Source organism: Amia ocellicauda, chromosome 12, assembly GCF_036373705.1.
Source record: "Amia ocellicauda isolate fAmiCal2 chromosome 12, fAmiCal2.hap1, whole genome shotgun sequence".
Lineage (NCBI taxonomy): Eukaryota > Metazoa > Chordata > Actinopteri > Amiiformes > Amiidae > Amia > Amia ocellicauda.
Genome location: NC_089861.1, coordinates 7371706 through 7515884, shown reverse-complemented (window position 1 = coordinate 7515884; position 144179 = coordinate 7371706). Strand labels below are relative to the sequence as shown.

The following is a 144179-nucleotide window of genomic DNA, read 5'->3' as shown; positions in this document are numbered from 1 at the left end:
TCAGTTGACCTCAGATTAGCATAAACAGGAAGTGGAAGGGTCCTCTTTGAGTGATGGGCACAAGGGCCAATGGCATCTTTGATAGATAAATGTCTTTGATACTGTTATGTCTCCGTTTACAAGTGATTATTATTTAAAATAAATTACCCAGTCAAAACATGGTGTAACTTTTCCTTAACTTTTTATTATACTCCTTCCTTCCCCACTTCTGATCCATACCATCACATTCCTCACCCGCAGGATCGCGACATAGAATACAATATCTTTAACTCTCCATGTTAGTGGAACAACAATCACTACAGATATGTTCCAGCGATGCGCGCTGAAAACCCCTCCCACTTGGGCGGTGCTTTTTTTCCCAGATAATGATAGTTTGTGAATGCAACCCCAGTTATCTGAAAAAGGAAGCACTGTCCAAGGGGGAGGGGTTTCTGCGCACCTCCATAGGAACCCGATCGAAACATGTCTATATCAAAGCTGCCATTGGCCCCTGAGCTCGTCACACCCTTCCCACTTCCTGTTCTATAAAACGTGACATCAGCGCAGGTTCGTCCTCTTTTGCCAGGAGCAGAACTCCCGTGCAACCTTGCAACCCTTGGGCAGTGCTTCCTTTTTCAGATAACCGGGGTTTCATTTGCAACCTATTGTTATCTTTCAAGTCGGAAACACTGCCCAAGGGGGAGGGGTTACTGTATAACAAAACCTTCGCAAGGGAGGAGGCAGCGAGCTGATACGGGAGCCTGCCCCGAGGTTTAGGGGCCTCGGTAACCCAACTTTTATCCTCTCCCAGAGCAGGGTGATTAAGTGAGGACGTGTGCGTGGTGATGGAATACAGGTGGACCCAGGTGAGTTGTGTGGTGGTGATTCGCTCAAAGGAAATAAATTATAATAAGGCACACATGCAAACAATCATAATAATAATAATAATAGTGAATAAAGAATTAAACAATAAGGTGAAGGATTAATATTAACAAAATAAAGGGCAATATAATTACCAAAACAAATTCAATGTATTAGTAATAAAGGGAAGCATGTCTCTTTATATGTATATCTGTAGCTGCTGCAGTGTCAATGCACCATAATAGCATGATTCATTGAGATGAGTAGAGGAGATTATTAATAAATAAGTGGTTTTATTAAGCAAACTATATGACCACTTAGCACTTGGAGGAATGAAGTGAAGATTTAGAAAGCAGGTGGCATAAAACACAGGGCCCTACTTATAAGATCATAAATCACTGCTGTGCAATCGTCTAACTACATACTGTTCTTTTCAGGTTTATCTGAGGCAATGCCATAGCCAACGATCAAAAATCCTCTTATTAGGCAAGCAGACAATTACTTCAAAATTTAGAACAGTGACATCAAACAAGATATAATGGCAGGCAGACTAAGGCCTAAACTACATTAAAATATTGACCTTCAGTCAAATGCAAAGCATAAACTTGTACCCATTTTCAAACATAATTTGACAGAAGCCAGTTTCTATTACTTACATTAAAACACAATACAGTGCAGGCTTGTAATCCGACTAGCAGGAAGGTCAAAGTTTGAATGTGCTTCAGGTCTAAACCATCATTGTAACAGAATAATGATATTCCAATGCAATGAAGAGTCAATTCAGAAATTCAGGACAAGTTGACTGTGTTGAAGATTGATTCTTTTATTCAAGCATGCAGGGGAGACGTGCTTTGAGGAAATCTCTCAGAAGTTCTCAATGAGTTCAGATCTTGCATGGGGTTATATATCCAATAAGACATCATGCAACAAAGGCTGGACAGTCAATTCTGCCCATCAATACAGTTTTAGCTTTCTAGAAGGTATATAACATATACATATAAGGCAGATTTTTAAGGTTTTTTACTTCCTGAAAACATGAACCGTTGCCTTTGTTCTGAAATCTTGAGCTGAAAGCAGGAAACATGGTCGAAACCAGCTAGGCAGATAAGCTGACACTCAATACTTGCTGGACATCAGATATACATAGTTGGATAAGCTTTACATGCTAAATGTCATGTACACATACATTGCAAGTCTTATTAAGTCTTCATGGGGATCTTCAGCACGTTCTGAATATTCTTATGAAATAATAATAATAAAAAAATACTCCATGTAGTTCCTGGTCCATACTCTGTTTCATTGTAACATGTCTTAATGTAGCTCTCTCCTATCTTCTTCGTGTGTCTCCAATTAATCAAAAACACTACTGCTTGTACCTTCCAGAAATGCTTTTTTCCATGTAACCCCTGCACATTTACAAACCCCTACCTAAATGCAATGCAATACCAGTTGTATCAGTATTATCAGCATTTTCTGTTGATGGTGTCTGCAAATCTTTGACACTTCAGTAAATTCCTGTTAAGTTTGTTTAAATTATTTTCTGTACACTGGAGAGGCAAGAAAAGGAGATTTAAATTTGGGAAAACTGAAACAAATTAAAGGGTAAAATTGCTCTTGATGTGTTTCAAATTCCTGTTTATTATAATTATTTAAGACTTGTGAAAATAACAGCTCGTGCTCTGTCATTGCACTTAAAAGAACATACATATTACAATTTTGCTTTAAGGCTTTTTGTAAGGTGTTCAGGAGAGCTGTAACCTTTGGTAAATGTGGAAAATCAAAACCATTATTTTCTTCTGCTTTACACATTTAAATTAATGTGGCATGAAATATCCCCCAGGATCCCTTGCTAAAACACAAGAGAACTTTGCTTTTTGTAAGTAGAAGATTAAACACAAATACTAGTGACATAAGCTTACATAAATACTGTTCAGTTACAATTCATTTTTTCTATTTAGCATATGATTTATACAATACCAGAAACATACTATCACCCTTCTCTATTTCTCCTATAAAAATAATGAGTGTGAGCTTGGGATATTTGTTTTGGCAAACTGCACATTTTGTGTGCTGTACATTTAAATTCAATTATCTTCACAGTACACAACCAGAAAAAATCTCCAAATACCCACTGGCGAAGACAGAGGGGTGTCCGGGGTGGCACTGGACACCCCTGACATCTGATTGGCCATCCCGGGTGGCACCCCAAAATGTAATTCGCTACTGGCAGTTTGATGCTGATTGACATCTCATTTCACCTCTTGTTGAAAGAAGCGTTTATTTAGAAGTTCAGTGGCGCAATTTTCAAATCGAGGACGAGGAAGAGAGAATATTAACGTCGGTTGCGAGATACAGAAAAAGAAGAAGAAGAAGAAGAAGAAGAGCATACAGAAGAAGAAGTGAGAATATCTCCACAGCTCCAAGAGCTCTTTTCGTGTTTGGTGAAAACATCATATTTGAAGTAAGTTTTAAGGTTTAGCATCGGGTTTAGGTTCCTGAACAACTTTTATGAAAGTTGAGTCGCTGTGTAAGTTAATGTTAGACCTTTGGCTCCAGACAGTTAATCAGATAAGAGAGATCGCTTCCCAGTTTAGCCCAGGGGTATCAATAGGTGCCTGTGGGCCAAATCCGGACCGCCAGACGCTTCTGACTGGACCACGAGAATAATTTTAATTAACTTTTTATCTTTTTTTAAATGTAATGTTACTGAGGTTTGTTGCAGTCAGTGCTTGTTATTGTGTGGAACCTAGTCGCAGTAATTCCTGGTTATTAGCCAATAGGATGTGTGGTATTAATATGGATGTCCTATATAGAGCTCGTGTTAGTCAGTCAGTCAGTGAGTTGATTGCGCGCAGATTCACTGTCTGGCGTCTCTGCTCACTCTGGACTGGGCAAGAGCAGCACTTTGTACTGTCAAAAACACAACACAAACACAGGGATTCGCTTTTCCTGATTTCTGACAAAATGCTTGAAAGTTTATATTATGTTAATCATATGACTACAATAATCTTTAACACATTTTAATTTAAGTGGTCTGAAACCGTTTTAAAACTAATACATACATTTATTTAAACATTTTATTTTTGTACTTTGTCGAATGAATGTACTAAATATAAGCAATGGGGGATATTACTAATTCACAGAATTATGTGTGTGTTGGAAAGGGGCATTTGAAGGTGTGAGTTGAGCTGCAGGTCCGAGGTAGAGACACTGACTGTTCATAGTGTGTTAAAGAGTTCTAGTGAAGTGACCCGTTTGGACCACACTATCTGCCACATTGAAGAACTCCGGGTTAAGTGAATTATCACTTCTACCTCTAATCAGCAATCATAGGATTAATTTATGCTCCTTAATTGCCAGGTTGGGTTACACACTAATTTTCTGTCATGATCTTTGGACCCCCTGAAGTAGTCTTGGCCACCCCCTGGCCACCCCATTAATAAAACTGTAGTTCCACCGCTGCAAATACCCCCTTGTTTTAACTAAGGAATGACTCAAATGATTTAAAAATCATTTGCACCTATATTCCTAAGGGCAGCTACTGTTTGTTACTTACTGGCTTAGCGCAGTTTGGACTATATACTGTATTGACGCAGTTTCTTTAACCAGAAATGGCTGCAATGCATACACTGGTGTAGAGAGAGATTGTACAGTGTTGCAGTGCGCTTAGCTTCTCCTTTTCTGCAATCAGAACAGGCAGTTCCAGACATTCCAAGCACTTAGTTCGGCCTACGCTGTACTAGGGCGTGACTTGCGGGCTCTGGACAAAGCAGTGTAATTCAACGCAATCCAGATGTGCTCTCTCCTAATTAGTTATAGATGGGATATTTAACAGCACCACAGGACCTCCATGCCAGCCTCAGTGCCCCCCTTCCGAAGGGCCACACTTACAAAGGGCAGGGACTCTAGCTGTGGGACTTCACCAAGGAGAAGACTGCGAGGAGACACCACTCATCTCACCAGGCAGTCATGACTATCGCTCCGATTCCTGTTCTGCTCTCTCCTTCCTCTCAGCGTGTACCTGAATGCCATTGCCTCCCTAATCCCTCTAACCTCATCTCCCTGCCTCTACCCTCCTCCTCCCTCCCCTCTATTCCCCTCTCTGGAGGTCTGTGGAACTGCCACTCAGCTTCCAACAAGGCTGACTTCATCTCCGCTTTTGCCTCCCACCACTCTCTGGATTTCCTCACTCTCACCGAGACATGGATCTCCTCTGAGAACTTAACCACCCCTGCCACAATATCCTCCCTGTTTGTCCTGTCCCACTCCACTTGTCTTACTGGGTGGGGAGGAGGAACAGGGCTCCTGTTCTCCCCTTCTCTCCTCTTCTCTGTCCCTGCCTTTCTCTCCTCTATCATGACTAACAGCTTTGAATTCCATGCAGTAGAACTCACCTCTCCCTCTCACCTCTTCCATCTAGTTCTCTACCACCCTCCTGGTCCATTTGCCTCCTTCCTGGATGAACTCGACTTTCTTCTCTGCTCCCTCCCCTCACTTTCCTCAACTACCATCCTCCTGGGAGACTTCAACATCCACCTCTCCAACCCCTCCCAATCTGCCGGATTTCTTCCCCTTCTCAATTTTTTTTACTTCTCTCTCTACCCGTCTCCCCCCACTCACACTCTCACTCTCATCCCCTCTTGCATCTCTTCCTGCTTGTCTGCTATCTCTGCCTGGATGCACTCACATCCCCTAAGCTCAACCTCTCGAAATTTGATTTCCTCTTTCCCCCCCTCTTCCTCTCCTTCTGCTGATCTCTCCATCTCAATCCCCTTGGAATCTACGACACTCTCTCCCTCTTTTTCCACTAAGAACCTAGAAGTCACCCTCGATCCTGCGCTCTCCTACACTCAGCACATCACCATGCTGACACGCACCTGCAGATTCGTCCTGAGCAACATACGCCGAATCTGACCCTTCTTCACCAAACACCTCAACTCAGCTACTCGTCCAATCACTGGTCCTCTCCCGCCTGGACTACGGCAACTCCCTCCTGGCCGGCCTGCCTGCAACTACTACCCGCCTGCTCCAGCTCATCCAGAACTCTGTGGCTCGTCTGGTATTCTCTCTGCCCCGATTCGCACACGCTACTCCACTGCTCCGCTCCCTCCACTGGCTCCCGATGCCAGCACGCATTCAGTTCAAGACTTTGACCCTCACCTACCGCTGTCTCTACCACACTGCACCAAGCTACCTTCAGACACTCGTCTCTTCATACATCCCTTCCAGACCACTGCGGTGTTCCGGTGCCAGAAGGCTAACTCTACCTCCTCTCCACTCCCCTTCCTCCAGAGCTGCTCCTTTTCATCCTTGGCCTATGATTGGTGGAATGACCTTCCCACTGAAGTCAAAACAGGAGAGTCCCTGACCCTGGCGATTACTCAAGACTGTACTTGTAGATGTTTATTTTAAACCTGTTAATATATGAACAGTTTATTTCATAGCTGATAAATAAATGGTGTGTGTATTTTAAAGCCTCATCAAATCTGCATTGGAGAAACTGGCACTGGACAAGGGTGTACTATATTTAATGTTTTACTTATTTTTTTAAAGCATGTTTTTCTTTACCTTTTTATTACTATTTCAGTAAACATTCTCTCTCAATTTCTCTCTCAGACAATGTTTACTTGGTGCTGGAGATGCAAAATGCATTGATGCATTGCATTCACTAGAATGCAAAATGCATTGATATTTAATTTAATTCAAAGAGACGTGGGAAAATAAAATGGCACATAGTGTACTATGTTAGTAGACCACTTAGATTTTGCTGTTTTCTCAGGTTCGCTTTTAAATGCTGTGTGTGCATCATGCAGAACTCATCGCACAACACATGATAACTTGATTCTACATCCTGGCCCAAGTTACACCATTTCAAAAGCAGCACGGCAGGAGGTAGCTATTTGCACATTTCTAAATCATTAAATATTGAGCTGGAGAATGTAAAAAAGTACAAAACAAATTGCACGCCCCCATACTGGTAAGTCAGTCATTTCCATCTCCTCTACAAGTACACCTGAATGTCATGGGAACTTATTGTATTTTGAAATTAAGTATCTACAACTGATGTGTCAAGCCTACACGCTGCCACACACATCAAATGCTGTGTAACATCTCTAGTGCAATCTAGCTGAGGATCTTCTATCAGAGGCATTCCCACATACTGTATACATTCAAGGTCAGTTTTCTGTATGGTAAGCTGAACAAACAAAAAATCTTTAGGAAAAACTGATTGTAAGAGAAAGTTCTTATCTTTACTCATCTTTTATGATATACCAGTTTGGAAAACATTTTATGCCCTGTGCCTCAGTGATTTATGTGCTGGCCCCAGACCCTCCACCTATTTTCTGACATTGTCTTCTTCTCCACTATTGGCTCTTTCACCTCTGTCTGCCCAGGCATAACAGCCTGTTTGGGGCAATAAACAGAAAAATCTTAGTTTTTTTGTGATGATTCTGTGATTTTTTCTCCCATTTTTAAAATACTTTTATAGCAAACAAATCTCTAATACAAGAGGAATATACACCGATCAGCCATAAAATTATGACCACTGACAGGTGAAGTGAATAACACTGATAATCTCGTTATCATGGCACCTGTCAGTGGGTGGGATATATTAGGCAGCAAGTGAACATTTTGTCCTCTAAATTGATGTATTAGAAGCAGGAAAAATGGGCAAGTGTAAGGATCTGAGCGACTTTGACAAGGGCCAAGTTGTGATGGCTAGACAACTGGGTCAGAGCATCTCCAAAACTGCAGCTCTTGTGAGGTGTTCCCGGTCTGCAGTGGTCAGTACCTATCAAAAGTGGTCCAAGGAAAGAAAAGCAGTGAACCGGCGACAGGGTGAAGGGTGGCCAAGGCTCATTGATGCACGTGGGTAGCAAAGGCTGTGTGGTCCGATCCAACAGACGAGCTACTGTAGCTCAAATTGCTGAAAAAGTTAATGCTGGTTCTGATAGAAAGGTGTCAGACAGTGCATCGCAGTTTGTTGCGTATGGGGCTGCGTAGCCACAGACCAGTCTGGGTGCCCATGCTGACCCCTGTCCACTGCCGAAAGCGCCTACAATGGGCACGTGAGCATCAGAACTGGACCACGGAACAATGGAAGAAAGTGGCCTGGTCTGATGAATCACGAGTTCAGGGTGTTGACTTGGCCTCCAAATTCCCCAGATCTCAATCCAATTGAGCATCTGTGGGATGTGCTGGACAAACAAGTCCGATCCATGGAGATCCCACCTCGCAACTTACAGGACTTAAAAGATGTACTGCTAACGTCTTAGTGCCAGATACCACAGCACACCTTCAGAGGTCTAGTGGAGTCCATGCCTTGACGGGTCAGGGCTGTTTTGGCGGCAAAAGGGGGACCTACACAATATTAGGCAGGTGGTCAGAATGTTATGGCTGATCGGTGTATATACATATATACAGTTAGGTCCATAAATATTTGGATAGTGGCACAATTGTAATCATTTTGTCTGTGTACGCCATCACAATGGATTTGAAAGGAAACAATCAAGATGTGCTTTAAGTGTAGACTCTCATCTTTAATTTGAGGGTAGTTACATCCAAACTGGGTGAATGGGGTAGGAATTACACCCATTGTTATATGTGGTCCCCCCAGTTTCAGGGGCTCAAAAGTATTTGGACAAACTAACATAATCATGAATTAAATTTTGAGTTTCAATACTTGGTTGCAAATTGGAATCCAGTATTTACATTGGCATCTTCAGCAATACTTTGAGCCATGACCAGTTCCTCCAGTTGTGGTCACACTTGTACCTAGTCAAGAACCTGGATAGGCCGGCTGGAAACAATGATGTTTTCTTCAAAGTGCGCCCACTGTATGACTGTATGCTACTACACTACAGTCCTACTTCTCTAAGTTTTTCCTGAGAGGGAAATCCATATTTATTTCCCAGACTCCGCTCCTACATCTGAGAGGAGTCAAATGCTGCTGTGCTTAGTGAGGAACCAGCGCAGCTTCTGTCCCTGCTCACTTTTTAACAAATTATAACTTTAAGTCATGTAGTTATAAGATGAAATATACACACCATCAAAACAGCTGTTGGTTGTTGAGAAATCCCCTCCTGTCTGGCTCGCCAATTGAAAGAAATGTGATAAATGGTGAATCAATAAGATGATTATTTATAATGGTAACAAAGTAATATGGAGAAACAGGTGACAGAGATACAGAGGATCCCCAGACTCAGAGGATGTTCTAAACCCAGAGAAAAAATAGGTGAGGCTATTTATAGGATGAGATTTCAAAAGCGAACAAAGAAAAGTATATATATGGGAATAATAAGGAAGAATCAATTAATATGTATTAACTACTAATATGCAAAACTAACATATTATATTGGCTACTGAATAATCAACAGTATAGCAATATGAGTAGATATGTCAAACCCTCTGGTACATTTCCTTCTGTAAACTTGTGGACGACTCAGAATCATCAAGGTTTGCTATCAATATAGCCATGTTTACCTCATCCCCTGAAGGTGTCAAGTCAAGGCAAAACAAATATTTTGAGAACTGATGTGCTATCAAACAGGAATAATTAACTTGATCACTGTACAAACCCAATTCATTACATTTAATTCTTGAAAAAACTAATTAAAACAAATACTACCACAAGAAAGTATACCTGCAGGACCCCACTTCCTGCATGCCTGGCTATAATCTAAATATGTGCTTAAGGAGGTGTTGAAAAGTGGAAAGACACAGATGTTCATTCCTCCACTGTGTAGAGCATTCTTTGGCAGTCACCTTGAGGGACTTATCAACCTGTAAAAGAGGAAAAAAAATGGCAAGAGATACCAAGGTAGGAAAGAGAAGCGTGGTGAAGAGAGAGAGCAGAACGTAAGAACATGAGTCTTGAATTTCATACCAGCAGGAATAGGAAGCCACTTAAGATGAAATTAAAAAGAACTGATACAAAAAATCTAAATCAACATTTTTAACTTTCCATGGGTGCCATGCAAACAATAGAGCAGGGGTTTTCAAACCGGTCCTGGAGTACACCCTGCTGGTTTTTGTTCCAACCTAGGTCATAATTACTTAATTGAATGGTATATTGCTTTGTTAGGTCAATTCAGGATTCAATTAAGAAATTAAGACCTTGGTTGGAACAAAACACAGCAGGGCAGGGGGTACTCCAGGACCGGTTTGAAAACCCCTGCAATAGAGGTATGTCTGGATGTTTTCAATATTCACCCCCCAGGACAATATAAAGAGAAACGGTATAATCAAGACTAAGTTTACTCAATGCCAAGCCACTAGCAAAAGTTCAGAACTTTTGGAGCAGAATACTTAGCATGACAAATAGCTTTTTTTTTTCTCCTAAACAGAACCTTAAATAAATAAGGCGTGAAATAAAACATAAAAAAAGTGACAACTATTTATTTCAGGGAGAAGAGCAAGATTTACAAAAACCTCACTTTGCTACAATTTTTTTAAGAGAAGCATTCTGATTAAGACAAAGTCTGGTATTAAATAAATAAACCTTTGACCCACCCACCCTTTATAGAAAATGACAGAACTGTAGTGTACGGTACTCCTTTTTAGTAAGATGATAGTATCTTCTGATGTCACAGCTTTGATGTACAGTTTGTAGTTTGCTATTAGAGGGTGTGTTAAGGTTTAGATTTGATTGCACCCAAAGTTTAGTAAATTAATATTTTTTATATTGTGTGTTTCTAAAGAATGCTCATATTTATTACTCTATTGTAAATACATGTTTCTAGGCTGAAAGAAGTGTCATCAGACAATAAAACTGATAAACACAAAATAAAAGCTTCAGTAATGTCATTCAATTTAGGAAGATGTACTAATATACAGCAATACCTCCTGACAGCTATGTGATGTATAGCACAAGTTTACATATATATCTACAACCTTATAATTTTCTAGTATTACAATGTAGAAGTAACAGCTGCCTTGTTGGAACCCAAACCCCTATAGCTTTATGTAATTTTCATTTGAACTGTGAAACATAACATACACTCACCTAAATGATTATTAGGAACACCATACTAATACTGTGTTTGACCCTCTTTTGCCTTCAGAACTGCCTTAATTCTACGTGGCGTTGATTCAACAAGGTGCTGAAAGCATTCTTTAGAAATGTTGGCCCATATTGATAGGATAGCATCTTGCAGTTGATGGAGATTTGTGGGATGCACATCCAGGGCACGAAGCTCCCGTTCCACCACATCCCAAAGATGCTCTATTGGGTTGCGATCTGGTGACTGTGGGGGCCAGTTTAGTACAGTGAACTCATTGTCATGTTCAAGAAACCAATTTGAAATGATTCGACCTTTGTGACATGGTGCATTATCCTGCTGGAAGTAGCCATCAGAGGATGGGTACATGGTGGTCATAAAGGGATGGACATGGTCAGAAACAATGCTCAGGTAGGCTGTGGCATTTAAACGATGCCCAATTGGCACTAAGGGGCCTAAAGTGTGCCAAGAAAACATCCCCCACACCATTACACCACCACCACCAGCCTGCACAGTGGTAACAAGGCATGATGGATCCATGTTCTCATTCTGTTTATGCCAAATTCGGACTCTACCATCTGAATGTCTCAACAGAAATCGAGACTCATCAGACCAGGCAACATTTTTCCAGTCTTCAACTGTCCAATTTTGGTGAGCTTGTGCAAATTGTAGCCTCTTTTTCCTATTTGTAGTGGAAATGAGTGGTACCCGGTGGGGTCTTCTGCTGTTGTAGCCCATCCGCCTCAAGGTTGTACGTGTTGTGGCTTCACAAATGCTTTGCTGCATACCTCGGTTGTAACGAGTGGTTATTTCAGTCAAAGTTGCTCTTCTATCAGCTTGAATCAGTCGGCCCATTCTCCTCTGACCTCTAGCATCAACAAGGCATTTTCGCCCACAGGACTGCCGCATACTGGATGTTTTTCCCTTTTCACACCATTCTTTGTAAACCCTAGAAATGGTTGTGCGTGAAAATCCCAGTAACTGAGCAGATTGTGAAATACTCAGACCGGCCCGTCTGGCACCAACAACCATGCCACGCTCAAAATTGCTTAAATCACCTTTCTTTCCCATTCAGACATTCAGTTTGGAGATTGTCTTGACCAGGACCACACCCCTAAATGCATTGAAGCAACTGCCATGTGATTGGTTGGTTAGATAATTGCATTAATGAGAAATTGAACAGGTGTTCCTAATAATCCTTTAGGTGAGTGTACATCTACAATGATAAATACTCATTGTAAGGGAGTGATATCAAAATCTATTAAATCAATACAATTATTCCATGAGAATATAAATTATGTTCATTTTGTGCTTTGAGCAGACAGGATAAAAATAAAAATGGACAAATTCAAGTAATTGTTTGTGACCCAACTGTGACAAATCAGTCTCCCAACAGATACAATAAAGGATTTCTTTAATAACATGAAGCCTTTAATGGTGTTATAGCTATTGTGGTAGGCAGAATGATGTTTTTAAATTGTCCAGACAGCCATACACATGTTGATTAAGGGGCTTTATGATTTGTGAATCAAGATTTGCAGAGGGTCACAAAACATGGGTTAAGCCAAAGGTATATATGGTTGTTCTGAAATTCTGTGCAGTTATGAATACCTAAAGTGGTAGAAGGGACAGTAAAGAAGACACAACGACCTGTCTGATGACCTGGAAGGAAATTCTCAGGCTGTATTGTATTTTTTGTATAGGCCTCTCTCAAAAACCTTGATTGCAAACAGTACAAGGCAATGCTAAATTGTTAGAGATGAAGATGTTAGACTGAAGAGAAGGGCAAAAACATATAAACATGCCCAACCTCCTAGTTTAAAGTTATCAAAGAACAGTCCTTGATTGTTGATTGTAAATCAACATATTCAGCAATGTTCTGATTTCTGAAACAAAAACTATATTGATGACAAACCTCTCAGGTAAGCACACTTGCCTACTATCTTTATATGTGTATGGATACTTTTTTCAGTATAGTTTGGGTATACCATTCAGATGTAGTACCAGTATTGACACTAGAAGCGCCACAGATTCACATATAGTATTGCATTGGTTCAAATGATTATATAAAACATTATTAATGTATCATAATGAAACACAAATAAGAATTGTATTTTTTTATATTTTATTGCAATATATATTATTGAAGATCTCTGTAAATTAAAAGGAAATAAGTATGCATTTGAACCATGTCTAACATTAGAATAGAAATAGAATAAGGGTGTAAATATGCAAGACATTCATACAAAAAATAAGCTTTTTTTTTATAACGTTCAAAATGTGTAATGCACAACTAATTACATTTATTTATATATATTTATCTATGTACAAAATCAACTTAACAATATTCTTACATCATAAAATGTTTGTTTTGCAGCTCACACAGTCTTGTTGCTTCTCTGTTGCATGTGTGGCACAGATGGGTCGGGTAGATACAACTCCTCTTCAGATTGGGATTCCTTGGGTTTTGTGTCCAAATTTTCTGATCAATTGTGCAGCAATTCTATAAGCTTCTCATGTATAAAACATTCTCAGAAAGCAATTACGTTGTTTACTGTAGCATAATACTCAATTATCAGAAACTATATTTATAGTCACCTGGGAACATAATGATAAAGCGATTGCACCTCTTCTGTATCAAGGTTGCAGACAAAAATGTTTTCAGCAAATGCTTCTCTTACTCAGATGAAAGCTTATGCAGTGAATAATATAACCAAAGCACACTTCTTTGAGAAACCTCTGAAAGGTAGATATGAGGAAGTATATGTAAGCACAAAATAAATAATTATAAAATGCTGATCCAATCATATATGGAGCAGCAATAAAAGTAACTAGGAAACAAATGCTGGTGTGATGTTTAAGAACAAAAGGAAAGCAATTAAACCGATTTTGGGGGTTCAAAGTAATAATATATCTGTGCTATACTATTTTCAAATTTCACAATCCTATGTTTGCACATTTCTAACAGAAGTCATCTTCCTGGAACTGTCAGAACTACGTCGAAAGCAAATTAAAATGGTTCAATTGACCGGTTTAAAAACCAAAATATCTCTGCCAAGGAACATTACCTTAGATCGCCTTGTTCTACACTAGATGCTTAAAAACTCAAGCATCGTGCTGCCATTGAATCATTACACCAGGAAAATGTAATTATGCATTTATTTAGGTCCTTTGAGTGTAGCAGTATAATGTCATCAATTTTATCATTTGATGAAAGGATTGCATCTTTTTTATTTTGTAACATCCAAAATTTTCAGCCAGAAAACGACAAAGCATGAATATGCAACCAAGCAAACTTTCGGTGGATACAGAAGTGTTTCCATCAGTTTTAGGCTCAGATATTTTTTAACCACCCGTGTGTATAAAAATTCAGTAAATGTCTGTAGGACTATATTTGTTTTAAATAATAACCAATAGACAAGATTATTGATATCTTTCCCAAAAAATGAACTGCCATTTATTGACATTTTAAACAAATGTAAAGAGCACAACATAATTGATGAGTTCTTTCCATATCTTCCATGATATGTCTAACCTTTCTAACCTTTTTCGATTTTTTTAACAAACAAATATGGGCAGCTGGTCTATGTTCATGACACTGGAATTGTCAGTAGTTTAATAGTTTAATAGTCCTCACTTAACCGTGATTTGATATTGTTAAATTAGGATCTGGCTGGTCTGATATGTTATACATTTCACAGAAATTAATTCAACTCCAGTTAATTAAAAAAGAGTGCAGAAAGGTGAACTTTACATATATCTATTATATTTCATAATTAAATGTGGCAAGTGACATATTTACACATATATAATTTCTACAATTAAAATATTGTTTTAACTGATACAGAGGATGCAAGGCAAAAGTGATACGCATAGGTAATATATTTTTGTACAGTTTGAGGCATGAGAAGGTGCATACACTGTAGCACCTCGAGGCTTTCTTGCATCAGGTTTGGTTGTTACGTTGGAAGAAGCCATCGCAATTGGTAAATGATCAGAGCACTGCTGTTGTATTTACATATTTTTGGTCATCAAAAAAAAAAAAACATTTAAGACAATCCCTGGCATATTTGTGAGTATGGATAGTAAAATGCATGGCTCGTTGTGAAATACATTGGTATGAACATCTAAACAATAATGCCAAATTAAATTTAGTATAGAAACGTAAATTATTATATTTTACGGACACACTGGAATATCAACAACACGCCAAATTTTGATGAAATGTAAAATGGAGATTACTGCTTAGATTTTGCCAGTGCACTATCCTCCCCTCTCTTGAAATCTCTTGAGATATGTGCACCTGAATCAACTGACTTTCACTGGTTCATCCCTCTAGCATTCATCAATAAGGAACGTAGGCCTAGAGTACTACAGAACCAGATCAAGGTGAATCTGTTTGTTGTTCATCCAACCTCACTCATGGGAGAAACAAAACCCAATACATCTTCTATTTTCTTTTTTTTATGCCCTCTGAAGACCTGTAGAATACATGTTAAAATGTGACGGACAGAAAAAAACCTTCCCTACTAACCCGGCACATTACTTTTTATATAATAACTATCCTTAACTGGCAATAAATACATATTTTTCTGGACTGTTAACAGAAGAATGGTGACAGAAGCAGGGTTTTTTGTGATCTGCTTGGATTGTGTTTATGCATGAGAGGGCACGCAGCAGCTTAATATGCAAATGAGCATTGTGCATCAGTCACAATTGGGTCCATGAAGGAAGTTTTTCTTCATCTTAGATCTGCCCTCTCTCAAATGATGTATATATGTTTGCTATATTTTGTTTGTTTTTGCTTGTTTGTTTGAGTATTTCATTAATTGTGGCTTTTTTATTTTATTTTTGTGAAGCAAAAAATATATGTATCCAAAATATAATAGTCTTATGCAAGACAGATGTCTAATGTTGAATCAATCAAAAAGTTGCAGGAACTCTGTTTGAAAAAAGTTGCCCCTGTACTGAACACAGTTTTTACAATGATTTAAACAGATATTTAGGGAAATGAGTGAAAAAAAACAAGTTGCTAAATGATGCCTTATAACATTCATGATCTTGTACACATATCCATTACACTTGATTACATTAATTCTGAGAGGGTGTATTCATAAAATATATCCACAACAAAGGTTTGTTGATGGTATCACTGTAAACAGTAAACATAGATACAAAAGGGTTAGAAGTGTATTATATACTTTCAAAATAATAAAAGCGCCCTGTCTTTTAAATTGTATATATTCAAGAGGCTATTGAAAATAGTTTGTACACTTTTCTCAGACTGAAAGCTGTTGTGCATTTGTATTTGTATTTTTTGGTATTTCTCTTCACAGTGATGACTTCAATTGTTTGTTCAAACAGAGTCTACTTTCACTTGATTGTTGTTGGTCATTAAAGGGGATGGCTTGCTTTTGATTCTTTCAGCTGCATCGTTGGAGCTGTCTGGAAAGAAAATCCTTGCAGTGCAAACGGAGACGATTATTCTTTTGTATTCTCTTCTGAAGTTCTGGTTTAGCAGTCCATAGATTATGGCGTTAAGGCAGCTGTTGAAGTAGGCCATAAAATAACTTGATACAAAAAGCCACTCCGGAATGATGGGTACAACTGTGCTAGGATTTACAGCAACTGCAAGGCCAATGAAATTTAGAGGAGCCCAGCACACGGCAAAGAGAACAAACACCACGAACATGGTGACAAAATTCCTAACGTCATGTGGAGTTAGTTTAGGTCGGGTGTCAGGCTTCACTCTCCTTCTCACTTGGATGACCAAAATCCATATTCTCAAATAGCAGTAGGTAACAATCATGATAGGAAGGATAAAGTGGAAGAATACCACAGCAATAGTGTAAGCTGAGCTGGCGGACTGCACAAATGTGCAAGAGTAGACCCTCGGGTCATATTGCAACGATCCCACAAACAAGTTTGGCACGATGGCAATAACTGTCAGCGCCCAGATAAGGAAAACATAGCAGAGGGAGTTTTTGTCACTGTATAACTTATCATACTTGAGACTGTGACAGATGTAACAATAGCGGTTGATCGCAATGCCTGTGATGTTAAATATAGATCCAATGACACTGAGTCCCATTAGAAATCCACTGATCTGGCAGTGAACATACCCCAAGTTCCATCCATTGTGGAAGATTGATGTCAGAACCAAGGGATATGGATAAATTGCTACCACAAGGTCTGCTACTGCGAGGCTTACCACAAATATGTTTCCTGCAAAAGAGAAACAAAACAATTATATTAAAAGGGGGGTAGCTTTACAGATCGCACCATACATTTTAGCTAAACTGATTTGACAGGCCTGGACCAAATCAAAAGTTTAAGCCCACACCTGAATTGCAAATAAAAAAAACACAAAAAAAGTACACAATGACAGGTTTACATTAATTATGCAGAATGAAAATTCATATACATGACAAATAGGAGAATACACAATCTGGAACTTGCTTTTTTCTCTGTGCATATGTTAGCACAAAACATAAGAAAATCAGAAATCTAGTTTTAGTTTCTAGTTTTTTTTGTGTGTTTTTTCATATCAAATAAAAAAAACGGTTTATATTTTTCACATTTGATTTTGATTTTATTGTTTTATTGTTAAGATTTTTAAGCCTTGACAACAATTTTGTAAACCACTGAGCACCAATTATTAATAATCATGGTTTATAATTTGTGTATGTAGTTTAATAAAGTATGATTTTCAGAAGTGTGTGCATGAATTAGTAAACTCTGTGAATTAATGAATCTCTATTATTATTATTATTATTATTATTAGTAGTAGTAGTAGTAGTAGTAGTAGTAGTAGTAGTAGTAGTAGTGGTGGTATTCAACTTTGTCATCTCTTTTTAACATTTTTAACATCTGTTAAGTAATAATAATAATGTATTATTAGTAAGGTAGCTGCTGTTATGTTAGAGATCATATTTAAAGTTTCTAGGAAAGTATTCATAATACATTTGCAGTGACTGGTGACAATTAGTTAGAATCATAAATGTCTGTTTACATGCATTAGCATTTGAATGCCCTATTGCCTATTTGAGGAGTTACGGAGATGAGAATGAGAACATTGTTTAACTGCATTTCTTTCCCTGTGTATCTGTGTGAACAAGGTCACTGTCTCACTGTCTCACTGTGCTACGGTACTGTGCTATAGTTCAACCCTGATACCTAGAAGAACAGAGTCTGATAAGAACAAGTTTTCTCCAGTAATTTGGGCTTGATACATCATACAAACCCCCCTTATATTAAACATTACATATGCCTTACATTTTCCTCGGTTTAAATATATATGGGTTTTCCTAACGAGTTGTCAGGCAGAAACCGAACTTGCACTCATCACGGGACAGACATGTGGGCCTGTTATCTTTCTCTCCAGTCTGGTCTGTATAAATGTGCCTGTTTGAAATTGTATCTTTGGAGAGAAACCTCATGGAGACCGCCTCCATGTGTCTTTCTTCCCCAAGCTGCTTGTATGAATAAACTTTCTGATCAACGCTCAACACTCTCTCAGGAAAATATACACAAATAAGTTTGATTCAACAAACATTATGCTGTAAATGTAATATGAAGAAAATGTGAGTGTGCAAAAAACAATATGGGATATCGAAAGGTTTCCTTGCGTTTCAAACGTAATACATTTTTTTTAATGTGTGAATTCTGTGTGTGACACATTTTCCCATTAACAGCATTTAATATTAGAAGGTATTACTACTCAGTCATCAATATTTTGTAATTATCACATAACATCACATTTTTTAAATATGTTTTATAGATTCATTAATGGATTAACAACACTACTGTAATAATTTCAACTTCCAAAATGGTTACTGGGTGACATAAATGGACCACAATTTGGCATACATATACTAATCATATATGTAATACAGAAAACATTTTGAGTACATAAAAAAAAAAAAATATGTAGGCAGCGAACAAAACTAATTTCCTATTTAAAGTATAGTAAAGACATATATTGGTATTGTATTGTCTATGACCACCTTTCTTTTCCTTAACACTGCCCACTGCAGAAGATCAGGTCACAAGCAGTTTTTGTAATGTTATTATACATGCCCAATCTTCAATCTACAGACCTTTGATGAAACTAAGAAGCAGTGATATTGAATGGTAAAAGCAAAGTATATTATGAATTACAAAAGTTATGAAGAACATTTAAATAATAACCCAATGACCTAGTAACTGTCAATTGAGTTGAGAACTGCCGTCTATACAAATGAAAGAGAATACAATCCTGTTTATCTGCACATAGTTTAGTTTCCCAGTTCCATAGCTGTACTGTCATTCACCTTGATGAGAACACATGTAATTTGAGGCTGCCTTTCAGAGTGATGCCTCCAGCCATGTAAAGTATATGTTTGTTGGGTGTTTTAATTGTCTTGTCAAAGATGTCACATGGAGTTCTGGGGAATGACCTTGACTGATCTTAATTAGACACTGCCCTCCTAAATCTGTCACTAATTCGCCCTTGTGAAAGGATTATGCACACCTGTTATTTTCACAACGTACTTTACTTTGAGGTCATCTGAGAGCATAGGAAACTGAATTTAAATATGGGGAATGAAATACCTAAAAAGATAATGCTGTTCAAATATGATTCTCTTCCCCAGGCATCCTCTCCTAATCTCTTACAACTTTTCATTTGTATTTCTTTGTGGTGACTCATCGGACCAAGGCAAAATTTTGCCCCCTGCCTCCTGATCAAAAAGTTTTTATTCTCTTGCCTCTGTGGTTTCATTTCACTCTGTTTAGGAAACTTTGCCAGATCCTTCCCCAAGGGCTGTAATGACGAAATCAAAACTTTGACCCACCTGTGAATCGCAAAATACAAAGTTGTACCCTTTCACTAAATTCATATTTAAAGTATTTCCACTTTCCATTGAAGAGGGACAAAATACTTTCCTAAAGACAGAGAACTCTGCATTAAACACAGCATCTGGTTGTAGCCCCCTTTACAGGCAGGTTGGGGACCAAGTCTGCATAGAAACAATAGCTAGGTGCGGTCAGACACACATTAAAATAATTTTGAAACGGAAAGCTCAGAATCCACTAGAAGTTCCACTTTGTTGGCCTGCGTTCTCCAGACACATTTTGCTGGGTGGAGGTTTTACTGATGGAGAAACTCCAGGACCCAGCTGATATATAGTGCAATTATGCTGCAAATTCCACTACATTATGTCAGAAATGAAGTCCTGAGTTGTATTCCGTAAGGAAATCTTGTTGAGAACCCTTCTAATCTATTTGTCTGTTAAATTATAGCACAATTCAGGATGTGCTCACAAAGACACTGGAAAATAAACCCTGAAGGGCACATCTGAAGGTAATCAAAAGATAACATGATTAACGAGTATTATTTTACTTTAAGAAGTTATTTAGAATGGGATTAAATCAAAACTGTGATGTACTTGGAAATTACAATCTCAGAAACTGGTGGTAGCTGTTATTTGACACAGGGTTCCTTGTACCATAAGGAAAAATGCCATCAAATACTGGTTTCATAATTTGAAAATCCCACGTCTAACTTTTGCTTAATTAAGACTCTTAATCACATATACATCATTTAACGAAAATGTTAATATTATTGTGCAGAAAATGGTTAATTGATTAAATCAAATGGTAACCATGTTCTATTTGCCAATGTAATAATAATAACAATAATAATCATAATAATAATATAATAATAATAATAATAATAATAATAATAATAATAATAATAATAATAATAATAATAAATTATTAAATGGCTCACGTAACATCTGTCTACATAAGTAATCGTTTATTACATTTGTATTAACATTGTATTTAAAAACAGACAATTTTCATAATAACTTAATAAAATGGTTAATAACAAGTGGAAAATAATATTGCTGATATACATTTTTTGTAATTTTGGTCAATGTTGAATTTATTTTATATTTGTAAGGTTTTAAATGTTTTGGGTGTTTGTTTCATACAGGATTTTAGGATGTATTCTCTGTCTTTCTATCTCTTGAGAGAATATTACTTTCTGGGTAATTACATGAGTACTTCATTGAGCACCTATAGAAAAGCCACAATTGGTTAACAATGTGTGCCCAGTGCAGGGGTAAGACAAGAGACCAGGCACTCTGTATTGAGAAGTGATTAGTACAATGTATCATCTTTAAAGAGCTAATAATGATTCTGAAACAAATACTTATCTCCAGTGATTATGTTGAGTTCCCTTGCAACTGGGTGGAGGTACAGTTTCTGTTTGTGTCTTTGTCTTATATAGCAACCTGTGTGCACAATACTGAAATAACTAACAGTTTGCAAACTCTATCATTGGAAGTTGTACATAGGCACTTCAGACTGCAAAAGACACATTTTTGCATTATATATTTCTGTGCATGAGTTAAAATAGGAGTGGGACATTGTATAAGAAATTGTTGCATCATATACTTTTTGTACTGTATTGCCATTTTAAGTACCTGTATTTGGGATAACTTAAGATGACCTTGAAACGACTGCTCAAGTTATCCTTTTGTATACAGTTGCAGTTGAAATTATCCACAATATTAAATATTATTCATTACACTACACTTATTTGCCAATTATATAATTTCAGAGTTTATTAAACATTGTTTCAGTCTGAAGAAAAATGTACAGATTTATTTCTATGGTGTAGCAGTCAAAAAGATAACATGCCCCCCAGTCTTAACTCATATCAATCAGCTGCAATCTTTACATAATCTAGTTAAATTAATGCTGCCCAATATCTATATTTCACATCTTTCTTTTTACAGTCATACATCATTATTATAGTAAGGTTCATAAGGTTACTTTTCCATTTTGCATTTCATTCCAAGAAACAGCAACATCAATAAAAAAATAAGTGAGAAATTAATGTCAGATCTCAGTTAAGAATTAGTTTACATATTTTGCTACCTACGAATAATATTAAAAGGTAACAGATCAAAAGAAAAGTTATGTACAAAATCTGTCACAACTTTGAAATATTTACCATTTGAGCAGCAAATTAAACATAGGTTTGAGAATTTACAGAACATGTTTGAGGGCTGAAGTTACACAATCAAGAAAACAGTTCACTGTTGCATAGGTGAGATGTATAGAACACAAAACTGTTCAACAAAGCAGTCTTATTTCAGTTTGAAACAATCATCAGTATGGGAAATGCAGCAAACGTGGAAGGCTCTATGTTGACTGTAACTTGTTAATTCTAATAAGCATAAAAAACCGAATTGCAGTACTGAGTAATATCTACCATTATAGTTGCAGAGGGAACTGTCTTTCTCCCATTCCTATGGTTCTGGCACTAGCTCGATTGCATTTATTACTGTTTGTGTTGAACTTGCCCAAGGGTTCTGGCTGATGTGTTCTTCAACATTTGGTAAAACTCCTGGAAGGGTTGTTTATTCGTTTTCAGCTGAAAGAATACCATTAGACATGGTTGATTGAATGGTCTTGTATTTAACTACTATTCTGCTTACAAAAAATGTAATTGTTTTCTAGTTAATACAGTATTGTATTGCTCACATACTTGATATTTAAGTCTTTGTTCCCTATCTTCTAAAGCAAGTAGATCATGCTACTTTTTGATGCATCTGCTCTCACTATTTCTTTTAGATTGAGCTAGAACACTGGGCCAGGCCTTGTCTAAACAGCCTCTGTACCACTGGATTGTCGACATCATGGCTTGTGAGTCTACAGGTGGTGTCATGGCCCACTCTTCCAGAGTACTGACAATGCCCGGAACTCTCCTCAGAGATGCACCACTGTCTGACATCATCTTCCTTGTCCATCGACATACTGGTGTTGGCTATCTCGTGGTGTTCAGACCCTAATGTTTAGAACAGTGATCCCCTAAGGTAACTTCCTGTTACTGCGCTGAGACTCTGTACTTTTCTCATGCCTCTGTGTATATAGGCATGGTTGTGGGTTCAAATCCTGGGTGGGGCAGTGCTGTTGTACCCTTGAGCAAGGTACTTCACTTAGATTGCTCCAGTAAAATGCCCAGCTGTATAAATGGGTACAAATGTAAGTTGCCCTGGATAAGAGCATCAGCTAAATGACAAAAATAATAATAAAAAAAATACACGGCAATGCCACGGCATTGTTGTCTACTTCCCTGAATAGTTGCAGCCCTTCATCTCCCATACTTTCTCACAGCTACAGTGTACACAGTTCCAATATTGATGATTAATTTTCTAATTGAAATAGAAAATTGGAATTCTAATTGCAAGCATCACACACAGAGATTGCATTGGTTAGGCTTAACACTAGAAGCACCGTAGTTTCACTCATACCTAGTAGTGCCATAGTGGTTTAAATAACATCATTTAGGCTATATCATTATTAATGGGTCATACTGAAAGACAAATAATAGTTTTGATTGCAATATATATCTGTGTAATTTAAATAGAAACAAATAACCATTTCCACAATGACCAATATTAAAAATAGCCAATTTTATAAAAAATAAGTAGAATATAGCATGCAAATATTTTAAATATCAAACCATCCAAAAGTAAATGCTACAATCAAAATATGTAAGCGATTAAGATTTTTTTTGTTTTGTTTTATATAAATATATTTATACTCTGTTTGGGCAGTGCACTTGCCACAGGCTGATATTGTGTATAAAACATATGCCACTCGTCACAGTGGGATTTATTGAAGGGTCTCATCTCCATTATTTATTTTCAGGTAAATTGCAGTGCTTCTCTCTCTTGTAAAACATTTTCAGTCCACAATTATGTTGTTCACTGTAGTATAATTCTCATTTGTGAAGAATACAATTTATATTCACCTTAGAGAATGGGATAATGGCCTGCACCTGCATTCTCGCAGTCGCAGACAAACATAGGACAGCTAATGCCTCTTTTACAATAGACTGATAATCTTACAGTGTACAGCTATGATGAATGCTGCTTTCATGAGGGCTGCACTCAATAATCAAATCACAGCTCAAAATATCAGAAGCTAGTGTGCTGATTAATATTATAAATAACATAACCATAAAGAAATTAACATATCGGTCAATTTGACAGGTTGGTAAACAGTAATATATCAGCGCTGTCAGCGCTGAAATTACACATCTCAAATTTCATAAGCATATGTACAGCATATTTCTAAGAAAAGTCACCCTTGGACTGTTTTCACGGAAACCTGTGGACTCCAAACACAGACGACATTAAAGTTGTTTCATTCTTTGTCTTAGTGTTGGCAAATGTCCTAGTAGAGAAACATGATGATAACAATAACAATGTTACAGATTTGTTATCTCAGGTATTTCAGATCAATGTGTCAGAGAACCATCAGAAACATATTGGGTACAGCGGATGTTATAATGCTGCTTCATGACATTGAACCTATAAGCATTTTCTTACAGCACATCCTTATACCATGGCCTCTGAGTCCACTGCAATGTGTGTACACACTACAGTAACATATAGTTAACTTTTCCATTGTGTTATTTTAATGAATTATTACTAATGGAAACTACAGTTCTAATGTGAAACTGTGGTTATCTTTCAAGTGAAGGGGATGGGGCATTGCATGTTACGATGGGGATCGCATGAAAGACTGTCACTCAGGCAGACCCTCCCTCTCCCTGCTTTAACTAGTACAGTGGACAGACATTCTGCAACCCTAGTTATCTGAAAAAAATAATACTACCCAAAGGCACATGAGCCTATTTTACATGGTAAAAAGATGCAGGGTGTCTGTGTGCTGTACTAGTTAAAGTAGCCAGGAGGAGGGTCTGCCTGAGTGACAGCACACAGCAGCCTATAGGCAGCTTTGGTGGACAAATCGTTAATGAGTTCCCCATGGTTACATGCAATGTCCCACCCCCTTATCTTCAATAAGATTAACTGAACTGTTTTACCACAAACAGGATTTCCATAACTTTTATGATTTCACTTGAAAATAACAACTTGCCAAATGTTGTGATCACACTCAATCTACATGTATTTGTGCATTCATGTTCAGTTCAGAATTTTGTGTTCATTTAAAATCTTGAGTTATTTAATCTTTTTCACCTTACCAGATGATTTCTTTGCAATGTTGATTCTTTATCTCAAAACCTGTTGCTCGCTCTTGAAATGTTATGTTAAGTTTAATAACATTAATATTCTGTACAGAAACACAAAGATGGAAAATCTTCATTACTGCTTTCCCTAGGAAAGTACAGTTTGCAAATTTGCCTGGCTCAGTCATATGACATCCTTCAATGAGTTTCAGCATTAGAGAACGTGGGACACAGATGAAAACGGAATGTTTGATCATTGGATTCCGGTCCATTGAATAATATCTAGGAAGGAATTACTCTTACTTGTCCGAGTATAAAGCAAAGGCATTTTTTTATTCTCATCAGTGCCCCGATTCATTGAAGCATCCGATTTATTATTTGGGACAAAAACAAGAATGTTTTGTATGCAAATGGAGTGACTGGGAACTGTTCCTCACATCTGTCTTATCTTATAATTGCAAAACGCTTCAAGATGATGGTGACTGTCTGGACAGAGGCTGTGACTAAAGGGTACAGTAAGAAAAACAGGCTTTTTCAAAGTATAGAACATCAGATTACACCTCGAAACATGTCTACTGATAACAAAAAACATAATGAAATGTTGTTTTCTGTTACTATGTTTCAGTTTTGGGAGCTTTGGGAGTATGTTTGTTTATTTATCTTGGTGTATGCATTTTTGGCAATTTACTGTATACTTAGGCGAGATCTGAGCTAAAGGCAGGGGTTCATACGTAAACTAGCCATGCATGCAGTTAGTGCTATTTCAGCAGAAAAGTCACACAAATATGGTTTCCATGTATTGAGAGCATTTACACAAAATGATCTCACCAGGATGCTCATGGGGGACAGATAACAAAAACTGCTTTAAGCACTTCATATAAAGGTTGTTTCTTTCGTTTTCCTTTTACTGTTCCCTCCTGAATTGTTTTTCACATGTCACCTCAGAATCTGATTGGCCGATTCACCATGCAATTGCAGTGAGGACTGCCATTGCCACGTTTTCCATTTTGCCTGTCTCTGCCTGTTGAAAGGATACACACAGTTTAGGAGAGACAGGCAAAATCTAAGAGATGGTGGGGTAGCTTTAAATGTCAAAAATGTCACAGAGGCAGAAGAACTCAAATTAGATCCTAGTAACGAAACAGAATCTTTGTGGGTTAAGCTTTTGAATAAAAGATCTGGAGGATCAGTGGTAGGAGAGTGTTACAGACCACCCAACTCAGATATTCAGAAAGATGTTGCATTGTAAAATGTAATCAGGACTGCATGTAGCAAGGATGTAGCTGTTATAATGGGGGATTTCAATTTCCCAAACATAGACTGAGAAAGCCCATTTGGGACTACAGAAGTAGAAATTGAAATGGATGAGATGGTAAATGACTACTTTCTAATTCAATTTGTCAGGGAACCAACCAGAGAGAGAGCGCATGCATTGACTTGATCTTTTCAAATGACCAAGATAGAGTCAAATGGACACTAGTTAGAGAACCAATGGCAAACTGTGATCACAATATGGTTAGCTTTGAGACATTCTTTAAAAAAACAAGTTCCAAGTCTAAAACAATGATTGTTAGAATTTTAACAATAACAATTTTAGAAAAGCAAAACTTGAAGGTATGCGGCGGCACTTAGAAGAGGTAGACTGGAGCACACTGGATACAGATTCAGTAGAAAATGGATGGTTATATTTTAAGAATATACTACTTGAGGCTCAGGAGCAATTTGTACCAAAACTTAGCAAATTGAGGACCAAAAAACATTGGCCAAAATGTTTTAATAGAATTATGCAAAAAAATATCAAGAGAAAGAAAATGTTGTATAGCGTATACAAAAGAGAGACGTGTAGGTGGAATCGATCGCTCAGATTATCGCGTGTCTCATTCATAGGTTAGACATTACAATAATAACAAACGTAAACATCTTATTTACGGTTATTATGTTTTTCACCTTCCATTCTCGTGCTCGCTCTGCACAGTGTCAAGGTTCCCACGCTGATGATGTGTGATTGTCTGTGCGAACAAGTTGCGTGGCGGTATGCAAATATAGATTGACAGAGAGGAAGGACATCCTATCATTAAATTTGGACCGAATGCAATGATTGGTCGATCCTTTCTTAGTCCTGTCTCTTCCACAGAAGATATATATATATATATTTTTTACATTTAGACCACTTAAATTATTGATTGCTATCAGGATGTGAAGAGACTTTCAACCAGTATAACAAAAAATGTTTCAGGAAAAGATTGCACACCCTAGCTTTAAGAAAGGGATCAGGAAAGCAAAGAGGGAATAGAAAGAAACATAGCTCTTGGAGCTAAAACTAATGCAAAGAGTTTTTTTCAATACTACAACAGCAAGAGGTCAATAAAGAAGGAAATGAAACAGATAAAGGGCAACAAGGGCAACAAAAGTATCTTGGAAAACGAACAAGATGTGGCAAATGTTCTAAATGAGTATTGTACAGAAGCAAAAAACAGATAATATGCCACAGGTTAACAACCAGTCCAGTCAAACCCTAAGAGAGATCAGGATAAATGAGGTGGAAGTACTAAAGGGACTAGCAGAATTAAAAACCAACAAATCACCTGTGCCAGATGGTATATTTCCAACAGTACTTAAAGAAACTAGGGAAATTATTTATAGGCCGCTAACTCAAATATTCCAAAACATACTTAGAACAGGGGATGTGCCAACTGACTGGAAGATGGCAAATGTCATACCAATCCACAAGAAAGGGGACAAAACTGAGCCAGTCTCACCTGGGTCACCTGTAAAATGTTGGAAAAAATGATTACACAGAAAATAGAGGAGCATCTTAATGAAAACCATATTCTTGGAGATAGTCAACATGGGTTTAGACGAGGCAGATCATGTCTTACTAATTTATTAGAATTTTTTTAACATGCAACTGCAGCTGTGGATCATGTGAAAGCATATGATATGATATACTTAGATTTCCAGAAAGCTTTTGATAAGGTTCCACACCAAAGACTGATCCTCAAATTGGAAGCTGTAGGCATTCAGGGTAATGTAAGTAGATGGATTATGAAGTGGTTGATGTCTAGGAAATGGACGGTGTCGATTAGGGGAGTTGCTTCTAACTGGAGTGAGGTTGTTAGTGGAGTTCCACAGGGATCAGTATTAGGGCCTTTGCTTTTTCTAATCTATATTAATGATCTGGACTCTGGGATAGTTAGCAAACTTGTCAAATTTGCAGATGATACTAAAATAGGTGGCTCAGCAGATACAATCTCGGCGGCACAGGCTATTCAAAGGGACTTAGATAATATTCAGTTGTGGGCCGACACCTGGCAGATGAAATTCAATGTGGACAAGTGCAAGGTATTACATGCAGGTAACAAAAATGTCCACTATAATTACACTATGGGAGGAATAGAACTAGATGAAGTAACGCATAAGAAAGACCTAGGAGTCTATGTGGACTCCTCACTCTCCCCATCCAAACAATGTGGGGAAGCAATAAAAAGGTAAACAGAATGCTAGGGTATATTGTCAAAAGTGTAGAATTGAGAACAAGGGCAGTGATGTTCAGACTGTACAATGCGCTAGTTAGAGCTCATCTGGATACTGTGTGCAGTTCTGGGCTCCACACTTCAAGAAAGATATCGCTGCTCTAGAGGCAGTTCAGAGGAGAGCAACCAGACTTATTCCAGGTCTGAAGGGAATGTCCTACTGAGAGACTGAGGAACTGAACCTTTTCACCCTGGAACAGAGGAGACTACGTGGGGACTTGATTCAAGTCTTCAAAATCATGAAAGGCATCGACCACATCAAACCAGAGGAGCTTTTCCAGATCAGCAGGGACACACGCACCCGGGGACACAAATGGAAATTGGGCTTCAAGGCATTCGAGACAGAAAACAGGAGACACTTCTTCACACAGAGAGTTGTCACAATCTGGAACAAACTCCCCAGCGATGTGGCTGAAGCTGAAAATTTGGGAACATTTAAAAATAGACTGGATAGGATCCTTGGATCACTTAGTTATTAAAGGACACCAATCGAGCACAATGAGTCAAATGGCCTCCTCTCGTTTGTAAACTTTCTTCTTCTTATGTTTTTAACTGATTTTTTATGCAGCCAATCAACCACTTCCTGGGAGGCAACTCTTTGGCCCCTCAACAATTAAAGGCAACCTGCCGATCAATAAACACACATTCGTGCTGTAATTTTGATTTTTATAAGTCGACTGCCTTTGCACCATATTAAAGTCATCAAGAAAGAAATACCTACTCTGAATGATTTTCAGGATTCACAGTGGTTTGGTTTGACATGCACACAAAATACAAAACAGATATATTCCATTGCTCTACGAAATTAACACGTTTCCAGCCAAATTATATATTATTGTAACCACTGACATACTTTATTAAAACTGTTTAAAAAATATAACCATTATATAGCACTCTTACCACAATGGAATTTATAAGAATATGCATTTATAAACAAATAGCATAGTAATCTGATTGTAATACAATACATAGGGTTTGCTTCATTATTCTTAAAATATAGTTTTAAGCATGATATAGCCTAGAAATAATTACATAATAATATGTTATATATATATATATATATATATATATATATATATATATATATATATATATATATATATATTTTATATATTATATATATTATATATATGGGAGGCTTCTTTTTATTAAGTAGATTAATTAAGTAGTTTAAAGATTCTGAAGATTGCTTCTGTCTGTTACCAGTACATTGAAAAATGAATCAAAAGCTACAATTAATTCAAGCAATTAGAAAGAAAAGGGCTACAGATAACACATATATATCCTGCATTTATGTGTCAATCAATCTGCAAACATGAATTTAATAATGTTCCAATTACAATAATCAGAATTATTTTACTACACTAACTTATTTTATTACACTAAACTATGAAGCTTCATTTTCAGTTTGAGTCAGGTGATTTCCTCATGTTAGGATTTCACATGGTGTAAATACCTGTCTAATCCACTCCTCATCTCTCGTGATAAAGCCCAGTTGACAAAATACCAGTGTCAAGCTAGATGTCAACTGGTCAAATTCTCAGTAGCAGGAGTCAAATTGACTGCAGCTATAATGTTGGTGTTAATGAATGCCTTTCAAACTTTTAAATAGACTGAGAGAAAGTGTGGTCAAACATTGTAATTTCAGCTAATCAGGAATAAGCTAAATACTGCGCACCCAGAAGAGCCCTGGAAGATAGTTAATGAGGCTTTCTATGTTTAAACAAGGTAATAGATTCCTATTGCTTTTGACAAGCTGTATCCAAGCCTTCTGGATTACACAATGAAATGTGTTTCATTCATCCTCAAAACTGAAAAAAGTCTGTCATCTATATTTTATGCCTCTATAACTTTTTCACTAAGTGGGCTATAATTAATTTAACATGAAGTAATAATAATAAGGTGGAGGAGTAGAAGAAGAAGTGTATTTAAATGTTTAGTTGAAATAACTGAGTTAAGTATACTACCCAAGTCAAACGTGCTTATAGCAAATATATGACTAATTAACCAATTAATTCTGATAAAAACAAGCAGTATAAGCAAATCCATCTTAAATACATACAACAGTATGTTAGGTCGCACTCACAGCAGTTTAGTCCAGCAGTCCTAATAAATATTATTACGTAGCCCATTCTCCTGGAAGCAGATGTCACCATCGTGCCAACTGCAAATTACTGAAAATCTCCTGTCAGATGTGTTTATGGTCCCTTCTAACTTGATATGATGGTATGCTAAACTGCTAAAGTAGTTAATACCACTATATATATATATATATATATATATATATATATATATATATATATATATATATATATATATATATATATATATATGTGAGAGAGAGAGAGAGAGGAAAAGGAAAACTGCTAACTAAACTTTGCTATTGGACTTGCTTTGCTTTGTGTTTGTTTTTTATTAGCATTTGTGTTTTAGAGAGGGATATGTGAATAAGCATTAGTTAGGCTCCAAAGAAGATCTAGGCTTTTGTTTGTTTTTTGTATGTGTAGCTGATGTGGGTTGAAGCTCCCCCTCTCAGGACTTGATCTGCTCCACCCAGTAGAGCGATACAACTGCCTGATACGTACAGTGAGGGAAAAAGTATTTGATCCCCTGCTGATTTTGTACGTTTGCCCACTGACAAAGAAATGATCAGTCTATAATTTTAATGGTAGGTGTATTTTAACAGTGAGAGACAGAATAACAACAAAAAAATCCAGAAAAACGCATTTCAAAAAAGTTATAAATTGATTGGCATGTTAATGAGGGAAATAAGTATTTGACCCCTTCGACTTAGTACTTGGTGGCAAAACCCTTGTTGGCAATCACAGAGGTCAGACGTTTCTTGTAGTTGGCCACCAGGTTTGCACACATCTCAGGAGGGATTTTGTCCCACTCCTCTTTGCAGATCCTCTCCAAGTCATTAAGGTTTTGAGGCTGACGTTTGGCAACCCGAACCTTCAGCTCCCTCCACAGATATTCTACGGGATTAAGGTCTGGAGACTGGCTAGGCCACTCCTGGACCTTAATGTGCTTCTTCTTGAGCCACTCCTTTGTTGCCTTGGCTGTGTGTTTTGGGTCATTGTCATGCTGGAATACCCATCCACGACCCATTTTCAATGCCCTTGCTGAGGGAAGGAGGTTCTCACCCAAGATTTGACGTTACATGGCCCTGTCCATCGTCTCTTTGATGCGGTGCAGTTGTCCTGTCCCCTTAGCAGAAAAACATCCCCACAGCATAATGTTTCCACCTCCATGTTTGACGGTGGGGATGGTGTTCTTGGGGTCATTCCTCCTCCTCCAAAGAGTTGATGCCAAAGAGCTCGATTTTGGTCTCATCTGACCACAACACTTTCACCCAGTTCTCCTCTGAATCATTCAGATGTTCATTGGCAAACTTCAGATGGGCCAGTACATGTGCTTTCTTGAGCAGGGGGACCTTGTGGGCGCTGCAGGATTTCAGTCCTCCACGGCGTAGTGTGTTACCAATTGTTTTCTTGGTGACTATGGTCCCAGCTGCCTTTGAAACTCCACGAGGTGAGATCTTGCATGGAGCCCCAGACCGAGGGAGACTGACAGTTATTTTGTGTTTCTTCCATTTGCGAATAAATCGCACCAACTGTTGTCACCTTCTCACCAAGCTGCTTGGCGATGGTCTTGTAGCCCATTCCAGCCTTGTGTAGGTCTACAATCTTGTCCCTGACATCCTAGGACAGCTCTTTGGACTTGGCCATGGTGGAGAGTTTGGAATCTGATTGATTGATTCCTTCTGTGGACAGGTGTCTTTTATACAGGTAACGAGCTGAGATTAGGAGCACTCCCTTTAAGAGAGTGCTCCTAATCTCAGATCGTTACCTGTATAAAAGACACCTGGGAGCCAGAAATCTTGCTGATTGATAGGGGATCAAATACTTATTTCCCTCATTAACATGCAAATCAATGTATTGAAATGCGTTTTTCTGGATTTTTTTGTTGTTATTCTGTCTCTCACTGTTAAAATACAGCTACCATTAAAATTATAAGACTGATAATTTCTTTGTCAGTGGGCAAACGTACAAAATCAGCAGGGGATCAAATACTTTTTTCCCTCTGTGTAGAAGAACAGGGTCTGATAAGAACCAGTTTTCACCAGCAATTTGGGCTTGATACATCGTACAAAGCCACCTTATATTAAACATTACGTATGCTTTAATTTTACCCTGGTTTCCACTCATCACGGGACAGACAAGTTGGCCTGTTATCTTTCTCTCCTGTCTGATCTGCATAAAAGTGCCTGTACATCATAACTTTTCTAAAACTGTTCTTGAGATTGCTTCTTGGATGCCTTCTGCGCAGCTGCTTGTAATAAATTAATTTTGATTGACCATGCATCTCTCTCTCTTATTTGGACTCTTTACTTGTAACGTGCTCATATATCGAAACATGTCCGTTTCTTTTTGCTGCACCAGCCCTATATAATAAGCCTATATAACAAGCACAGCACAGTGTCCATCCACACATAGTGCCACAATATATACACTGTATATGATGTGTCCGTCAAGCATATAGTGCGTGTATGTGTTTGTTGAATGGTATGCACTTTCAAGTCAATAATATATTAAATAAAATATGTTATTGTGTGTTATATATTGTACAGATATTACTTTTTTTTAACAGTAGATTAGTTTAAGCTAGTATTGCACACAACGATTAGTTGACCTGCATTATTCTAGTAGTGTTTTATGGGAGAGCTATACAATGCAATGACACCCACTTAGAACAGAAGACAAGCTGCAAGAATTTGTATTGATTCATCAGTATAGTGAAGAAGAAATAATGGAAACTGATTCACCTGACAAGAGATGAGAAGAATTCTACCACAGTTGCAGGGTTTATCTGGCCCTCTTACCAGGTGAATCCATGTCCTGATTTTTAACTGCTCCTCTGATTAATCAAAACAAACCCCTGCTGCAGTTCTTCATTTGCAAGTGTCAATGTCATCAGCCATGTCTTTCCATACCCCTCCCACAAAACACCCTCTTAATAGTCAATACATAATTACACGAGGCACTAGATTTTAGCATTAATTATCCCCTATACTTCACATTTTGATAATTGTGATAAATGAGTCCCAGTATTGTTGCAGAATTAGCAGCCTTTGTAGAGCAGTATTCCTTACTAGCCTCTGATGAATCACACAGTTGCCTTGTGTACTGTATGCAGTACATATTAACATTAAAATCACTAAATCGGAAGCCTACAACGTTAAGGGATAATTCAACCACTTTAGTTTTAATAGATCATCAAGTGCTGGACTGTCTATATATATCATATCTAAAAGGACAAGAAGGACACATTTCTCAATGGTGGCAAAGAGGTTACCTATGGATTACAGCTCAATTTGATCAGGTACTGAACATTTCATATGATTGCTGTAGAAGACAAGAACCACCATTACACAAGAGAAACACCTAAAACACAAGCCACCCTAAAGGAGAATGACATTGCAATGGTCTGGCTGGTGTGACAAAACTGAGCAAATAAGAGGTGGGATATTTGTACAGTTGACATAAATTAAAAGCTGTTTAAATTCCACTAGCGCTCCTTTCTATTGCATCCTGTATGTTAATCCTGTGACTGCACCATCAAATGTAGAAATTACAGATTACCCCGGACTGGCACTTGCAAATGTGTTTGAGAGTATAATGAACCAAGATAGTAACTAACACAATTATGTTAAAATAACAGTAAACCATTTAAAATGTATTGACTGACATTTGCACAAGAAAATCTTATTATTATTTAGCTTTATTTCAGATTTATATATGATTTTCTATGGCCATCATTCAGAAAATGATGTTGACCATAACTAACCCCTCCTTATAGACATAATCCTGCAGTTTAATTTTAGTAATAATGGAATTGTATCTTAGATTACAACCTAACCTACATTTGTACTGCACCCTTTCATTAGCAACTCATTGATTTTAAAACAGGGAATCAATGTCCTTGATCCAGTGTTGAATGGTCCATTTTAGAACCGTGTATAATGACAAATTTTAATGAACTTCCTGACTGTTGAGTAACGATTCATTATAACCTGCTGAAGAGGTATGTCATCATTTGAAATGGTGTATTAAAGGTACTAGATCAAAGGATGACAAGTTCCAAGACAGACACACTGTCTATATATAGTTAAACATTTTTGATAGACATGGTGATATTATACTCAGTTTCTTATAAGGTGGGACATCTGTTCTTCATTTTTGTCTACAATTAAATAATTGGTTGGTGATATAGGTGCTAGAGAAACAGTTTCAGCTTCTAAATTTACATTACAATGGCATGGCTTTGACAAACAAAATGCATGATTTGGACTTAACATTTAAAGATTGTAATGTTTATCTATCCATTATTTATCTTAGTGTTCCTTTAAGACAATGTAACTTTCTTAATGAAATCTCAACACTATGGTTAGTGTCTGTCACATTGCCTGTATACAGTTTAATAATAAGGACTGTTCAAAGCAAACTCCCCAAAAACTTCTTAACAAGTTGCCAGCAGCATGAGGTGTGATAATTGAGAACCTTTATCTGCGACTCATTTTTGCAAGTTTATGATGAAAACCCTGTAATTTAATATTTAAAGGTAGGCTAAACTGCTTCAGCAAAGTATTCCCAAAAATCATAGTGATTCATCTTAGACTTCAAGCTCATTTGGGATGGATTGGCCACTGTTGCAACAGTTGCAACATGTAGTCATAAGATAAAACACCCTGGAGAACATCCTAACAGATATAGCAATGTTAAAAATATTGTCATTGCTACTACTCTGATATATCCCAAAAAAAAACATTTTAAGAGATTTTATTTTAAGTGTTGTCTAAATCGCATTGATCAATTATTCTCCAAAGCACAGCTGATACTTTTTCAGATGGCATGTGCTTGTTGAAATAATGTTAATTGTTCCACATTTACAAAATGTTAAGGGTGCTGTTTTTTCCCTCAGCAGTTAAAAAGCAATAGCACAGATCTGGATTTTTATTAGAAAACTACCCTATTACATATATTACTGCATTCATCGAGCAGGATACATTTTGTAAATGATTCTCTGACTATACCTTTTGTAAGGGAGAGGGATTTTATCATTGGGATTAAAACAATAGATTACACTGAACAAAAAATAGCAATCCAATCCGCAAAATGAAAGAACAGAACAAGTACTGAACATTTTGTTTTATAAACTTAGTCTATGTTATAGCAAGATGTTAAATGCTATGGATAGATTAAGTTTTTCATATACATTCAAATTGTATAGCATACATTCTAAATGGTAAATATTATTAAATGAAAGAACATATTTTATTTCTGAACTGTTATCAAGGCAACATATTCCTGAACAAATCACAGTGAAAAACACTGTTGACACAGAGAAACGGCAAGAAAGTCAAATTTTGTAGTCTCAGAGACTTTGAATGAATTCCAAACGACGTATTTGGAGCACATTAAAAAGCTAGATGAGCAATATGAAATAGCCCAGCAGGACAACCTTCAGATACGAATATTTAGTTTAAAAAAAAGAGGTTTAATCTTATTGCTTATGCAGAACCTCAAACCACCTCAAGGAAAGGAAAAAAGTGCTCCTTGACAGGTCACATTCCTATGCCTTCTCAGAGAATTCAAAAATACATTGAGTTCAGAGAAAAAAAAAGAAAACTTAACTGCCCCAGTGAACACTAAGCCACTTGTCAGGGTACACAAATCTATTTATCCCGTGGCCTTTGCATTGAGTGCAATTCACCTCAAACAGTTTTCCATTCATATTTATGTGTGTTTGTGTTTGGTTCAGTGATTTACAAATCAATGTAGATTTCCTTCTTAAACACAATTTTTTCTGAAATTGTTGGAAAAACAGACCTCACCTGTGTTTACACAAGCTGATGGTTAACAGATAAGCAACATTTGCACATAAGGTTTTTATTGCTTATTCTCAGATTGCAGTAACAGAGCATTACAACTTGGGCTTCAGAGCAAAGGTGTGGATAGCTAATTAAATTATTGCCATAACAGAATTAGTACAACACTTATGTCTTGTTGCTATATGTATTAATACAGGAGGTGAAACAGGAGGCAGCAAATTGGCCAGACACAGCAATGAAAAATCTAATTAGATTTTGGGGAAATAACGTGGATAAAACAAAAAATCTGAGGCACAATAAATATGTAATTTATGGATTATGTAAAAATATTATATTGAAGCATTCAAATGTCTAATTGATTTGGTTTTGGGGCCTTGTTTTTAAAATGTACACAGTGCTGACTTTACTTGACTGTAAATTTTGAAGATCCATCCATCGGTTTCCAATAACCACTACATCCAGTACAGGATAATAAAACTCAAACAGACATTTAGAGTATAAACCAAAATACGAAATCAATCGAAACCAAATTTAACATTGGTTGAATCAAATGGTAAATACTATAGTATATAATCCAACACTTTAGTTGTATTTGTTGGCTTAAATAATTGTGCTAACATTCCTGCTGCTTTAATTATTGTATCATGTGTTCCAGAACATTGTGATCTCAGATTCTGAATCCAACTGAAAACGACTGTGAATCTGAGATACATAATATGTTCCAGAATTTTGCGTTCCTATAGACCAGTGGAGGAATAAGCCAGTACTGTCCATTACCCCATACTGAAATACACTGTTACCGGTTTGCTGTACCAGTAAGACACTTTTACAGGTTAAAAACGTGTTGCTAGGTTTGCCTAACTTTTTTTTACAGGCATACATATTTAAAGATCAAATCAATTATTTACAATGAGAAAGACAGCCTGTGTCATCTGTATGAATACTGAAAGGTTGTGACATGCAAATGCTTAGTAAGTATTTTACTGCTTGATGTGTATTGTCCATGACACAGTGTAATATTGAGGCTAAATGCGTGAATTTAAATGCTTAAAGCTTATGTAACAGCATGAAAACACACTGAACAATTTACTTTTAATTTAAAATATTACAACTAAACTAAACTGTATTATCAGGCTTTACAAGGTATGAATAATAAGCCTCTTTTATAAACAGTGTATAACAATGGTTTGTTTTTTCAATTTAAATGCCAAAAATAATAATACAAAAAATTGTTAAATACTGATGCACATTAACATGAGCAGTATCATGTTGGCTGTAATCATATAGCATTGATCAATTATGATTAGCATTGCTAATACACATTTGCTTTGACAACTTGCATTAAGCATTAAAATATGCCCTGAGCATGAGTATGTCACAACAAGCAGTCAGTAGTAGAATCCCAATTGTCATGGGAACGTCTCTATGTTGTTGGATGGCGTGAAGGTTAGAAAACTGCAGTGTGAAATTGAAGGCGGTTGAATTGAAATCAAATATAGCTAGTGTTTAACAGGGGTCAATGACAATGTCGGTCGCAACAAACCATACCGTGTTCCAAGCGCAGAACATAATTGTTCAGGAAGTGGAACTAAAAAAAAAGGGATGAAAGATGAGCCATGGTTTAAACCACAAAGCCACAGAAAGGATGATTCTGCAGCCTGAGGAGATGGGTGAAAGTTTTGCTGAATCATTTTTGTCTGTGGGGGCAAGGATCTGCAAGCTGCCAAACCAGCAAAAATTCAAATCTACTTGCTCCACTGGTATAGGCTCTGCAAAATGGCATTTGTATAATGAAAAGAAAATGACCATAAACAAAAACGAACCCCTAGGCTATGCATCATCAGGTTTGATCTTCTTCAAAAGCCACATAGTCTACTGAAAAGCTATAAAATGCATTATTACTATTATTAAATATTGGTATGTTTTTATTATCTTTGAAACTCCAGCAGGTGTAACCTACTCCATCTGAAATCATACAGTGGCAGTTGGTTGCCATTTGAACATAGATTGTGTAAATCAAAAGGAAAATAAAAACAATTAAAATTAATCCAAATGTAAGATATTGTAACACAATAAAATGTGAAAAAGTTCGGGGGGGGGGGGGGGGGGGGTGAATAGGCACTGTATATTCAGCTACTTAATTATATAATTCAATTAGTTATGTTTAACAGTCATCCCCCAAATGTCATAATTGATTCCGAGACCAGCAACGAAAGTCGAGAAGACGTGCTGACTGCAGAATTAAGTCAACGTTGCCGACGGAAGGATGTAAGACGAGGCGAAATAGGTCCAGGGATGAAAATCAAACAATAAGAATACTTTTTCTGAATATGTTGTATTGCTTCTTTAAATCAGCACAACAGTTTTTAGCTGTGCTAATATAATTGCAAAAGGGTTTTCTATTGATCAATTAGCCTTTTGCTGATAATGGGCCTCTGTACGTCTATCTAGATATTCCATTACAAATCAGCCGTTTCCAGCTACAATAGTCATTTACAACATTAACAATGTCTACACTGTACAAGGTAAGGATTGCTATGGCCAAGGGGCAACTTCCTGCAGACTGAGTTGACATCAGTTCCAGATTCAATCAGGTCAGTGCTAGGTTTTGAGATAAATTCATATGACACAAATCCAAATGAACTCAGCTGTATAGTGAGAGGAGCCAATGGAAACACATTGATTTAAGGCAAGTACAGAAGCAGACAAGATATAGACTACTCATTTTCCCACTATGTACAGTATACTGGGTGTCTATAATGAGCTGGTAAACTGGGAAAATCTCCTGAGAAACATCTATAATAACCCATTTCCAGTCAAGACTTAAACTCGAGTCAACCTGCAGCTGCTGGACCACTTAAGCCAATCTGAGACCACTCCATGGTGGACGGTCCTATCTCAGAAGACCTATAAAACCAAGGGGATTTATTTCTCTATGTCTAAGTATTTAATTAAGGAATGAAAAAGATTTTGTTTTGTTTGTTTTTTTTGTTTAAGCAGCTGCACAAAGTACTGCTTAGGGATCTGAATTTATAATTGAAATGGCATGGGTCCAAATCCTGTGTGAGACACTACTGCTGTATTTTGAAGTACAGTACTATAATCAGATGTATCCATTAAAACTAGCAACTGATTAAATGTGGGGCCCATTTAAGGATAAAATTATCAACCACAATAAATTAATCATTATAAATAATGTATGCACATTGCAAAGTAAAACAAACTTGCATTATTACTGTAATTTAAAAACAAGTGTTTTAATCCTTATTATTATATAGTGATTGAACGATTCATATTCCTTTTTATTATTATACTGACATGGCTGTCACTTTTAATATGCCAGCATCCTGCTTTACATTTCTGTCTATCCTGTCTGGAACCTGAGGTTACTGGAAAAGGCATATCAAATATTTTAATATTTTAAAAGCAATTATAAGAAGAATATTCTTTCCTGCCACAATGGACATCATAAATTCACTCTCATAAATGAATGTTTATGTGAACCACAGTTCAAAAAGTAAGATTAATTTCGCTTTCATGAATATTGCACTTGAAGAAAAGCACAATATTTATCAAAAGAAGGTTGATAGGGATAGCATTAGTTTATTATTGAATCACCTATATGATCAAATCGGTCACTTTTGTCCTCCCTCCTATACTGCTAAAACACAACCATGTTCCAGTCTACGTCCGACACACTTTGGGCAAGTTAACTATTGTTCTCAGCACTGGTTACAGAATCCCATTCTCCACATTCACTTGACTTTATTGAGAGCTCTCTTCCTGATTTTGTTTTGTAATTTCAATGCAAGTTGTTCTATAAAAATGTGGAAGCTAGTCAAGCTCACTTGCATAGTTGCAGGCTTATTTTAATTAATCAAGTGCATATGCAAGAGTCATTGTGGCCTGCCAAGGGCAGTGCTCCCTTCAGAGATGACCTATTCCTCAAATACATAAACTGATCATCATTTGTACTATATTGCTGCTTTCTCTCTCGCATTGTGAAGTGCTCTTCCCTATCCTATGTGTACAAAGCTTATACAGTCTTATTTCCTGCCATTATGTATAAAAAAAAATGCATTTTAAACATTTATAAGCACAGCCTGTGTATACATTATAATATTTCTTATACTGAAACCTTGTACCGGCAAATTAAGCCACTGTGTTTTACAAATAGGAGAGTATATCTATAATATTTGAAACCTATAAATATACTGTTGGAAAAGGACATTTCTAAATGTGTAATTATCCATTTTTATTTTTGTTCTTCGAAATGGTGCACAATGATGCCTAATGGTACATAATAGTTACTTAAATATAAATAAAACCTTTGATGTCTTTCACAGTAAAAGGTTCCACACATTTTAGCATGTCAAAACAAAACATCACTTAACTGTTATTATTGTACATTATTCTACATGTTGGAATTCTATGTGTTATTTTCAGGAGGGCACTCTATTACATTACAATGGATAGCAACATATAAACCATATAGAGAAATTACCTAGTCACAAATTGCCAATTCAGGCAGACATATTTGGAATAGTGGCACTTCATCTGTCAATTGTGACAACACTATCAGTCTTGCTTACTTATTATACTTCCAATGTTTTTCTGATTTAACAATTACTTCAACTACAAAGTCCATTTTAGGATGGAACTGGGTTGAAAAAATTCCAATGCGAGTCCATTATTAACACAGATTATACCGAGTGGTATACAGTGATGTTCATTGCTATTTAACTCTGCTCCTAGTCTCTGCTTCATAAAGTGACAACTGGTAAGAAACTGCTGACTTTTCACTTCAAATTGAAAACTCATTTTGAAAATGCTCACCTCAGCGTTTTCTTCTTATCCATTTTCACCTGATGAAGGAACATGTGATTTTGAAAGGTTGTTACACACTATGTGGTAGTAGGAAGAAATTCCTGCTGAATTCATAACCAAGTCCACTGCAAATAATTTTAATTATATATTTATGAATTGAGTTTTGGTATGCAGTTGTGAAAAAAGCATCAACATATTAAGCATGTATGTGTGTATGTTTAGTGGATTTCAAAAATATATTAATACCCTTGATAAATTGTAACAAGAAATATTTAACAGTAGATAGTGTGCAATCATTAGATTTGATCAAATATCTGGAAATATGTAAAATGTTAATACTAGCAACATTGCACAAAGCAACATAATATATTTTACAAATAATTACATAAACAAAAAACATACATTAATTCACATCTTTAAATATTTCAAACCCTGCCAAAATAATCCTGCATCAACTTTCTGTTATGTGGAAGGTAAAAGGAAGCGTCTGGAACTTTATAGAAGCGTCCAAAGGTCACCTGTTTTCCATGGCATATAAAAGGAGGTTGCACACAGGAGTAATGAATTAACAGTATTCATTTTCATGGTAAAAGTCAGAGAGGTGTGCGATAATTGCAGGAAAAAGCACATTGACCTCCGTAAGTTGCGCGATGGCTCTACCACTTTCCACTACGGCTTCCATTATCAAGAATTTCATGACTACTACCTTGCCAGGAAGAGGATGTTAAAGAAAATGTTACCACTACATACTGTGGGAAAAGTGGTTTGGGTGACAAACTCAAACCCAACTCTAACCCAAATCAAATTTTTAAAAGATTCTAGCATCATCAGGATACATTATCCAAAAAAATACAATTTGACTTTCGATATATGAATCTCGTGTTATTATTTTATTTGTATTATTTAATTCTCAGCAGATGTCCTTATCCAGGGCGACTTACAGAATATAAGAGCAATACAAAAGTGCACTAATACTTTATAAAATTACATATAAAAAAATACTACAATTACAGGTTCAAAATTACACAAGTGCATAGGTAAAATATACAGTTAATATAAAATGTGTAAGTCCTACATTTTAGATAAATCACAGTAAACACGAGTACTAGCAATGTAAAAGCAAGCAATATGATGAAAACACCAATTTACAGGAGATCTGAGCCACTCAGGATTAAACTAATAAATCACAGGTACTGTACAGTCTGAACAGATATAGTAATCACATCTTGAGTAATCACTGGAAGGAGGTCAGGGACTCTGCTGTCTTGACTTCAGTGGGAAGCTCGTTCCACCACTTAGGGGCCAGGGATGAAAAGGAGCAGCTCTGGATACTTTGCATGTAGGCCAAATATTTACATTTTTGTTTCATCTGACCACAGAATCATTTGCCACATCTTTTCAATCTTTCACATGCCTTGTTGCAAATTTCAAATTTGCATACGTTTTTTTTTTATAGAAATGGCTTCTTTATAGTCACTCTTCCATACAGGCCAGATTTGTGGTGTATTGAGCTATTGTGGTGCTGTTTACCTTCCAGTTCATAGCGATCAACTTGACTGTGTTTCAAGGGATATTCATTGCCTCCCCTAATCTCTGCCTTTTTCTACAACCTTATCCGAGAGTTGTTTTAAAATCTCTTGGTCTTCATGGTAGGATCTTTCAAAATGTAAGATGTAACACAACAAATCAATGGGCGTGAATATTCCTATAGTGACTGTATTGACTCGAGTTTAAATACTAACTTTGTTCATGAAAATATAATTCCATAACATCTAAATGGAGTGACCAGGAAATTTGTACAATACACTCTTTCTTGTAGATATGCTTTCCTTTCACTCAAAGACTTACAGCAGTGACTGATTATGTGATTACTCTGCATCATCTGATTGCAGTTTAATGTCTAATTTAATGGAGATTAATTATTAATAAAAATGTAATTGCTCATCAGACCTCTGTGACTTCATTGAATTAAATGCATGGATTAATAATGCTATATAATGACTGAAAGGCAGGAAGAGACAGCAGAAATGAATGCCAGGCAGCCCTAAGTACAATACATCGGCTATATTTTCAGATAGTAAATTTCAGCATAAGACAATACTTTATACAGTTTTCATGACTGACGCATGGTGCACTATCAAGATTTCTTTGTCTTGATGAATTGAGGCTAAAAGCAAAATTAAAAAAATATACAGAAGAGTTTACTCCTTTTTTATGGTTGTTTCCTGTGTCAACTATGTTACTGTGAATTGCTATTGTGAAACATTTAATCTCCTTTGCCCAATTCTCACTGGTTGGTGTCGGGGATTGCAGTTTGGGAGACAATTCCTAACTTCACCGATAGCTCTTTTGTCTGTCTGTCTTCATGTTATACTGATGATTTTGGTATTTTTTTGTTTTATTTATGATTTGTTTTTGTATTTTTTTGGTGTACCTCTATCCAGTTAAAGTCAGGCTCTCATCTAGTGTAATGTTATAGTACTGCTAGATGTGTGGCTAAGGAGAATTGTACTGATAAATGTATCTGTATGTTAGTGACTTTGAACAGTTGGGTCCTGGTGGCGGTTATTTTTGGAATATACTATACTTGGTAGGCCTAAATATACCGGGGTCCCAAACTGGTCTGTAAACTTCACAATGATTTGCCAGAGATTATTGAGATTTATCAAGAGGGAGTAAAGTGGGACACTATTCTTGTAGTTGGAAATGGAGACAACATCAAGGGAAAAATGTTGATCCTGAAACCATGCAATCCTGTCAGATAAGAATAGAGCTGACTTGGGGGGTGCTGAGGAAAAAAATATCTACAACAGCAAGAGTGTTTGATGCATCCTGTACATGACAATTGAAGTGTTTTGAAAGGTCACTGGGTCATGTTCTGTTAAGGCTTAAACAAAGCATTTGATGAGGGGGTTATGTTTTTTTAGCCCATATTATCCACAGCTTAATTCATTGGGTTCTGGGTATGAGTTCTTTATGTTAACAGAAAAGCTTAATCTGTGAGTGATTTGTAAGCTATTTATTTATTTATTGAGATGTGTGGAAACAGATTGATTTTCAGAGATATCTTTGTTTGCTGAATACATCAAAAAGATAGCCTCTGAACTTAGGGTATCATTTAACCCCAAACCATCCCACCCGCTTAGGGAACAGGGGAAAAATGTCCAGTACTGCATCAGTGAGCATACAGTCTTATTATGACAGCATCATTTAGTGTAAATCTTGGCAAAGAATGTCAACCTTCCGAATTAAAAAAATAAAAAAGCTTAATGTATTCATATATGCATGAAGAACCTAATTAAAATAATATATTTTTCATACGCTGGAATATTAACACAAAACATATTTATGCACATCGGAATAACCTAGATAATATATTGTATGGATGTACATTGAGGGAAAAAAGTATTTGATCCCCTGCTGATTTTGTACGTTTGCCCACTGACAAAGAAATGATCAGTCTATAATTTTAATGGTAGGTGTATTTTAACAGTGAGAGACAGAATAACAACAAAAAAATCCAGAAAAACGCATTTCAAAAAAGTTATACATTGATTTGCATGTTAATGAGGGAAACAAGTATTTGATTCCCTATCAATCAGCAAGATTTCTGGCTCCCAGGTGTCTTTTATACAGGTAACAAACTGAGATTAGGAGCACTCTCTTAAAGGGAGTGCTCCTAATCTCAGCTCGTTACCTGTATAAAAGACACCAGTCCACAGAAGCAATCAATCAATCAAATTCCAAACTCTCCACCATGGCCAAGACCAAAGAGCTGTCCAAGGATGTCAGGGACAAGATTGTAGACCTACACAAGGCTGGAATGGGCTACAAGACCATGGCCAAGCAGCTTGGTGAGAAGGTGACAACAGTTGGTGCGATTATTCGCAAATGGAAGAAACACAAAATAACTGTCAGTCTCCCTCGGTCTGGGGCTCCATGCAAGATCTCACCTTGTGGAGTTTCAATGATCATGAGAACGGTGAGGAATCAGCCAAGAACTACACGGGAGGATCTTGTTAATGATCTCAAGGCAGCTGGGACCATAGTCACCAAGAAAACAATTGGTAACACTACGCCGTGAAGGACTGAAATCCTGCAGCGCCCGCAAGGCCCCCCTGCTCAAGAAAGCACAGGCCCATCTGAAGTTTGCCAATGAACATCTGAATGATTCAGAGGAGAACTGGGTGAAAGTGTTGTGGTCAGATGACACCAAAATCGAGCTCTTTGGCATCAACTCAACTCGCCGTGTTTGGAGGAGGAGGAATGACCCCAGGAACACCATCCCCACCATCAAACATGGAGGTGGAAACATTATGCTTTGGGGGTGTTTTTCTGCTAAGGGGACAGGACAACTGCACCGCATCAAAGGGACGATGGACGGGGCCATGTACCGTCAAATCTTGGGTGAGAACCTCCTTCCCTCAGCCAGGGCATTGAAAATGGGTCATGGATGGGTATTCCAGCATGACAATGACCCAAAACACACAGCCAAGGCAACAAAGGAGTGGCTCAAGAAGAAGCACATTAAGGTCCTGGAGTGGCCTAGCCAGTCTCCAGACCTTAATCCCATAGAAAATCTGTGGAGGGAGCTGAAGGTTCGGGTTGCCAAACGTCAGCCTCAAAACCTTAATGACTTGGAGAGGATCTGCAAAGAGGAGTGGGACAAAATCCCTCCTGAGATGTGTGCAAACCTGGTGGCCAACTACAAGAAACGTCTGACCTCTGTGATTGCCAACAAGGGTTTTGCCACCAAGTACTAAGTCGAAGAGGTCAAATACTTATTTCCCTCATTAACATGACAATCAATTTATAACTTTTTTGAAATGCGTTTTTCTGGATTTTTTTGTTGTTATTCTGTCTCTCACTGTTAAAATACACCTACCATTAAAATTATAGACTGATCATTTCTTTGTCAGTGGGCAAACGTACAAAATCAGCAGGGGATCAAATACTTTTTTCCCTCACTGTATGTATGTATGTATCTATGTATGTATAAATAATAAGGTATTTAATCTACAGGCAGCACACACAAGCACAACATGCGTGTTTGTGAGGCATAATAAGGTAATATATATTTTTCCCTTGCATACTAAAATGATATATAAACAGGTGTAAAATCAGAAGTTATCATTAGATACTTTTCAGTAATGAGGGGGGTTGTAATACTTCTTTTTGTATTGTTATGTGGATGTTTCAAGTTAATTCGAGATTAGAATATAACATACAGATGAAATGGGTAGATAAATAATGCAAAATAATAACCTGCAAACTATAAATATTAGCTGATGCAATATTCAATGTCTCCACTAGCCCATGTATTACTGTTGCTTCTGTCAACAGCTGCCCTCACAATTCCTAAATTCCTTCATACAATGCAGTTCTACTAGCTTTCAATTCCATTCACTTCAACTGCCGAACAGCAACTCTGCACAGGGATGAATATCTACTTATATTGTTTATTGAGTTAGTTTGAGAACAGTCGCCTCAACCAAGCCCTGCCTATATGTCCATAGAAGAGAATTGTAGCTCAATGGAGTTAAAGTCCCACCCACTTTCTGCATATGTATGTGTGTGTGTGTATGTGTTTGTATAATTGTGGTATACCCAGAGATCCACCTGAATGAACATTAGGCTTTGCTGCATACGAGAGCCTGAAGCACTCTAGCATCTACGTCAGTCCTGATCAAGTCAAGACAGACACATTTTATTGTAAATATTGTAAAAACATTTGAGATTAGGCTTGGTTATCATTTTCCATTAGACGCTGCAATATATTTTACTTTACTGCACTTAGTGTATGTTTTTTTCACAATTTTACGTGTCCATATTTTACAATACTAGTGTGCTCCTAAATAAGATGTCATTAGCAGAACTTTCTTGTTGGTGCAGTATGCAGACCGTGTTGAAATTATGCTTACCTAACAGCAGGAATGTATGAGTTGAGTTATTCGAACAGACAGCAGTGTCACAGTGCATGAAGTCTACACACTTGATTTTTTTTTTTTAACAGCAGCATCAACAAAAAACAAATGTATAGTTGTATGCTGTTGAAGACCCCCCCATATCCAGTTTAAACCATATCAGTGACGTATGATTAATCTTAGTAATTGATCATTAATTGGCTGAAAGTATTGCATGTGGACATGAATAACAGAGCACTGATAGCAGGAATTAAAGTAGTATGGTCATTACTTTGTAAATAATCTTAGTGTACATGGTTTATAATAAGAACAGAGCTATATGCATCAAACCATGTGATGAAAAGGTGTTTTACATTTTTATTATGATGATTTAAATTTTAACAACTCAGGCAAACCTGAAATCAAAACATTAATCAACCTGCTAATAACTAATTACCAAAAAATTGCAGTTTAAATTTTGGTCTGATGCCACTCTGTACTACTTAAAAATAAAAACAGTAGTGTACGAGCTTGTAATTTGGGATTTACCTGCAGGTCAAAGTTTTAATATGACTTAGTGACAAGAAAATTTGACTACATGGCTACTAATTATTTCATTTTAATCTTACAAAGTATATGGGTTTGATAAAGGGGCCACTTTCACTAAACAAACAGGTCACATCAGCAACAGCAATCGCCCTGTCTATGTAAAACAATAAGAAAGTAATAATCTTCCAATTTGACACCTTTTTATTGCTGTTAATAAACTGATACAAGAAGAAAAGCAGCAAAAATGGCATGCACTGGTTTACATTTTGAAGTATTATCAGTCCAGGGTTGAAAATCATTAGGCCCTCAGGAACCAGTGTGACCTTTATGTTACATACAGAGGCAAGTCAAGCCTGTTAGGGGAAGTGACTGAATTAAGCCCACGTACCATATAAGCCCACTTGCTTTTTTATTTTGAAATACAAAAAAGACGACATTTTAGAAGGATGATCGGTTACAGAGCAAATACACAAAGTTGTTGCTGTCATGTTACTTTTTATTTGGAGCCAATCACATTTCTTATTCTTGAGTTACGTATGACTTTGTGCTGCCACTGTGCAGCAGCATTTTTAGAAGACTTTGCTTTATGAGGGGCCCTCCCAAGAAGCCATTTTTCTGGAATTTGGTGACCAACTTGGTGAATATTGATAAGAATTATAAAATTAAGAGATAAAAAAATCAAATGAAACCTTATATGATGAATTTGCTTTGTATTTAAAAGCACTATTTTGTATTTGAAAATATAGACTTCATGAGTTTCCGGAGTGAGCACGGGACACTGTCAGGATGATGGTGACACAGATAGATGCAGTAGAACATCAAAAATTGAGAAAGTGTTGATGATCATAGTAAATCAAAACATTTTAGAAGCTTCTTCAGATAAAACAATATTTAATGTTCTATCAATTTTTATAATCTTAAAATGTAACTTTTTGTGATATGGGCTTAAAAGAAACAGCGCCCTTGAAAAGCCTATTAGCACATGGCTTTAAAGCAGAATAATTATTGAATGTGTTCTACCAACAATTAAAAAACATGGTGTAAGTTGTAAAAAATTATGTATTTTATTTATTATAAAAATATTACATTTACTTTCACTCAATATAAAATGATTGAGGTAAATTTCCCATGGACCATTGTTGTTCTTAATAAGCCCACTTATTCATTAACTTAACCATTTACCTTTTTTTCATTATGGGGACAAAATGGGTAGGCAGAGAAAAAATTATAGGAACTGCAATAACATGATGGAAAATTGCTGTGAATTTCGTGCGGATCACGGATGGACAGAGAATAAACATTTTCAAGAGTATTTTGAGAAGCTGTTTTTGTTAAAGATCTTTGACATGGGACTGCCAAGAGTTTAAAATTTTGACAGTCATGCCTCAGATATTTTCCTGGCACTTGCGACCAAGGCCAGAGAAAATGGGGTTGTGCTTCTCCGGCTCCCATCTCACCTCACCTCACCCACATCCTCCAGCCAGTGGACAAGACAGTGTTCGGTGAAGTCAAGCAAGATGCACCAATATTAAAATTCTGGGCTGATACCAATATCCAATATTTTCCTATTATTTATTGACCTATAGAATGAACATACATCACTTCAAGCCAGAGAACATCATCGGTGGCTTTGAGAGCACTGGGATACTCCCTGTGAGCCAGAGCTGGGTGGACAGACAAGTGTCCACAAATCATGCTCCTCTTTCTCGAGCACCTGTGCAGACTTCCACACCCCCAACAGCCCCGGTCCCAACCCCAACAACCAGCAGAGCAAACTGCCTCTACAAGTGCAACAATTCCATGTGATGGAAATTAGTCTCAGATAATATAAAAATACAATTATAATTGGTTATTTGGCTGGTTATTTGAGGTCTGAATTGGATAATCTATAAAATATTATGTGCTTAATCAATACAATTTGAAGTATTTACAGTTAAAATTATTGTGGGCTTATTTGGGTCACATGTGGGCTTAAAGGGTACATATGTAAGCCCACTCCAGACTTTTCATTTTTGCAATTAAATAAATTAATTTAATTTAGGGCCGGACGGCTAGGATTAAATCAAGACTAGGATTAAATCAAGACTTTGACCCACCCGCTAATAGAAAACTACAGAAAAAACTACAGAATTGTACTCAGTTGTGGCTTCATTTTCAGTAAGATGACACTTTCTTCTAATCATAAATGTACAGGTTTGTAGTTTGCTATTAGCAGGAGGGTCAACCTAAGGCATTACCACGGATTTGCACACAACTTTTGATTATGAATTGATCAAGTAAGACAAAGGCAAGGTGTACATTCATGCACCATGAAGAGCACAGTGTTCCACCAATACAAACTTCCCTGATAGTTTCAGGCAGAAGTCTGCACAATCTTTTGCTTTTGATAAAGCCAAAAAAACACAACAAAATTCTCAAATCATTATCAAACTTTACACAAAATATCTGATAAAGGGATGCATAAAGGGAAAGAGGTAGCTGTTCATTTTACAAGGCTGTAGTATTTTCAGAATTTGGAAGCAGGCACATTGTTACTAAACAAGCTTTGGGACCTCTCTTTTTGGTTTTATACTGTCAGTGGTAATATTTAGCAGATGCCAAGCCAAACTATTCACAAACCTTAAAGAAAAGACACAAAACTATGTAAATGCTGCAGACCACATTATGCTCATGGAAGAAGGTTATTACCAAAAATACTGTATTTACATACAAACAAACACACACACACATACACACACATCTATATGGAAAACATATTCAGTTATTAAATGTACTGTATTGCTTGACAGAATGCTTATCTGTAAATTGTTACATCATGGCTTCTACGTCTATGTCTGTTACCAACTGATAAGGAATGCATCTTGTAAATTACCCATCACGGAAGCAGTTTATATGATAATCACCAATACACCATGCCAAATAATACATCCATTGAAAATGTGAAACCGTTAATAAAGAACAGTAATTACACTTAGCAATATTCAGCCTTATTTCATTTTGAATAGTGAATTAAGTAATGGATTTGTTCATTTAATACGACAAAGTATTGCTGAATTTCCACTATAGTTGAATATCTTGCAGTGTGATGATCAAAAACAAAGTTTTTGGCACACAGCCAGAAAACTTAAATCATGGAAATATCAAGGAATTCAACCATTGCCATGGGTTAGGCTAAGCACAGAAGGTCAAATGAAGAACATTTTTGAAGATATAGATATAGATACAAACATCACACTTCTTCAGGGGAGCTAAAACCTTTACTGTGAGATTTTCAAAAGGGGAAAAAGAATTGGAAATTTGTTTCCAAACCCTCATTCACATCACTTTATAATCTTCTTTCAAAGGGTTTATATTATAATGTATCAATTTTCTCAACCTTTAACATATAAATGAGGTGATTTAGTTACATACATCAGCTTTTCAAAAATACTTTGCAATCCCAGTTTTATTGCTAGTTTGGAAAATCATGCTGTTAATGTTTAATCTACACATAAACATGCTCATAAAAGTTTGGGTCCCACTTCAGCCCATAATGACATGCAACTATGACAACAATAATCAATATAAGCATTTGATTTGTACATGAATGTATTATGTATCTAAACAGAAAATGCACCAATACATATGTTTGGGCAGTGTTTTTTTCTTGAAATGCCCTATGAGCAATCAAAGCTGTAATATCCTTTTCACTTAATATAAGCTTGTAAATTACATCCATTTACCTCAAATAAGTCTAAATCATTGCAATCGTATTTCGCCATTGTCTTGTTAATTCCAAGACATCTCAATGGGGTTAAGGTCAAGGGATTGAGGAAGCCAGCATATCAATTTCTAACCCTATTTTTCTTTCTGATCAAAGTCATTAAGCTGGAGTCTAGCTGTGTTTAGGGTGATAATCATGTTTTCAAACAAACCCTCCACCCACAAGTTAACCGAGTTAATTCTGTAATGTTGAATGATATACTTGTATTGCTCTTTGTGTAAGGCAATGGATAGTTTTGATTTTGATACATTTAAACTTTCAACTCCAACAGGAAACGGTATTTGAGAAGACAAAGGGAGAGGGTACCTATCCTACCTACCATGAGTAAATGGAGGGGATTTTACACTGTAAAATCTGTACAATATACATTAACTTGGTGGCAGCAGAATTGGCAGTAAATAACTATCAGAGTATTAAACCTTGTAAGATTTACTGCATTGTAACTGTTGAAAAAGATACATTGGCCAGTTTGGGTGATTTTTGAATCATATTTGTACACGCGTTGTTGACTCCTTCAACCCTTGGCAGAAAGAGCTGTGCGCTATCACTTATTTATCTCATTGTAGTCACTGCAACATTTAGTGTTGGTACAATGTGGGTTGGCCAGGATTCAAACCCACAAAAACCCACAATAGTTTCATACCCTGAGCCATTATACCACCCTGTGGCAGCAAGGAAGTTATCAACACGTATCTCAGTCCCAAAACTACACACAAGCTGAAACTTTATGAAACTTAAACCAGTACACAAGTCTGAACAATTCCAACAGTGGCCACCAAGCTGTCAACAGCAGATCAACGGTAGACATTTTCAAACTCGACATGGGCAAATATACCAAAATCATGCTACAATTACTACAATGCCTGTCACCAAACCTAGTAATTATTTGATTATGCTGAATTATGAAACTACCCACCAGCTACAATAAGTAAAAAAAAAAAAAAAAAAAAAAAAATGTCTTTCACTGATAAACATGTTTAACATTGCTGGTAAATGCTTTCTCCCTTACCAGACAATGGGTGTCCTAGAAATCCAGGGAATTTACATATAGTAATATATAGGCACATTTTGTGTACTTTTTGGTGGTCTGCTAAAAAGCATTTCTGTGTATAAAAAAATATGTATGCTACATTTATCATGTAAGCATTAAATATATAATAAAGAATCATATAAATAAACATGACTAAAAATAACTAAAGCTGTTCAAATTAATATTGAACCAATCACGAGACTTCTTCTTACTAAATTGTTAAGATGTCACAGCCTGCTTGCAACGGCTATATACATTTCTGATAAACCTTTGTAATTCATATATATGCAGTGGCAGCTTCCTTCTTCTGCCTTTTGCAAAGGTTGGCCTCTCTGTTTAAAAAAAACTTCACAGGAGATATAAAACATGAATTTGCCAACTCAATTTCTAAAATGAAATCAGCTGTGTTCTGGAAATATAGGAGTGTGCATCCCTGTGAGACAGAGCACTTTGAGACAGGGTAGTTTTTTAATTTGCTGAACTAAGATAAAAGTATTATGCACTTTGCCATTTGAAATGCTTGATAAATTGATAGAGTTGCATAACAGTACCAATCTTACATGTGCTAATCATATTATATAATTGAAATACAGTGATATGAACTCGGCACAGGTTAATCCTTCAATCTGAACATGTATTGCTTCCAGTATAAGAACAAAGTTAAAATCCTGCCCTGCCCCAAAGCATCCTGATATTACAGAATCATACTGCAAACCTAGACAGCATTCTCAATTTCTTTTTACTGCTACTTCACTTCATTAAAACTGCATTGTGTGGCAAACTGCTGTCATTTCTGAATGAAGTAGAGGTCTTGTAACAAGTCTCTATTCTGTCTACAAATTAAGTATAGATTTTAGTTTTTTCCCCACTTGTTAAGACAACTGAACTCATTGTGAAATATTACTACTGGCTCATTTCTACTGGTGGAATAACACATAATTTTATGACACCATCTTTATTCTGTTGTATATTTTATCAACTTCCATTCAGTGATTTTCTAATCAAAACATTAGCAAGAAAACGCAAGACTGAAGTGAAATAATACCAGCCATTTTTTTGCCAATCTTAAATGTATGCAAATTTCAGCATCTCAAGACAATCAGATTGTACTCATCAAAATAATAATAAAATATCACTTTGATTCTCCTTGCTGAAGAAACTACACATTATTTTTACACTACTATTATCATTAAAATATGTTATAATAATATTTATGGGGGTTCTTCCTGCATAGTGTATGGGAAAAATGCAAGCAACAGTAGCTTGAAATATGCATTTTTGCAATCCAACACCAGAACTAAAGCCCTGATGGTTGAAATTTGTTTTTGTATTCACTATGATAATGACCATAAAATACACAGATGGAGTACATCCTAGTTACATACACAAACAAAGAAAATTGTGAAAAGTGAAGTGATGGTCTGGACAGTAGACTATTGTATTTTGATCTTGGGTAAACTATGAAATATTCAAACAAATAATTACTTTATTGTGAGTTCTATTTCTACTTGACTCCTTAATTTCAATATAAATAATCTAATATAACATTGGATGTGAAGTGAAGAAAAGGTTAAATTCCTCTCATCCCATGAGAGCTCAGCATCGACTATTATTTACTATTATAGTATTTCCAATTTGGTGAAACATACTGTAAGCATTTGCCATTGGCTGCATTAGACCCAAATATCTTACACCTTCTCAGGAACTGCATAACAAGTTTGAAGTTAAAACCCTAATAGTTTTTCCTAAGTTGTGTTTTGTTAATTCCTAAAATAACTGCTTACAGTCATTAATGTGTCAGGATACTTCTTATTAAAACTGATACTTAGCTTTTTATTCCTCTGTTGATAACATTTTATCTCAACAACTGTAAGCACTGCTTATTTTTTTTGGATTCACAGTACAGGACACTACATATTTTGTTCATTGCACATATGTAGAAGATATCAAAAGTCATCCCATGTCCATGAGAAGAACAGACAAACAAGGCAACTGGAATTTCAGATGAATATCAGAAGACAAAATATTAATATGCAATGTTAAATTCTTCTTTTTCTAAAGTCAGCATGAAAATTAATAAACGATTTGTTGCCTTAGGGTGAGATTAAGTCAAATCTTTGACCCACATGGCAATCACAAACTTCAAATCAAGCACTTTATGTCAGGTTTCCATTTCACAAATGTGAAATGCCTCTAGCACACAGACAGATGCCATCAAGTACAGGGATTTTATTTTGGGATGGAGCTTGAATTAAAGTTTTGATTGAAAATGCACAGGCTTATGTATAATTTTGTTAGAAAGATCCTGATTACCTTAAATGTACAGCTGTTGGCTAGTTTTTAGTTTCAATGAGTCACCCTTATATGGAGATTTATACTCCCTCTGGGGTCTTACAAACAATCCGTACAAAATTGTGCAAAATGTATAATGAGATATATATATATATATATATATATATATATATTTCCCTACACAAGACCACTATGCCCTCACAGAAAGTGGAAAAAAAATATTTTTTGACAACTGAGTGACCACAATTCTTGGGATTAATTCCACTAATCAAGTATTGTCTTCAATCATGAATTCAAAGAAAGACAAAAAGATTGCGATGTATGTGCTTGGTATACCAATGTCTTATTGACAAGTAAACGTTTATATCAACATGTGTTTGGGTTTTTACATATTCCTTCTCAACCCATCCCATCTGCTACGTTATCTCTGTTTGTTGTTATTCTTATGATCTAATCTACAAAAAATCCTATTTATGTAACAGTCATAATCTACATTAAATTTCTCATAAAATAAATAAAGGGAAAAAAACAATAATCCAGTATGCCCAGTGCATGTTCTGTACACGTTTGGATGTGATGACAGCAAATCATAGCATATCAAGTAGATTGAAACGGGAATAATGTGTGTGTGTATATATATATATATATATATATATACATACACACACACACACACACACACACACACATACACATATATATACATACATACACACACACACACACACACACACACACACACACACACACACATAATCCTTTAATGCTTCATTCATGCATTTCAATTGCCAGGCATTATACCTTTACAGAATGATTGTCAAAAAAGGCACGATAAGAAATAGGTCGCAAAGATATTTTTAAAACCCTATTTATGTAACCAAGTAAATGTATATATTTTTAAATGTGCAAAAAGTCTATATCATACATTTCATATAACCACTTGGGAGGACTATAAATGGCCCCAGTGAGGTTTTTACTTTTGTAAACAAATTTAAATGTCTTAATTCGCTATTAATCTCAAATATGAGAAATTATCATTTAAATATAAGCATACTAATGCACTTCCCTACAGAGCTGCTAATGCACTCACCAGTGATTCAGTGGGTGGCTACTAAATACCGGGCACATAATTAAGTGCCAAAAACATGTGTCAGGGAATCAATTTAAAAGACATTATATTAGTCCCAATAAATAAACGTAAACCAACCATATTTATATAGCACAACCCTTGGGCACACAGATGTAGCTGCCTAAATAAATAACTACAAATGTTATGAGAATATTCCTGAGGTGCACACTTCCTAAATTAAGAGAAAACCCCAAAACAGCTTCACGTCAATCCTCTTTGCACTTTTTAGCACCACTTTTGGTCACCTGCTTATTAAACAAGTGAACCCTGACATTTTGTTCACTTGTTCCCCCAAGGAAGCCATTGCTTCTACTTCACCGGCCCTGCATGACTGTGTGTGAAGTGCAATTCTCTCCAATAGAAATGGCATTTCCCCAGAGTATAGTTAACCAAACCTGTCATCGCAGTCTATTAGTGCAATACATTCTTTTTTTTTTCTCCTAGACGAAACTGCAATTATGCAATGATTCCAAGTCATTAATTAGGCGATGAACACAATAATGAGTTGCACCCCTAACAGAAGCGCCGCGATGAGGATTGTCCTTCTCACGCTCATCACTTGTTTACAGCGCAGACAGCAGTTTCTCTGCACTTGACAGAATAAGATCATTATCCGTCGTTTAAAATGTATAGACTAGTGCAGGCTGGCCAAAACTGGATGTGAAATAGTCTGAAAAGGGGGCTCTATAAACGGACGCACATGTGTTTTAAAAAGACATGATAGGAGGAATAACTTTACAAAAACTTCAACTCCACCCGTGGAAATATTACACGCAGTCCTATCTAACAGCAGAGCTCTCTTCAATGTAATTAACAGATTATAATTGAATCAGTGGACGATCTCGATGTGATACAAAATTACTACGCTTGTCAATAATAATAATAATAATAATAATAATAATAATAATAATAATAATAAAGATGAACAGAGGTTGGAAACATGCAACGCAAATCTCTGCAACATTGAAATTTAAAATCTGTCAATGAGCTTCGTTTAACACACCCCGATAAAATCAAACGAACGAAAATATGGATGGAAACATATCGTGTAAATGTAGTATAATTTCGATTACACTGTATACACACCCCTGCGTGTTTACATTCGAGAGAGAAAAACATATACACATGTACAATTGTAACCATTTCCATTCATACTTTTTGATGCATCAAATCATACCCCCATAAGAAATACCATGTTTGAGATTTTCTTTCTTACCTGCATTCCTTAGTTTCTTGTTCCTGTAAACGGAGAAAATGACCAAAAGGTTCCCCAAAATATCAACCACGATGGTGAAGATGAGAAAGCCCCCCAAAGTGGTCGCCACCCAGGCAGGACGGTTCAATGCCAGCTCGTCGTGAGGGACCAGGGAAGTACTGTTGAGGTGACTCCCATTGATTCTCATTTTACCGCTTCCCTTTAGTTTCTCATTCAAACAAAATAAATCACAGTTTGCTCTTCCATAGATATTTAAAGGCTCGGAGTCAAGGCTGGGGAGATGTTCTGTCCACATCTGTTCCTCTTCCCATGTTGTAAATAAAGTCCTCGGCTGGCCGGTTTAACTTTTTGTCCAAGTGCACATGTGTCAGAGTCTACACTTTTATAGCCTTTCCTAACATGTGATGAAGTGGAGATGTGAAGCACCAGGAAACGCTGCCCCTCAGTGGAGCAATGTGGGAAGATGTGGAGCTCTCTGTCTCATGTCTGACTGCCAGTTCATTCATTTTAACCTGCAAGCGATGGATCATTCATTTTATTTATGAGCTCACTCATTATTTTTTAAGACCATTCATACTTTATTCATTCAAATATCATTTCATTCATGCAGTCATATGACGAAATGGTTATGGAATCATAGAAACGCGTAATATACATCGAAATATCAAACAGATAGATAGCTTGATTAATTTGAATATAACTAATTATAACAAACTATACATTCAGGTTGTGCCTATAATACAATGTTTACTATTGGATTCAAATATTTATACACCTTATCATGAATTATAAAATGTACTGATTAAGCATAATTTGATTGCATTAATTCATCATAAATTGTATATGTTCTGATCATAAAACATTTAACAAATGTGGTTATTTTATGTCTATGCTTTTCCAGATATTAGAAGTCACTAATCTTAATATTGCTTGTTTGAAATGTATTATTTCATAGAATATGCATAATTGACTATTGTCTAAACATGATGTGTTATGTAGTACACAAAGTGTGAATGTAGAGCATTTTTTTATTTAAAGATTGATAGTGGAAATATATCAAGCCTGTAGTCAAACAAACTAAGGTTGTGAGTAAGTGAAATATATGTGTTCTGTTATTAAAAATATTCATTACACAACATAGTTGATGGTGCAGTTTAAATTAAATACAATGATAAATAGATCAAAATGTATTAATACTATTATTATTATTGTTGTTGTTGTTTGTGTTTTTATGTTGTTATGATCCAAGGAAATTAGCATCCGTTGTGGATGATAAACCATGAGAACTAATGTAGACTTTTATTTTGTAGTAATCATAATCAGGTAATATATCTGCTCCATGGCATAGATTAGACATCTCATAATATACAATATTGATCAAAAGTTTAAGCTTTGCAGTAAACAAAATGGGTTCATGCGAGCACAACATTTCAAAACAGTGTAGTTTCAGAAATATAGGTGCCACAAATTATTTTTTGTTTAGGTGTGTAAAAGCCGTGTGGTTGTTGCTAGGGCCAGGCCCTGATCCAGCAGCAGATGTGTGTCGAATTCATGCTTGGGGCTCAATAAACAAAAGCATGCAAGTGATTAGTGAATTAACACAATAGCAAACCACATGTGAAAGAAGACAGATGCAAATATTCATAACAAAAAAGAAAATTAAAGTGACAGTGAAAATAATGAAGAAATGCAAATAAACAAATAAGTACTGATTAATTTACTCCTCAGTCACCTCCTGTAACACTAATGTGCTGTATAACCAAACACAATATAGCCTACAGCGCCAAATATGCATGTGTAAGTGCCCGCTCCACACAGCTCCACCAAAAACCAGGTCCCCTGTTTCTCTACAAAGTTCACAGAAGGGTGACGTCAACTTAATGAGCCCATATATTAGGAGATAATGAATGCAACCTATATGTATTGCTAGACAGGAGGCGCTAAATCAGAGATCAGATGTAATATAAAAGTTAGGGTAACTTTCGAATACTGTTGCTTCATTCAGTTTGGCTAATCATTTGTTTAGCATAATATTATATTCATATTTGATTATAAAGATATGTGTAATGTCATTGCATGTGTACATATGGATAACTCACAGTAAAAGCATAGCATAAAGAACCTATGAACAAAATAGATGGGTAAGAAAAGAAGAAAAACGAAAACAAATAATTTAAACTTACAATCATATAGCTACACATTATTTAACTTCAATGTTAATGTCTGTATTATTTTCTACATATTACTGATTTCTATAAGAGAAATCATTGTTATTACTACCCATACAATTATAGGACAAATGCAAAAGTATTCTTTCTCTCTGCCTTTTGGGCTTTTACTTTTTGAGGGGGGGTGGGATGATTCTTTATTGTCACATAACTATGATATTTATATGCAAAACATATAAACTTTCCATACATGCTTTAGGAAACTGGACTGAGATTCATGTTTATTGTATGGGTTCCACAGGTTGTTTCTTCACCAAACGTGAATTGCAGATTACAAACTCACACTCTATTGCATTTGATTCATAAATAGTAGAAAAGGGTTTCTTACAATAAATTAAACTGCAAAAGTGTACAGGTGTGTACTTGTGATTCACAGGTCGGTCAAAGTTTTGATTTGGTCTAGCCCTTAATCTGCCTGATAGATGATTGTGGACACAAATGAACAGTGGACTTTGGATTGTATATTGTATTCTCCTTACTGTGAAACATATTGTAAGCTTCAGAGAGACTACAAATTAATTTGTGACCTTTGTATTGGTCAGGAGAATAGTCTCTATTTCAATTTGATATGAGAGAATGTTCCATGTCTTCTCCAGTAGTTGATGTACAACAGTCAGCAGCCTGAACTTGTGGTTTGCAATAAGTGCAATGTATTTAAATACTCCCTTGGGTGCTGTGTGTTTGAAGGGATCTGATTTGCTGGTTAAATGGATGAATGTAAACCTCTCTATATAGTGCAAAAATATACTACTTGAAGCAAAATAATATGTTTAACTATCAACTTTACAATAAATAAATAAATACATTAATAAATTAATTGATTAATTACCTGATCAGTTTGAGACCACTGCCCCAATGTGTTCACCAGTTAGTGTCAGCTTCCCACCCATTGGTTGTGTTAGGATATCAAAACTACATGGAGTTGTGATTCTCCGAATTTTAACAAACCGGGCACTTCTTACTCAGCTCCACAATGCACACAACATTGCATTTACACAGCACATTACTTCCACTCAAGAGGCTGTCTTTTGCCTGTTTTTTATAGTTTTTCGAAATTATTGCTTTGACAGACATGAATTACTAAAACAAACAAGTTCATTACTTTAAGAAACCCTAACATATTAACGATTCAATGGAAATAAATTGATGCGTCCTAAGTGCTGTTAAACATTTACAAATGTCACAGCAGATCAACAGCAACAGGGAAGAGAATTAATTCCCTGACAATGCAATTTTTCCAATTAAAGTGAATGCAAAGACATCCTGTCAAAAAGGAAATGAGCAATTGATGTGAGTAGGTTTTTATTGTCTTCCTCCTTCAATAGCATGCATGAAAATCAATTTTTTCAAGAGCTAACTGACTAGACCCAATACAAATTGTGGAAAATATTTTTAAAAGAATAATGAAGATGACAACAAGTATTATGGCCGTGCTTTAAATAAATCATACAAACAAAATGTTTTGCATATTTGTAAAGCATGACGGGTTTACAACAAAAGTGAAACTGCTATTGCAATTAGTCTCTTTTAGAAATTATAAAGAATGATATATAACTGTTTTATCAGGCATAATAAAAAGACAATACAACTTTTGGTGTTCTTACTGTTAGATTGGATTTATAATAATTATTTATTTATTTATTATTTATAATAATTATTTATAATAATTTATAATGTGTAATTATTCAACATAAAAATCTTTGCAACAAATACAGATGAATGTTTTATACTTACAGTGTCTAAAAGGTGTTAAAAAGTTAATGCCAAATGTTTCTTGTGCCCTTTGTGCCACTGCATATAAAATACTGCTGTAATTACATACCTCTTTATCCGTTTTACTGAAACAAGTGGCTTTTAAAAGTTCTCTGACATTTAACTGTATTGCACAGCTAACGCGTTATGAAATGTTTTCAACACTTCTGTCCTTGAACTCCTGTGCTCGTGTCCCAGCTCTGTGCCATGGTGCGTTAACATGTTGATAGATGTATGGGTGCATGTATGTTTGCTTGAGCTCACAGATGCAGAGTTCAGTAAAGTTTGACTGTGATTGGTAAGTTAAACTGGTAGCCACCTCTGGGGACAGAACATGATATTAGACCTGCTCATATGTGTTCCACTGTTGGATGATTAGACGTTTGTGTTGCTATCATTTTTTACATTTAACAACCTAGGGGTCATGCTGGGTAATAGGGACTACTCTGAACTTGAGCCCGTTGTGAGGACATCACTCACCTAGAAGTAGAAAAGTGCACCAATCCCTGCACATTAATCCCTTTATTTTTAATACCTCATAGCAGCACGGGAAAATTATACTCAGATCAAATTTTAAGACTGAAAGAATGCGTTCAAGAATATTGTTGAGTTACTTAGAAGTAAGCAGGGGTCTAGATGAACCCACATATAGGACTGAATACACCACGTAAAAAAATAACAGCATTATAAACTGCAGAATAAAGAATTATGGTTCTGTCACAGAGAACATAATAATAATGGCTAATGGCAAATGGCAAAAGGCCCAGAAGACCATGGACAACAACTGTGGTGGATGACAGAAGAATCATTTCCCTGGTGAAGAAAAACGTCTTCACAACAGTTGCCAGATCAAAAACACCCTCCAGCAGGTAGCAATCAAGAGAAGACTTCACCAGAGTAAATACAGAGGGTTTACCACAAGATGGAAACAGGAAACAGGAAGACCAGATTAGAGTTTGCCAAAAAACATCTAAAGAACCCTGCACAGTCCTAAAGTTTTGATTTTATCTGGCCCAATGTTTGATGAAAAAGCAGCATTTAAGTCAATCCTTCTTGTATACAATACATCTAAACAGAGCATATCTAAACAAGCACCTTTTATTCTAATGATATAAAGCTATTTTTAACTGTATTGCAAACACTCAACAAATGGTTTTGCATTTGTTTCTGATATTTGGGGAAACAAAAACAAATGGAAAAAGCTTTCAAAATATTTTAATTTGAACTTATTCACAGAAATGTGTCTCAGTGATTATTTTGAAATTTGACATTAGGAAACTTTGAATTTGTAACAGTAATTTAAAATGTAAATATAGGACAGCTCAGTAATGAGATAAGTTAATTATATTCTTAGTTGACATGGATATAAAAGAGCAGAAGCCTTTGTTGAAATTAAACAATGATAGGCTCAGACACGGGGAACAATGTTTTGCTGTAGGCATGCCATACGCAGCAGGGCTGAAACAGATGTTTAACTACAGATATTTTTAGCAACTGCTCCAAGACATTATAATATGAAGCCACACTATAATAAAAATAAGTCTTAATTTTCATACCTCTTGAAGTCAGTGAATGATTTAAGTACTTTGATTAAGGGATATGAATAAAGGCACGCATCCAAAGAGCACTTTTCATAGATGTGTTGAATAAATAATTACTTCTGAAGAAATAAGTTTTACTACAAAGCCCCTAAAGTGCCATGGGGTAAAATAAAACATATGAAGGGCTAGTCGTGCGCATGAGATAAAACCTGTGAGCATGAAATAATAAGTCCTGCACGTAATAACTCAAGAGCACAACATAATAAGAGCACATAAGAGTTTCCCATCGCAGTCAGTTTCATTATCCACCCTGTCTTCTGCGGTGTGCTTTTCTGACATTGCTTTATTATTGCTTTCCATTTTTTGAGGTTTGTCTTGCTGTGTCTTTGGTTGGCAGGAGTGTTGATGTGGTTTTGTTTTCTCTTGCTTTCTTGGATGTCTGCTCAAATTGTTTTTAAACTGTGAAATTGTAAGAACCACAGAAGACTCAGCTGTGTGTTTCCTTGGTCTCGTGTGTTTGATGTTGGTCTGCGGAGGCAACTCAACTATATACTCTGAGCACAGTGTGCTGGAGTTGGAGGTCCCTTCACCAAACAGCAGTCCAACTGTGAAATCTAAGGCTAGTAAGGTAGTGGATTCTGTTTCAAATATACATATAGCTTTTACTAATAAAAACTGGGGAATTATTATGAAAATATATTGCATTTATGAATAATAATAATACAAAATACTAAATTAAGAGCTACTAGGCCTCTGAGGAATTTAAGCTTGGTAAGAAACATTGAAATACAGGGGTTGAAACACATCATTCTTGCTTACACATGTTTATTATTGATCTTTTTATTAGTGTAGTTTCTTTTGAGAGAGACAGATTGAACATGCATTTCCAAGAAAGATGCGTGCCCATCAGGATACAACAGTCCTTGCGTACTTTGTGTAGGTCAAATATCTGTAGAATATATGTCCACAGTATTGATTTCTGGTATAGTTAGTTTTTTATGGAATGTAGTTTTATGTGAAGAATTGCATTTGGGATTTTAATTAATCTGATTGTGGAATACAATGTTTATGGCTAGTTGAATGCTAAATACCCCTGGATATTAGTGCTGCTATTTGCCTATTGTCTGTTTTTATTTTTTTTTAAATAGAATAGAGTTAAATTCCATAAAGAAAAGCACTAAAGAACAGTCCAGAACATTCTACTACAATTCTATTCATTTTTGAACACCAGCAAAATACAAATAAACACCTCAGTATCAAAGTTTGTTAAGTACTTCTCTACCTGCCATATGTACCTGTCTGTCCACCGTAGCAGTGCTGGCAAGTGCCTCTCCCCTTCTCCCCTCTGCCTGTATTTCTGAATTTGCCTGACAGTTGTTGCAAGCATAAGTTATAAGGGCATCAATTCTGAACAAAGGGCAGCTGGCTTTGAAAAGATTCATGTCTGCTTCATGATAGAGTCTACACTTAAGCAGTTTAATGAGCAAAACTGTTACACTATATATGACAATTTCTACAAACCAGGTTTATTTTTTTATTCCTCTGAAAGGATTGCATGTCTCAAAGCAGTCTGGAGTTCACAGCTTTGGCTAAATGGTAAAATAAATCTTTCTGTATGTGATCCGTGTAGATGAAGGGGAGGAGTAAGGTTAAAGAAAGATTTTTAAGCCTTGAAAAAATTGAGAAATGGATTGTGTATGTGTGCCATTCAGAGGGTAAATGGGCAAGACAAGTGCCTTTGAAGGGGGGTTTGGTAGTAGGTGCCAGGCATGCGGGTTTGAGAGTGTCAAGAACTGTAATGCTGCTGTTTTTTTCAGGCTCAACATTTACCTGTGTGTATATTGAGTACATGCATCCTTCTTAAAACTGGAGCAACGTTTGAATGGCATAGGATATCTGAACATCATTGCCAAACAGTTGCATCCCTTCATGGCAGCAGTGTATCCATCTGTGAATGGGTTCTTTCAGCAGGATAATGCCCCATGCCTAATGTTTTGCATACTTAGTGTATATTTTCACTAAAAACATATTTTCTTGACATGAGTTCTCCTGTCTGAAATATAATTTGGGAAGTTCAAAGCTTGGCTGGCATTACCTCAGATTTGATCAGTTTTACCTTGATAGAAGTAATGGGCTGATATGTTTATTAATTTATTTTCAGTAGTTTAAAATTAAGATTAAAAATAAATTAATACATTTTATGCACCCACGATTCCTAATGTGAGGGGAAAAGCAAACCAGAAACCAACTGTGCTTCCACACCTCAGTGCCAACAGTATTTTCATGTAGTGACACAACATTATGCAGCATTCCTGTTTTGGATGCCTTATTTTTCAGGTTCGATTGTAATACATGAGAGTGAATGCTAATATAAAAGTTAACTATTATGGTATTCGAGTTCTTCGAGTCATATTACATTTGATGGACACATCTAAAAACTAGAAAATATGGACATTCAGAGTTTTTTTTTGTGAAAGTTACTTTTGAACCACCGCTGGCAAATTATTTAATGCAGGATATATATTTACAAATATATAAACAAGTATTTATATATTTGTTTTTATATGTGTAACACTGGTCATGTAATGTTCACTAATCAAAAAAGAACAAGGAGACCAATATTAATGAACAGCTAGCTTGTGCTAGTCTTTATTGACATGCTTCTAAAACCCTCTCTCTGTTACATGACTTCCAGTGTTGCTTTATATCTTAAACTTGTAATACTGACCCCTTGTGGTACTGAAGAGTAACTGCATATCACTACATCCCTTGGGTAAAACAACCCAATGCAATCAACAAAACATGTGCATATGTACAGTCTCAAATATTAACCTTAGTGATCAATCTTAAATTACATTTTTAAATAAACATTTTACTTGCATGACATTTATCAAATACTATTTAAAATGAAAGTCTTTAAGGTTTTATAATTGTGTGTGAAGATCTTCTCAAAACAGGTAAGTCTGTTGGACAAGGAAGAATCCTGTGTTTGTACAAGTGAAGACTCAGCCGCAAGGTGTCCTCGGTTTTGTTTAAGAATTTGTCGTCGGTAAGGTAGCTGGCAAATATGCCCACATTTTTTTTTTAAATAAATAAACAATTAAGGGTAATTAAATAATCAACGTAAACTATATTTGTGATTTCAAGTACACTGTATGCTACAACTATACTAACAAGCTGTACATTTTGAAGCTAGACCTTGATATATTTAAACTAAGTATTCAGTGTTTCCCCTATCATTCTCCAGGCCATGTGGCGTGCAAGTCCACTGGGGGAAAGAAAGTGCAGGTGCATAGAAAATGAAATTATACACAACACAAGAAGTAGAGATTCAAATATTATGAAACCCCCTGACTGTTGTTGCCACCCGGCTGGTATTTTACCAAATTGTCTGGTATTTTTATGTACTTTGATCCCCTGTCCATTTTTGTTTGTTTGTTTGCTTTACTATGTTCTGCAATTCTAAGCATTGTAATCTATTGGATAGGTTCTTAAAAATGTAATAATCAGTGTGCGATTTCCCCCTGTAGGCAACCCTACCCCTGCCCCCCAAATAAAGAGGTCAAACTACACTATGACTAAAGTGCTATTATTAGGCAGCATCACTTGGGCTGAACAGAGAAACAGAACATAATAAAGGTATTATGAAAAGTTAAAGATCAATAGTAAGTTTTTCTAGACTAGCAGTGAATGAGTTCAAGACAAATATAAAGAAGTTATTTTTGAAGGCACCATTATAAAACTAGCATATTTCACAGTATTCCATATGCAGTTAACTTTTTATTGTTATTGTAAATCTTAAGTACTTTAAGGATCTTTTTTTTTCTTCATATTTGTGTAATGCAGTGGGAGTTTGTAAGACAGCCTGGACTTACTTCACTCATCGAATCCAGTCTCCATAGCTACTGAGACTATTTCAGTCTTGGTCTGAGCTCTGACTTAAATATAAAATCTTCAGTAGTTTGGCAAAGTGTGTAATTTCTATTTTCTAAGTTCTATTAATTTGGCTTTAAACCCACTGTAACATTCTTTCATAAATTAAAAAATAACTTGCAGAGGCTCACCTCATCAAAGACATGAGCTAAATAACTTATCTGGCTTGAACAGTTTCACTTATTTTCCTATTGTTCTTTTTTCTATTGGTAATTCGAAACTGAGGTGCTTAAAATACATTTTTGAAATCTAACCTCTGCAATGTCCAATTTCCTTACAAAAAGTTAAAAGACAAAACGGCTACTTAATATAGTGAAAGAATAGGCAAAGAGATGAAAATAATATGTTTCACGAAACTTCATCTAGGTTGTAAAATGGAAATTATAAGATAATTTCAGTGAATTAGCATACAAACAGTTAAAATGATTGTAGCTTCCTCTGAAAGGATTAATGAGAGGGGTTTGTACTTGCCCAAAAGCATCCTGAATGGAGAAATTAGGTGTTCAATATCTGAGGGTACATTACAGTGTATCCAACAAGCAGTATCTTGCTATGGAAAGGTCAAAGGTCAGATTAAATTATATATATACTAAAGGGAAATCTATGGTTTCCTATTAGTGTTCAATTGTAACTATAGTGTTAACAGTAATCTATCAGTAGTCATTATCTGTTGGAAGTTTTGGGGTCCTTGGGGGCCACAGCAGAATCTGGACACCCAATCTGCACAACAAATAATACAGTGCGCAAAGGACCATTTTGGTTACTGAAAAACTGTAGGAGTATATTATATTAACGAAACTGAGAAAGAATACTATCTGCAATTACAGCCCAGATAATAAAATATATTCACACTTAAAAACAAAAGACAATGAAATAAGAAGACAAATTAAACCACAGCTGGGTTGCTTGCGTCTCAGCTGTATGCTGGAGCAGACCATCCTGATTGCTGGACATTAATGTTATGAATTAATGTTTATAATGTGCATGTTGTTGTTTCTTTCCATGTATTCTTATTTCAATTCAAATTGTTTAGATTTATGAACACATCACAGCCTTATGTCCTCTTCTGTTAAAAAATAGCACTTGTTCCTTCTCTTTATCTTAAATTAAAACTTATGAGATACTGAAGTTACTTAAGGGACACCAAAGTCTAAAGAAGAAAACTATGTTAGAGTCTCTTCTTTCTCAGACTTTCTACAATTATTCTAATTAGCATGTAGAATAATTTAATTTGCATGTGGTACAATGAGCAGTTCAGTTGAGAAATAATTTGAGTGTCTCTTGCCTCATATCTCCTTGAAGCAGTATATCTTGGCAGAACTGAAGTTTTACCAGCAAAGTGAAAGTATTTTTCACACTGCAGTCTTGCTAGTTTTAGCTTCCAAAACGTTCCACATTCAGAATATTAAGACTGATTACAGAACTTTATGGCTCTTGCTGTCAAGTCATTTTGGTAGTGGGTGTTGTGATTGTTGTTTGCTTGCTTTCACTTGCGTTGATGTGAGGTGTGACGGAGCCGCAAGCCGTGTCTTTTGGATTTCAGCTTGGCATTGCTCTTTTTACTCAGTTTGTTATTCTCTCATTTTCTGAGGAAAGTGTAGAGATTGTTTTGGCGTTACTGATACACACTAGGGATTAAAGCACAATCTCCTGTTATGCCTGTTGTAAAATCTGCAGAATATTCTTGAAGAATCCTCTTAAACACTCTGTTCTAAATGTGCAGTATTGTTACTAAGATACTAATAGACTAACAACATTGTTATGTGCTATAAGTAGGGCCCTGTGTTTTATGTGACCTGCTTTCTAAGACTGCCCTTCGTTCCTCCACATGTAAAGTGGCCATGTAGTCTGTTTAATTAAACTACTTATTGATTCATAATCTCACAATTCCTTTAATTATCTCAATCAAAAGTCTATTTATTAAGGCGCTCTGATTAAGCGGCAGCAGCAACGGACATTTATTTAAAGGGACATACATCCCTTTATTACTAATACTTCTTATTCATTATTTGTTAGATTATGTAAATATAAACATTGTTCTAGTAGGAATGTAAGGACTGGAGGTTTGACACTAATTGATAAAGCAGCTCCACACTACCGGTAAGCCGGTAACTTGCCTGTAGTTAGGTATTGATGATTGACCCCCAAAAGGGATAGACATTACAGGAACACATATGTTGTCTGCTGAATGTCTGCTTTTATTTGTTTTAACATATAGATAATATTTAGATAATATTCAGTTGTGGTCCGACACCTGGCAGATGAAATTCAATGTGGACAAGTGCAAGGTATTACATGCAGGTAACAAAAATGTCCACTATAATTACACTATGGGAGGAATAGAACTAGATGAAGTATCGCATGAGAAAGACCTAGGAGTCTATGTGGACTCCTCACTTTCTCCATCCACACAATGTGGGGAAGCAATAAAAAAGGCAAACACAATGCTAGGGTATATTGTCAAAAGTGTAGAATTGAGAACAAGGGCAGTAATGTTCAGACTGTACAATGCACTAGTTAGAGCTCATCTGGATACTGTGGACAGTTCTGGGCTCCACACTTCAAGAAAGATATCGCTGCTCTAGAGGCAGTTCAGAGGAGAGCAACCAGACTTATTCCAGGTCCGAAGGGAAAGTCCTACTGAGAGACTGAGGAACTGAACCTTTTTACCCTGGAACAGAGGAGACTACGTGGGGACTTGATTCAAGTCTTCAAAATCATGAAAGGCATCGATCACATCAAACCAGAGGAGCTTTTCCAGATCAGCAGGGACACACGCACCCGGGGACACAAATGGAAACTGGGCTTCAAGGCATTCAAGACAGAAAACAGGAGACACTTCCTCACACAGAGAGTAGTCTAGGTATTTGGATAGAGGGCATGAACGTGTAGAATATATAGAGTTAAAATTTCAACATTTTATCTAGGGTGCCATTATTAAATTACAAATGATTAATGGATGAATTGAAAAAATATTGATGATTTAAAACACTGTCCAGCACACCACTGCTTGTATCCCAGGTGAACCAAGAATACAGTAAAGCATAAAAGCAGCAATAGTGGTGACCAATTACACATTATTTGAATATCAGGAATGATTCAATAAAAGGTGCCTGTGATTCTTATGGAGGGGGCACTTTCAAGAGTCGCAGTCGCAGAGTACAGTCAGTGGCGTGGTTTCCCAACATGCAAACCACGCAATTGCGTGGGGCCCGGAGGGGCTAGGGGGCCCCCTGATGCCTAGTAGCAGTGTTACATTACAAGCTGAATTGTAACTTGCAACACATTGCTTTTCTTTTTGATGAAAAATAATATATTGTTAATACTGCCTTTTATTTTTAATGTAGCGACCCTGAAGCCTCTCTGTTTAGTGCTGTGGTAAAATCTCTGCACTGTGGTGCAGCAGACCCAGGTTTGAATACCCCTGTGGTTCCATGAGAAGCGCTATGAGAATATAGATTAACTTTAAGTTAGAATCCTCATAGCCTATTATACCAGAAAATACATTTTTCATAGTTTTTGTATCATTGTGGGCTATTTTTGTTTCAGTATTTAGTATGGTTATGCTAAGAAGTGTGTGTTTGTGTACATAGCTCTGAAGTCACACGAATCAGACGAGTCTGAGCATTGACTAAATGGTCAGATTCCTGCAGAATGACAAAAGTCTGCACGATGTGAATGCACCCCGTGTCAACATGCCGACAGAGTGATGCCTGTAGTTCTATAGTTTCTATTGGAAGCCTGCTTAGTTACAACCATGTAGCCGGAGTTATCGATAAAAAGGGCTGAGATTAAAGTGTTGAAAAGACTACAAGTGCCGTTATTGTTATTGTGTCGGTATTTTTTGCACAGAACCTCCACACACAACATCACTGAGCACACGTGTGTAACACTTAAAAACAACAATAACAACATTGAAATCGATTCATTTATACACTCACCTAAAGGATTATTAGGAACACCTGTTCAATTTCTCATTAATGCAATTATCTAACCAACCAATCACATGGCAGTTGCTTCAATGCATTTAGGGGTGTGGTCCTGGTCAAGACAATCTCCTGAACTCCAAACTGAATGTCTGAATGGGAAAGAAAGGTGATTTAAGCAATTTTTAGCGTGGCATGGTTGTTGGTGCCAGACGGGCCGGTCTGAGTATTTCACAATCTGCTCAGTTACTGGGATTTTCACGCACAACCATTTCTAGGGTTTACAAAGAATGGTGTGAAAAGGGAAAAACATCCAGTATGCGGCAGTCCTGTGGGCGAAAATGCCTTGTTGATGCTAGAGGTCAGAGGAGAATGGGCCGACTGATTCAAGCTGATAGAAGAGCAACTTTGACTGAAATAACCACTCGTTACAACCGAGGTATGCAGCAAAGCATTTGTGAAGCCACAACACGTACAACCTTGAGGCGGATGGGCTACAACAGCAGAAGACCCCACCGGGTACCACTCATCTCCACTACAAATAGGAAAAAGAGGCTACAATTTGCACAAGCTCACCAAAATTGGACAGTTGAAGACTGGAAAAACGTTGCCTGGTCTGATGAGTCTCGATTTCTGTTGAGACATTCAGATGGTAGAGTCAGAATTTGGCGTAAACAGAATGAGAACATGGATCCATCATGCCTTGTTACCACTGTGCAGGCTGGTGGTGGTGGTGTGATGGTGTGGGGGATGTTTTCTTGGCACACTTTAGGCCCCTTAGTGTCAATTGGGCATCGTTTAAATGCCACGGCCTACCTGAGCATTGTTTCTGACCATGTCCATCCCTTTATGATCACCATGTACCCATCCTCTGATGGCTACTTCCAGCAGGATAATGCACCATGTCACAAAGGTCCAATCATTTCAAATTGGTTTCTTGAACATGACAATGAGTTCACTGTACTAAACTGGCCCCCACAGTCACCAGATCTCAACCCAATAGATAATCTTTGGGATGTGGTGGAACGGGAGCTTCGTGCCCTGGATGTGCATCCCACAAATCTCCATCAACTGCAAGATGCTATCCTATCAATATGGGCCAACATTTCTAAAGAATGCTGTCAGCACCTTGTTGAATCAATGCCACGTAGAATTAAGGCAGTTCTGAAGGCGAAAGGGGGTCAAACACAGTATTAGTATGGTGTTCCTAATAATCCTTTAGGTGAGTGTATATAGTTCTTTAAAATATGTATTTGAATATAAAAGTGTATTTCAAATGCTCCTTTTAAAGTCGTGATTTAAAGTCGGAAAACTTTATAACAATTAAACAATTTGTAATGTAATTGCACAGCCATCTTTTAAATATTTATTTTATTCAGTTTGTGTTATGTATTTGTTAATATTTATTAATACTTCCTTTATTTTGTATTTGTTTAGTAACTAGTTCTACTGTTTGGTTGAATAATAAAACTGAAGACTTCTAATTTTTCAGAAAGCCCCTGAATTCTGCATGTCTATCTATTTACAAACAGTAATTTAATTCAGCTTCATGACACATTTGAGGCACCGTAACTCTGCCAGCTCCAGTAAATGAAAGACTGCAAAGTGAAGAAGTTCTAGAAGGTAAGAAAGTCCTTCTCTCTCCCATTTTAACTTTAGTTCGAGTGCACTGACAATACTCTAGACCATCATTATAATATATGACACAAGATTGTGGCAGACACTGATGTGTTAGGTGACACTAAAATTGTCATAACAGGTAGTGGTGGGGCCCCTAAACTGAGCTTTGATTAGGGCCCCAAAATTGACAAACATGCCTATAAACTATAAACTGTACTCGGAGGTGTGTTTGTCAATTTTGGGGCCCCAAAATTGAAAAACACGCCTCTGAGTACAGTTTATAGTTTGCTAAACAGAGAGATGGATTGTTCAATGGTCATCATTTTCTAAAGTGAGAGGGATATTCTACAATTATCACTGGTTATTTTGCAATTAAAATAACTCCTGACAGTGAATTAATTCAAGAAATCAATATTATAACCAATTGTAGGAGTATATAAGGAAGCCTTAAATAAGCCTTGAATAAATTATAATATTATTATTATATGATTATTATCCTTTGCAGAAGCTGTATTGGATAGTTTGTTGCTTGGAGAGTACTATATTTATATTGCACACTTTAGTTCATAATCATTACAAGCTCCAGAACATGATAAAGCTAACAAACAACACCTACATTATAATAAAGAAATATAACAGTTGGGTTTCCAATGGAATTTTCTTTTGATTAAATACCATTCGTGTGCGTGATTTATCCAGTGTTGCATATTTCCTTTCAAGTTTCGAAAACTGTTTTTCAAAATCACTTGATTCGGAATCCATGTTGTTATTTTAGGAGAGGGAATTAAATGACATCCTTTATCTTTTTGATACAACTGATCTCTTGCCCAAGCCCTGCAGCAGGTTAATAAAAAGTGTTTGATGAATGGCATAGTTGGAAGGACGGAACACTTAAGACCCAGTGTTATCTCTTGTAATCCCTCAGCCCTGTAATGACTGACTAGAATCCAATCCAAACACCAACACTTGGTGAACTTCCAACTCGGAAACTGGGGCTATGCACACCATGGTCGTTTCTTTGAAAGTTATCTAAATATTTGTATGTTTTATATATATATATATATATATATATATATATATATATATATATATATATATATATATACCCTTTTTTAGAATGTTTTTGTTGCTGTTGTTGTTGTTGAAGGAACAGAAAAGCAGGTGTATCTTAAAATAATATGTATATATATTTTTAATAGTTTTCCACTCAAAAACGACATAGTTCCCTTGATTAACAGTGCATGTGTTGGTACAGAAATAATTTACCAATGGAATTCAAGTGTGGATATATAGTTAAAGAAATATAAATTATATTGATTTATGTATGCATATATATACACACATTTGCTTCCCAGTGCATATGGCACATTTCATTCTTTTGAATTAGCACATGACTGTCTTTGAAAGTACTGTGCCTTCTGCAGCTTTGATTAAAGCACCAGAAGTATAAACAACATATGCAGTAAATAGTATATAATTTAACATAAAGCTGTTAGTTCAAGCTGACATGGTATATGACAATTGGCAGACATTTATTTTGGTTCACAAGAGCAATTTTAACATCTTTCATATTTTTTAAGTACATACATTTAAATATATATCTGTACCCTCATCTGGAAATGTTTGATAGGAGATGTGATACTAGGGCTCACAATGATTGCTTCTGATAACTGACTTTTAACAGCATTGCTGGGTTATAAAGAGACGTATATAAAACCTAAATGCCATTTCTCATCATCACAAATAGTTCCTTATGGCTATTATTATATGGGTGTGGGCAGGGTTTGTTTCTTAAGATCATACTGCCTTGTAGGGCAAGAAAGCAGCTCACCTTGTATTTAACAGAAGATGGCCATTTACTGACTGTTGCAGAAGGTGACACATCACACTGCCTTCTGATAGATCGTCAGAGGAATACTGTGCTATTACTACTACTGAAAATTGGTCTCTGTGGTTTCTTCCTGATTTGCAGTTCCAGATTAGAGAGAAGACTCCTTTTCAACTCATTTTTCAACACCTTGTACCTTGAGCCATTTTAACTCCCAGCAGTATGACCCAGTGGGGTATTGTATGTGCCTTTACATTAAACCGTCCATCAATTCTGGCAGTGCAGAGAAATCCGTAAAGTCACAATGGTCACAGCGCACAATCGTCCTAGCCCAAATCACAAGGAACGCACTCTGATTGTCACACTCCCACCTCAATATTGAACTACAGAACACAACACACTGAGGATAAAATAAACTGCTGGGCTGGCACCACAACCACACTGCCTTATTTAAAGCATATATCTATAGAGTCTCACTGTCACTGTATTCAATTTACTAAACATCCTTGTGCTTTGTCCTTCCGTTGTCCTGATATGTACAATTGAGGTCCAATTGTCAGTGTATCTGTGACTGCAGCTATCACAGTTAATTACCCTATTCTCTGTAAATAATTCCCTACCTTTTGAGTTTAAATTGTAAGTAATTATTTGTATTATAAGAGGTGTGAAATTAAATTAGCACTGTTTTTCACTGATACAGAGACACAAACGAAAGTAAACTTTGATAAACCGTTTTATTTAACCATCTTATTTTTATGCCACTCCAGTGTCGCTCTGACTGTGTACTTGGGGTCATTATCCTGCTGGAAGGTGAATCTCCATTCCAGTCTTAGGTCTTTTGCAAACTGAAACAGGTTTTCTTCAGGATTTGCCTGTATTTAGCTCAATTTATTTTGCCCTCTACCCTTTGTTCCATTGGAATACAGAATCTTTTTGTGAATTTTAAGTGGGAATGGTCATTTTTCTATACTATATTCTTCCATACAGGCCAGATTTGTGGAGTACCTGACCTATTGTTGACACATGGATAGTATCTCCCATCTAAGCCATTGAATAATGTAGGTCTTTCAGAGTTGTCATTGGCCTCTTGGTGGCTTCTCTGCCCAGTGCCCTTCTCAAGCCTGATTTATGCTTCTGCATCTGCATCTCTGCATACATGCACAGGCATTGTACGCAGATGTTCGCAAAGGTGTCTGCCAAAATACTTGCACATAACGTTGATGCGTGGATAGGGGGCCGTGTCGCATTTACCACATCACAATCTACAGAAAACAAAATCAGTTTGCTAGTTACAGAAACTACACACACACATACAAATTACCATATTGCATCCTGTATGTGCAGATCTATATTGTCTTGCTATAGTTGGCAAGAGACTTAACACTAGAACATACATACACACCTCTGCGTATGTGAATTTCTGCTGCATATCCGTTCTTATATGTTACTAAAGATTTGAATTAAATACATATATGACGTTTCAGCTGTTAAACTCCTCAAAATGAATGAGGTATAAATACGTTCTTCTCCAACCGCAGAGCCACAGTTTATGTGATACTGAATATAATAAATATAGGTGAGAATATGGGCTGTGGTGGGAAAAAGTTTTGGAGTCTGGAGTTCTAATCAGAATTTATTACGTGCATGGGAGGAACAGCGCAACACAGAACTTAAAGGATTTTAGGCCGATGACACTGTTCCCCAAGAATTTTAAGATAGAACAAAGCTTTTATACCCCCTCTGGGACATACCCTCAAGGGGTTTTAACATATTATAATCAGTGTCTGAATGGTCATTTCTAATAACTATAGCAGTGATTTCATTGTCATTCTAAACTAAGCCTTCCCATCTCATCAATGTTATAATTATTACTCATGAATAATAATCATTAACCTCTACATTACCAGTTGCAAGAAAGGAATGTGAGCTGCTGATAACTAGAGATGCGCCGATCCGATAATCCGTATCAGTATCGGTCCGATACAGGCCAAAAAACAAAAACTAGATGTTGTAATCCGATACGATCCACCGACAAATCTACCTGAAACTTCGCCTTAAAGGGGAACTCCCCCGAAAATCCATATTTTCTTAGATTATTCTATAAGTAGAAACATATTCTGTGCAGTGAGTTTTTCATGTCCAGCTCTTTCTATGGACCAGAAATCAGAGAAATATACTGTAACGTCACCGGGGTCCTAACTATGGAGCTGCTTTCCTAAGAGTCAATGGGGGAAATCAGAAAAGTCACGAAAATTATTAAAAAATAACATTTTATGCACGTTCGATTGGACCCATCACCCTATTTTTCCGAAAGAACCATCGGTTTGTAGTCATAAAAAGTCACCACCCAGAACTGTCGCTATTATTGAATATGATTATTTTATTCCAGCAGCGCAGTGCGGCTACAGCGCAGTGTGAACTGCGCATGCGTGTTCTCCACAGAGCTGCACTGCGCTGGAGCCGCACGGCGGCGCTGGAATAAAATAATCATATTCAATAATAGCGACCTCAGGAAACCTCAGTCACATAGAGGCCATAACAGTCACATTAGAGCAAGGGTCCTGCAGGTTAAGGATGTGGAAAAATAATTACTTTTGATGACTTTTCATAGTCTTAATTACTGACTTTTTAATTACCTGGATCAAAGTGTTCTAGGATTATAATAGTTGCATCGACAAATTCCATACAAGCACAATTGGTGGAATTCTGCAGATCTGCGCATATCTGCGGAAATCTGCGCTACAAGAATGGCTTCCTCACAGAGACGAAAACACTGTTAAGTGAGTAATATGTGCAGTGCAATTAAACTACCACACACCCTTGTGTGAAACTAGTAAAAAAGGAGCAACAAACACATTCATATTATTAAACTACACACACAGCAGCTACTGCCGTTTGTTATAACTAGAGTGCACAGTGTGTTTCTGAGCGCAGCGGTGTCTGTGTGTTGAGTGTGGTTTGGAAACGTGGAAAAGTAAATCATTTAGTTAAGTAGATTGTATCAATTAGTTACATACATAGTCTAATACATTTTGTATTTCGCTGTTATGACCAGAAAACATTGCCACAAGGACGCTAATGTTAAGGCATTTTCGGTGCAGCTCACATTGCTAAACTATTAGGCTATTGAATGAAAAATAAATTAAAACAAATTGAAGATGTATGACTTAGGACTAACACTGGAGTCCTGGAGTATATATAAGCATTTCCATATATATTTGTTTGAGTTATTTATATTGTCATATTTTAATCCAGTGTATGACACTAGAATTATATATAATTTCACTAAATAAAGGAAGCAGAATTATTGCATAAGTTGTTGTGGGCTTTGTATTTTTTCCTTTAAGGAAATAGAGAATTTGTTTCACATCATCCATACATATGACATATTAACAGCTTAGTAGTAAACAAAAATATCGGATTGGTATCAGTATCGGCAGATTATTAAAGGTTGAGGTATAGGTATCGGATCAGAAAAGAAAAAGTGGTACCGAGCCATCCCTACTGATAACCATGTTAGGAGTAACAGCACACCAAGGACAAAGGCAGGGTAGGATATTTATATTTTCCCCCCACAGGGCTTTGTCATCAAATTAGTAATTTATAATAATGTTGATTGGTGAAACACACTATTTTCTACACATCATATATTCATTATTATCATTATTTATGTAATATGTATTTATGTATTAGATTTGCACCTGATATAGCTCTCGTCTGATCAGCTCAGCAAGTCTTGATCACGCTGCAAACCCAGGTCTCTGGATCATGAATGCAACTTGTTCATCCCATCCACGGAAAGCAAAGTACATTTTACCATTCGTCCAAAATTGCCAAGCACGAAATAAGTGGGCATTTTGTGGGATAAAATGTGAATTATGTTCATTATATTAACGAAATGTGCAGTTAGAGGGACAAAATACTAATTATGTGCACAAATGTGTTTCGTGCATGAGGAGATGCATTGCAAATCCTTTTATATGTTACCACATTGTTTTTCTGACCTGCTGCAGCGCCTACAGCCGCACATTGTACACCAGTCACTGCAGCACTGAGCGTTCGGCCGTGGCTGTCAGAATCTCCGGCTCAACCAATCAGCGCTGGCTACGCTTACCCAGGACCCCTGCTCTGCGTCGCTGTGCAGAGACACATACACGTATCTACAGATAAGTATAAAGCAGGCTTTACCCGGCTGCTCAGTTTGTGAGGACGGCCTGCTCTAAGCAGATTGTAGGTGGTGCTGAATACCTTCCACTTCTCAATGATCCACTTGACTGTGCTCCAAGGGATATTCAATGCCTTTGAAATCTTTTTATATCCCTTTCCTGATCCCTGACTTTCCACTGAGTTGTTTTGAAAGCTTACAGATGGACTCTTTAGAGCATGAATTCTGAAGGCGATTGGTTGCACCTGAGCTTATTTTAGATTGTAAAATGTTTTTATTCAAGGGGGGTGAATACTTCCGTTAGGCACAATATACATATATAGTGTTGTCATTGCTGAGTGTTAAACAACAAATATATATGTGTATATACATATCAGTGTATGCATATATTGTGTGTGTTTGTGTGCATTTATGCAGTACATTTTTGGACCTTCAAATAGTTTCCATTATTTCAATTGGTATGGTACTACAATTCGTAGTCTATAGAGTTCGACAAAGTTAGTCCTGTTTACCATCCTCTAGAGGGCAGCAGCTGTTGGATTCTCTGCAAATTGAGAACTCTTTTAGTACAGAGCTGTGGCCTAATTTCAGCAGCCAAATTCGTTGCAACCAGGACTTGTTTGACTTTAGAGTTTGAGCTCTGTATGAACCACAGCATCATCCCCGGTTTGTATACTGCTTTCAGATTGTTGCAATTGACCCAATACATTTTTATCCTTGCTGTTATTATTCAAGTAGCCTTAATTTCAGCATGTATTCCTATCAAAATATGTAGTCTTACACTTTACTAAACCAACATGAAAGTTGAAAATTAAGAAACCTGTTACTTTCTTTGTGAACTTTGTGAATTATATGTATGAAATATCGGATGTTTCTTAATACTGGTACATGACTAAGGGTTATATAAACCTTTCAATATTGGATAAACATATATGCATACCTAAAGGGATCTTAAAATAGTTTTAGTTTCAATAATATTGTGCTAAATTCCCTAAAAGGTGAGTTGCATAAAAAAGCAAACAAAAACAAAGTGCAAGACACTTTAAAATAGTTTTATTAACTATGTTAGTTACACAGGCACTGGTGTGGATGTACTCAATCTAAATTAATAAGAAGCTTTAAAATATGATAATAATTAAAACATAAATTATCACTCATTCTAGATTAAATGCTGTTAAGTGTCTGTAAAGCCTTCATACTCAATCAGTCTTTTTCAGAACTAGAACTATATATCCTTCAGAAAATGTTGTTGCATTTTTCCTATTCATTCCATGCTATAAAATAGTGAGCTGAGCTGAGCTCCCTTCTGATGTAAAGCTCTAGTACTTCTGCTTTGCTTTACCTACAATTATTACACAGCTGTGTCTTTAAATTTTTTATTTATTTAGCCATGTTCTTTTACTTCTTTACATTATTACACTACTCCAACTAAGGGCTAGACCAAATTAAAATTTTAACCAACACACAGATTGCAAAGTACAAATCTGTACCACTCTTATTCCTTGCGCTTTTCCAGTTTAATCCAAATGCCATTGTCTGGACGTAGGATGAGCTCTCCCACCACGCGCAGGTCGTCTCTTTTCTGACAAGCTTCCACATGGAAATGGCGCAGCACAGCGGACAGAATTACTTTCTCCTCCATCAGTGCAAAGCGCTGACCTGCAGCCAGAAAAAGATAAGAGAATGGTTCGGTCCTGCTTCCTTTTTGATTATTTATTCATTTATATTAATTTTATAACCTCCCAATCAACTTGGTTGGATTCCCAGGGAACCGCACAGGGGATGTCTTTCAAATCATGTGGCACCAATCCATCTTTTCACACTGCCAGTACACAGTGCCTAACAGCTGTAGCTTTTTTGGGAGGACTAATGCAATGCTTACTTCTAACATTGCGGGCCTACAGGTACCTGGTAAACTGTGGTTCAGCAAGTCAAAGTCAACTCAGGCCTATCGATCCCCCAACAGCACATTATGGCTTCCCTGTTGGAAATTTTGTCTACAGTCATCAAGTACATGGGACTGGGTTAAATAAAAACCTTTCTTCAGACTAAGACACCAACATAAACACTTAGAAGGTGCATCAAAACCATAAAGGCTGAGTAATAAATTTGAGGGAGGGGGTTTGAATAAGCATTGTCTGAGCTTTTAAACTGTAAAACAGTGAGAAAATGCATAGACGCAGATTTTTCTACATAGCCGGTAAATTGAAGATACGGGGTTCATTTGTTGGCACACAGAAGTTAAAACACAATTAATTATTGTAAGAGAACAACATAAGAAATATATTGAAAATGTAGTTTAAAGAATAATATGTTAAAGATATCTAGGTAGAAAAATACATGTGCACCATTTAAGACTGCCAACTCAATAACAGGTTCTAAAAGGAAAAAGGGATATTTGGCAAATTTAGAATTTAAAAGTTTAAAAGGTGCACTGATTTAATCATTTCTGACAGTGATTCTTGATTGATGGAGCCACAGTGGACACTAAAGCATTTTCATCAAAGTATAATATAGCAGGAAAGGCTCAGTACAACACCAAATGCCACTAAAGATATTAACACCTCTTAGACAGAAGGTTTAGTATTAAGCCCTAAACGTACTGTTATGTCTTTACTTCGCCATTAATATATTTTTAAATAAACATGGCATTACACCACTGAATTTGAGTCTCCCTGTTCTTCTAAGTAAAATAATGTTCAGACATTTTCTCGTGTACTTTATTGATTTGTTAATGCACAGTGTAACACTTTGGGGGGCTTGGGATGCTTGGGAGGCATGAGTCTGGCGATCACATTTGGAAAGCTGTATTCTGTGGAATATCTCTATGGAAAGCCAAAAGCTAGACAAAGTGCTCAATGTGGTTAATCTTGGATTTAGTGTATACTTACCAATGCAGTTTCTCAGACCTGCAGAGAAGGGGATGAAGGCGTAAGGGTGCCGTTTGGCAGCATTCTCCGGTAGGAAGCGCTCTGGGCGGAATTCTTCAGGATCTGGGAAGTAACGGGCATCGCGGTGCAAGGAGAAAGGAATTATAACGGCATTGGCTCCTTTGGGAACATTAAAGCCATCTGCCCAGAGGAAAAAGTAGAGTTATTAAGTATACTGGGAAAAGAAACCAAAAAATTAACACTTTGTGACAAAAAAGCAGCAATTAAACCTGCAATGTAAAACAAAGCAGGTGTTTTCAGATTGTTATGAGAGTAATGTGCCCATTCATTGTTCATATTTGAAATACAGCAACACGGGCCATAGATATCTCTTCCTGATCACATTTGCCGCAGATGGGGATGACTGGTCAAACACATGTGACAAAAATTTGGAGTAAAAATGGGAATCAGAGGTGGGAACATTGGTCATGAAAGAAGCATTCAATATCCAAGTGGAATTTCAAACCGAGACAAGAGAATCATTGTTAGAGAAACCCTGAATACCCAAATTCAACCCCTTGAGAAGTGTTACTAGGGTTATACACTCTATAATCATATGCACATTCTTCTCCAAATTCAACCGTTCACTGTGACAACATACTGAGTGCTCAAAATGGAAAACACTGTGACAGTTGGAAAACTGCATTTATCCGCTGCTACCTACTGATGGTACAATCTTCGGAAATGCTGCGAGCAAAAAAAGGAACAGATGGGAACAAGCGCAGTGACTCCTTTATCACGCACTCCAGGTATCGCAGCTTCTTCAGGTCCTCTGTTGTAGCAGGGCGGTCAGAGGTACCTGAGACACAATGAGCAAGAGCATGTAAAGAAACTTATAACAACTCAAAATGCATATCACACAAATTACATCCATTTCATATTGGAGAAATGTAATATTTGGGTGACAAGACTGACAAGATCTCCTATACAATAAGAGATACCTTAAAAAACCTATTCATTTACTGTAAATTAAACACATAAGGATTAGACCTACAATTATCTTTACAGTGAAAATAAATGTTTATTTTTGTAAAATTGTATATAACCGACAGTAGCTAACCTGCTGTGTGTTCATGCTAGTTAAACATTAATGACTAAAAACAAATGTACATCCTGTGAAACTTGCACAACTAACTAGTCTCCTGCCCCATCATTGATAACTGCAGTAATGTTTAATGTTGATAATTCTATGCTCAGGATGACGTTTATACACATTAGATAAGAGGTATAGGAATCTTTGGAAATGCTTCTCTGTGATTGGCTGGTTTCTCATATGTGATATGAGAAGTAAACTTTGGGTCTCATTGAGATATACATATAAATACTCTTATGGAACTATCTATTTGTATAGTATACAAAGCACCGATTCAGAATACAAAGAGAATCATTTTATGTTTACCATTTATACAGCTGGGTATTTTACTGGAGCAATCTAAGTGAAGTACCTTGCTCAAGGGTACAACAGCACTGCCCCACCCGGGATTTGAACAGTCCAGAGCCCTAACCACTACTCCACAGCGCTGCCTTTCATAGGCAGTATTAGGCATATAGGCATTACCAATGATTTAAAATAATGGTAATTTGCTGTGATTACATTTTAACATAGTAGGCCTAAATGTAACTGTATTTTTACATTCACAATCATACGAGGTTCAATTTAACTCTAAACAAACACATAATGCCCGATCACTTATATATTGTGCTCCGAGATAAACGTTTATTTTAGAGCATAATGCATAAGTATGCAGGTACTGTACTCTGTTTTCCATTGTTATTATTTGTAGAAACGTACCAAAAACCTCCTCAAGTTCTTCCTGAACTTTTTTCTGTTCCTCTGGATAAGCACCCAACAAATGAAGAGCCCAGTTCATAGCTGCTGCGGTGGTATCATGACCCTAAAACATTGGAAAATAAAAACAATTAAAAATAAAAACAATTAAAAATAAAAACATTATCCCAAATCAAACTGTACTGATGATAAATATATGCTAGTGTGGTTTCACCAAGAACTGCTCATCTGAAAAAATAAAGTTTTGTTTGGTTGCAATCGCCAGTATATCTATGGGTGAGCAGTTATTAACAGTGCAAGATTTGTATAAGTGTGGCTGACATTACTATAACAGTATAATTAAATAATGACATGATCATTATAAAAAAAGTTTACTTTTGTGGTTATGTTTTTTCTGGAGTGGCTGAAAATATATGAGAGTAGTAAACTCATTAAATGAGGAAAGGTGAAAACAAATGTACTTAATAGGTATTTTAGATGTGTTCACTAAGCAAGAAATCACATATATGCCTGAGGCACTAGAAAGACCCTGTGCAGTATTGAACAACCTCACCAAGACAGAGACAGAAATAGAAAAAAGAGCCTGAAGACAATGGTCATGCCCAACAACTGGGAAATTAGTTAGTAATGTACCAGTCAGCCTTCCTTCTGTAAAGTTACAGAAATATTCAGTGTTAAAGGTATGTATATAATACATACCAGATGGGTGGCTCTAGGGAGGCAATAAAAAAGCTAATACAATAATGAGACATATAGTACAAAGTGTTGCCCACACATACATATCTGCGGCTCGTCTGGTATTCTCTCTGCCACGGTTCGCACACGCTACTCCACTGCTCCGCTCCCTCCACTGGCTCCCGTTACCGGCACGCATTCAGTTCAAGACACTGACCCTCACCTATCGCTGTCTCGACCACACTGCACCAAGCTACCTTCAGACACTCGTCTCTCCATACATTCCCTCCAGACCACTGCGATCTTCCAGTGACAGAAGACTAACTCTACCTCCTCTGCACTCTCCTTCCTTCATAGCCGCTCCTTCTCATGCCTGGCACCTAAATGGTGGAACGACCTGCCCACCGAAGTCAAAACAGCAGAGTCCTTGACCTCATTCCGGCACTTACTGAAGACGCATCTTTCCGACAGTACTTGTAATATTAGTCCTCTATCCCTGCTAGATAGCACTTCACAGTTTTTATTATGCTGCTCGCATTCTTGATTGTTTTCCTCCTTGCTCCCTTTCCCGTAGCCCTTGTCTGTGACCCTACATCTTGACAGCACTTAGCTTTTACTGTCCAGGATGTAGGAAGTCACTTACTGTACTTGTGTAAATTGTAAATTGGAATTTGTAAAATGTATTATTTTGAATTGCTATGTTTTAGCTAAATTGAATTTGTAATGATTGATGCCTTGTACTTAACTGTATTTTTGCACTTATCTTGTAAGTCGCCCTGGATAAGGGCGTCTGCCAAGAAATAAAAATAATTATAATAATAATACAGTACTGATAAAATATGGTTGGTACAAAAAACAAACTTTTTTTTTTTTTCCAATTACTGAGATACACTTTTTGTTTGTTTGTTCATTTACAAAACAACGTACCTCTCAGAAATATACTCTAACAAGATTTAAAAATCTCTTGCATGTATGGAAACAAACAGCTTGGAGGAATTATGTTTAATTTATAACCATAAAAAGGAAAGGCAAGATATAATGTAAGCCTCATTCCTAAATTTAAATGAACAGTATCATGTATGTATGAGGTTAAGCTAATGATAGTAGGTGCCAAGGGAGTATCTGTACATACATTTAGAACTGCTTGAATTACAGAAATCAATGTATATGCCTTCTGCAGATTTAGGAAACAGCAGGTGCTGAGAAAACACAGAATTTCTGGAATCTTGTATTGAGGCTCATAGATACAATATAAACCCTAAATACCTATACAGACTGATATTAAACAACACTTTTATATATTAAAATAAATGTATTTATTCATTGGTCTGTTTACCATTACCCTTCAGGTTTCACAGAAAAAACAGATACTGTTTTGTATGCTGATATTATTCCAGATAGAACAGTGATAGAACAGATATCTCAATATAATAGGCCTCTGAGAAATTTAATTGTTTCAGTCATGAAAACTGTCACTGCATTCCGTTTTACCTCAAACATGAAGGTGTCCACTTCCTCTCGGATATCATCCTGACTCAATCTGTTTCCACCTTCATCCGTGGCAGTCAACAGCATGTCAAGGAATGCTCTCCTTTTCTTTTTGGGCATTAGACTGGACTCCTCACTGCAATATGCCTGAGAATCCTCTTCGGAGTTCTTTAAGCTCCGGATCCTCTCAGCAATCACCTGTGGTTTGGGGGTTTACAGTTTGTACATTTTGCTGAAATGGAGATAAAGCCAACTACTGCATTTTAACAATGTTCCCTTTCCCCCAATGTTACCATTATATATATTTGATCTATGTTTCCTGGTTTGGCTTCAAGACATTCAAGACAGAAAACAGGAGACACTTCTTCACACAGAGTGCTGTCACAATCTGGAACAAACTCCCCAGTGATGTGGTAGAAGCTGAAAATGTGGGAACATTTAAAAATAGACTGGATAGGATCCTTGGATCACTTAGTTATTAATGGACACCAAACGAGCACAATGGGTCGTTTGTAAACTTTCTTATGTTCTTCTTATGCTCTTATGTTTGTTTACCTATTCCCTGTCAGTTGTGCACTTTTTAAGCTCAATTTTGAAAGATTTATACAGTACATTTGTAAATGTGTATCTCACAGCTAATTACATTAGCCAAGGATACTAAACATGGTAACTGTCAAAACATTAGCTGTGTTCCTACATGTACAGTGAGGGAAAAAAGTATTTGATCCCCTGCTGATTTTGTACGTTTGCCACTGACAAAGAAATGATCAGTATATAATTTTAATGGTAGGTGTATTTTAACAGTGAGAGACAGAATAACAACAAACAAATCCAGAAAAACGCATTTCAAAAAAGTTATACATTGATTTGCATGTTAATGAGGGAAATAAGTATTTGATCCCCTATCAATCAGCAAGATTTCTGGCTCCCAGGTGTCTTTTATACAGGTAACAAACTGAGATTAGGAGCACTCTCTTAAAGGGAGTGCTCCTAATCTCAGCTCGTTACCTGTATAAAAGACACCAGTCCACAGAAGCAATCAATCAATCAGATTCCAAACTCTCCACCATGGCCAAGACCAAAGAGCTGTCCAAGGATGTCAGGGACAAGATTGTAGACCTACACAAGGCTGGAATGGGCTACAAGACCATCGCCAAGCAGCTTGGTGAGAAGGTGACAACAGTTGGTGCGATTATTCGCAAATGGAAGAAACACAAAATAACTGTCAGTCTCCCTCGGTCTGGGGCTCCATGCAAGATCTCACCTCGTGGAGTTTCAATGATCATGAGAACGGTGAGGAATCAGCCCAGAACTACACGGGAGGATCTTGTTAATGATCTCAAGGCAGCTGGGACCATAGTCACCAAGAAAACAATTGGTGACACACTACGCCGTGAAGGACTGAAATCCTGCAGCGCCCGCAAGGTCCCCCTGCTCAAGAAAGCACATGTACAGGCCCGTCTGAAGTTTGCCAATGAACATCTGAATGATTCAGAGGAGAACTGGGTGAAAGTGTTGTGGTCAGATGACACCAAAATCAAGCTCTTTGGCAACAACTCTTTGGAGGAGGAGGAATGACCCCAAGAACACCATCCCCACCGTCAAACATGGAGGTGGAAACATTATGCTTTGGGGTTGTTTTTCTGCTAAGGGGACAGGACAACTGCACCGCATCAAAGGGACGATGGACGGGGCCATGTATCATCAAATCTTGGGTGAGAACCTCCTTCCCTCAGCCAGGGCATTGAAAATGGGTCGTGGATGGGTATTCCAGCATGACAATGACCCAAAACACACAGCCAAGGCAACAAAGGAGCGGCTCAAGAAGAAGCACATTAAGGTCCTGGAGTGGCCTAGCCAGTCTCCAGACCTTAATCCCATAGAAAATCTGTGGAGGGAGCTGAAGGTTCGAGTTGCCAAACGTCAGCCTCGAAACCTTAATGACTTGGAGAGGATCTGCAAAGAGGAGTGGGACAAAATCCCTCCTGAGATGTGTGCAAACCTGGTGGCCAACTACAAGAAACGTCTGACCTCTGTGATTGCCGACAAGGGTTTTGCCACCAAGTACTAAGTCGAAGGGGTCAAATACTTATTTCCCTCATTAACATGACAATCAATTTATAACTTTTTTGAAATGCGTTTTTATGGATTTTGTTGTTGTTATTCTGTCTCTCACTGTTAAAATACACCTACCATTAAAATTATAGACTGATCATTTCTTTGTCAGTGGGCAAACGTACAAAATCAGCAGGGGATCAAATACTTTTTTCCCCCACTGTATAACAAAGTCACAGAAAAAAGTTTGTAATCAAAGGGTTAAACATGTCATTATTGTTGTGTATATGTGTATTTTGGTAGTTTTTAATATTAAAAAAATCTAGGATTTAGAGTTTAAATGAATAGTATTGTTAAGCAGTACCATATAGTTATGTATATTCTACATTCTTATTCTCCAATTAATAGAATGTTCTATGTTCCTTAGTTCTTCTCTCTATTGTTTTTTTATTGTATAAAGAATTATCTTTATATGGACATATGGGTAGAACTGAGTAAAGGACAGCTTTATCAAGCTAGCTCTAAAGATGGAAAGATCCAGCCCTGTGTAGTAAGTGAACAGAACTGAATTTGATTAAGAAAATGAAGAGCTGTGAAGCCAGCAGTTGAATAGAGGCGGCAGTAAGTCAGACATGCACAGGGACCAATGGCAGCTTTGATAGAGTGACATTTTTGATCGGGTTCCTACGGAAGTGCACAGAAACCCCACGCCCTTGGGCAGTGCTTCCGACTTGTAACCTGTGACCATTCACTTACGTTCTTTGTAAAAGAATGTAGGATTTTCAAATTTCTGTCATGTTCTCTTCCTTCGCCCAAAACATAATAGACTAAATCTAACCAAAACCAGGGCATGCGTTGTCTGCGAAGTATGATGTCACTCATCCTGTGCAAATAAATAAAACAGTCATAGAGTCGTTGATTGATGAACAAAACAGAAATATGCAAAGTCTTTACAAAAGGTACAAAACCATTAGAACAACTACTAAAATGTCTAAAGTCTCAAATGCTTGATTTTAACATTTTGTTGCATTCATTCACCCACTGTGACATTTACATGTGAAGAGGAATTGCAATAACTGGCCTTTGCTGTAATGTTTCTTAGTATTTATTTAAGGTACTGTGTTTTGGAATTATACATTATTTTGGCTTAGACTAAACTAAACTAAATTATTATTATTATTATTATTATTATTATTATTATTATTATTATTATTATTATTATTATTATTGATTGGTCCTTGAATTTAGTTATTGGCAAAATGAAATATAAGAGTATACATAGTGGTCAAACCCATTTACATTTTCAATAAGACTTCAAGAAAGTATGTACAATTGCTTATAAATAAATGATTGACCTGAATAAAGAATTTCAATGAACTGCAAAGAAAATAAATGCCTGGGGTAATTTTACTGTCATTATCTGTAGTTGGTGCTCTCTGTTGGTGAGTTCAAAGATCTGATGTTTGGTGCTGTGTATATTTCGGAATTTCTAAATGTCTACCTGGCACCTCTGTATGTATACAGACAGAGTGGAGTTTATTATTAATAGTGGCAAGCAAAAGTAAAACCATATAAATATTGTTTTAGATTTTGTATTCACACCTATGCCTAATATAAAAACAACATAGTAGTCTCCAATTAAGCGCAGCTATTTTACAACACCATTAATATATAAAACGAAACCTTTCACACACAATATTCCAGTGGGTCTGGGTTTGTTCCAAATGATTAGCATTTGTGTCAGTGAACTTTCCTCTGAATAATGGGACTTTGACAAAAAAATATACTGCCAAGGACTTTTTGAACTGCAGAACAGTGAATGTGTGCGATATAGGTGGAAGTTCAAACATTATTAAACCATTTAGCTTACAATTTACTTTAACTTTAATAAACAAGCATTTAATCAACAATTAAATATATACACCAGTTTTCAATTAGCTTCAAGAATAGTAGCAAGAAATACCATCATACTTTTAATTTTAACTGATGAAGCTCTCCTTTTTGAATGTTATAAGTAGTTGCCCTTACTTGTATATAGCCTGGATATATTCAGAGTCAGAGTTACTCTGAGCATGAATTTTCTTTCCCATTGCAGTTTCTGAAAGATATAAAGACATTTATATAATAAACCCAGTATTATCATTTAAAAACCTTGTTCTATCTTCTTTTTCCACGTCTTCTTTATGATGAATGAAAAGACTGGTGGCTGCAAATTCCTAGGTCACACTTTACTACCATACTAAAAATCATAATAGATTGACAAATAATTTTTTTAAAGCAAACAGAGCACCAAATCAATGTGTTATGAACTATTATTTACTTTTTTATTAATTTGCATTGGAATTTGCTAAAATTGTTGCATAGTTTCGGTATTTTAAACAAAATAAAAATACAGTATTGCTCTTTTGTCAAAAGATCAGTAGGTTAATGCTTGTTTTTAGTTTGCAATTGGCCATTTGGCCAACTTGAATATCTGTCAATTGAATTTAGAAGAATGTAAATACATTTAAAAAACGATAAAAAAAATAATTTTAAATGTTGACCTACCCACTAATTGTAAATTAATACCCGAGTTGTAGCTTGCTTTTTTTCAAGAGGATACTTTTATACTTAAAAAGCACAATCACATATTGGATTGTAATTAGAGAAAGGTAGGTGAAAGTTTTAATTTAGCCCGACCTAAATTATTAAGAAAATTACATGGTCATTAAATGTTTAATTCATGTGTATTGCTACTATATTATTTTACTGATAGTGTGGTCAATCTGGGAGTTCATTCAATTTTGTAATTGTGGATTTTTACCCAGGAATCTTACATTCACAGCCACTGTAATGATGATGTAAAACCTACCACGGGTAACAATAAGGTTAACTTACCACATATAATATCCAATGCACAGAGCGTGATGTGACTAAAGCAGTTAAAAGAGCCCTGGCCAACGTGTGTCTCCAGTTTCTCAACCAACACCGCTGACTGCTCATTCATTACTTCTAGAAATTCAGTTAGGATGGAAAAGTGAAAGGTTGGGGTCAACATCTTTCTTCGAGAACGCCACTTATCGCCCGTGCTAGAACATAGAAACAGAATATACAATTAGTATAAATTACACACACAGAACCAATTTATGTGTTCATTGGCAGTCAAAATGATACCGGTAAATGTTCATGAAATACAGCTAGAAAAATGGACAATAGCACAACAGCTACCCATTCTGTCACATGGCCTACACCATTAACCAAAGCTATATGCTAATGCTGCAGCTTATAAGCTCAATATTTTAGAAGTTCTACCATTCATTACATTAGAAATAAATGCCTTCTATTTATAGTTGACAATATGAATTTGATAACATTTACCATTCAATATTTTTTCTTATACTATGTCTGCAGAATAAAAAGTTACATGTACAATCATATATATATATATATATATATTAAACATATATATATACCTTGTCAGTAGACCTGTACCAAGCCAAGGGTGCAAAAACTTGTAAGCATATGCCTTTGTAATGTGTCTGGAACTGTTCAATACCATCTAGAAAGAAATTAAGTGAAACATGCATGCATTATATATATATATATATATATATATATATATATATATATATATATATATATAGACATATACACACATACATACATACTCAAAAAATCCTTTTAAAACCAAGTACATATGAAATGGACTGCTGAACATATCACAGATAAGCTACAGCTTAAAGAGAACATATTACAGATATGTTATCAGATAAGAACCAATACGCCATGCTGAATATATAACAGATAAGCTATCATTTTAAGAGAGGTATATCTCCCCCCACCAAACCATAGCATTGACCCATGATCTATAACTTTACTCATTAATGCTCTTTACTGTGTGTACAGCATTGTCCATGTCATGTAGCAGCACTCTGGTTAAAGGTACAGTGTAGTATTTAAAGGTAAAATAAAGGTAAAGTACAGCATGGCATTTACAGCACATGCTTTATTGACATGGTTGACATTACTTATTAAGCAGTTTTACACATTATTTATTTTCATCTTAATATCCAATGACTTTAAAGAATGAGATCTATAAAATATGGCATGTATTCACTTACAGAACTTTTTCAATGATTACTAATGCAGTTAAACATTTTGCTAACAGTGTCTTATCTTGCCCCTTTTGAAAATTCAGTTGCAATTGTCAACAACTTGGCTTTCATCAACAACCCTAAACCAACCTGGTATGCCAATCCTTCTGAGACATGTCAGAGAATTCAAACCTAGCCTGAAATCCAGCATATTTTCCAGGTATCATTAAATTAGCAAATTAGCTGAATCTACACATATAGATTTTTGACCTAGCTCGAGAAAACTCCCATTAACTAAATCCTGCCCATATGTCCATAACTAGAGAAACCTACCTATTTATATATATATATATATATAAAACAATGGAGCTAAATGCAAACCCACTTGATGAATACCTCAATTATCAAAAAAGTAATAGAAGCTAATAACTCACAGCTAATATGTAGAATGTTATATTACAGAGAGAATACAAAATAGAATATCCAGAACTTGATAGTATCACAACACAATGCTATTAATTTCAAAACTGTTTCTAGAAATGTGTATAATCCAAAACAACCCATATAGGCTACACATATACACCACAATAATAATTGTCACTTAAAAGAGACATTTAATGAGATGAGACGACCACTGAGGAACTGAGAAGGGATGATGCTAAAGAGTTACCTACAATATAATCTTCAAAGGACAAAGCACAAATAGGTTACTGATTACTAGGAACCTCCACGTAAGAAGCCCTTAACCTTGACCTGGTCTGGACCACCTCCAAGCTACATTGAGCAGGTGAAGCTGCCTGAATTTAAATCAATTACCTCCCGGCTCTAGGAATCTTCCTACACTAGGAATCAAGGCTTTTATCAGATATGAGTTCATTGCGATGATCTAAAAAAAAAAAAAAAACTCTGCACTTAAAACATCTGGAATTGTACAGCACGGCTAATATAAAGTCACTGTTTCCAATCATGAATTAGGACATTTTCTCTGTGTTTGTGCCTAACACAGCAATCATATATTGAAGCAAATAATGTGCTGTGTTATATATTTTTTGCTTTTAAGTAAACACAAAGAGATTAATCAATGTACTCTGAGGGATGTACTATTTAAACCCTAGACGGCACTTACTCTTTACTCTCCTTAATAAATCTTTGAAGGTCAAGGCACCCATTTTTGCAATGCCTCCTCTGAAAGTTCTCTGAAGTTCAATCCCACAAACACAAAGCTATTCAAACCTGTTTGATCTCAGCCTTTGTAGAGGTAAACTCACTGGAGTATAAGCCTGAATCATGCAGATACACTGGCTGGTCTGCTTTTTGTCTGTTTGTCGTCTAAGTAATAGGATTCCAAATATATGCAAGGTGAACACAGGAGTGGGACTTCAGTTTTCAGTGGGTTCATCAATGCTCATTTACAACAGGCATCACTTAAGGTCTGGGTTGTAGTCCACACAAATGGAACACTATGCAAAATAGTACTGAGTGAAACATATTCCCAAAGGACACTATGCAAGAGAGGGGTTACATTGCTGGAATATGTTTTCATCATATACACAAGACATAATAATTTTCAAAACTAAGGGTTAACTATAAGAAATCAGAGAAAAAGATGGCAGGCAAAATCCACAGCACTCTCACTTGGTTCAGAGAGCCATAACACCTCTAATCACTTGCTATATTTTTGGTACTCTTGGGTTATTTACAACCCATGTTGGAGGGGGTTGATGCTTCAAATTAAATGATACATTGATACAGGGAGGGATCACGTTAGCAACTTTTAAAATGTATTAGTTGTAATTCTGATATTAAAGGCTAACTACTGCAGTTTCTAAATTGCTTGCTTTATATGTCCTCATGTGTTGATAGTAGCGTATAAGAATCTGTTTTTTTCACATTAGCATCTTTTACCATGTATGTAATAATTCTCACCAAAACCATGGTGGTTGTCTGACGCCCAAAGGAATGCTCTTAGGATGTGACCTTTCATTATTTGCCAGAGATTAAAAAACACAGGCAAATATAATATTAAGCATTACATCTTTGAGTACTCCCTGCACAGGAGTACAAATGACAAATTAAGGGTTATAATTTATTTGTGATGCTGAGTACTCATTGACGTGATTTATTTAGTGTTGCTTGCAGTAACTCATACATTAAAGTTGCAATTTGTCTTCTGTTAACTGATAATAAATCATATATAAAACTCAAACACTCTCCCCGTCATCAAAGCAGAAATGCTGATCACTATCTGATGGGAGGAAGGAAATGTGAACAGTGATCAGTATTAACCTGTTTGCTTGACATAATCATTAAGCACCGATATTCATCTCAGCAGAGGTGTAATGCTTTATTTACACATTGACTTCTTTCAATATGAATGCAACTTTAAGCCCCAGTCCTATCACAGAGTATCCAAAAGCCTATGAAGCCATATCCCCACATAGCTGGTTTGAATCTGGGCTAGTTGACTGTGACTGTGGCGGTGGCATAAATTCCTGCGTTGGTGGGGTGGACTTGAAGGCACGAAAGGATTTCTTAGAAAATAATAAATAAATAAATAAATAAATAAATAAATAGTATTATGATAATACTAAGTACAATTATTTTTAATTCCAAAATCATTCAACAATGAAAGAATTCAAAACATCTGCTTACCTCAATATTCTCTGCGTGATACAAAACCACAAATGGCACAGGCCCAATCCAAATTTTCAGCAATGGCTCATTTCTACGCTCACTGGTGATCTCAATCAGTTGCTTAAAGAAATCTGAAAGACAAATTTACAAAGTTTTCCTATAATTTCCATATTATTTTGTCACAGAACAGAGAGGAGTGGCCAATCCGTATGATCTTTCACAATTCAACTCACTGGCCTATGTTCTGCTTTTGCTATAAATGTCTACTTTAAGATCTGTGGTCTATAAAGGAGTACTTGATTATATACATTGACTGAGTCTCTTTTCTGATCTGATCCACAGTACATGCAAAATGTCCTGCCACACATCACACACCATATGCAACCCAGAGTAAAAATCATTTTTTCTACTACCTAGGCTTCGATGAGAACAACATGATGAGAAATATCCCACATAAAAAGTGTGACAACATAAAGTTCTGTTATAACTTTGAGAGTTGGAAAACTGGACCTGATTTAAAATTAAAATAACATTACATTATTAGGCTATATTCCAGTAAATATAATGCTGAAAAGGATTTCCAAAGAGAAACTTAGAAATAACTAAAACTTATTTGACAACTAGATAACAATTTTATGTTATTTAAATGATGCATTTAAAGGAAAATAATGAAAATGTTATTATTTATTCAATATCTGCATTCTTGGAGGGATGCTTTAGAACTGGCTGTCCTGAACTGGGCTTCAGCAACTGATCACAAAGGTTGCACATGCAAATGCTTGCAAAAGCTGTATCACAGATGCCAACTGCAATGTGACTAGATAGGATCTAACACTTTTGTTCCGTGTTAATTTCCAGTGATGATATCCCTTGGGTCTACAAATCTGTACTGCTACAAATATCACAAAGCTGTCACAATGCCTTCAGAATGGAGAATTGTCATATTATTTTATGTAGTTGTTAGTTCATGTTCATGCCTGGGGTAGGTGGTTAAAAGCCAGCTGAGGAAAATGTGACTGGCATCCCACAAGGGGCCCCTGTGGAGGGTCAGGTGTCTGCAAGATTCAGATCTACTGCAGGAATTATTGGCTTGCAAGTGCAAATAACAGATGGCTTTGACACTGTGTACCGGAAGATGAGTGGTCTACCTCATCCCTCCTGAAGCAGCCCAGGAGTCAGTGATGAACAGGGAAAATAAATACATGTTTTTTATAATAATAGTAAAAATAATAATAAGAAGAATTGCTAGCTGGGATCCAATACAAGTCAATCAAACTTGAAACAGAACCCAAATAACTCTAACTGCAAATGGTAGACTGAATAATTTCTTACACATTTTCATTACATTTTCCTTAAAAAAGTTCAGTTAATGAGATTGAGTTTTACTTGAGGCAATGCTGATTTTACAGGAAAGACTGTGATCTACAATTTAAAAGTGAAATAAGATTTCTGTATCATAAGAGGGGAGTATGTTTTGTTTAGAAAGGGGCAGACTATATATTTGTACTATACATGTAATATGTACAACTTTCCTTGCATAAGAAAGTATGTTCTCAATTCATCCTAACGATAATCTAGCCACAGATTATTCACACAGATGGTTAAATTTCCCTTCTATTGAATAAACACAATAATATGTATATTATAGTGTGTGTATGTCTGTTTCTATACATCAGTCTGTCTAGTAAGCATTTATCATTGTCTCTCCTCATTTGAGACAATTCACAAACATACTCTATCTGTTTTTGAAATAGACCAAACAGGAATATGTTTCATGTTGACAAAAGTCAAAGGGCTAGGAAAAAAAGCCACTGCTTTGAGAATACACCTATGTCTCAGAAGACATCTCTGGGAAAAGATTGCAGCATAGCCCTATTTCTTTCTTGGAATTGGTTTTGTCTTGTTTCGCCTGAGGCTGTATATTTTATAAGGAAAGTGGGAGGGTAGCATTGTTCATATGCTGTCAACACTAGCTTTCATAAAATGTTTAAGCCCAAAATGAAAGACGACTGCATGTTTAAACGTTCGTTTACTTGCATTTGATTAGAATGATTTTAATGGTGAAACATGACATTCAAGGCCTATATTCTTGCCATCGATTTAACTAAGAAAATACGAACATCAATCCTAAAAGTTTAATTGTGCAGTAACTGTCGGGCAGTCTCCTGAACTTTTTATCATTCTACTATTTTACTGTGATAACGATACAAATGTACTTTCAAACCATTTCTGACATGCATTCCGTTTTTAATACACTTTTCATGTCAGTGTCTCAGCGGAATATACATTTCTAGAGTATTCATATTCAGTACATTTGGTGCAATTATAGTCTGACAACATATTAAAAAAAAAAATACAAAATACTATAAAACACTTTGCACAACTTTATTTATCGCACATTTCCACGTCGATTGTAAGTTATCAGTATGAAGAATCCAGTAAAAAAAACATAACATTAGTTCAGCATTATGTATTTTGATTAAGATATGGTGCGTATTTGTGCAATGCAATAATCATGCTGGTGACGTCATCGAGGCATGCATTTGTAAACAAGGTATTATTGCATAACTGTGAGCATCAATACATCCTTTACCTCCGCCGTCCGTTTTCAACTGCAGCGCATTACCCACGAATGGATACACGGGGGAGATTCCCGGGATGGGCTTCATCTGTATCCATTTTTTCACATAGCTGCTCAGTAACTGGAAGGTGAAAAATGTCAGTAAAATGACGAAGAAGGCAACAACTGTCGACCCTATCAAAAATGCGCTGATTTCCATCATTTGCCTCACTTAACCGTCTTTCTTGAAGTTGCTCTGATTATTGTTATTGTCCTGCAAAAGTGTTATTTAGGAAGCCATCTTGTTTATTGGGTCAAGTTTAAACCAACCACAATCTGTATTTAACTATAATCTTACGAACAAACATAAAAAGACTGATCCTGTGCGTCCAGCAGCTGCACCCTGGCTATGTCCGGTGTTAGTCTTACTCGGGACCACCTCTGTGAGAGCTAGTGTTGGGCTCTTTATTTGGTGAACTATTTGACACTATTGTTTGCGGGTAAAGTTGACAGTATCATACATAACTACTGTTTTGCCTCTCATTGGTCAGCTGCAGCTCTGCCCAGACCTGTTGTCAGGTTCTGGTTGTAGCGCAGACTTACGCAGTTCTGCGCAGATTTGCAGACTTCCACTGATCCCATTGGTCGAGCCGCGCAGATCTGCAGAACTGCAAACATCTGCGCTGCACGACCGTGACTCATACTGATTCACCACACCACAGCCAGGAGAATTATGTTTTAACTATATATAGGCTACTTCCCTGTCCAGATCTTTTTTTTCTAAAGCAGTTAAGAAATATAATGAATAAAGAGTGTAACAAAAAGTGTATACAAAAATACTCTGTATAATCACAAATACCACGGCCTCCCCCCTCTTGCAAAGGTGTAGCAGTATGTTCTAAAGGTTAGTTTCAAGCAGGATGTGGGAGTCTTTCTTTAGGTTAGTATTTGTATTGCTTATGTAACTGTACATCCAAGTGTATGTGTGTACTTATATATTAGTAGTATCAAAGGTAACTGAATCTCTGTAAATTAACCTTTTGCCTAGTAAAATTGTTAGATGTGGTGTTCAAGATTACATTTTGAATGCAGGATTGTGAAAATTAAATGTATTATTGTGTAATTTGACCTCAAAGCTAGTTTTATTGTATTGTAAGAGGCTCATTAACGCTATAGATGCACACATAATTAAAAAATAAGACCTCAATACTTATTCTTTAAGGGTAAACATATTCATAAAACATTCATATCCTATTACACCACACCTACCACCCAATTTTCTGTTTCTTTTAAAAGTAGCAAAAACCCTCCTAATTGTATAGAATCGCTAATGTTTATTTTCTAGTAGATCTCACAAAGCCTGTCCAAAATCTGAACTGCTCAAATTATGCAACAGGTTCCTCTATGACATGTTTCTGGAGTCCAACCAGCACGTTTTGTGAGATTACCCCTCTAGAGAGGAGTGAACAGGTTGCAGGAGACAGGACTGTGTCACGAAGAATTACAGTGCCAGATGAAATAGTGGGAATGGCACCTGTGAACGATTAGCTTCGAGGATTGTACATCAGTTCACATGGGGGGTGAGTTGGCAGCCCCTTCAGCTCAGGTGAATTGTATGTCTTGAATCTTGACTGTCCTGCAGGTGGGCCAATCAGATGCTACAATTAAATGCATTTTTAATTTGTATTTATTTTAATATAAAAAAGCATTTTATAGCAGAAGAGAAATAAAAAAGAATATAAAAATGCAAATACACGCTCAAAAACATTTGAAAATTATGCTCAATAATATAAAAGACATTTGGCAATTCACACAGAAATAAATTACACATCTCACCATTTATATAGCAAAGCAATGATATAAAAAAAGAGTCTCATTAAATTATTGCAATACATATCATTGCTCAGTTCCCTAATGTATAGACTTGTTATGAGATACCAAAGTAGTGCATTCTCTGGGGAACAGTTGTCAGTTTCTCCACCCAATACAAGAAAACACATAACTACCTCAGAAATTACATCACATTCAGTCAAGTTGCGAGTCACGTATTGTAATTCTAAAGCTGCCTCAACCCTCTGATGTACCAAAATGTAATGTTTGAATTACTGAATTATTTTCATGTTCATAAAATGTAGGGTGTAGAAAGTTCACAAAGGTGCACATTTTTAATCACACACATATATGTAAAATATTAGGGATGCAAAGCAATTACAAAATATATTGTTTAATTACAATATTTAACAGATAAGTGTTAAATATGGTCATGAAATAAAACCTAAAAATAAACACATTTGCTGAGAAACTGCATTGTAAACTAAAAATACACACAATAAGTTTGATTTCATATGTAGACACTTGACAAACGATTAACAAAACATTATTCTGCAAATGTAGTGTGAGTGGGAGCTATATATTGAAATGTTTATGCAAATGTTACTTCGAAAGTCTTCATTTTTAAATGGCTACAATACTCACTGTGTAGCTGTTAATTTCTGCCACCGTATGGATGAACTGTGTCATCAACCCTTGCAAACTTAATTTTAATACTGGTGTCCAGGCATGTGGAACACTTTTCTAAGGGTTTATTCTTTATCCCCAGAATAAAAGCTACACACTACTACAAAATAAATAAATAAATAAAATATTAATTTCTGCTGAATTGTAATGAGAGCACCATTTGTTATTTAAATACACAACACGTAAACAAATGTAAGCAAAACAAAACACTAATTTAAACCGGAAATACACCCTCATAGACAGAATCCAAATCTACACAAGGGGATTGCAATATACTTCACTGTGGATCAGAGCAGACAGAATGGAAACTTAAAGTACTCAGTGCCATCAATAGGTTGTATTCTATAAGTCTGGCTATTTTTTGTCTCTTCCTTTTTGTTGTTGATGGGTGGTCTGCAGAATAAGTCTCTGGAGGGCCTCTTGTAAAGTGACTGTGGAATCAAGTAGAAATTCATTAATTCTTTGTGTAGCTCATAGAAAACTGATAAACTATGGGTGTGGTTTTCCAAAGCTGGTAAACTATTTAGTAAGCCCAGCAGTAGCAATACAATCTGTTATGTTTTACTGTACAAAAATAAAAAATAAGACAATGTATGAGGGCTTTTCACGACCATTTACTTTAAGTATGTTATAGAATCTATAATACACGCATGTATTGCCCGTACTCACTAGTAAATCATTTTACAAAACTTGGAAAAGTGAAGAAATGGTAAAAAGTCAAAAAGACAATTATGAAACCACTAACTTTAAAAATACTTTGACACTTGAGACATACTGTAGAAATATATTTTTTCTCTGCAAAGCTGCCCACTGCTGGCAGTTCAGAGGTATTGCTGCTCCAGGTACCTGAACAGCTAGCAATCCCAGCAGTACTACAAGAGCAGGTCTACCACATTTTGTGCTGCACACAGTAGTGAGATGCTGCAATATATGTATTAGTAGTAATTATATTATTGAAAAATACTCAGAATTGTATTTTTCCCTTTATTTTTTAGTAGACCTGGAGAAGGATCAAGTTTTATGTTTACCTGGTTGATCTCCCAATATATGTTTGTTGTTGTTGTTGTTGTTGTTGTTGTTGTTGTTGTTGTTGCTGTTGTTGTTGTTGTTGTTGTTGTTGTTGTTGTTGTTTTAGGAGGATACCAGCTGGAATCTTTTTTTGGTATTTGCTGGGTGACGAATGAAAGCTCTTGGTTGGTGGTGAAGACCTGGGGGGGGGCGGGGGAGGATAAATATAAACTTGCAGACATGCCACAATGGTCAAAGCATTGAAGAATGGCACACGTGCATAGGTATGTGATATGACAGACACTGACATGACCAGAAAGAAGTTAATGGAAAGAAAGAAGGGTCAGCTTGTGAAAGAAAATATAAATAGGACTCCAAGATAAGTGCCTCCGTTTAATTTACAGATTGACGGGTGGCACATCATTTCAGTCTAATGTGTCAGAAAGTCAAAAGATAAAACGATGATACTGGCCAATAAAACATACCATAAAGCAATGACCTTTGCGATACTTCAATTAAGTTTTTAATTGTTTTACACAAGTTCATATCATATCATATCATATCATATCATATCATATCATATCATATAATAAACCTTATTCATAGAAAAGGGTGCAGTGGTATATTCATCACTGAGCAAGTCCAAAGTTTTGTGCTGTAAAATGTAAGTGGATATATTATACATAACAACATTTACATGTTGATGTTTTCACACATTATTCGATACATAATGAACGTAGCAGGTAAAGCATCTAATTCAGAGTTTTTGTATGATATATTTAATTAATTCTGGACAAAAATATCACCTCTGCGAGGGATTTCTTTGATCTGATGACAATACCCAAGGTATAGGAACTAAGGGGTATAGCTGATGTACATCAGACATAAATATTCCACTTTGTTCTTTAATCTGTATTTAATCAGAACACAACTTCCAATATTAAAAATCACAATGGTCTAAAAGGAGTTCCTGTAAGTGAACTCATGTCATGCACTGACCCCCATGGAGCAAACACTCAAATATCCCATATGGAAACACAGTAGTTGTGCCAACAGGTAAAGAAATTCATAGCTGAATCTGTTGACTGGGGTTGCACCCAGAACCTTTAAGTAACCACACCTGGAAGAGCAAGGTCAGATAATACAGGAGATATATCTTTAAGCTTTTTAAATGTTCTAGGTATTTACCCCAAGATGGCTGGTATTCCCCTTCCTCCCCCTCGAGCACAGAGTGGTTTGAGAACTGACGTTTTTGTTGAGCTGTATATTCTGAAAAGCTGCTAGCAGTGGAGCAAGAAATCCCAACACCGATTCCAGTCACACCTATATGAGTATGATTGCCTACAAATTATAAAGCAGAAAAACAACTGGTAAAAGTTAAAGGAAATATAGTGCGGTAATATGCAATTTTATAGAGCTTTGTAAATAGGATAATGCATTCAACATATTAAACACATCCAGAAAATATGTTATAGATATTTTGGTACACTTAAAACAAATAAATCACACCAGGAGTCCTTATACATACAGTATAAAAAATGTGCAATAACACAAATGACCTTGTTGACTTTGATAATCGTCAGCTTGTAGAATAACAGAGCCAAATGATTGAACATGTTCGTGAATGAAAAAATATACAGTATGCATTTTGGAAACTCTAGGTGTTTTGTCTGCAGCTCTACTTAAAAAAAAAAGTTAATTTTGTTAATTTACTTAAAAACTAAAGCTGATGTGATTATGAAGAAGAAAATATATTTGCATTTGTATTCTGTAAAACAAGCTGTCAACTACATCATGTCGCTATATCTTATCTTAAATTCCAGAATCATTCAAATACAATGAGCCAGTGAGGGCGTTAGATTCATTTAACTCCAGGTGTGCCCTTGACAACTCAAACACTCTTTCGTTGCAATAGTGAGTACTGCTTCTAACCTCAAATTAGCTTTAGCATTTTTTTATACTGATTAAAATACCCAAGGAACAAATACGTTGATTATACTGCAATTTTGTACTTTCTTTCTTTCTTTCTTTCACCCACTATAAAATCAGCTCCCCACAGCACACAACATTTAGGTAGTCTAAACCTAAATTTCACCTGTAAAAGTTCCTCTTCCAACCCGAGAATGGCAAGCGAAATCTACAGGTGTAAAAGATCTCTTAAAGGGTGTGTCTGACTGTAAAAAGAGAGACAGAAAGACTTCTCTGACAATATGCTACATTTAGACAGTGATTAACATAGTGTGTACAGTATTCTGGAGTCTAGAAAGGTCAATAATAATAATAATAATAATAATAATAATAATAATAATAATAATAATAATAATAATAATAATAATAACTAAACCTAAACATTCAGTTCACATAACCACATCCCTATTTGCAATCCATCTCAGTTCTGTTTATCTGTTTCTGTCCTTAATACTTCATTTGCTAACAGCTCTGAGTTTTAAAGTGACCAGCCCTCGAGTGCATGCCTTGTTAATGGTCACAATATGCCACTTATTTAAAGGGACCTATCAATTCTACTAGACTTCGCCCCTACAAAACCACAGCTGGGCATGACTGTCTCACCCCATTGCTGTTTTATGTGTTCTGTTCATGGTTGATTAACTCCAATGCATAATAGTTTTAGTACTGTAACTGTATGCCGCTCACAGGGTACACAGAGCAGATCAAAGCTCCACCCGCCACACATACCTACCCTAAAGGTGTGGGTGGTACTGGGCCGTGCAAGAGGCTCCAGAAGCAGCGGCATCTCCCTGAGAGGTCTCTGGCACGTACTCCCGTGCACCGCGCTGGACACCCTGCTGCTCAGGTACCGCCCTCTCCGCTGCAGTAAACAGGGTGGTCAATGTTCAAGCCGAAGCACGTTGCTGCCACAGGTACCAATAACACGGCTGCCTTTATCAAAAGTAAACACACAGCGAACTCTATCCATTCAGCAACAGCCTAATTGTCTTGCTGTATTTTCTGTAATGCTGTATTGACACTGGGAGGTATGCTTTTATTACTGAATAAAGCCTCATTATCTGCCTATGTTTTTATCTATACATTGCAGGAGCCATAAGCATGTTGCACATTACCACAGTTTAATTTACTGTATTCACAAACACCTATTGTTTTCTCACAGCAGATATATATATCTTTAAGCCTTAAATATGAGCGATTGAGTCATCTGCAAAATAAAAGAGCACCTTTTGGATTAGACAACCCAACCAATATACAAATATTATATTAATTTAAAAATGCCAGAACTCTTTTTACATTTTTAGTATTTCCTACAATTTCAGGTTTTTGGTCAATGGATTATAATTCCACATTTTTATATGGAAATCAATGTATTGAAGTCTAATATTTTGACTCCCATATGAAAACTGCAGAATTCCAGTAATTAACATCTATTTTAATAATAAAAAAATATATATTTAGTTTGGTCATTACATGTCTTACCTGCAGATGTCTTGACACAGGTATCGAGAGACCTTTTTCTGGCACTTCTGAGATAATGGGTGGAAATTTCTTGTTCTGTGCAGAACATACTGGTGAAGAGGTCAGGCTCTCAGTAACAGTGTACCTACAGCAGAGAGATACAAATGTAATTAATATTTGTTATGGATCTATAACCTACATGCACAGTTTTTAGACCTTATTATTATTAGCATCCTATTTTGTATGTACAATAAGCAGAGTGTGGCAACAGCTAAACATGTACATTAATCTACTGCATACAAATTAATGACATGTACACCTCAGTTAAATGATCAAATTCTGTATTCCCAATCCCCTAGAATGAATAGCTGCCATGCAGAATTGAATGCATGTGCACCTATGCCTAATGTGTTCACTTCCCTTATCCTTGTTGTCAAGCACCTTGCTATTAAAAACCACTGACTGCTCGTATTTGTTTACAGCAGATTCCCCTGAAAGCACCAGAAGCCCAGCTCACAGTTTGGTTCCCCTGAGGACTTCATTGCTGTAAACACTGTGATTCTTGGAGCGTGCCGGCTCTGTGCTGAGCTTTGGGAGACGGCTGTTCGGAGGGGGTCTGCGGGAGATGGTACACAGCACTCTGGAAGAGGAAAGAATACTGTGCTCCACCAGTCGTGACTGTCCTCCACTTGGGCTGGGTTTTTCTTCTTGTTCACACCTGTGGAGGAATGCGTTAATGGAGAGCTGTACCAGTGCTTTATTGTAAAATCTGGATCGTGCATCCCAAAATGATCACATGCTTTGCTTCTATTCTCAGCATACTATACCAAAGAATTCATTCATTTCTATTAGCTGAAAAAAAATATATATATATTTGAGTTGAGCTATTTGTTTGCAAAGTCAGCGACAGATCCCCTTGGGCCCAGATTAAATACAGTCAGAGGAGGCTCCTGAGTAGATCTTGCTTTGCCTGTAGGATGTGATCTGTCCTGGATCAAGCTTGTCTCAAATCCTGGCTGTGCTAGCCATGACTTCCCAGGGGAAGGTAGATGTTGGCCAGGTAATCCTCAGTTCGTTATATACCGGTGACTCCTGTGGGTCTTGGGTGCCTGCAGGTTCAGATTGATAGCAGCTCCCTTTGCAGCAAATTAAAATAGATGGGCTGTGGGAATTCGGAGATTGCGGTGCAGAAACTAGCAGATAGTTAACACAGCATCTAGTTTGGAGGGGAAATGCACTTTATCTCATCGCTTCGGAAGAAGTGTGGAATCACAGTAGTGGTCTAGGATGACAATTTGGCCATGTAAATAGGACAGAGATGGAGGGAAAGAATTGGAGACCCCACCCCAAATGAATTAAATAGAATAAAATAATAACAGTCATTGGCCTCAATTCAAATACGCACACAATTGCTAATTATTTCCAGTAAAACACGTAGTTGTTTTTCCTCTGCAGGGCAATAGTTTGCAGATCTGTTTGGGGCTACTGGGCTACTGGTCTTTCCTCCCTTCAAAAGCACTCCAGACTTAACTTTAAAATAAGAAGACTTACTGTATTTTTTCTCCTAGTCCATGGTGCCTGTGCTGGAGAGGTTTGGCTTGAATAGTCATAACACCATTTAAATTGCTTTTGAAGGCACTTGGAATGTGAGAGACCTAGACAAACAGAAACAAACAACAGTAGTTTATTTAAAATAAGAGGTGATATTAACATTAGTGGGTTTTAATTAATGTAAATTGAATTTGTCTAAAGTAAATCTGGTTAAGTCTTTTATATTCTAGATAGGTCAAACCCAACATGACGTACTATGTTAGGGAGCACAAAGAATTATTGGTACTTCTTTTCTGTAGCTACCGTGATTGATTGTGTTTTTATTTAAAAAATATTTACCTGTGTTGGCCAGAAGGACATGCTTCTGGTCTCTGAGCCCCGGGAAGGAGGAACACTAAAGACTTTGACTGTACAGTGGGATGCTGGCTCAGCCAATAATTTCCCAGAGTCTTCTGTATTTACAATCCGTGCACCCTCTTCTGTAGTCAAAGACAAAACATGTGATCATGACAGTCTGAACTCACTCCTCTTTCTCTGACACTAGAATCATACGCACTATTCTTTCCTCTCTGACCACTCCAGCCAGGTATCTCTCCGTCTCTCTTTCTGTGTTTTGACCTTGTCCCCTCTCTAAAGGTGTTCTGTAAAGATCAGTGTAAATCCTTTTCCATACTACTTCTGTGCTGATGATGCTCAGATCATTCCCTTCCTATAACTGTGACATTTTTTCATGAAAATCTAAATAGGTTTCTAGATCAACTTGCCTTACAATCTCTGTATATTAAAAAATAATTGGACTTTGTTGTATTGTTTAGTCCATCCACTCCCTACTTTATAACCTACGTGACTTTAGAATTCCTTAAAGGTTTATAATGAAGTTTTGTTGCTGGATGCGAATCAACTTTGCATATGATAATAGTTAAATAAGCAAATAATTGTAATACATACCTTACTTAATTTAATTACAGGAATATATTACTAACACCATAATAATTAACTAACTGTGTCTTGTTGATTGTGTCTTATTTTAAAGTCGGATGGCTTAAAAAGTACCTGGAAGATCATTCTCCCAGTGCTTCTGAATGGGTTCCTCCAAAACATGGACAACATCTCTCCAGACATCATCAAAAAGCTCAGCCATCACAGTATCCTTAATGCAGGACTGAGGTGAGACTGGGGGGACACCACTCTTAATCTTTGTAGACGTTTTCCTGAATTCCAAGCCCTCCTCTTCCCTGAAAACAGGTATATGAGGAGAAATCTCAAGGAAAATAGGCTTATTATCCAATAAGGAAACTGTAAAATGTGTTGAGCTACATAACTTTAAACTTCATTGGTACTAATGGTACATAGTGAAGTAAAACCAATTATGTGTGTTTAATTTGTATTGCATTTATTAATAAAAGCACATTGGAAACCAATACATTAATTATTACATGTAGTAGACTGTTATTTAGAAGGATATAAACATACCATTGTAGAAAAGAGTGCCAGTCAATAAGAAATGATTGTGCCTGTCCCTAGTTCAAGCAACTGGAAACTGATAAATAAGTATAAGTTGATTCATAATATTTACTAAATTAAATGAATTACCAAATAAGATTGATTCAAGTCAAGGGTTTGAATATTTTCAACCAGAACTGTAATATTTATATATATCATCAGCCTTTATTGCTCCACTGCTGGATGAAAGCCTCCCCAAGATATTTCCAATTGTGATGTACATGATGTGATGTGATGTCTCTTTTCCCAGTCAAATTAGCAAATCTTCTTATTTTATCTTCCCATGTTTTATGTGATCTTCTTCTTGGTCCTTTTTATCTTGGAATCCATTCTATAGCTTCCTTTGTCCATCTTTGATCTGTGCTTCTTGCAATGTGTTCAGCCCATTGCCTTTCATTACTCTTACTCTACAACAGGTGTTGGAAATCTTTTTTCACATTTCACCTAAGAATATTTGAAACTGCCTATTTATATTAAAATGTTTCTCAGTAACAAACCCTCTATGCTAAAGGACTGCAACACTGATATGGTGGATTTGGGACACCTGAATCTAAGGCAGTGATAGGACTATAATAAGCTAATGTACACCGGAGAGATACATAATTCCTTGCGGTTTAATTTTGATTGCTAAGTGACTTCTCCGGTACAAAAATAGTTGAATAAGGACATAAATAGATGTTTAGCTTACATTTCTTTGAAATCATAGGCAAGAAACTCCTCTATTTGTCCTTCTGCTTCATAAATCTCCTCCTCGAGGAAGGAAAAGAGAGTTGAATCTGAAGAATTGTGACTGCAGTTCGAGGTGCTGTGCAGAGGGGATGGAACCGGAACAAGCTTCTCACCCACCACAGACAACCTAGAGAAGAAAACATGGCTGAAAAGCAGATCATCTTCTCATCTCTTCCATTCCCTAAACATACAATCAACAATTCCACTATTTTATAAGGCATCCTGAATCAGCAATGCATCAGCAACTACCTTTCAATTGGAAACAAAGAGAGACAAGTCTGAAATAGCATGCACAATCATCTCTGGGTTATTTCTAGGTCTGTATATTGCCAAACTTAATCTTAGTTCATATAATTTCATATAGATTCAGTGGGGTTGAGTGGGTTTGTGTGCCAACTATCTGCTAGTTTCTGCACCGCAATCTCCGAATTCCCACAGCCCATCTATTGTTCCTCCCACCGTCCAAAGACATGCTGGTTAGGAGGCTTCTCTAAATTGCCCTGTCTGTGTGTGTTGCCCAGCAATAGCCTGGTGTCCCATCCTGGGTGTATTCCTGCCTTTTACTCTATGCCTGCCAGGATTGGCTCTGGCTTCCCTGCAACCCTCACAAGGATAAGCAGTTTCAATAATGGGTGGATAGTAAGTGAATCCACATATACAGCTCTGGAAAAAATTAAGAGATCACTCCAAGTTCAGAAATCAATGTTATGTGGTCTCTTAGTTTTTTCCAGAGCTGTATATGTTCTTGCAAGTGTTTTATTGTGAAATTAAGGACAATTTACTAATTGTCTATGTTTTAGAAAAATACAATAAAAATGGAAACACTCACACCATATAATATAACATACCATATAACAACATAATTCATACACCAGCATTTGTAACTAGTGCCACAGTGCTAAGATGCAATCAAATCATAAAATATTATCCCTCTTAAAATATATAAGAACCTTCCATAAATTATCAGAAAATCAGTGGCACTGCTACTTGAAGTCTGCCAACCTCCTGCTTTAAATCTTTTGCCTAGCAGCTCCACTCCTTTCTGCCATCTGTCTAGTGTTCAATGTCTGCCAGTACCCTACCCCCACCTCTTAATGTATTTACAGCCAAGTGATAAAGACAACACAGAGATGCCTAAAGCCAAGGGGGAATAAAATCACTAAATCCAGACTGATCCAACTTCATGAAAACATCTCACAGTGCATGATCTTTTGGAAGTCGTACTACATCCTGACAACTAAAATGATTAGTGAAAATACTCTGCTATTTGAGCTCCAATAATTAAAAGACTCAACAACAAGGTTTGGGATTAATTTCACTGATGTGCCATACGCTCTCACTTAGAGTGGTACAGCTTACTCTTTGAGATCGTCAGCGCTGTCCTGGCACAGAGGTAACAACACATTCCCGTTAAGGGTGTCTCTTTGCTGATAATGCTGAAATCCTTCATCTTTGGGTGATGTTAGCTGACTTCCCAAAATTCTGCAAAGAGAACCAGAAGAGAAATACATTACATAACATAGTGTTAAATCTTAACAACATAAGCACAACATTAAGGTATCAATAAGAGAAAATCATTCTGTCTTTCTTGCTCATTTATTGATTTGAGGATCTCAGGTAGCCATTTCTTGAACTCTACAAGGGAATTGATTTTAAAATCATGGCTGAGTAATTTATTCCAAACTCTCACACCCCTTGTTGTCTCCTATTGTCAGGCAGTATTTATCTGTTGATTTTGGTGTAGGCTTCTAGGTTAACTTAATCAATTCCTTTAAATTTAAATACTTTAAATGCTGGTTTAAATCAAGACATCACCGCAATCAAATTAAATCAACAAGCAACAAGAACTACAAATACTTGATGGTGGCTTCCTGTTTGTCAAAGGCTTCTTGCCTCTACTCAATGGAAACCCTCCATCAAAGAATAAGACTATAATTTGTGATTGGTGGTTGGAAAAAGTCAAAAATTGATTACATTTTGAGGTCCAGGTGTGTGTGACCAGTAACTCAATCCATCAATCTACATATATAAGCAGAGTAATCATAATATGACTCTGTGTCCCAGTGTCCCAGTCAAGGCCACCAGGCTTATACATAGTTCACCCAATTCATAAACAAATGGATGGAAGAAGGCCTTTAAGAGTGTTGTTGTGAACAGAGACGCTACCTGAGTTTGGTTGAATGTTTGTTCCACTCCTCGCATTCTCCCTGCAGGCCCTGAGTTCTGTGGCTCACCTTGCCCTCATACAGCATCTCATCAATTTCCCAGAAGAGCTGACGGACCTTTTGGGTGTTAATCCTGTCAAACTCCTGGAACACACAGAGCAGCAATGAGAGTCAAGTAAGCATGCGTGCCCCTGGCCCTGCCTTGCTGCTGGTGTGCCATCGCTGTACGTACATCATGCCTCCAGGAGTAGACTGAGCTGCGCTCAGTCGAGAGGCCTGTTGCGTAGCTCTGGATCCCCGACCACGAGTTGTTGAGGTTTGTCGTGGGTGTGCTCTGACCACTGGATGAGCGGGGGGAAGTGGAATTACTGATGGGAAAAACACACAAGGGATTCGTTTTGATCTCAAAGCTGTTTAAAAACAAAACATTATCATTTAAGATTATATTATATATGTACGTTTATCTATATCGTTCCAATATCATTTCACAATACTTTTATAACTTTATAGTAGGTGAATGACAGTTGTAACAATATCGTGATTATCTTACAGCTCTCTATTTTCATTCTCACAATGTTGAACGTAACCATGTACCAACGTTTCTGATCATCAACGAATTTACATTTCTTGATTACAAATCTTAATTTTACGTAAGCAGAAAGTTGCCAGAACATTATATTATAAGCTGGGTACTTACTCTAATTAAACAGTTAAAGCACCAGTCAATACTTGGTATTATATATTGAAATACCCTTTTTGATACACTATGTCTTTTAATTTTTTCTCATATTTATTTAACCATCATAACTTTATGATCAATCTGCTATTGCAGCCCTGTGTTTTGCAGGCTGCTCTTTGAGGAGAAAGACTAAAGATTTTTGGAGCTCTGCAGGATCACCGCTTAGGCCATGTTCTGTTTCTAACAATGGACTCTCCTCAGTGCATGTTTCTGTACAGCTGAACTCAGGTTGTATTCAACTGTCAGACTGTGTTTGCCTCAGCTGCAGGACCAGCAACTATTACCTTAGGGATTTCATGTGGATATGCTCTATCTGATTTTCCCACTCTAAGCTGAGTGAAATGACAGCTTTTTGAAAGTTCAACAAAGCAATCTCCCTGACTCCCGGCTGCAGATATGCATAACACAAGTTACAGCAGCATGAACACGAATATGACTAACATCACAATGCACAGACCATTTGACCTATTTTCACTCCAAGCTTTCAGATGGTATGTTACATTACGTCTTTAATGAAGTATACACACTCAGTTAAGGGGTCATGCATACCTGTGATAGCTCTCAATCACTCCCACAATGCTCTTTGTGAAGTCAGCAGGAAGGGAGCAAAGATTCTTCTCAGAATAACTGTGTGCAGCTGTTTCCTTTGACAATTTTTTTCTGGGATGCAAAACAAGAAACATGAGTTATGGGCACAGGTTTGTATTTAAAGTGGGAGTAAACAATTATTTACAGCTATGAAGTGGATAATAGATGATGATGAAGTTTGCCTGGTGTCAGAAAACATACATCTATATAAACTACAGTTCAAGTGAGAGAGTAAAAAATGCTCAGAATTTAAATTAGTCCTTGTATAAAACGGAAATACATTTTTATTCGAAACTCCACAAAGACGAACTGCTTTTATCAAAGTTTGTTATTAAATTTGAAGTCATGGTCAGCCAATTCTTGGTTCATGTTTCCAGCCATAATTAACCTAATTGTTGATTAATTGGTGCCACATGTGTTTAAGTGAATTCAGAAGCCTTTCTTGATACGTTTAGTACATTAGGCATGCAATCTTTTGGTATTGAATATTATTTTAAATGTATATGATGCACACGCAGTACCAGCATCATACAAGATACAAAACTACCAATGGATCCACAGAGGAGTTACAATACAGCTTACATAACTTAGAACATAACTGTGTCCTAGTTAAATGACATGATAATGTAATACTCCTACTCCCACTGCACACTTTTTTACAGTCATTATTTAGATTTTATTCATTACACTGTTTGACCAATTCAAATTAAGTGTCATTTATTATGCTTTAAAGAACTCCATTCAATACAACTTATGTTACCAACTCACTCTTTAGTTTACAAATTGCTGTGCATGAAAGTGGACATTATACTAATTTGTCCTTGTTTGTCCATTGTTGTGTGAGGAGGTGCATTGGTCTACCATACAAATTAAAAGTGCAGATTGACTGGCAACAAGTGCATGAGAATACAACCTGGACCTAATGAGAAGTTTGGCCCTCCTCCCAATTAGTAATGCCTATTCCAATATTTTATCATTTTGGTGTGTGTTTGTTTCACAGAGGATTTTTTCCTTCTAGTACTGTGTTTTTAATTATCTATTTTCAAGTGGGCCAAAATTTTGATTTGGTCTGGGCCAAAATCTGAAATCATAGACATATGCTAAAGTTGCAGAAAAATAGTATTATCTGCCAATATAACTGATGCCTGTAGAAGTTGGAGTCATAATAATGCATCACTGGCAAACACTCTACTCAACAACAGAAACTCAGCTAATTATCTTTTTATCTGACATCACACTCTCTGCAGAAATATGAATCTTATGTTGCAATTAACATTTCTGTAACCTTTGTGGTCATTATGTAATATTCTGTGGCTGAAATCTGTATTTATTACAAGTAAGTTGTTTTCTTGTTATCAACATTGTGTAATGTATAACCACAGTTTTCGTTCTTTTTTAATTATTCTTAATTGCTATCCTGAAGACTAATTTCATGTTTAATGATACTTATTCACACTGTAACAACAACAACAACAATAAATACAATAACAAGAATTCTACACTGATAATCACATTGTGGTAAACTGTGTCACCTTAATTTATTTAGACTGTCTCCAGACACCTGCATAAAAGGTTAATTGCTTTTGGGGAGGAAGTGATATTTAAATGTAAATTTATACCATTAACTGCCTAAACAGAAAAACTGCAATTTGTACTAAATGCCAGCTTTCACTCTTTAAACGAAAATGCCCCTTAATCTGCTAGGCACTTATGACATAAAAAATTAAAACAGTACAAGGCACAGGCACAATTATGTGGAAACGATGAATAATGTAAATAACAGCACCTGTTCCTGCTTGGATATTATGAGAAAGAAACCAGACATATTTTTTCCACCTAGATAAGTTCATTTCCTTAATCCTTGAAAGTCTTAATCAGTTTATTTTTTTTTCTACAGTTTGACACATATATTTAATAAGGGGATGAAGTGCATACATTCCAAATACCCCAGCTGATGCCACGCAAATAACAAAAATCAGGGACATACGAAAAAAGCAGGTGAGTGAGTGAAAACACAGGGTTATAAAACAACTCTTTAATGTAAGCAGCAAAGAAAGTTATTCAAATGCTACGTCCTAGGATGCATGCCTGAGGAAAATGCAGGCAATTATCAGTAACATAAAGAACTATGATTTTCAATAATGTAACTCAATAGTGTATTCACAGTACAAAAAGCTCACCCTGCTTCCCTAGAATAAGAGCCACTTACCCGATGATAATGAGTCCAAGGTCCCTATTGGCTTCACCTGTTTTCCAGCAGTTATTGTACAGCTGTCGAACCGGAGGGGAAAGGAAGGGCAAGGCAGGGGGACACGCCACACTGGCAGAAACAACATGCATGAGGGCAGTGGGCACTCAGAGGACAGCCCTTCTGGATGAGGTCAAGGAGGTCTCGCAATTAATCAGCCCCATGACTGACAATGCAGTGTTAAATCCCCACCAGCTGCTCAACTTGCTGGAAACAGTGCATCTTGCGGCAGATGCTCTAGACGTTTGTATTTCTCTTAGGCTTAACAACAAGCCAGATCAGACACCAGAATCAGGCTGATAGTGGAATCTCCTGTTTTGAAGATCCAGCGGGGATTCTTATGTATGCATCCGTTCCAGATCAGTGCTTCTTTTTATCTTTGCAAGAAGAAGAGATGGGAAAAAAGCATGCTGGCAGAGCAGTCCTCTGTATACAAGCATCTGCAGCAAGGAAGCAGCCCCACTGTGACTCACTTGACTGGTACTCAGGCTACGCCACAGTGAAAGAGGTAGGGTTTTTTATTACCATCTCAGGAGCCTTTCTCCACCCATCCGCCTCGAAAGCACCAGACCAGAGCAACAGCCGAGCTAAAGGAAACAACTCTGAACTGTTCATCTGTGAAAAACTGTAATGCGTAACACCAGCGGCATAGAATCCTTATTGCAATTTAGGCTCAGAATGAGAACCCATGTGGAACTAGCAAAACATACAGAAAGAAACATTCTCACATTTCCAATGGCAATGTTTTGGTGTTTGTTTGAGTGCTTTGAGTGCTTACACATCTCTACCACCCCCCCTTGATGTGTTAAAAATCTTAAATGAACAGCTTTTTTTTTTAACAAATTCTATTGGTGTGGGAAGCCCATAACACATAGAGGACTTGATCTTGGATTTAGGCCAATTTTTATGGACCATATGATATAATTATGAGGATAGTTTAAAAAGGAAAATTGTCATCTGGAGGTGAAGGCAGTTTGCTCTGGGGTTGCTATTGTTTATTGTTTTTACTAGCTGTTGTGTCTCTCTCATCCCTCCCTCTGTGGGAGTTTCCCCTGTGAGTATCTGTGGAGTTTCAGGAGTGCTGTGTGCTTGGGTGTGTGTCTGTGGCAGCTTGTCTGAACATCCTACATAATTTAATTTAGGGCTGCCCCCACTGAACATTTACCGCAATATATTGCACAGATTCTGCCAAAATTATATTTTTTTAATTAGAAAAATGATATCCAAATAATACAAAGAATGATAACAGTCAAGAAGATATATTAAGCTACACTATCAAAGTATAACATTATCATAGTGCTTGCTTTTAGTATTTATATAATCCTCATATTTATAAGCTTTATATGATACTGGAAAGCATGAAAGTAATGTCTTTATCTAGAAAGAAAAACTGTGACAAAACTTGATTAACTGAAAGTGGCAATAATGTCAAGTACAGACAATTGACTCAAAATGTCTGCTTGGATTTGAGAATCACAATACTAAATGTTAGAGACTCTTGTGCAATATTGAAAGTAACTAATACCATCAACATGTAAGACACAATTTATAGAAGCTACAAAGATAAGTTTGTCTAAATACTTAACCGGTGTTTAATCATGTCCATTCCTAGATCTTTTTTTCATTGTTGTAGTCTTCAATGATTTCTGATTTCATTAGAGTGAAAATGCTACCCTGACCAATTTCACATCTCGCAATCAGTGCCTTTACAAGAACATGAGAATTGCAATCATTTTCCTTAAACGCTTGTAAACTCATTTTTTCTGAAAATATATTGCAAAATTCGTAAAGTAAAGCAGCACCTAGACATGTAATATTCTGTTCTTAGAACTACATTAATGTTGTGTAAACTTGGGTTTTGGAGAAAGTATACTTCAAGTGCACTGCAACCTTCATTTCTGTTCTGCCTACTCCTGCATCTGTCTAAGACTTATGTCCTTTCAGATTTGTTTATCCAGATTTTATTATTTCCCGGAAAACTAAATTTCAAGTAAAGATAAAGATTGCGAGCAAATGAGTCCACTCAGAAGAGCTTATTAGATGGTATAATGTGAAAAGTCTGTTGATCTCTGTTAAAGCAGTTAATAAAAAAACAAAGGAAAAAAGGTTTAGAAGCATATAATCCTTACAAAAACTACACAGATAATCCACAAATAGATTTACTGTGAGGCTTTCAAAGGCTCATAGTACACTGTACACACTGGGAGGTAATTGAGGATAAAATGAACAACAGATCCAATTACTGTTGAGTACATTCTGGTTTCTCTCTTGGCCATTATTTATATTCACCCCTACCCTCACACAGTGATATCTATCTAAAGTTTTCACACTTGCATTTCTACTTGTATTACAATACCAATTACATTACTAAACATGACAGTGATTAGAATTAGGGAAGGTTATAGGATGGTCTACACATATAATCTAAATATATGTGTTTTAAGAAGGCCTTTAAAGGTGATAAGACACTGTATATATCTGTCCCAGTGTGTTCTGTATAATAATAATATTTTAAAAAACAGAAATTTAAAGGAAGACTGAGATAAAAAGTGGATATATAATCACTGTACATGATATTAAAATGTTAAGAGTCCGAAACCTCTCAAGAACAGTACATAATATTGATATTTCTTATATCTTTGAACTACCTAAAGTCAGTTATTTTGGTGAAAGCATACTTTAAAACTGTGTTCCTCAAGCTTTATCATGTCCCTACAGAAACAATTGATTGTTGACATTGTAGTCTGGGTGTGAAAATGGCCAACCAGTGCTGTCGGTACTAGAAAAAAGTGAAACTTCCCTGAATTTAATTAAATAATACCTTTAGTTCATTTTTTCTGTTCTACTTTTTGGGGATTATTGTTTTCCTGCATTGTGTTGCAGTGGACTCAGAGACTTTTTCTGTTTCAAATGTATTTATTTTTTGGCAAGAACAATAATAATAATTTGAAAAACAGCATGTGAATCTTCTGTGAATGACATTAAATAAGCAATATTTGTTTAAATGAAATAATTTTCTGCAAGTGACAGATGTCAGTTTTCATGTTAAACATATTGACTAATTTGTAAGATAGTAAGATATTTATCTGTTGACCCTTGAAAGTCAAAAAGATGGAAAACAGCTTGCTTGGCAACTATCCAACTATTAATGTAATAACTTTCATACATAATGTTTCCCCTAGGTATTCCACTCTATTGCACATACTGGGTGCAGGGGGATATGTGTTGTTAATGTTTAATGTTAATTAAAAATGTTAATTTTGCAGGGTGTGAGCAGGAGCAATAATACGTGGGGGGTGTTTCTGTGGCAACCAGACTGTTGAGTACACAAAAATTATAATGAAAAGTAAATAGCCAGGAACAGAAAGGAACCCATAAGCTATATATGATCAGGTCTGATCATCCTCAAAAGCCACTTACTAAACTGTATATGGCATATATATGCATAATATAGGCTACACTTTCTTCTTCTTCTTCTTCATATTATATTATATGTACATATTATTATTATCAGCTTATGCTGTTTGAATGTTAGCTGTAAGACTTTATATCCAAATAGATTACTTTAATTTGTGATGATGGTCAAAATCCATGCAGTCAAACAGTGCATTTCAGGGTTTGGTATATGAGCTGTTAGACCTGTTGCCAGACAATAATAATCGTTTTGGAAAGATTCTCTCAAATTAAAAAGTATCGGTTCTTGTTCAGAGCTCCAAATAATGTTGCAGCTGTGAGACTAATAACTGTCAAGCATATCTATGTGGTCGATGGCAATTTTCTATTTTTAGCCTATATCACAGTCATAGTCATGTTTGTTCATCATAGAGCAAGCTTTACTTGCCTCTGATATTATTGCTTTTTTTGTTACATATGTCTGTTGGCACGTATTTGGTTTTCCAATTGTTACTGCACTCATTCATGATGCTGCCACCAACTGCCTTTTTGCAGGAAATGGTGGTTGTACTGTGGAAGACAGAATGTGTCGTACAGATGTTTAATTTCTGTCCATGGCCTGACGATAACTGGATAATGCCAGGAATTGTATTTTCTTTAAATCTGTAGTTTCCTTCTGTTTGTAAACATAAATAATATAACAGTAATCTGAATATGTTTCTTATTTAATTTGATATCCCATGTTACTTGTCCTTTAAATTAAAACATTTTAGATTAAATTGACTTATTTTTGTCATACAAACAGACTTTACTATAAATATGACTAATGAGCAGCCAGAAATTGTGATTTCAGAGTCAAAACAGCATTATATTTCTCAGAAAAAGCACAGACACATATTTTCTGGTAAATACAAGTAAACCTCCTTCAACATATCGCACCACAGGCAATGACATTGATAGCTATGCATGGATTATGACTTCAATTTGAAAGAGTGATGTGTGGGATAAATGAATGTGCCTTATTGCTTATGGTTTGAAAAATTTGAGAAAATCTCCCAGTATCTTGACCTTAAATATTAAATAAACCTGAACAAGTACAAATGCTATAATTAACTAGTTCTAAGGAGAAGGGGAGAAAATAGAAGAAGGGGGAAAAAACTAATTAGGAGGTTCCAGTGCCCTGCGAGGTTAATGAGGAAGTCTAGCCCTGAAAAGAGATCATGTATCGCTGAAAGAGCAAACACCAAATACATTTGTTGGACTGTATCCAGAGTCTCATAAAAAATATATCAGTAGCATGATACAGAAAGGCCCGGGTAATTGAAACGGATCTGTTTTTCTATAGGCCTTTATGTAGTAGACAATGGAGCAGGGATTTCACGGTATGAGCATACACAACTTTTCCTTCATTTGTGACATACTTTTATTATAAGATCATTGCTGTCTTGTTGAGTGCAGCAATACAGTCAAATGTCACGAATCTTTGTTTCCTTCACAAAGCGAATACTCTAAAGATAGAATTACCAGGCCAATGCTAGATACATATATATATATATATATATATATATATATATATATATATATATATATGGGTTCAATGACGAAATAGGCAATTTATCAAATTTAGAGATTAGGGGCCAGACTAAACCATTGACCCATCAGCTAATAACAATCTACGAACTTGCACTCGACACAGTAATATTTATGTGCACAAGAAAGAAGAATATGATGATAAAAAAGGCGCCACTGAGAACAGGTTTATAGGTTAGTTATTGTAGCTAGGTTAGGTAGCTAACAATATTGATTTAATTCCAGTATGTAAATAATTGTGATTTATTTGGATTTTATTTTATTCGACAACTATGTATTAAAGAGGAAATATTACTTTTATAATTTGTGAATCTTTGAATGATTAAAACAAAATAATAATAGTAATAATAAATCATTGTCATTGTCTTTCAAATAACATAGAACATAGCATACATACAGTATATACATAATATTTACATAAGAGGTGCAAATAAAACAGCTATTTGATTGCCTGGCCTTCCAAATGCATATTCAGAACACCTACACATTAAATGACTAATTCCTTAAGGGTGTACATAACGCATCTTTTAATTTCATTGTCCAATACATGTTCTCTGTTATTCTTATTATTTCAAAATCTCCTTCAGAGACACCGAGCTCAGAAGATGTACAGGTTTAAGCAGAACTGCTGTTCCCTGCTGTTTGTGTGAAACAAAGCTGACTTTCATTATAAATGTCTTCTTAGGAAACCACACCTACCTGTTATATGTGTATATGTTTTCATACAGCTAAACTGGTTAAGGGTTAAACTTTATATTGAACCTCAATATTGACTTTATATTGAACCTACAGTACAGTATGATTTTTAATACAGCTTGTAGATACCAATCTAGGGAAACTGGTGTTAGATGTACACATTGTTAAGGAAACATTTTACTCCAGAGGCTTGAGTTTCCCAGAGAAGGATGAGTCATTTCCATTTGTTTTCCATCAGCCACTGGAGACTGAAAGACAGAGTGCTCTCCCAGGAGTCAGCAAGACGGTTGTGAGATGACAGAAAATGAGGACAGACCTTTCTGTCAAACCTTTATTATCCACCAATGTAATTAAGTGCTCGATTAACCTGTGCATTATACTTACATTAATCCTTTTCTGTTTTCTTGTTTTTCTTTTTCTTTTTTCATTTCAAAGATTTAATTTATTTAATAAATACATTGCAGACTATTTTTGGGTTTATTATCATTATATACAGCTTATTATCCATAATACCATCAGGCCCGGAACTACGGGGGGGCAATGCCACCTCAGTTGGAATATTGTGCCCCCTCACTTTTTTTTTGGATCCAGTTATTAATTGTCCATGTAGAAATGTGTTACAGTAATGTGCATTCTTGTTACAAAGCTAACATGCATTGTCAAAGACCTACTTTTGCCCCCTTAGTCATTTCTGATGCCCCCCTGTTGAGTTCATCCTACACAGTTAGGTCCATAAATATTTGGACAGTTACACAATTGTCATCATTTTGGCTCTGTACGCCACCACAATGGATTTGAAAGGAAACAATCAAGATGTGCTTTAAGTATAGACTCGTCTTTAATTTGTGGGTAGTTACATCCAAATTGGGTGAACGGTGTTGGAATTACAGCCATTTATATGTGGTCCCCCCGATTTTAGGGGCTCAAAAGTATTTGGACAAACTAACATAATGATTAATTAAATTGTGAGTTTCAATACTTGGTTGCAAATCCTTTGCAGTCAATGACTGCCTGAAGTCTGGAACCATTGGCATCACCAGATTTGGCTGAATCTGAGCAGATAATAAAGCCCTAAACACTTCAGAATTCATCCTGCTGCTTTTGTCAACAGTCACATCATCAATAAAGAGCAGCCATACATGCCCATGCCATAAAATGCTTCACAGATGACGTGGTATGCTTCGGATCATGAGTTCCTTCCCTTCTCCATACTCTTCTCTTCCCATCATTCTGGTACAAGTTGATCTTTGTCTCATCTGTCCATAGGATGTTGTTCCAAAACTGTACAGGGTTCTTTACATGTTTTTTGGCAAACTCTAATCTGGTCTTCCTGTTTCCTGTTTCCATCTTGTGGTAAACCCTCTGTATTTACTCTGGTGAAGTCTTCTCTTGATTGTTGACTTTGACACAGATACGCCTACCTCCTGGAGGGTGTTCTTGATCTGGACAACTGTTGTGAAGGGGTTTTTCTTCACCAGGTCATCCAAGAAGAGTTCTTCTGTCATCCACCACAGTTGTTTTCTGTCGTCTTCCGGGCCTTTTGGTGTTCCTGAGCTCACCAGTGAGTTCTTTCTTTTTAAGAATGTACCAAATAGTTGATTTGGCCACACCTAATGTTTTTGCTCTCTCTCTGATCGTCCCAAGAACAAGCAGGAACTAAAGACAGCTGCAGTGCAGGCCTGGCAGAGCATCACCAGGGAAGAAACCCAGCATCTGGTGATGTCTATGGGTTCCAGACCAGGCAGTCATTGACTGCAAAGGATTTGCAACCAAGTATTGAAACTCACAATTTAATTAATCACTATGTTAGTTTGTCCAAATACTTTTGAGCCCCTAAAATTGGGGGGACTACATATAAAAATGGGTGTCATTCCTACACTGTTCACCCAATTTGGATGTAATAACTACCCTCAAATTAAAGATGAAAGTCTACAGTTTCTACAGTTTCCTTTCAAATCCATTGTGGTGGCGTACAGAGCCAAAATTATGACAATTGTGTGACTGTCCAAATATTTATGGACTAACTGTATATATATATATATATATATATATATATATATATATATGTGTGTGTGTGTGTGTGTGTGTGTGTGTGTGTGTGTGTGTGTGTGGAATTGTGAATATATGTGAAAGTGATATTAAAATAAAGTCTCACAAAGGTGTATCTATTGTGGCTATTTTCTGGTCTTTTTTAATTTCTGTATAATTGCATGATAATGTCACTGAATGACAGAAGTAAATCTGAGATTCTAGTCATGAATTTGAGAAGAAGTTCCAAGAAACATTTCTGAAATTATATGAGATGTTGTTGTACTTAGCAGAAAACTACAACAACAATGCTGTTTTGAAGGCAAAGGGTGGTCACACCAAATATGGATTTGATGTATATTTTTGTTCTGTTCACTCACTTTGCATTTAGTTAATTGATAAATATAATATATTAACATGTCCATTTTTGATAGCATTCTTACTTTACAGCATTTTTTCAAACCTGCCTAAAACATTTGCACAGTGCTGTATATGAAAGTATATGAAAATCAAGGGATCACTTTTTAAATGCACAACCATGAGGGCATGGTGGCACAATTCAGAGGGACTAAAACCAACAATTCAGTGATGCACATATCACCATGTGATAACCATTATTGGGGATATTTATTTATTAATTCATTTATTTATACATTTTTTACCAGCAATCAAACTAGTTTTCAAGTTGTGTAGCTGGTCAGCTCCAGCATCTTTAAAAATGTTCTTCATGTGAAGAATTTGTAAAATACATTACTCATACACTACTTTAGTTCGTGACTGGTCCTGCACCCTTTCACATTAATCTCAAGTTCACATTAAAACATTTTTTTTGTATTATTTTCAAAATATTTTGATGCATTTTGTATTGGTAGTACATGTTTGATGGATAATTACATGAATGTCCTTTGCATTAGTGGATGTGTGTTTGTTCTACATTAAATTAAATATATATTGGCTGTATAGCTCATATTGGGGTGGTATGCAAAAAAGTTTGGGAGCCACTGCCTTGGGTGCCCCAGGCTAAGATTTCTTCTCAGCTACATCAAAGGCATAATTACTACTGTGTACACATAAGTTTATCATTGACAAAAGCTAAAACAACACCAGGTATGCATCCTTGAAACGAAATGTTACTAAACACCTAGAACTCAAAACATTGGACAACCTCAAACAGAGAACAGCTTTAAAGTCTTGTAATGTATCCATGCCACCACCAGATGTCACCTAAGCACAACCCTATCTATCCAGCAGTTATTGTATCATAATGGTTAACCACCCCTGATGTTTTAATCATTGAATAGTTATGTCAGTCTATAGATAATAATTAATCTCAAATACTTCACATGTACTTTCATTTCATATGCCATCCCCAAACACTTAAATGAAAACCTATATTGAGATGAATAAGTATGATTCAATTACTTTCACACATAGAATGTGCTGGACAGTTGAATTGAAAACTAAATGGAAGCTTTTTTCAGCTTTGCATTTGAAAACAAATACAGCTTAAGGTTTAATGCTGGTTTGGATCTAGATTAGGTTGTACCAGAAGGGCCAACCCTCCTCGAATTGTTGTGAAACAGTAACTCTTGTGGTATACCGGGCAGCTGTGAGCCTATCAGTATGAGCTGGATTATTACATCCCAAAGTGCTATATTTTCACTTTTTGTGCAGTGGGCTCACAGCATGGAAAAAAGCTTATGGGTTGGCAGTACATGTATCAAAAGATGTATTTTACCTGATTTCATCCATTCTGCTTTATGCACCAGGATTGTATTTGCTGATTCAAGTTGACTAATTATTGCCTATATGAAATTGGGAAGGTATCGAAAAAACTAAACCGAACCAAAAAAAAAAAAAAATTAATTTAATTTAATCATTGAAGAATGTCATAACTAAATTAGAAGTGTAGATGGAGCAATTAGATACTGCTTGTACCAAGAGAAAGACTATACACCCAGATTCTCTGACATAAGCAGTGTATTAATTAGTTATCTTGAGTTTGCCTTCTGTAGGAGTGATATAATTAAATATTGAAACCCAAGGTTTCAGTCCCAAGCTCAAATTAACCACACATTTGAATAAATTAACAGTACATTTGTTTGCTAAGACTCAACAATATGTAAATAATTATTTATTTGAAAGTTACACTATGTAGCCTACATAACACCTACAGACATAGCATAATACAACAATATTGATATTCCTTGATATATGCTCTATCTGAAAACATACACCTATCCACATAAATATATAAATTAATAAACATATTCCACAATGACTATTACAGCATTTGCTATGATACATGTGACACTGAGTAAAATACCACTTTTCATTACCTAAGAATTAAGAATTGATCGCAAGAGTGCCATCAACCATTGTATACTGTAATAGCATTTTATAATAGTATATTTGACACTACACAGGACATCAATAATCATACTGAATCTGAAGGGACCAAATAACATGTAAATGTAATTACATTACATTTAAATAGATTTCAATCTAATCACAATCTCTGAGTTATCAATAAATGTTTTTAGATTTTATAGATCTAAGATGGATTAAAAAATACATATTACTATTATTATTTTTTTTTTTTTTTTTTTTTTTTTTTTCTTGGCAGACGCCCTTATATATGTGTCTTTGGAGTTTCAATGTGGCTGTACTATGAATTGACAAGAACCAACCCATTTCAGGCAGAGGGTTGTGAGAAATGTGAGAATTGATCAACATAGATTACCTGTATTGAACTTCTCCAATTAATTAAATTTGGCTTATACCTGTGTATTGTGTATTTCTTTTCGAGTCTTCAGAGGTCAGTAGTAGACCGAGACACTCAGTTCCCAAAACATTTAATGTTCCTTGCCCTGACATTTTCAGGGGATGAGATAAACATGGGTAAATTGATAACAAACCTTCCTGTTGTTTCTAAGAGTCACCCACAAGGTCACAGAATTTGTGAGGTGGAATTTGACCGAATGGGCATCACAAAGGTGCATCTATAGTGTTGATTATTCAGGAACCAATATAATCTGGTAGACTTGCATTAGACTTGTGTTACCCATTTCTTTAGATTATTTAATTGCCAAATAAACATTTTATTGATTAATCATCCTGCTGTGGATTCCTTACAGCTTTGTAACACATTAGAGGACTTCACTAATTATTGATACCAGTTTACTCTTGGACAATAGCAGTAAGGTGCTGGTACTGGACACTCCAAGCAGTATTCTATTTTATTGAATCTGTTTGCCAAATGTGTCTCTTATAGGTGATGAAACTATATGTTTTAATATAATTGGTCATTCCCCCTGACAGATATATATGAATGACCCTCTGTATTCCAACACAGAAAGTGTACATATGAAATGTGCATTCCAATTGACACACACATTCAAATACGTTCAGATACTATATGAAAATAATACATTTATCCATACATCACTATTCAATATCCACTTCAATCCAGATAGGGTCATTATGTAACACATGTATGATTTCTACCTAGCTGATATACACACCAAGTACAATTGTATCAATCAGGACACAAGAGTAGTAATTTGTGACAAATGTACTTGCTGAGTGAGGCTGAGTGCTTCAAAAAGCAGCCTGAAGCAAGTTATGCTCACAATGCAGACATTAAGTACCCGTGTGTGACAGAAGTGCTGCTCCCTGAGAACTACAGTGTCCAGTGGTATTCATTTCATCTGTGCTCTGCGGCACTGAATTACACCAATTATTTGCTTCATTAGAAGATGTTTGCGTGTCTTCCTGGTGTTGACTCCACGGCTATTTAGTTCTCATGAGCTCTACTAATGTGGCTCTCTGGGACCAGTGCTGGAGAACCTATCTTAGAGTATGTGCAGCCTAAGGGGATACTGTGATCAGAGAAAAACAGTCCTCTGTTGCAATTGTGTGATGGTTCATATATATCCATATACATGATGCTTACTCTCTTATATTAACAAACGTAGGTGCACATTTTTCAATTTCAAGTAAAGATTGAACATTTTGATACCACTTATGAACTATAAAGACTATACCAGGAAATACTGTTGCATATTGGGTTCACATTGAATGCATACGAAATTAGGAACTACGTCTATATCAATTACAACATCCCGAAGTTATTAATACTATACTGTTTACTATAGTGTCCACTCATTTTAAAGAAGAATAACTTACTTTCTGTCTGGTTCCCTATCCACGGTGTCCTGCGTGCGTAATGCGCCTGCTTTGCTAGATGCCTTCGCAGGAGTTAAACCGCTGGAAACTCGCTGGTGCAGTTTGGATGAATTCAAAAGTACAGAGTTGTAACTTTGGCCTATGTGAGTTTGGACTGGGATTTGGATCAACCCGGCACCTGCGGTCAATCCTGCTGTTTGCGCTCCTGTGGCTGAAATAAAAGAGAAGGTGCTGCTTTGGACACTCCTGGACAAGCCACTGCTCAAGCTGGGCAGTCCTGGAGGCTTCACCGACACACTGGACACCGAAGAAGTGAGCGGCATCTCCCTGGCAGAGACCGAGATGTCAGGGGCTCCTGCCGGGGAACCATGAGACACAGTGTCGGACGCGGGGGCCACTGGTGTAACTGGAGTTTTAAAGATTTTGGCAAAGATGGTACCTAAGTCCAGAACAGCAATCTTCATAGTTTAAACAGACATCCAAAGCATTGTCAAAAGAAAAAGAAAAACGTTTTGGAGTTTATGTAGTAGCCACCAACACAGCTTCTTAGAAACCACTGTTTTGGTCCAATTTGTGCGCTTTCATATCCATCTTGATGTTTCAGAGATATAGCTGCATTTCAAGTCCCCCTGCAAATCACCTGTGCGCGTTTCATGAGAACAGCAATCGGATACTGGTTATACCCTTCCAGGTATGCCTCCCATATAGTGTTACAGATTTATATGTGATAAGGAAATTGTAGCAGACAACCAGTCCATAGAGTCACGTACAGCAATGTCTTGTCCTCTCTGCCAGCCGAAAGACATGCCCATCACAGTGCTTGCTGCGGCGCACGCCCGTCCGCTGGTGTAGGATCAGTGCGGTTGCCATGCAAAACAAAAGCTGCACCTCTGATTGGATTTTCTCGAGTCGCTGAGCTGTTATCAAGCCTGTAAAAAAATCGAAATATGTACATAGAGCAACTTGTTGAATGATTGTATCAAATCAATTAATATTAAACTTGATTTCACAAAAAGCCTTGAAGTTAGTTTGGTTGTATTGTTTAACACTTATACTTTAGAGATATAGACATTTTTAAATGCAACTAGGCTATTTATATTTCTGATATACAATCAAACAGATTTCATTTTCATATTTACATATGCAGAAACAAATTCTTGTTTCCCAGTTCTCAGAAAGGGGGATTTCCATTCTGTAAGATATCTGTGACAAAAGTAAATACAAAGCCAACAGAGAAGGGTTTATGATGGTAACTTCAAACACATACTTGCAGTTGGCATGCAGTTATGCATACATGTAACATAAACATCACATCATTTACCTGATAAGTCTATCTCTGAAGACAGTTCTGCTTTTTGTGTGTTACCTCTCTACGGAGGTTTGACAGGATGATGATCAACTGTAGGTCTGTTACATTAGTCAGTGTCATTCTATCTCCCAGTCAACACCATTCTAGCTGAATATTAATTGTATGCATCACTACATTACTTTTTGAACTTTGTGTGCAGGGGTTGGTTTTCATAGCTTTTCATTTTTTCAATTGTTCCTGTTTATTAAAGATGTATTCACCCTGTCATTGATTTCTGTATTAAAAAATGAATGTAATGACTTCAGCAAGGTTCGTTATAATAAAAGCTGTTCTCAGGCTTAATTTACATTGGAAATAAAAATAAATTTGCAGATTTAATGCAGTGGATGCCCTAGTATCTCAATGACAACACTGAAATTGTATAGTTGTATAGAACAATCTTAAAGATTATTACTAACATCAGTAACATTTTTACCCATGTGTTTGACAACCACTTGTACATATAGATAGAATTTACTTCACACCATATCATGATTTATATACAAACACACAGTGACCTTTAAATAGAACTAGGAGGATTTTGCAGTCTTTTCTCCTGATGTCTTGTATGTGATAGCGATCCCTCTCAGATTTCCTGGTATTAAAATAGAACAGAAAACTGTCACCTGAAAACAAAAGCGGCTCTGAAACATGATAAGAGAACCTTTCAGCACAGATCATGTTTTCACTGCGTTAACAACATCATCAGCTATCAAAGTAGTTGTAAATTGAACCTTTCTAATTTTAAATAAGTTGTGAAACAGCCACCAAAGGCAATTTTCCTCTAAACTATGAAGACTTTCTGGGGCAACAGAGATAATCAACAAATCAATTAAAAAGTAACACTTACTGGTTAACAAAACATTTTTTTTTTAATCAGATATCAGTAGAATGGTGTACTGACTGATCTATTTGTCTATGTTACTCTATCTGAATGGAAATTACAAAAAAATCACAATTGCAATGCTTGCTTAAAACAAAATGTTTATTATAATTGTTTAGGATAGGAATCTAATGCCATGATTAATTATACTGTTATGATGAGGCTTTTTCATTCATACATCTCCATCTTGTTGTTCAACTATTAAATATAAATATAAAAACTGCACAACGGAGAATGTAGACATAGGGAAGAGCAACCTAAAAAACATTGAACTGATGCCTCTTTGTCAAAGGGAAACAGTCTTTCCTTGCTTTGACCGCAATTGTAAAAATAATTCAGACATTACATTTATTTGAAGTACATCCAACTATGTGGCAAATACAAATTGTATGTAAAATGTTCACTGTATTGTTTTTAAGCTGATTCTGATGTGTTAATTTTGTTACAAACTAGGGTGTTTAGAGCTGAATCTCTGGGTTCCTTTGTAAAGCTGAATACAATTCTCAATTAAAAAAAATATATATATTTGCTGACGTTCCTTGGTGTTATTTGCCTGGGTGTAGTACAAGTGAGGAACTTTTCTACTTAACGTGATCTTAACTACCTATGACTATATAATTTATTTCAGTGAATATGTAATTTCTGGAAATGTATTGAAATCAAGTAATTATAGTAAATGTTTATTTTGTGTGTGTGTGGAAGTCTCAGTTGCTGCCAATTCACTGAATATTTGTAGCCGTCTAAGGTTATGATTAATTTTTAATTCGAATGTTTAGAAAAATGTCTTGTAACTTGTTCCTCATGCACAAAAACAAATACTATATTTGCCAAAGTATGTGAGACTCCTTTTGGTTGGGTTTATCTTAAATATTTGAGTGTTTGATTGAAAGATATGAGTTGTCCTTTCTCTTGAGGTTTAAAATTTCAATAAGAGGGCAGAGCATGTTACAGAACCAGTAGGTTTGGGCAGCTTTGCAACCACTGGAAAATATGTAATAGAATGGCTAGGGGTTGGACCAGTGCATGACATATACAAGTGCGAGGTTAAATAACAGGCCAACAAAAGAGTCAGACAAACATGATGGTGGTTGCATGCAAAGGAAGGATGTTTCAGTAATGAAAATAAAACATTTAATCTCGTCAATAAGAAATAATTCACAAATGCTCCAGGACATTTATATACACTGCTCAAACAAATTAAGGGAACAATTAAATCACACATTGGATCTCGATGAACAAAATATATTAAAGATCAAAATCTTTACTGTACATTGTGTAATTCGTTGAGAACAAAATTACGTAACGACGGTCAATGGAAACCAAAATCACCAACCGACTGAGGGCTGGATTCAAACTCACACTGAAAGTAACCAATTGAAATCACAAGCTGTTCCAACGTGAATTTCATCCCACGTGCCTGTATGCACTCCCGACAACGTCTGGGCATACTCCTGATGAGACAGCGGATGGTGTCCTGGGGGATCTCCTCCCAGACCTGGATCAAGGCATCAGTGAGCACCTGGACAGTCTCTGGCGCTACTTGGCGGCATCGGATGCACCGATATATAACGTCCCAAAGGTTCTCAATTGGACTCAGGTCTGGGAAACGTGAGGGCCAGTCAATGGCATCAATGCCTTCGTCATCCAGGAACTGCCTACACACTCTGGCCACATGAGGCCGGGCATTATCCTGCACCAGGAGGGACCCAGGGCCCACTGCACCAGCGTAAAGTCTGACGATGGGTCTGAGGATTTCATCCCGGTACCTAACAGCAATCAGGGTACCGTTGGCTAGCACATGAAGGTCTGTGTGACCCTCCAAGGATACGCCTCCCCAGACCATCACTGACCCACCGCAAAACCGGTCAAGCTGGATGATGGTGCAGTCTCCAGACTCTTTCACGTCTGTCACATGTGCTCAGTGTGAACCTGCTCTCATCTGTGAGGAGAACGGGGCGCCAATGGCGGACCTGCCAATTCTGGTGTTCTCTGGCGAATGCCAATGGAGCTGCGCGGTGCTAGGCTGTGAGCACAGGTCCCACTAGAGGACGTCGGGCCCTCATGCCACCCTCATGGAGTCTGTTTCTGACAGTTTGGTCAGAAACACGTACACCAGTAGCCCGCTGGAGGTCATTTTGTAGGGCTCTGGCAGTGCTCCTCCTGTTCCTCCTCACACAAAGGAGCAGATACCGGTCCTGCTGCTGGGTTGATGCCCTTCTACGGCCCTGTCCAGCTCTCCTCGTGTTACGGCCCGTCTCTTGGTATCTCCTCCATGCTCTTGAGACTGTACTGGGAGACACAGCAAACCTTCTTGCGACGGCACGTATGGATGTGCCATCCTGGAGGAGCTGGACTACCTGTGCAACCTGAACGGGCTGCAGGTACCGCCTCATGTTACCAGTAGTGACAAGGACACAAGCAAAACGCAAAACTAGAGAAGAATCAGTCAGGAAGGATTAGGAGAGAGCAATTGTCTGTGGCCTCCACCTGCAAAACCATTCCCTTTTTGGGGGTTGTCTTGCTTTTGCCTCTCCAGTGCACCTTTTGTCACTTTCATTTGCACCAAAACACGTGACATTGATTCACAATTTCTACAGCCAACTACATGCATTTTGTCCCAGTGCACAAAGTGAAAAAATCCTTTTATTTTTTGAGCACTGCATTCATACAAAAAAATGAAGAAAATTATAATAATTTTGTAGAAAACTGGCATCAAATTATCGATGTAATTTGTTGCTTGAACCGAGTGCCACCTTCAGCTGTTGATAGAAAGATGAGACCCGCTCTCCATGTACTGGCCAGTGTAAAATGCAACGTGACTTCACCATCCCCCTCCGGATAAAGAGAAAGTGATTCAGTTTATAATCTGGGATGTCTTCCAGGAAGATCAAGACAATGGAATCACGATTTTTTTCTATGATCTGGTATATTGCGTGCTGAACCTTGAATCTGGAAAAGAAAAGCAAAATCTTAAGCATATTAAAAGAATATAGAGAACAAACTGATATCACCTGACTTTTAATGTTTTATGTAAGTAACATTTAAAACAATTGCAGGACATTTATTACTGCAAATCTGCAATATGGTACGTAAAATGTTTTGATTGTGTCAACTCTGGTAAATTTTATACATGACACTTTTGACCCTTTATATCTGAGGGCAATTAGGGAAGCTTGTTGAATTTCATAGTACTGCACAGTATGGGATGTTACTAGCTTACCCTGTATATAATTTTCATAATGTATATTGCCATCCTCTGTACCACTATGTTACAAATGTATTTACCAGTAACAAAATACAATAAATAAACCAAATATTGTGATATATCATACATAATCTGTAACACCCAAACTATGATACATTTCTATAAGCACATTGCCCAACCCTTATGATACCAAATTAGTTAATGTACCTGCTGCACATGGGATCCCCCAATAGAGCTTCAGTGACAACAAACACAATTTTCTTGCACTTTGGTATTGTGTCCACAACAGCTTCTAGTTGCATGCCACCTGGTAAGAAGTCCCGCTCTTCAATGCAAAAAGTTAAATGTTCATCCTCTAAGGGAATCAGATTATTTTCCACCCACTCAAAATCGTCTTGGGAATTAATTATGTATGCATCATATTCAAACCTTTTCTCCCCTAAGTCTATTTCTTTGTATCCTAGAACACGATTGATCGAAACGTTCCAAAAGAACTTTATTCTCCAGCCTTGGAAATGAATGAGAAGAGTGGCTACCATGAAGGTGAGCACAACACTGCTGGTGAAAACAAAAGCTTCGAAAGGGGCCAGATTTTTGCAGGGCGATGGGTCAAAGTGGGTGATGGAGATGTTGAAGTAATGGGAAGGAGTTTTACAAACGTATTGTGAATCGAACTGAGGAACACTGGTGTTTGTCAAATTGAGCCAATTCACAAACCACGCAATGCTGTCACACGTGCAATCAAAGGGATTCTTCTCCAGATGTAGAGTACTGAGATGACTGAATGCTGGTTTGAATACTTGTTCTGTGACCGACGTGATTAGATTTTTTTGTAGCTTAAGCACTTTGAGAGATGTAAGATCGTCAAAAACGGATTCTGGAAATACTTGCAGGTTATTCAGACTCAAATCAAGCTCTTGCAATTGAAACAATCCTCTGAAGCCATCAGAAGGGATTTCATCGAATCCATTACTGTCCATTTGAAGAACACGAAGCTGAGGCAAATCCTTTAGAAAGAGTGCAGGCCCTCCTGGATTGGCATTCTTCCATAGGCGAGCTAAATTATTGTGCTGCAGCTTAAGAATTTTTAAATTCTGAAGACTACTAAACAGACCACTATTTATATTAGCTAAGTTATTATTACTGATATCTAAAATACTGAGGTTTTTCAGAGGTGAAAATGGAGATGGATCCAAGTCCAGTGAGCCAAACTGAGTGCGTCCAAGCATTAGTGTTCTCAGAGTGGGAACGTGGATAAAAGATGTAGGGGTCAGATTGATTTGTTTGTTGAAGGACAGGTAAATCTCTTCTATACTGTTAAGTCCTTCAAACTCACTTCCTGTTAAGGTTTGGGAAATAAAGTTATGACCTAGATATAGTTTGCTCAAATTCCTGAGGTTAGAGAAGGCTCCGTTCCCCAGGTGTGAAATGTCTGTAGCGGTCAAGTTAAGGATCTTGAGAGGCGACTGACTCAGAGATGCAAATGTTGTATTAGTTATGGTTGAGAGAGTCGTGCTACACCAGCTCAGACTCAAGTACGTTAGGCTTTTTAAACCTGTGAAAGTGTTTTCTTTGACTTCACGAAAGGCACTGCTTTCCATAGATAGAGACTGTAGGTTTACCAGCCACTGAAAGGCAAAGTTGTCGATAATAGGGTAAGGAGTTGACTTATGCTTCATCAGAGTCTTTTTCAGATTTAAAAAGATCAGGTTCCCTAAACCCAAGAATGTGTCCTTTGTCAAATGCTTCAAGTTATTTTCTTCTAGAGACAGATATTGTAAATTGTGCAGCCACTGAAAAGACCCATCATGAATTGTAGACATTTGGTTTCTTGAAAGGTCCATCACTGAAAGGTTTGTAGACTTCAATCCGTTAAAGGTGGTGTTCAATAGTGTGGATAGAGATGTGCTTTGGAGTGAAAGGTTGCGAATCCCGGTCCCTGTCAACTCTGAGCAGAGCTTGACTACCAGAGGATTGTTAAGATTGCTACCATCCAATACTAGGTCTTGTATTCCTCCAATGTGCTGGAAGCAACCTGGCTCTAACTACAAGAAAGAATACATTTTAAATTAGTCAAGAATGCAAAATCAACTGGACATACTCTTCAGCTGCATAGTCAACCTTTTGTAAACATCCTGCATCTTACAGTATATGGCTTAAACTGACTTGTCTGGATATATAGCTTATAAAACATTAGTGACAATAGCACACTCTGCCGGCAATGTGATGATCTTCTCAGGGCAGTGAAAGGTCAGTCAAAAGTATATTCTGACCAAAATAAGCATAGGTATTTAGCGCTGCAAGGCTGCTGGGCGAGGAAGAGTTTTGAATCAGTACCTATTTTTGTTGTGGATAAATCTCCACTAGAGTCAGATACAAGACCACAAACCTCACGATTCCTCTTGTCTTCATTTTTTAAGTCCACCTTGCATAATCAATGACACAAAAGGGAGAGCTAAAAACTGAGCTACAACCTAATAAAACCTCAAGCTGGGATTAATAAATACAACCTTGAACATTGCAATACAGTGCAGGAAGAATCACCGTTTTCAGAGGGAGAGAAGACAATTTCAGGATCCTCAGGAAGGTGTTGTTGAGGTAAGAGAAGTCATCTTTCTTGATAACAGAGATTAGGTTTCCTGATAAGATGAGTTCCTCAAGGCCCCAGAGCTGAGGTTGGGTACCAAGTTTCACAGAGGTCAGGCCATTATGAGACACATCAAACTTTTTTAAATGCTATAAAAAAGAGTATATAGAGTTAGTATGGCTGTTAGTTTTATTCCCAAGGTATTTAACTTGACATATTTTATGAGTAAAATCTATTTAGGGCCTGATTTTATGAAATTGGTAAGCACTTTACTCCCGAGTGAGGGCAGTGCATGTTAGAGTTACTGTAAAATAATTACATTTTAAACTTAGATTGCTCCAGTAAAATGCCCAGCTGTATAAATGGGTACAAATGTAAGTCGCCCTGGATAAGAGCATCTGCTAAATGACAAATAATGTAAAATAATGTAATATAAAAAAGGAACCACAACATTTCTGTTTCATCAATTCCATAATTGAATAATACATTAAAATGTAAAAATCAGCATTATATGACTTTGGAAACCACTGAATCTGTTCAGACTTCGGCCTCTGCAGTGATTGTTCTAAGAGATTTGGTTAATGCCTTTCAGGAAAATAGGAGTAAAGTAGCTTGTTTCATACTACTAGTTTGGTGTCCTGTATAGTTCACATCAGTGGTGAATTAGGCCTGTTTCTGTACTGCAAAGCAGCTGTCACAACTGTCAAACATAGGAAACACCTGGACTCAATAACTAAAGAGACAGCAAGTGGCCGGGCCCACACAAATCTATTAAACCAAAAACAACCATAAAAAAGGTGCGAAAGCTGGCACTCACACTGACAACAGTGACATCTAGTGGCTACACAGCATTTTTCTATACCTGCATTGTTACAACACAATACTATAAATAGAGCTGATTGAAGACAGATATAAACCATGTTTTAAAATAACTATCCTATCATTTACAAATAAATAGAAAGGCAAGATAAACTGTTGATATAAAAACAAATGTTGAAAGAAGTTTGATGGCTATTTGACAGATTCATCCAATAAAGTATAAACTACCCAGTCCCTAACAACCCCTCTTAGCAGTCATATCTTCACATCACACCTCCACACTAGTCACCATCCCTGAAATAAATATATTTTGTGAGAACTGTAAGTGAATTAGGTCTAGTCTATAGCATTTCATATAGCACAGCCCTTTTGTTTTTATGGTTTACAATGGTTATAAGCATATAATAAAAATGAAGAGTATCTTACCTGCAGGCTTTTGAAAGGTTCGCCCTTGATTTTTAAGCGGTTGTTAGACAGGTTCAGTTGAGTGAGATTGGTGCAGCTTTGTAACACAGTCTCTGTGAGGATGTGCACCACATTGTGCTCCAGGTTCAGTGTCTGGAGATGAGGAAGTCTGAGACACATCTCTTGTTCAATGGTCTTGATCATGTTAAAACCAACATCAAGATAAATGAGTTGGCTGTAGCGTGAGAGGTTTGAAGAGGCCAGTCCCTTCAGCTGATTATGTGAAAGGTCCAGATAAGTAATATTTTCTGGTAGATCTGAAGGAATGTCTGTCAGTTTAAGATGACTGCAGTCTGCCTTTTGTTGTTTAACTGTACAGCCCGTCTTCTTATCCTTTGTGTAGCAGTGGTGTGGAGTAATAAGTGCAAAACCAAACATGAATATGAAATACATCATTTTCACTGTCTTCGGGGCACCAGCAGGCATATCCTGAGGAATACAGAAACAGCATTGCATACCATATCAACTTAACTGTGCTGCCAACCCCGGTACCAACCCCGGCTCCAGCTTTTCATAACTGGAGGGGCCAAGGAGATTTAGTCTCAGAGGTGAGTCCCTCAACCCCGGATTAGGTGGCGTAGTGTGAAAACAGCTTATGATTTGTTTCTAAAGGTGTTAACACGCATGAATGATAGGTAATAGATGTATTTACAATGCTTTGTACAGAAACCTACTAAGAAAAAGCAATGAAGACCACAGCTATGTGGGTGAATGCAGGCTTGAACCTTTTCCTGTGTTCAGTTGCATTCCCAATTCCCAAAATATGTTTTGCATATACATTTTCAATGTTTGCATTGGAAAATTTAAAAAATGATAATAATATATATATATATATATATATAAACAAAAACACAATAGGCTTAGGATAGTATAGGATGGGTTGGTGAGCTACAGCCGGGCCTGTGTGGTACCATACGCCAGCGGTGAATACTTACATATTTAAGTAAAGTCAAATGAAGGGTGTTAAAACATCCAACTACAACTGTATACAGAAAACCCATGTAGATAAAAACATAATGGAAATATGAATAATCAAAAGAAACCACAATCTCAAAATCTAGATAACAATTTCAGTTGCACAATAACAGTGAGTTAAAAGTAAATTTGTATTTGGTATATTCTTTCTGACTTTGCTTTACATTATTAATTATTTATTCATTAATTATTAATTAATTATCTGTTAAATAAATAAGATAAATAGATAGAGTGCATAACTAACACAACACACAGGTCATCTGGAACGTTTCATTTTCGTTGAATACAATCAAGCATAAAGCCCATATTTTAAACACTTAATGCTCAAATAACAGTTTCACTGTTGGGCACTACTGTAATACTCTCATGAAATTAAGTTATATTCATACTAAGTCATACTTCTATTAACATTTGACAATATAGACATTCAAAACTACCCTCTGGTGTGTAATATAAATATAAATCCTGAACCCTTAATCAATAATATGTCCTTAAGACTTTAAACAAGGAACACAAAATAAAAATAGGTAATATAATATTTCCATTCCATTAAAAAAAAATGTAAGGGATATTGTATTATTATTTTTCTGTCCCAGAGTAACACATCAACTGATCCTTCTTTTTTAAATGATAAAAAAACATAATGTGATTAATTGTGATATAAAAGCAACTTGTTTATTGCATACATAACAAAGATAACAAAAAGCGATGGGCAATGTGTTTTCAAATAAATGACTGATTCCATGGGACCTCTTGTGGTAAAAGTATAGCAATATTCAAATTCAAATTCAAATGTAATATTCTGCAGCAGAAACAAGGGTGTCTTTTGACACTAGGCAGTAAAGGGCTAAATGCATTTCAAATGATTACTGGTTAAACCGGGTAATGCAAATTAAAAAAACTCATTACGTACAATGTTTTTATTTTATTTTTATAATTGTTACAACAGCGAAGTCTTTTTTAAAGGAAGGAAAGGACTTGTCTGAACTTGCAGACGTCCTTACTACAGCTCAGCCTGAAATATAGTATATATTATAATATCTGAAAACACGTCATCAACTTTTTCACAGATCTTAACGTGTTCTTGCTTTTCCCCATTGTCCACGTTGTTCATGAAAATGAGTCCAAAAAGTGAACCAACACAGGACAGGGGTTTTTATCCAGATGTTCTTCGGAGCAGCGACTCACACACACGGCAATGGAGAGCAGCAGCTCGGTAATAGACACCTTCACTGCACTGTTTCTACAGCGCTACACAACACTGCGTTTGTCATTGCAGGCGCCACTGGCAGCTGGATACAAATGCCAAACTGTTCTTAATAATCGGATGCACTTATTCAGGAATTTTCCATCACAAAGCAGGCTAATGTATTATATCAATGTGGACTTACCGAGAGCTCAATGAATAGCATGTGGCCTGTAGAGAGCTGGTCTCGATATTCGTGAAGAAGGCGGACCCAGAGAGATGATCCAGCTTGTTCTTCATCACTCCGCACACATTGAAGCTTTTGACATTCACCACTTGCTTTTAGAGACGCCCCACCTACCACACTGTTCCAGTTTTGCAAGATGCAACTACACGTGTCAGTATAAATTACGTGTCCAAAATGTTAAGATGCATGAACTGCAACAACACGCGTTTTGTTTAGGTGAAACGAGTCTGAAAGAATACATCATCTGGAAAGGATGTATTCTTTCGAAAGAAGAGATCCTTTCCAGTATATGTATTATTATTTTTTAATTTCCCTATTTCATTTCTGTTTCTTAAAACCACTAAGCTTTCAGGAAGGATGAAGTTAGACGGCAATAGCAATTGTAAAGAAGTGAAAGTCATAGGTATAGTATGTTAACCCTAAACCTAGAACCAATATCAAGTATTTGTTAGAAATATATTTGGAACATTGTAAAATATACACAATATAGATCAAATTGATAGTGGAAAATATTGCTGATACATTGCACATTTCATTTGCAAGAAATGGTTAAGATGTCTCCATGTATGCTGTTACATTACTACACAGCACACTTTTCTGACACAACACAACTCCCTTTTACCATTTTGGAAAATCCTTTATTATAACAAAATCATAATGAAAAAGTTAATTTTTGAGAACCAGGCTGAGTCTCAAACACACTTGGATGGCTTAGTCAGAGGCTTACTCATCATAATCATGTGACGGGCTCTGTTTAAACAATGCAACTCCTAAAACTACACCCTTGGCTGATTTTAGAGTTCATTTATGCTGTTTTATGAAAACACTTCCATTGAAACAGACTGAGGTCTAGGCCGAATCTAAATTTTGCTACCTGGAAATTTCAAACTGGTACACTGTTATTTTTAAAAAGTAGAAAGTGCCTTCTGACACTTCTCATCTCTGGTGGGTGAAAGTTTTAGGATGGTCTATTTCTTTATTTCAGTTCAGGAAAAAACTTGGCAAGCAATAAAATAGTGTAAAATATAGTTACAGTAACTCAGTTCTCCATTTATTGTTTTTGTTTGTTTCCACAATTTTCAAATTTATACAAAGACACCACACAGACAACATTTTATCTACAAAGAGAAATGTCCATGTCAAAACTAAGAAATGCAGAACCAATTTCAAACCATTTGTTTTGACAAAAACAATTCTAAACCAGATCAGACCTATTCATTTCAAGTTTCATAGGTTAAAACAATATGTTGAAGTTGCATCTTTCATGATTGTAATGCTATTTTTTTAGGATTTTAAAGACTTATTGTTGTTATTGTTACTGAATACTGGATTAATTATAATTAGGGTGCTGCGTTTTTCTGGACTTGGGATTTGTTGTAACCTGTATTTCAACTGTTATCCTGCAGGTGTCACTGTAACCCCTTAGGCTAAACTAATCTAAGAAAGAATTAGGAAATCAATATAAAATATGTAATTCATTTGAAAATAAACGAATTATGATTATTTTATTTGGTGCAATTCAATTAATCGATTAATCAAAGCTCAGGGAAACCTCAATATGGAAGTGCGGTAGTACTGTACCCCGATGGATACAACTTATTTTGCACAACCTGGAATTTAGTCTAAAGACAGTAGTAGACAGACATTTATCATCACAAATCTAATCTGTGCTGCATGAGTGAGAGCTAACCATGAACGTGTGTTTCTGAAATGTGAAAGTGTGTTTCTTTTGTCTCCCTCAGTTGGCGTGGGATTGGACAGCCACTGTATTAATGAATCCAGGGTCAAATTTGCCTTCATTTCTACTTGGTGTGATGTGGGGGATTTGTGAACCATGAGGGAAAGAGATGGTAAATGTGACCACACTGAGGACCTTTCTGTTTATATGCAAAAGAAAGTAGGGTTAGAGATTACAATTATAATTGTTTACCACTAGGTATCTGTGACATCATCTTTCACACATCACCTGAATTTAAGTTGGCTGTAACTACATTCCAGTGCAATACTGTTTACAACTGTAGCTGCTTCTATATAATTCCCTTACTTATAATTTAAAGATCTCATACCTTGTAGTTATCTCACCACAGGATAACTCACCACACGACCCAATCGAGTAAATCTGTGGTCTTTACAAACAGCACTAACACAGGGAAAGACAGACTGAAAACTGAGTCAAACACTTAGCTTTATACTCATAGGATTCAAAACAAATTACCCACACTTTTTCTTTGTTCTTAAGACAAAGAATCTAAACATACATTTAGAGAACTAGTGGTTTATTTTAAAAGATACAGTGGATTTTAAAGTCATGTTTTTCTGGAGGGAGTGGTGCTAACGAGGCAGACCAGGGCCTTGTTCTAGTCAGAGGCACATGGGCTGGAGTTGTGTGGTGAGATATACACGCCTGCTAACCACAAGTCATCTACTGCTGTATATACATGTATAAATTGTCGCTGGGGAAACTTATTTATGCCATTGTTGTTTAGCCCCATAGTTATTTAATTATCTGATATGTACTAGCTTTGTTGTATAGATTTAATTCAAAAACTTTATTTTATTATAGAATTATTATATAACATTGAAGGTGATGTAATGTTAGTAAATAATGTATGTAAGAATTGCTTTTCTAGGCCTATATTTCTGCAGTTTTGCTGTTACCCTTTCTCTGACGCACACTTTGCAATATCATAATTTGCATATTATTACAGGGAGTTGTGTGTGTGTTCCTAGCATACGGAGATGGCAAGATTGGCCATTTGATTACAGAAGAAATTATATTTAGAACGGATTTTCAATTTCGTCCGATTCTCTTGGGAAAAGGAGTGGTAATTGTGAATTGTGGACATCCACCATTGAGAACTAAATCGATTCAAACAATTCAAGAAATAAGTGAATTGTGTAATAAATATTGAAAGCCTCACATATTATTCATTTCAATGTCTCCTGTATTTGAATGTAAGGAAAGGGATTATAAAATCAATTGCGGCATTATCAAATAGACACCCAAGGAGATAATATATTCAAATCTGGATGAAAAACAGTGAGAAACAAGCTTTCATTGAACTTCCTGCAAACTAAATACAACAGCTGTCTGTCACGATGTGGGCTGTGAACTGGGCCTCTGAGAATGTGAGCCAATGCCCGTTGGCGGTGGGTGATATTTTGAATAGGTGGGGCATCATTTTGTATCATATGTGAACTGCAAAAAAGGAAATTGTGCCAAACCTGCACAGCGCCTGTATATAAACGTTGCAGAGCATGTGAGTGCTTAACGTGATTCATCTCTATGGAAACTTAATTGAACCTGTAAAGATTCTATGCCAGATCTTACCCACACAATTCATTAATATTATACAAATAGTGTTTGCTTTAGTCAAATAATTGTGCAGAAATCAGATTGAATAGAGGGAAAAAAGCATATGTATTGGGATGGTCAGAGCTATGCTGTCACTAAATAACTTGCCTGGAAAGAGACTCAGAGCTGTTATACCTGCCCAGCTAATTGGCTCATCATTTGCAAGCCTATTGGTCCATTTATCCTCGTGAAGCCAGCACTCCTATCAGAGTTCACCAAGAGAGGACACATAGGAAAATGTATTGAGAGTTGACTGTATGGTTTGTATGTTTTGCTGGATTGATTGCTTGTTTTGCTGTTTTGGGCCCACATTCTGGTGGTTTAGTTTGGCATTTAATAATAAAATCATCTGTAGTATCCTCGAAAACCTTGTGTTTGACTCCTTCTTCCAGGGTGCTGGCTCAGTATTATAAATAGAGTGGCTAAAGGAAGTATTGAGCCCCCTTGGAATTTGTCACATTTTGTTGTGTTGCAACCTGAAATTATAATGCAGTTAAATGGATTTCCCCCCTTCCAATATTCATTGTAAAAATATACAATACAGTATAATATATAAATATACAATATAGTGTTTAAAAATATTACAAATATATATCAAGTAGATTCAAAACCTAAAGAGCTACAAGACCAGACACATATTTCATGAATGAGCATTTTGTAAGAATCAAGAAATGTGTACGATTGGGATGGGAACCTCCTACTATACTTACTTTAAATACACATAGAGATTGTGCTCGTACTTTTTCTAGACGAGTGCCAGTTTTACTTCTATATTTTTACTTGAAAATTTTGTTTCTTCATTAAGTGAAATTTGTTTTTCCTCTTTTTCCAGACCTGACATAACCACAAATGCCAGCTGTGCTTCCACATATCTGGACTTCCTTTACTCATTATGTAATGTCATGCAACTTATACAGACATGTATATTGACAAATAATGCACAAGCTAAGTCTATGATCTTATTTCCGTCTTTTCCGTCTTGACTGACTGACACTGGGATAGCAAACAAAGGATTTTTATTTTGTTTTGTTTTTGTGAAGCAGTGAATACACAGGGCTGCATTCTAACAGTGTTGGATAGCCAAATACTTTTGTCCAGATTTTTGCAAGATAATTATTTTTGCTTTCATTCTTCAATACCTTTTCTATGGCAATTCTTCCCCTGACATGAGAGAGACAATAACACAACACACCCCTGTACAGACCATTGTCACAAGCTTGACAACTGAACTGCTGGCAATTCAGGTTTAATCCTGCTGCAATTAAATGTATATCTTAAGTGTGTAGTCTGTCACAACTCAATTTGGCACCTCATATGTAAGTGTTCTTTGAATCCAGTCCTGCAGGGCCACGATCCAGTAGGTTTTATGGGTCTCTATAAATGATCACATGCATTAGTTCTAGGGAAAGACTTAAACTGGTCCAGTCAACAGTGACTTATAGTTCACAATAACAGCAAATAGGCTATCATCTGATATATATCACAATCAATGTGTTTTATATCCAAAAAGTCACAAAAAGACTGCTTATTTGTGTCATTGCTATTGTGTTGCTCATTGAAAAGCATAATCATTATTTAGTTCCTGTAGTGGACTTGACTTGAAGTATTAACACAATGTCCTGGAATATCAGTTGTCTTCTTGTAAAAATGAACTGAATACAGCTGAAAAGTAATAATCATAATTTTCAAAAAAGAATGGATATAACATTAATCCTTTTCACAGTTGAAACAGACCAATTTCCCTACTGTTTAGATAGGAAAAGTTGTGACAATCTAAGCCAAGTCAATTGATTTATTTGAACCTTCAGTGATACTTATTAATGCTGAAAGTACATGTTGTGCTGAATAGAACTGAACTGAAGAAGATAAGCTATAAAGAACACCTGACCTGTGAAATATATGTTATTATTTATTTATTTATTTATTTATTTATTTATTTATTTATTGACAGACGCCCTTATCCAGCGCGACTTACAAAACATAAGCGCAATACAAAGTGCAAGAATACAATTCAGTACAAGGCATCAAACATTACAAATTCAGATGTACATAATACAAAGCAATTCAAAGCATAATGCATTTTACAAAATCAATTTTACACAAGTGAATACAATATATGAGGTCTTACATCCTGGATAATAAAAGCTAATTGCAGACAAGATGTTAAAGGTCAAAGTCAAGGGCTACGGGAAAGGGAGCAAGAGAAGTAACAAGACAATTGATCTCGCTAAAGATGTGAAAATGTGAAACAAAATGAAAGAATGTGAGAATATGTTCTAATATACTGTATAAACTTCCTTTTTTGTTAAGGGATTTACAGGAAACAGTTCTGTTTGTTTGCTTCCTTCTTTTCCAGCCTGGAGGTTTCATTCAAGGAGATTGTGTTGTCCATTGCTAGACCCAGCTTTTCATCTGCAAAGCAAAAAATGTGTATGAATGCACAGGAGTACATAGGAAAACTAAGCCTGTAAGATGTGGCTTCAGGGGTACAATGGAGCCCAAGGGAGTTCTCACCATCAGGAGGAGCTGTAAAGCAACTTATAAAATAGTAATTTGTACAATGAAGGCTTAAAGCATACCTATGGAGCCATGTGTTGTTTCGTATTATGTTATGACCATCTAAGATCTAACATCTTAAGGTTGTTAAGACTCTAATAATGTACAGACAATTACAGCACCTGCATTCAGCTATTAGGAGGCTAGAAAGAAGAATGTACTCAATTTGTGAAGCTGTTGTGCATAATTAAGCAGGGAATATAAAAATGGTTTCTGTGCGTGTCTGCAGTGTAGAAATAGCCCCAGTAGATGGAGGTTGTGTCCTTTTGACACAGCATGTGTCCACATGCCTACAAGTATCGTCTAGTTAGTAATTAATTTCATGTACATTTTCATTCTCACCTTGTCCTTCTTCTTTTCTTGTCCTTTTGTCCTAATATTCTATTTAAATAGTAAAATATCGTGCAAAGACACCACTGTTTTATTTGGAATATTGCAGGACTGCAAACTCTACAGTGTTTCATTTCCCCTTTTCCAATGACCTCATGTTTTGCTAGATTTAAAACATCTGTTGCAACAGGGCAAAGGGCCTGATTAAAACTTTGACCCACCACTAATAGAAAACTATAGAACTGCACTGTATTAATAATAAGTGTAATGCGGGTGGGTCAAAGTTTTGATTTAAACCGGCCCCAACTTCCTGTCTTACATTGTTTCACTTGGGTAAAAAAGTGCAAATGAGAAAGTACACACAATTCTTTGGAGATGTGGGTTACAGCCATATGACAGTAAACAGTATGTGACAGTAAAAACAGGAGAGAGATATTTTAAATGATGTTTAAATGATGTTAAGTGCCTGCAATAAAACAGTTTGTAACATGAAGGTTTCAGATTTTATGTTTATGCATACAGTTTTAGATTAAAGTATTTGTACCCCTCATTTGAAATTCAGCAATTAATTTAGTTGAACAAATATTTATATTTGTTTTTATATTAGCATACAGAAAACTATAAGGATTCCAGTTGTTTAAACTGGGATAATATAGGGGTTGTGTAAACTTTGGCCTCCATTTCTTTACATTGAAAAAAATACTTTAAAAATACTGTAGCGATCCTGGTGGGTGTCTGTGTGAGAGAGAGTGTGTGTATGCCAGTAGGGCAGCCTAAGGGATGGGGGGTTGTAAAGGTGTGTATGGAGGGTCAGTTCTGGGAACCTGTCTGTGTGTGTGTGTGTATGTGTGCATGCGTGTGTGTGTATATGTGAGGTGTTATTGTGTTGGGATAGGAGGGGACGTGTGTGGGCAGTAGGGTCATGTGGCTTCCTTCGTCTCCGGGGTGGTATAGCCAGTGAGCGGCGATTGGGGGGTGGGAGTTATGTGACCAGGGGGGTATATTATTGGGTGGTGATGCTATATAGACTGTATTGTATTGTATGGAAGACAAGATATAATAAACTAACAATATCACTGTGTAATTTCCTCATGAAAGTGAAAGACTATTGCTTTTTTATCAGAAGTGGAGCATCAGGTAAAATATTATTCTGGTGGAGTAGGACAAGCAAGCTAGCCTTGACGTCAGCCTCTGTCTTGGCTGGGAGATCCCAGCAGGAGGTACACAACTGGCCAAGCACCACAAGGGAGGGAGAGGTGGAAGTTGGCTGGTGAAATCTCAGGCTCCTGTGGTTTGGGTCTGGGTGTGCTATGCTCCTGCTGTTTTGCATCAGATCCTCAAATTGGTGTAATAGATTAACTGTAGGTATTCTGGGCTTCCACTGCGAGACACAGCAGATGGATTTGACATTGTCTACATTGAAGGACACGTGCTTTGCCTCCTGAAGCAGCAAATAACTTGTGGCGCTGAGCCAAGTCCAGTAATTGGCGATCCCCAATGGGGGCAAAAAAAGGGGTGGGACTTTCTAAACGAGAGAGAAAAAAGTCAGGTTTTATAATCGATGCGACGATCTCAGCTGTGGCCTAATTTTTTTGTAGGATTAGCTTGACAAAGAGTGAATAAGTAGAACGTAACCAGCATG

At 36.6% G+C, this 144179-nt stretch overlaps 4 protein-coding genes across 4 annotated transcripts; all 4 read right to left on the bottom strand.

Moving 5' to 3' along the window:
- Nucleotides 1–15932: 15932 nt before the first annotated feature.
- On the bottom strand, nucleotides 15933–57388 carry LOC136764306 (melatonin receptor type 1A-A). The gene is made up of 2 exons (XM_066718233.1): nucleotides 57013–57388; nucleotides 15933–17066 (listed from the first exon to the last, which is right to left on the bottom strand). Exons 1-2 carry the CDS (start codon nucleotides 57305–57307, stop codon nucleotides 16198–16200), a joined length of 1164 nt encoding a protein of 387 aa, XP_066574330.1. The 5' UTR covers nucleotides 57308–57388; the 3' UTR covers nucleotides 15933–16197.
- Nucleotides 57389–79036: 21648 nt separating this feature from the next.
- On the bottom strand, nucleotides 79037–96720 carry cyp4v2a (cytochrome P450, family 4, subfamily V, member 2a). Its single transcript, XM_066718232.1, has 11 exons — nucleotides 96243–96720; nucleotides 93668–93780; nucleotides 90395–90480; nucleotides 89820–90010; nucleotides 88971–89040; nucleotides 87699–87825; nucleotides 84891–85085; nucleotides 82728–82830; nucleotides 81600–81734; nucleotides 80897–81076; nucleotides 79037–79664 (listed from the first exon to the last, which is right to left on the bottom strand). Exons 1-11 carry the CDS (start codon nucleotides 96430–96432, stop codon nucleotides 79501–79503), a joined length of 1554 nt encoding a protein of 517 aa, XP_066574329.1. The 5' UTR covers nucleotides 96433–96720; the 3' UTR covers nucleotides 79037–79500.
- A 1216-nt stretch (nucleotides 96721–97936) lies between these two features.
- fam149a (family with sequence similarity 149 member A) lies at nucleotides 97937–128655 on the bottom strand. The gene is made up of 20 exons (XM_066719539.1): nucleotides 128579–128655; nucleotides 128262–128476; nucleotides 125352–125510; nucleotides 124582–125020; nucleotides 112648–112758; nucleotides 110400–110510; nucleotides 109344–109479; nucleotides 109113–109255; nucleotides 108306–108428; nucleotides 106906–107073; nucleotides 105768–105949; nucleotides 105054–105193; nucleotides 104715–104818; nucleotides 103681–103881; nucleotides 103185–103308; nucleotides 102436–102564; nucleotides 101830–101908; nucleotides 100923–101075; nucleotides 99755–99934; nucleotides 97937–99157 (listed from the first exon to the last, which is right to left on the bottom strand). Exons 1-19 carry the CDS (start codon nucleotides 128653–128655, stop codon nucleotides 99858–99860), a joined length of 2871 nt encoding a protein of 956 aa, XP_066575636.1. The 3' UTR covers nucleotides 97937–99157; nucleotides 99755–99857.
- tlr3 (toll-like receptor 3) lies at nucleotides 127927–136371 on the bottom strand. Its single transcript, XM_066718231.1, has 5 exons — nucleotides 136255–136371; nucleotides 133850–134317; nucleotides 132562–132753; nucleotides 130225–132062; nucleotides 127927–129761 (listed from the first exon to the last, which is right to left on the bottom strand). Exons 1-5 carry the CDS (start codon nucleotides 136273–136275, stop codon nucleotides 129530–129532), a joined length of 2751 nt encoding a protein of 916 aa, XP_066574328.1. The 5' UTR covers nucleotides 136276–136371; the 3' UTR covers nucleotides 127927–129529.
- Nucleotides 136372–144179: the final 7808 nt, after the last annotated feature.

Bases quoted from the DNA above. Each gene is read 5' to 3' on its own strand.
- LOC136764306 (XM_066718233.1), bottom strand. From the start codon at position 57,307: ATGTGGACAGAACATCTCCCCAGCCTTGACTCCGAGCCTTTAAATATC. The intron at 17,067-57,012 runs GTAAGAAAGAAA...TCTCTTTTGCAG, and splicing joins CAAGAAACTAAGGAATGCAG to GAAACATATTTGTGGTAAGC.
- cyp4v2a (XM_066718232.1), bottom strand. From the start codon at position 96,432: ATGATGGAAATCAGCGCATTTTTGATAGGGTCGACAGTTGTTGCCTTC. The intron at 82,831-84,890 runs GTAAAACGGAAT...CCAATGTTTTAG, and splicing joins TGGACACCTTCATGTTTGAG to GGTCATGATACCACCGCAGC. The intron at 81,077-81,599 runs GTAGGTAGCAGC...TCCTCTGGGCAG, and splicing joins TTCCGAAGATTGTACCATCA to ATGGCTTTAATGTTCCCAAA.
- fam149a (XM_066719539.1), bottom strand. From the start codon at position 128,655: ATGGTCTGGGGAGGCGTATCCTTGGAGGGTCACACAGACCTTCATGTG. The intron at 110,511-112,647 runs GTAAGTGGCTCT...TTTGCATCCCAG, and splicing joins CTTGGACTCATTATCATCGG to AAAAAAATTGTCAAAGGAAA. The intron at 102,565-103,184 runs GTAAGACATGTA...TGTTTACTGCAG, and splicing joins CTGTGTCAAGACATCTGCAG to CGGAGAGGGCGGTACCTGAG.
- tlr3 (XM_066718231.1), bottom strand. From the start codon at position 136,275: ATGCTATTCATTGAGCTCTCG. The intron at 132,754-133,849 runs GTAAGATACTCT...TCTTTTTTATAG, and splicing joins AACCTTTCAAAAGCCTGCAG to CATTTAAAAAAGTTTGATGT. The intron at 129,762-130,224 runs GTACATTAACTA...TTTCTTTTCCAG, and splicing joins GGGGATCCCATGTGCAGCAG to ATTCAAGGTTCAGCACGCAA.